Source organism: Varroa jacobsoni, unplaced genomic scaffold (genome assembly GCF_002532875.2).
Source record: "Varroa jacobsoni isolate VJ856 unplaced genomic scaffold, vjacob_1.0 scaffold_667, whole genome shotgun sequence".
Classification (NCBI taxonomy): domain Eukaryota; kingdom Metazoa; phylum Arthropoda; class Arachnida; order Mesostigmata; family Varroidae; genus Varroa; species Varroa jacobsoni.
The window spans coordinates 1-116,635 of NW_019213569.1; the positions used below are offsets into that span (position 1 = coordinate 1).

Below are 116,635 nucleotides of genomic sequence, written 5' to 3' on the forward strand. Positions count from 1 at the left end.
TACAATGGCCTAGGTGCAGTTTTACAGAATATCGTAATCTGCATGACAAACAAGGGATCTATTTGTAACACTACTTTCAGATGTTAAACAGATTTAACGCTATATACATATATATATAGAAAAGAGAGAGATTTATTATTGTACAGCAGGGCGCAATTGAAAATGCTAAAGTATTTTTTTAGGTGCTGAGTATATTTTTCCAGGCAGAGAGAATCTATCTAGAAACGCAAAGCGCTGCCATTATTAGCTATCGTGATATATAATGTCACTTGTATCTGGGGGAAGAGGCGTTGGCATGTTCGTTCAAAAGTAAGTTCTTTAGGTAGCATGTAATGAAATGGCAAATTGAGGGTGAACGATTCACAAACGATGTAACAAGTTATTCGTAACGTCATCCTAATATGTTGATTTTATTAACATGGTTTATTTTGTTATGGTTTTATCTGAGGCAGATTTTTTTCCCCATTTTTGTCTTACCTGTTATAGCAGGTGGCTAGGGTTTCTTTGAAACAAAAAGTAGTAAAAACAGAGACTTAGTGAACAAAACATAACTTCAAAGGTTGACTGTCACATAAAAGCGTATACTTTCTAGGGATTTTTAGGATTTAGGATTCCCTAGTGAGCGCTTTGCTTCCATTTTCATACCTTGTTTTTGTATTCTAGTACAATCCACTTCTGATGAATTCCCCTGCTAAGGATACCTCTTATGTGTTTTTTTTCCAGTAAACAATATATCAGTATGTTTAGATCATTCCTCTATGAACGCGTAGGTCATTCTGATAGACGTCTTTATTTAATAAAATGCACAAATTGCACTTATCTTTCTATCTCGGATGTGGATCACGCAGATAGAAATCTCAGTTGTTTAACATAGAAATTAATGTTTATTTACAATGCGTATGTGTATGTCCGTTTTTTAGCTGTATACGTGAATATGTTTTTAGTGTAATTCCAATTGTTTCCCTTTTGTAAATCATAATTCGGCTGAGACCGCTTAATATGTTTGTATCAAACAAGCGAACGTGTGTATCCTCGGTTATCACTACAAGTCGGCGATAATACTGATGGTTTCACGTATTTTTTTTTTTATAATTTTGTCTGTTTTTTTTTTTGTATATTTGTAGTGACACGCTCTGGCGGACCGTGTAACGAAAATATACGTTATCTGCCAAATCCTGCTTTCTTTCCTTTATTTGTTTACATTTTTTTCGGAAGATAACTTATTTCTACATGACTTAAAGGTGAGAGTGGGCCGTTTCCGTAAGTTAAATTAAAACTGTTTCGCCCCAACTCACCTAGAATATGTCAGATCTCAGCAAGATAAGCAACAAAACATCTGTCCAGTTTATGTGTGCTGATTATGGAACACAAACAATGTTATACGAGTTCATATTGTGGTTTAATCTTGGGAAAAACTTTAACTAATTATAATAGATCGAGTAGGTGTTTTGGAATCAAATAAGAAACGTCACAATCCATACGCTAAATTTGCAATTTAATATTAAGGTATCTTTTTTCTGTAATATACAATACACGTACAATTTTTGGGCTGTATATGACTATAAGTTAATAAATAATTGGCGGACGTTAAATAAGCTACAGGAGGATGAAGATCACATATGGACTTACCATTAACAGTCGATCGTACGTTTCGTAGAGATTCTTTTGTAGAGGACAAGTTGATTTTTTAAAAAATATTTTTTGTCGGCGCACATGTCTAAGAGTCATCCACAATCATACTGGCAACAACATGATGTCCTGATGCGTGTCACAAGTAGTGATATATAGTTGTGTATATAAAAAAAAATTAATGAATATGATGATTCTTATAATTATGCAGTAATTGACTTTTAGCACTTTTAAAGTGTATGAAAAATATGTACATGTAAAAACGTGAATAAATAGATATATAAACAATTATAATTTATATAACTGAATGGTAACGTTTTCGTTAATTCATTTTATTATCAATATAATAGTCGCTTGCTGCTATATTAAATAGATATTAAGTCTATAAATCAAAATGTTACTTGACCATTAATTTGCTCTCTCAACACTAATCAGAATAGCCAATATCTTCCTATATGACAAAGTAGTCCCTTTGTCACGAAACGAAATCTGTCTATATGCTTCGGTTCGAACCTCGACCGTGTTTAATATTAGCAGGCCAATGCGTTACCCACCATGCTATCACAGGGACACTGGGAATGTACCTAACTGGTGGAAAGTGTATCAAGGCATGAACGTAAGCTTAAGAGGACGCGGAATAGCTCTGAGGAAACAGGCTAAGTACTAAGAGTTACAATAGATACAAGTCTTTTAAGACTCACGGCTCATGTAAAATATGTGATCGGCAAAGCAATGAACTAGCGACCGACCTGGCCCGCACAATGTCAAAAATAGGAGGAACACAGATGGGTATTAAAAACTATTGGCCTCATTGGCTAAGTCAGTCGTCAGCTTACCCGCTATGCGCAGATATGGCTCTGTGCTTCAGAAAAGTGGAGTTGACCCCTTTCCCTCCCGAATATATTTACCCTCAGAGTGGTTCGAGCCTTTAAGACTGTCTCTGCTGCCGTTACCGTAATGCTGGCCAGAACGTTCTCGTGGTCCATACCGACCGTGTGCTACATAGATCTGACTGCTGCAAAGAAGAGCGCAGTCGAGAAGTAACAGGATGAATGGACATGGGCTCGATCAGGACAAACATCGGTACGCTGCACCAGGTTACTGGTCCCGAACATGCAAACCTGGTCTCATGGCAGGTTAACGTATTACATTATTCGGATGCTGACCAGACACCTATCAGTTCCAGACATATATGGCAGACATAGGGAAACTGCAGACACCTGTGTCCTGTGAAAACAGTAAACGGAACAGAGTATCCAGTACTGCGCTACCATGCCCTTAGGCTTAAAAGGAAGATAATATTCACACAGGCAGACTCACGTTGGATGGAGAATTGGCCTAGAGGACGTTGGTGTGACACAAGGGTTAACAGCCGACATCAAGATACTTAGAGAGAATTATGAAAGAAATTGTGAAGAAAATTCTAGATGAGAGAAAAAGTAAAATACTTAGTCCCAAACCGGTCGGGTGAATAAAAAGAAGCGACTCGTCCACTAAACGGCTGAATTAAAACCTCGGATAAAAGCATGGTAAAATTGATGTGATTATTAGGACATGATCATGTACTAGTCTTGCCCTAAAATCGTATGGTTAGCTATTTAACCCACATTTCTTTATCTCACACACCGAAAAGGGCTCAGAATCGAAACGCGAAGTGATCTAATCTAGGATGATATGTGAGAAATTTTCCCTCATCATTATAAAGAATGAGGTGACACTCCTATGTGGGCTTCGTTTCGTTTTGGTAAGGCTTAGCCGTCTTAACCAATGCTTAGAACTAAGACAGATAGCATAAAACGTAAGACCTAATATTCAGGTAGTCGGATTGTAGTAGACCTAAAGTTTATTTAGCCTTAGATTTGCACAGATCATCCTTGTTATGTCACTTGTTACTACTACTATTTGAGGTAGTAGCTACTCGGGGTCGAAGCTGATAACATGGCACATTTGCTCAAACTATGATGGTATCCAGTGGAGCTAAACGAGTGTGCGTCGTACTTCTCAAACAAAGGGTTCTCGTAAGATGGTGCAGTGGTATTACCTTCTTACTAAACTAGCGTAAGCACACTATTTCGCGCTAACAGGAGCCAGGTGCATGAAACAATGCTTAGCGAAGACAAAGGCGTCGGATGCAAAATTCAAAGAAGCTTGCTCAAACGTGGAGAGCTTCCTGACCGAATATTTGATGGAATTGCCAACGGGAATACATTATCGCTGAAGAGTTTCGTACATAGCAGTGGATTACTATGTGACAGGATCGTTCTTTGAAGGAGCCTTAATGCCAGACTGGTGAAAGCTTTCTTGATTCCTGTAGATGTTGAAAACTCACGTATCATTTTGGGTATGGTCCATTTTAAAATCGCTAATACTAACTTGAACATAACTGCAATCCCATGAATGGGCTTGCAAAAAGATCTTCAACTCGATCTGTTTTACGACGTGTCCAAGATAAGGTGGACGATACAATGAATTGGTACAATCGAGTTCTCAGTAACTTAATCGGTAGAAAAATGATCACTCGAAAGGAAAGCGGAAAAAATCCAGACACGATTTTCATTGAATGTATGTTTAACAAGAACAATTACTAACTACAATATAAACGCGATTAATCATAATTAATCGCGTTTATATTTCGTATATAAGATGCTAAAAAAGAACAAAGAAAAATAAATAATACTTTTGAAAGAGGGCTTTTATGGAAATAAGCAAAGGCTTTCGCCTTTGCTACCACTATACTGATACTATAATAAAAACAAAACGAGCTCTGTCACAGTGCTGCCTGTTATATTTTGTATTGCTTAGAAACGATTTTTTTTTTTTGCTTCGACTGGAAGGGTTTGAGCCAAGACTAAACAAGTGCAATCACGGGCACCATGTGTACGATATAAGTAGCAACCAATGCAAATTACCTGTGACGGGTTTTCGATTCGCGATGTTTATCCATTGCAAAAAATAGAGTAGCACTAGTTAAACCCGCAAAAAAACCAGTGGTAAAATGTTGGTCCTTAGTCCATGACCGACCTTCAGCCTGGAGCGTCTCGTAATTTCCAATTCTGAGGTCTCTATTACTGGAATTGTGGGATGCGCGCACACTGTGTCGTGGCCACGTATTTTCCATGTGCATCACGGCACCCTTGGCATAGAATGGCATTTTTCCTTATATAAAAAGCGTGCCCCAGGTCTTGGTCGTCATTCACGTTGTGCAGATAAATACTCTTGTCTTAGGAAGATACCGGAAAAGGGAATTTCCCGATCGTCGAATAGTAACACTAAAAATTAGTAAATCAGCTAGAACGAACCAATCTCTATTGCAGGAACAAAGAGCTTAATTTTGAATATACAACGAGGAATACCGCAATGCCTTTTCAATTAGGAAAAATAAGTTCTTTTCTAGCGGTTCGAAAGAAAAGCGCACAGAACAATAGTATTTTTTGGGCGATATACGAAGACCTTTACTAGAGGTAACGACAAACTTGTCTGCATTAGGCACAACATTCTACTTTAGGGTTAATTTCGGAGCGGTTCAGTTCGAACAATCAAGGGAACATAGAAGCTTCAGCAAATTTTCTTAGAGCTTTACCGCAAAAAGTTCGAAGGCATGCAGTTGTCATGCAGTTGGCACGAGAGAACACCGTTTGTGCAGATGATTCAAGGCATATGAATTCGATGTTGTAAGAAGATCTTTCAATTGTATCTTCTGAGCAACCATTGTCAAACCAATAATACCTTGAATAATTACAATTAAAATACCGCTGAACAAAAAAGGCTCTTATCGTTGCTTGAACTGATATGAGACGTCCTACTAGAAGACGTTATCAGGTAGTCCTTAAAATGATCTTTCCCCTTATCTATCTACAACATATCACGATAACACATTATCACGACAATTCTCTTGAAGTGAAATAATAGAAGTCCTCGCTTTATTGATAGCTGACCTTCAAAAGTACCAAGCACTGAAGTCAATGTCCACATATTCAATTCCTACGCGTTGCTTTTTTGATTGGGCGACAGAAGACTGCTGACTAGAATATCATCAGAACACAGCAGGGCCTTACGTTCGGCCGAATTCAGATATGCACCGTCTGTGTCGGTTGCTATAGCATATTGTGAGTAGTTTCTACTGGTTCTTCTGTTCTCTATCTCTTTTTCCGAAACGTCGAATCTCTTGACGTAAGCGTCTGAGCTTACGCGGTTCAAACGCCAACATGCAATTAAAAGGAAAAACGTATTCATACAAAGCACGAATTCTCTAGAACAGTCGTTAAATACTCTCTATTGCAGTGGGCCGTGACTCTGGCCTGCCCTGAGTTTGTTTACTTTAGAAGCGTCAGACAAATAACGCCACAATGCGAAGTTGTGGAAATAGGAATCTTCGAAGATGTAGTGTTCACATTTCGGAAAGTGCGCCAGAATAGATAGCTTGAGGGAGAACTGGCAATGAAACCGCCGAAGTGAGAAATTGCGCCTCAATAAACCCTGAAGCAAAAATGACATGCCGTCTGTTTTTTGAGCGTTCAATTCGCGGTTAGGTGCTCACGCAAGCAGCAATTTCCGTCACTAGTAAGACATACCCCTTTAGGGCCTTGTTTTGCTGCGAGCGTTTCCTGGCCAATGTACGCTCCGAGCTGTGAACGAGATCAGAAAGGAGTCGTCAGAAAGCATCGAGTTGAAATACTTAGTGAAGTCAATGCGAATCGAAAAGAACGAACACAAACGGAAATAGCACCGAACGGGGAAAAGACTGCGAAAGTTCCGGTTAATAGTGGGTTGACGGCTATGTATATACACCGTCATAGCCATCTGCATTAACCGTCGATGCTTAAGTCACACAAACGCCGACTGCTAGGTAAATAGAGAATACGACTGTGGGGTACGAGCAGCAGATATTTTGGGAGGTATATTTACAAGCATCGAAAGCTACGTTAGAAACTCCATTGGGCGCCGAAACAGGCGTTCCAGACGATTCCATGTACTTAAATAGAGGTGAATCATCAAATTAGGATTTGCGTTTAGCTGAGGGTCTTTGAATTATTAAAGGCTCATTAACTGAAGGAAACTGAATTATTTAAGCATGAAGGCGAATGCAAAAGCAGTCCCTTATGCAATCCAAACAACACGAAGATAGGAAAGAAAAATTGTTTTTTGAAGATTCGTTGCTAAAAAACACGACAGTGCCTTGAACCTTTAAACTGCTTTACGAGTCAACAAAAGCCTGTGTCGTTCATAAACATATAGCCAAAAAAACAGGCAAGGCACTGGTACATTATGGCCTATATCGATAGGTACTGGTATAAAGAGTACAATTTTAAGCTATGTGAACGAAACAAGGTAGACGAAACAAGCTAACTCTAAATCTATAGAATAGAAATATTCTCGATCTATTTCTGTACGAAGATCTACTGTGAAAACCTCTAAAAATACCTATTTTCATATAAATATCTATAAAAATATTTATTTCTATATAAAATTCCATAACCGTATCTATTTTTGTACGAAGATTTATAATAAAGATATCGATTTCCGTAAGAAGATTTATTACAATATGTATTTATAACAAATCTAGGCTGAAGCCGCTGTAAGGCCAAAATAGGGAGAATCATTCACTGTTCACTTTGAAAGCGGAAAGCGTCTGTTCTATGAAAAACATCAGGAAGCTCGTGCAACTATAGCGATTAAAGTAAATTGTTACTAGAATTAACAGACTACACCATAAGGGAACGCTGTACAGTCTTATTATTCTTGAGAGCCGGTAACTTTCCCATGTAAATCTTATCTTAGGCGCTCCTGTACTATGCACCGGGCTAATTATATTAGTATATGAATATGTATATATATACATAGTATATAGAAAAAAATATGTCATATACGGATCCCAATAATATAATTATATATATTTTATGTATATGATAATATAATATAATATATAAAATAAATGTATATGACATGTACCATGTTGCAGGCATGTTTGAATGATAAGAACGCAAATCCAGATTTGTACATCGCCCGTCAATAACCAATACAATTCATCATACATTAGTACTTTTGTTTGGCGGTTCCTTTGTACACGTTCTTCATCATGGTTGAAGATGAACTTTCGATTTTAACCACCCGAAAGTCGACCACTCAGCTTCATAAGCACAGCAAGCGATATTTCCCTCTGAGAAAGACGTCAGAAGTGTTCGTAAGAAATTTGTCATGCATCGTGCATACGCAAACGTATTGAACATCATCCGCTCGAAACCACTTATGGAGCCAAAACACACGAATCGGTAACAATCTAAGCGTACTCAACGTTGTTAAGTTATTCCTCTCTTATTAAAGTTAATAGTTAACCGGTACCGTTATCAAAGGCGACATCGTTCGGCTTATGTTTCGTTTGCATTCGATGAACTTGATACTTGATGGATGGCTAACCGCTTCACCGGTTTGAGCATCATGTAGATGAATCTTCACTAGCGTCGGCCGCAATAAAAACACGTTTACTGTCGCCTTTCCTATTTCCCTGCTTCAACTGGCTGAGTCAGCGGGCGTCTCATGAGTCTTAGAAGCAAAGCTTCTGTCGCAGGCCGGCTCATACATTATATATAGTGGTCCTTCCAGTTCCCAAACAAACTGTGTTGGTACTGTTGTTCCTCTATCTCGTATGTAGCAAGCTCCACAGTTTTTTTCACTGAAGACTTAACAGTAACTGCAGATTCCACTAGTAATTATGACAGAAAAAATTAATAACAGCATTACTTCGAGAAGTAACGCTGTTATTAATCTTTTCCGCCTTCTAACGAAGTGATTTGCCTTCCGGCGCGTTAGAGCTGTCGAGTGAACGTCTCAGTGCGTTGATACATTTCCTTCCGTTCAGCTACTGTGTGACCGTCGGCTTGTCCTAATGTGAGCTTTTCGGATCTACCAGGAGGATACCAGGAAGTATTTTCTTGTGTTCAGCGGATCGATTTTGCACATCTTTAATGGGCTAATGCAATATCATGATGACGTGCCGAGATAACATAACGTATTCGGTAACCTCAGCTTCAGCGATTTCTTCATGTATGTTTTTTCATGTGGACATACGTCCCTGGTTGTACCAGTCTTCTTTAGACGGCATGCCGGCGTGCACTCACGACAGTTTATAAGTGACTAAATTTCGGCGACCAAAAAAGATTTTAGTTTACAGCATGCCTTAAGCTCTTCCTTTTGGGGCATTCCGCCTTGCACTCAACTATATATATATATATAGCAATTTTATGGAAGGAAACGCATTGGCATACAGAGAAACTCAATTTGGACGATGCATCTTCGTGTAGCAGACTCATAGGTAGATAGATCATACGATACCATCGGCACTGTCCAGTGCACGAATCGTTTGCATACTTTGCACGCTAAAGCGATGACACGTTTGCTCAAATAAGCATTGTAACACATAGCATGTGGTCAGCTTGGCGCTCGGTTCACAGTCTATCTTTGCCGATGAACCTGTACATTGCATTTCGAATATTTTAGAAAAGCTCGATCCCATATGTGAGAAGAGCTTTGTACTCATCACTCCCTTTGACTCTATGATGATTATCCTCGGCTGAACGAATCATCGAGTGACAGATCCATTGTACGCGCCGTTATTGTTCCCCGAAATAGGACCGCTGATTTTAGGCTTAGTTGTCCCTTTTGCTGACTGATCATATGAGCGATTTAACCTAGGGTTTTGTAAAGACGCGGTACAGCTAAGTGTAGATTAGCTACCACTGGTGAAGATAAATCGTTTCAATGACAAACTGCGTGATTTATTGCAGCATTCAAGACCGATAAATGAAGAAAATTCCGTTCGAAAATAATGCCGAGCTTCATTGATTTCGAATGCTTTATTTTAGATAAACTGCTAACATATCGTAACTAGTGTACTCGGTCGACAGACTGATTCCTTTAATTACAGGACAATGTGTGTCGAAAACTATGATTCATGGATCCCACCGGCAATAGGAGGTTTACTAATCATGTTTCAAGCTAGATTCGCTACCGAAGCTCTTCGTCGCATTGCGCAGGCGAAGCGTTCTAGTTTGACTCTAATAAACTGGCTTGAAGTAACAGGTTACAGAGGTTTTCTAGCTGGTTTTCGAATGAACGATATGGTCCCCGTAATAGCTTAGTGGGCGATTTCAGGGACACGTTGTGGTCGAGGTTCGGGACTCACAGGGCATAGATCGACTTCATTTCGTGTTGGAAGCCAGCCAACCGGACGTAAAACTCGAAACATAGAAATATGAACGATATAATGGATCATACGAAGTTCCCTGTTCTATGAGCCCATCTTGCTGCCAGCTTGCGCCCGTCAGCCGGTGGTGCCCTTACTGATCATCAATTAAGAATTCAGTTTTGATGAGATTAAATACTTTGACGATGTTTAGTGGCATTGTAATAGCGGAACTGAGCAAATTGACGTTAGACACTTTCGGTGTTTGGCTATACAAACCCGCCTTAATTACTGCCTGTATCCAGTGGATCTTACACATTGCATATGCCTATTATAAAGGTATTGTATATGAAGATGCTTGAAAAGCGGTCGCTGTTTTTGTACGTTGCGCTGCTAATCTACTTTTAAACCAAAAAAAAAAGCTGGTGATAGCCGAATTATACACCGCGGGAAAGTTGTTTTTTGCGTTTACTGTGCAATCGCAAAAGGTTTTATGTTGAGTTTGGGCCCCCAAAGACGGGACGTCAAATGAAAGACAGGTGAATTTTTGTTGATGTCAAATTGATGATACGGCCCAGGAAATTAATTTCGTATTCGGTAGAGATACTATAGATATGAGAAACCAGAACATATATAGCAATCGTTCAAGTTTAATACAGGCCTAAGGCAGGGATTTATTACTGGATTTAAACAGGCCGCTGAACTGCGTTTTTGAGCTCGCAAAAACTATTTTTGGGCATAGCAAATTGCTCTTACAGGATTGCTTTGCAGGATTACTATTGGTATTTTTTTTTTTTTGCTTCAATGCGATCTGTATAATAAATGTTGAATTTCTGTTTCTTACCACTAGAAATACCCGCTTTCACAGTCTATTTTCCAAATAAATTTTTTTTTGATACGAACCAAGAAGAAGTTTCCCAATGCTATTAAGTAGCTGATCATTAATTTGAAAAGAATTAGTAAAATACCAAGCAATAAACACCATCGTTGCCCAAACATCGAAATACGATTAATCAACATTAAGCCTAATTCATTTTTCCCCATATATACGATCTACATCTTACCGAGATAAGGTAATGTTGTTTGATCAGATGCAAGGGGCCGCGAAGTTAGAGATTTCTTCGTGATTTCCGATTTTGTTTCTTTCCCGCTATTGTAAGTTGGTATAAATTGTAAAGTATTGTAAGCTACCGTAATGATAAGGTCGACTTTGTCACTGTGGTAAGTGATATCATGCGTAGCCGCCAATTTGTTACCAGGAATAACATAAACAAAGGTAAAATCGTGACTTTCATTTAGTAAACGTAAGAAGTAAACTAACGTATATAAACCATACCTAGTAGACATTGTTAGACCTCTTGTTGTCGTTTTGCCGATACATGTCGAAACCACAAGATCTCATTTTAAATATCCCAAATAATACTAATGCTGCAGGTGGAGACTTGAGTCGTTTAAAAGAGACCGCCTTTTTTTAGGGTTGCTACAAGACGCCAATTCAGACTGAAATTTGTACAAATGCAGATAAAAAGGATAAAACTTCATTTACACGGAGTAACGGTTGTTGTTGTTGCTCGTTGATGGGCACACTTCAATCTTCAGTATGCATCTAAAGTATCCAGTTTTATGGCCGAAATGGTTTTAGTCGAGTATTGATTTAGACGGTAAGTCCCTTCTAGCGCTTCCTCCAAAGTATGGTAGGCACATACGGCTTACCACCGCGCTATCACGGAGATCCCCCTGAGCACGCCTGTGAGCCTATGGCGGTCCACCAGGACTCTGGTATTCTTTTTAGAAGTTTCAAATTTAGCGATTACTCCAGTAAACCTATATGCTCAAGGCGCCTTTAACGAAGCGAACTTTCATGGGATTCAGGAGGTCTGAATGACATCTGCAAAACTTTTGAGCACCGATCATTATGAGCTGCACTTAGACTTTAGAGGTTACGCCTTTCGTATATGATTACACTGGCAAAATTCCAAAATACGCTCTTCGGTACCAAGTTTGAGAAAGATATATAACATAACCGCGTCTTTCGGCAAATACTGCGGGCATGTTAGTTCCTTCAATCGGGACAGTGGTCCATCAAAAAACGTCTGATCATCTCCTACGATATTGGAATTGTTGAGCATCGTATGTCGGAGTTTGAAATTCAGATGTTGACGTATCGAAATTAATAGATATTGCTTACTTGCTTCCTAACTTTGAAGCAAATAAGCCGTATCTGTGATGTTTAAAAATAGTGTGCTGTTATCGGCGGGCGTTTATATGGAGTGCTCGCGATTGTGTTTACGCTCTCGTTAGGACGTAAGTCCTTATGGTGCAGCTGATAGCTATCTACTGGAACAACTGGAACCAAACACTTAGTCAGCATGCAAACGTCGCTTGCAAGATGGGTCTGATGTACTGCTATACACTTTCTACAAAGCTTTTTTAAGCCAATATTCGTTGTTTACTTAACGGCTTTCGAGCTAAGAGAGATATATTTCCTCGCAACCGAGCGCCTACGTTTGTATACGTACACCGTCCAATTAGCGTGCGCCTCAGAAAAATTTGACACTATCAAAATACAAGCAGTAAATATGGCAGAGCCACCATTCGATTCCGGTTCTCTGATAATGCCCATAACCAACATAAATGCCAGAGAAATCATTACACCGAGCCTTGTGGTAGGACGCTGTGCTGTTGCTACTCAGACCCTGCTTATGGACGCTCTAGTACAAAAAAACGTGGGCCTACTTCCATGAAGCGCATCAAAGGACTTAGCAAACCAACTGAGCCAATGACTGTGTTGAGTTCGGAAGATTATTCAAACGGTAATACCTGACCATGCCTTCAATCGGCTAATCTCACACTGGCAATAACGTGGTGGAATGTCAAGGTTGTCCTCTCATGGGCCCGCAGCACCTTGAAATCTCTAGATGCATCATATTGTACAACACACCACTTGTTACTAGTTTATACTCGAGTGAGATCAGTGTCTTAATGCTACATTTTCATATTAAGCGAAGCTGTAAAAAGCTGTAAATAGCCGCCATCGTAACTCACACAGATTTATTCTGGCGAACGTATACCCTTGGCTCAAATCGGCTTGAAAATGGCTCTTCATGAAGATATTATTAAGTATGCCTGCGCATTTACATACGTCTAACGAGAAGAAATGTATTTTTCTTCAATTGAAATCGTCTAGTTAAATTCAAGCGTTACGTGAGATTGTAATCAGAGTACTAAGACAATTAGCACCATCATGAAATAGATGCCGCCAAATGCGACGTTGATAGGATGTAGAAGCTGGTACTTTAAACAACAATCGTCTGCGTCAACAATAAATCATTTTATATTATCATTATTGACGTGCAACACCCTGGTAAACCCAGGTGATAATAAAACAAGGCGCGTTTATGAACGGATCAAAGCCGGAGCCGCCAAATGATTTTGTTACTAGTCGGAGTACAGCTTAAGGCAGGGAGTTGCGGGTCAATTTCACATATCACACCTGGCCCCGGAACTTGAAAAATGAAGTTAAAATCTTTACGATAATTATATTACTTTCGTTTAACGAAAACTTAAATTAATCCTAAATTGAAAGCAGCCCATCTGCAAATATCCTTCTACTAATAGAAAATATTCTAATGATTATGTGTGTCAGAGTTCTACGCCACTCTTTAGCATTGTGGATGACTGTTATTTGTTAAGCAAAAAAATGGACACATTTATAAAATAACCGATAAAAAATAAAACAGGAAGTCTATCGGAGAGATTAAAGAATTGTTTTTACTTGAAGAAAAACTTGATGAAAATCTATTAATAGATCGATAATTAGCTAGAATTTTTTTTGCCAAGTGCATTTCAAAGGCATCCTGCCTGCGACATTTGACGAAAAACATACCTATATAATTGTCGTGTTTTTTTGCTCATAAGTGTATGTTCATCGTGTATCAATGCTTTATTTTTTTTCCGTTAAACTATATATTCCGCCTTAGTCATGCATCTACCGACCAAATTGAGTAACTCTTATCAAACAAGAAGAAATCTGGAAACCTTACTTTGCTTCCACTTTCATGAAGTAGAAAAAACACTGGACATATAGTCCCAGTATACTATTCCCTAAGCAAGTGTCCTCATTAGCCATAAGCAGAATCGGCTTTTATCGTTCCTCGCTTTCGTTAGAAAACACTTTGCATGGATGTAGGACAATTCAAGTCTGATTAGTTGCGTCACACATGTTCCTAGGAAGAAATAAAAGTAGCCGTAGTTTTTAATTTCAAGGTGGATTAAACATAAGCCATTAAATCATTGGACATTTTGTATCGTCAATCGCGTGCATAATTCCACGAATAAATGTGTTGTCTGGTATTACATGTATATTTTGGAACGCTCCTGAACCCGACTGCAATGGTCCCTGCGCTCAGGTCAGGTCGGTAGAGAAAGAAAGGACGGACCTGAGTAGTAAAAACAGCAACTATTAGAATCCTTTTTCTACTACGTAGAACAAGATATGTTATACGGTTTTCGCGTTGGATCGACCCTCAAGAGATGACATAAATTGACATTTTTGGCAGCTCATTGATGATGGATGAATTTCTTAGATGCAGGCGACTTCGATAGCAAGTAATTCAGGTTTTAACGAGCTTAATGACGAACAGGCGACAACAATGATTTCAAGGACGACGGAGGAAACACTGAGAATTACACGCGAAGTAGACGGCTGAGCTTCATTGCTTCACTTAGCTCAATAGTTTGTGGGCTCTCGGATCGGGGATCACTGTAACCCATGAACCACATCGTCCGCCGCAATCGGACCAGCAGGATATTCACAGGAATCCAAGTACTTATTGAATTTCGATTTTTTATAAATACTGTTTCTCTCTCTCTCCCTCTCCCTTTTTTCTCTCTTGCATAACAACTTGAGTGATACGCGTAGATTATATAAGCATTATAAACCGGATCGTTTCAGTTGTTCTTAAGCCTAACATGGCGCTAGTTATTCCTAAAAATTGCTTAGTTCGCTATTGGTAATTTCCGTAGACTCGGGAAGAGTACTTCGTAGGACATCAAACCGTATAGCATAGGGATCGCAAAAAGGAATCAATAAGGAGCACAAAGTACATACTACCATTCTGCGATAAGCATAGGTCTAACATGGTTGATAGCACTTGTTACAACGTCTTATGTGTGCGTCGTTTTTCGTCCCTATATGTTTATAGCTATTGTTATTATTTCCAACGAAGGGTATGTGAAGCACATATTTACAACCATAGCATCTGCCTAAGTTGCACTGAGAACGTCAACATATGCCAGAAACGCGTCACCGATATCTATTCTATGGCCCTTAAAATATCAGCCTAACGTCCCCATTGGTCGACTACCCGTCTATCACGTTAGCTAACTGAAATCTAATTCAACAAGACGTTAAAACAGTATCCCCAAAGTTAATTCAGAAAAAAAAATATGCCGGCGCGTGGCTTGGCGCTCACTTCCACCCTTGGCTTCCATTACCATCACATTGTTCGCCAATAATGAAGTTTTCGGCCACAACAGGCCCATCTCGTTGAGTTCTATAGTGAGCCATTTATCCACTCTATATCTGAATTTCCTTGAATTGCATGCTGAGAGCTGACAGTCATAGAGTGCTGAGCCGGCTAGCTTGCTAGAAATCCTTCATAGGGATTTTGAGGCCTTCTAGGGTATACTACTTAGACATATAGGAGGGCTAAGCTCGGAGACGAGATAGGATGGCATTCACAAGCATGGTCAAAGAATCGAACCACGCGCCTCGGTACCATCAAAACTTGGCACCCATTGGTAGATGGCGACGTACGGTGATCCATAAAAGCAGCAGCTGCCGTTGCTACTGCTTGAAGCGGTAATACGAAAATGAACTGAAGCGAAATAAACCCCTGCTCGGTATCCCATAACCCGGCCCACTTTTTCTGTAAAGTGGCTCTGCCGCTCCAGGCAGGCCGTAGGCGCTCGGTTAGTTGCCCCTTATCGATCTCATCTCTATTCATCGAATTTTCGATAGACCTAACGTGAAATCCCTGGTTACGTCCAAGCAAGACCCTGTCATTCCCTTTGATCAGATCGTTGCCGTCCGTTTGCTGGATTTATTGTGAATCCCCTGCAGCAAGCGACAAGCAGATGGCTACGGCTCGGCAACAGAATTTCGGAGTTGTTGCGGGTGTCGGTGCGACAAATCTCATCAACTGCATCTGCCTTCGACACTCGATCGTGTTATTAAGCTACTGAATTGTAGAGCAATTTATGTGGTAACTATCGGCGTAAAACGACGCTGAGAATGTGTGATGAGCCTAGCGCCGGAATAGACTTTGCGGCCCGAATCGCGCTTTTGTCGTAATTCGAAATACAGTCAACGGTAGAAGCGGAAGCATTGTTCAACCCTGGACGATATACTAGTTCGAAAAGAGGCCCGGCACAGTGCAAACGCTAAGGGGAAGTTTAAGTTAATCTGGGCAAACTTCTCGAGCTTTGTCTGGACGACTGCTGAATTTCGCAAAAAAAAAATATATAAAAATGCTACTATAGTTTGTAGTAAATGCGTTAGTTGTATGCACATTTCAACTACAAACTTGCCAGTAATATAAGTACTACTTAATGTTGTAAATAAGAATGACAAATTTTTAGAGACGTCAATTCTTCACATTGATGTCTCCAACCTAGTCACACAGCGGTGATGCTCGCAGCATACATCGAGGTCCAGAAAATTGACTATGGTACCCAAAAAATCCATTAAAATGGGTTCAAACCCACAGCCTAATTCTGAACGAGTTTAGATCTTGTACCTATATGAAGCTGTCATTGCCCTAAATACTGTCACTGGGAACGACCGAAATAGGTAACATTAGGTTAGAATCACACACATTCTCATAATTTACTCCAAAAGCATTTTTTCCATTTACTAAACAGTTAACGTAAAGATGTGTTCAAATCAATCGAAACCGATCAATCCGAATCATTGCTTTGTTCGTTTTAATATGTTATGGCAATGGCGAAGTTTTAATCGATTGGAAAGACGAACGGTTACTTCACCTATATCTGTACAATCGATGATCGATGAGGTTTTCCTTATTTTGGGTACCACATTATTTTATAATATGCTTTTCTCTTACCAGTACTTACCAGTCTACCCACAAATGTATTTCTGCAGCACTTCGTTTAGCGGCTTGTTTTAATCCGTATCCTTGACTTGTTTTCTCCATTCCCACCTACGAGCAGTGTTAACAGATCCTTAATTATTGCTAATATTACTAAAACGGCAACCCTGAAGAACCCAATCATATTCAATATGAACAATAACCTAACGTTTTGTCTAAAATGAAGCTACTAATTATTTATTGCAACACCTCTCTAAAAACACCTCTGCATATGACTGCATATTGATATCATTATAGTTTTTATAGATTTAGTAGCGAAATCGCACGTGTTTGTTATCTCTGCTAAGGTTTATATGCAAACGCCAGCTTTAAGGAATGCGTGTGTGCATGGCCTAGGTACCGTGATGTGTTGTATTGGGCCGGTCGCATCACCTGAAGGACGCCTAAAGCAGTGACGGCATTTGTCTGCGTTTGTCGACGGAACTATGTGTCCGGTATCGATTTATTGATCGGTCATTGCTTGGAGATAGCGATTGCGTCTGTAGACGCTGCTGCTGCTGCTGTTGTGAAGTTAGCAGAGGGAAGCATGTGACAAAAATCCAAAAATTCTAGGCCAGTCGCTGAAAACACAAGCTTGTCAACCGAATCTAGAAGACATATGCTTACCACCAACGCACCCCCACTGGCCAGGCGGCAGGCGCTGCAACTTTATGATGATGTCGTTTGCGCCGCGCATGTGCGCACAGTAGCTGATGCAAAGGCTTGCTCTAGAAATGCCCTTGTCCGCCAAGATAGTATCGACATGAAGTACATTCTAAGGAGAGATTATACAAAACAGCTGGATAAGCTATCCTGCAGTGTAGCAAATTGGAATCTGTTATCGGTAACACTTTTCTTTCATTTATTTACTTTTGTTAGTAGTTGAAAGTTCTGCAAGAATCAATAGCATAAAACGCTGTTTTTAGATTCTTTTATTTTCAGTCGAGGCAGGACTGTTATTATCTGTAATCTTCCATAATTTGGATAGTGATCAAGTTAAATTACTGCTGCAGAGGTCTGGAGTACGAAACCCTAATAAACCAAAAGACAAAAATTTAGACATGTTGAGATATCTAAAACTCTCTTTTTAAGAAGTTTTTAGATTTTGCTTACCAGTGGCTGCAATATTTGGCAAGTACTTCTACGGTGTTAAGTTGAGCGTCATCGTGCAGAAGAACTAGCCTACCTTTGTTCGTTAGTCTTGTCAGCTTTTTTTTGCGGACCTTTTTCGTTGCCTTGTTGACTGCACGCTTTAACCGTAATTACTGATGAGTAGGGTTTAATGAAATTTAGAGGATCGCAGCTGCATTAGACCACTACACAGATATTATATTATAAACTTTTGCCGCGCATGGCGTCTCGTCAGCTCACTTCCGTTTTCTCATCAATGAGGCTGGCTGCGATTATCGTAAAGGATCCATCTTTACCACAATTCGGCACAAGAATGGATCACGATTATCACGTGACAGCAGTCCTTACCTCTGATGTGATCCTCGATTGTCGATCTTAACGAGCTTTATCTGTCTATATTTTTATCCTAATAATTTTATGTAGGTGAACAAAGATAGTACGTTAAACTCGAATGTTGGTACCCAAACATTTTGAAATGGGTCAGTTTTTACGACAGCCTTCAGTTCTTCATTATGCGCCTTTGCAGGGGACTTTACACGAAATTCGTTTTCGGGCTCAACACTCTTTTCCCGGTTTTTTTTTTTTTTTTTAACTCAAAACCGCGGTGTTTCTAGCAGTAGAATTTTCGCCATGCTTATGGCTTATACGATAAGCTACCATTCCCTCATAGTCGTAATCATCTAAATGTTCACACCTTCTGTGACCGAATTCTGTGACTAGCCGTTTGAAGGCACGGTTGATCCAAGTAGACGGCCTCAGACTTAAAGAGTATGGATACATCTTAAATACAAAAAAAAACACCCTTATAAAAGAGCTTATATTACAGATGAACGGCATAAAATGCTAATAAAGATATTCTTACGTCTATGAGAATATATGGAAATTTAGTATCCTGTGGATGATAACATAGTTACTTTTCATGATAGTTCAAAACTCATGTTTTAATTTTATTGCAGTTTGAAAATTGAAACACGCGCCACAACTTCAGATGTCTTTTTAAGAAGATGATCTGCAATCTATAATCGTCTTTCTATCAATAAATGCTGCGTGCAGTGCCACTTGTATGATTGTAGTTATTATACTAAATTAATTAAAATCAAGTTTTCTTTCTACGATTAGTAAAATTTGTTTGTGAGAGGTTTTTGATTCAAACGCTATAGGCTTGAACGCAGCTGAGCAACGGAGACGATTCACCTTGACGCGAAAAAAAAATTATAGATTTGGTCTATCGACTCTTATCTCCCATATATTTGCTTACATACGAGCAAATATGATTTAGTATATATATCTTAATAAGTTGTGTACGTATATATACATATAACAAAGTCGGACGTGAACCCAATATACTTATCAGATTGTTAGAGTATATAAGCAGGAAAGACTTATTTGGGTTGAGTTCCGGACCTCAGCGTTGCATTTCGTCGTTCTTACAAGCTAAATTTAGCAATTTGTAGTAGCAATTTGATGAGCTCTACTCGCCTACAATCACCCAGCATTAAAATGATCTAAGAACCAAACCTAAATAGTGTTATTACTGTTCATTATAACGTATGCATATATCTGAGGGTCCACAACTAGCGTTTTAAAGGATATGTGATAGCCTAAGCACAAGTTCAGGCGTAAATGTACTTCATTCCGGGCTGGGAGGGGCCAGTCGTCTGAAGCAAAGCCTTAAATGCGAAATCTAGCTTAAAACATTTTATTTAATCGAAACTGATATTTTCTACTAGATAAATTAAATATAGCCTAAACAAAAATCTAATATAGTTCTTCAGATGCCTCTTCGTGTAATCCTTTACGTTCATTCATTTCCAGCCCATGCTAACTCAACCATTTTCTTAGGCCCCCTCCTTCACAACGAAGTACCATTCGTTATTTTCAAGACCTTAAAACAAAAACGACTCGACGGTGCATCAAGTCATAAACCCAAGCCTATAAAAAAACAAAATCGTTTTAGGCTTAAACCTCTACTTACATTATGCGGAATTTGGCCCCTTGTTTTGTCAGCTTAACTTTTTCTTGTCTCCTGTGGAATATTGCTGTGGAATTCCACCTATACGGCTTGTCCAGCCCAACCAATAACATTGGACTTATAGGATACAGAAATGCGCTCGCCTGGCCTCATCACACAGCCCAACCCGATCATGCAATATGCAACATGCCCATTCGTGGTTGGAAGTCTTCAGTTATTGTGATATGTTGAATTTTCTCGTTTGTATTCCTTTTTTCCTCGCGCTCTTATGCTTTACGGCCGCGCATTGCCTTCTAACCTTTGCTTCTCAATTTGCTATTTTTCCTCGATAGGCTCGCTCTGGTCTCTGTCTCCTGTTGCTCATCCGGTTTTTAGTGCTGCACCTTCCGCGTGCTTCGTCTGCATCGGCGGCTACCCATCTCCGCTCCGACGAGGTCATAGTATTTTCATCGTCTCCCACGCAATTCTCCTAACTGTATACTATCGATATTATATTCTTCCAAGCCAACCTTGTAGAGGCCGTACTTGTGTGGCGTTCACTCTTGCCCCACTTTTTCAGACTCTTCTGTTCCCCTTTTCTCCGTTGTCATCGCCAGCACCAACGTCGACGAGAAGACCACAATTTTCTCTAGCACTTCTACCACAGCCATCAGCAGTAAAGAGAAATTACTACAGGGCTACTGAACTCTGCTACAGCTACGGTCGGGGCACTGCGGGATAAGCTAGCTAATATAGCTTTGCGTATTGTGTCTGTGATCGTGATAATCACACCGCTACGTCAGTGGGATCAGCGAGAAGGACTTCTATCCATTAAGGGCTCTCTAGATAAAAACATGTTCCCACTCGATAAGCAGACCCGGGCGCGTCACCACGTTGGGCCGCTTCGGCGGCAACATCAGCAGCACAACGGATCATCGTTGCTGTAACTCCGTTGTCGGGCTTTTGAGGACTTATCAAAGTTGCCAGGGATTAGACGAGGGACGATGATGTTCCGCAGGGGCATTTTCTCCGATGGCAGCACCTTCTTTTTGTCTCTCTTCCTTTTATTCCTTTGATACCTTCTGTTCTGTTGCCCCCATTTCACACTTGGCCCCGTGGCAACTCGTGCTTAGCGCTTTTTCAGTCGTTCCTTCGTGTTCTGTTTTTCTTTCCGCTGAAGTCGTTGGTCATAGCTCTGCCATCGGCCGGTCGTCCTGAGGCTGTTAACATTATTCATGATATTCATACGGCGTCTCAGCTGGGCAACGAGTCATTCGGTCTTCCAGTCAGGCTGGGTCTCATCCTAGTCTTCGCTGGCGCAGCAGAATCAGACGCGTGCCTCGTTGGGCCCCCAGAGACGAAAAAGACTAGGCCCGAACAGACAGACAGACAGACCGTAACAGGGAAAGAAAACTTTCTGTTAAAGAAGGGCAGTGAACTCGAACCAGTAATTCATTTATTTATGTAGAGGCCTTTTACAAACGTTTATAGCTTGTGCGCACATACACATGTATATTTGCGTAAATAGATGATTAGTGTAAATGGCAGGAGTTGCAAAAAGTTGTATTTCACTTTATATGTAGGACGTATATCGTAAACTCATTTACGCGGTGGAAACGTTGGTGGGTGAACTGTGAAATCGGCCTGTTCGTTTGGGAAACATATTTAAATGGTAGTATTGAGAATTAGATAAGATTCGCAAATGGTAAGAATGAGGCCACTTATATAATGTTTCCTAAATTCCGTGTATTACTTGGGCCGAAGGAAGTTGGAGCGCATCCTAAGCTGTGGCCCGTTAATATACTAGATCCTGACAATGGCAGATTCTCAAAGCAAATGACATAAAGGAGACGAATGAATATACTACGGGCACTGTTAGCAGGCCTTTTTATAAATTCCCAAACAAATTGAGCAAAAGCCATTTTGTATAAACTCCTTACGGAGGCAAGTCCTTCTAAGAGGTGACTTGTTGAATCTGTTCATAAAGAAAGGACAATTGATCATACCAAACTTGATGAGTGACTAGTAATAGTTTTCTTTTTCAGTCGATAGAGAACGCTGTGATATTTGCCTCTAGATAACATTTGATAAACTAAAGTTCAGACAGATACTTTGAAATGACCATTCCCGATAACCATAACTAAATTTGTTTTAGCTTAAAGCTCAACTTAGGTGGGCTTATCTTTCAAAATAGCATTAGTTCCACAAACATTGAACTAATTAGTCAAAGTTCCAGGAAGGCAGCTCGGCTGATTACATATTCAGAACACTCCTTTAGACCACTCAACGCCTCCTGAACGGGTTCAATGCTCACAAGCAAAAAATATTTCAAAGCTTGCTTTATTCAATTACATAAGAGGCACCCTGACTCGAAAAATACGACATACGCACAAAGTGCGCTAAATGATGGAACATACATTTCTATGATTGTCCTAGTTTTATCTATCGAACCCGTTCAACATATCTATTTAAAAACATACCTAAATTCGAACCTGTGCGAATTGTGTGTGTGTGTTTTCCAAAAAAAAAAATAGTATTCAAAAATATTTAGGCTTTAAAAAATTTAAGGATTATCTCGGCTGTGAAAAGTCACGAGGTGGAGAAGTTCGTTCATTGTTAGGTTCGCTTGATTTAAGCTTCGTTGCGAATAACTGACGTCACTTATACCTGATTTTGCTCTGAGGCCCACAAAAGGCGTTTATTATATACAAGCAACTCATCAGAATTCGACCTTGATAGACTTATTACTAATAAGTGCTATAAAATCATGTTCACGAACCCTCCACTCTAGTTGCAGACATGTAGATCATTTCATTAAATTAACAGTATATCAGCAAACAGTCGCAGAAGTGTGCGTGACAGATTTAAATACTAGTAATCTTAAAGTAGGCTTTCTTTTTTTTTTTTTTTTTCGATATCAATAGCATGAAACTACAACTTCGATTTCTGTGAATAACAGATTTTTTAGGAAAAAATCTGGTATTATACCGATCCCGTATGGTAGGCGTTTAACCTACCTACTGTTTACGCACCCCGCACAGGTTTTTAGCCGTTTTACTGTGTTGCAGCAAAATCAATGCACACTCAAATGGACTATATAACGGCGCTCAGTAAAGCGTCGTTGTAGCATAAAATAGCGTAGCCAAGTTAACGGTGAATAGCAACGATAACACGCCTTACGTGGTTCACTCTATGGTGATTCCATTCAGATAATGCCATGGCTAGCTGAGCATATACGTACTGTGTTAAGTTATCTGTACTGATCTCCACGTTCCGCTAAGGGAGGGGTCTGACGTAGTCATTTTGAGTCACGCTCTCCCTGCGCATCTTTAAAGACGTCTTCGAACAACGATGTTTCTAGCTTCCCTACACTTCTAACTGGTTGTATAGAAAATTTTTACGGCCAGACTTTCTATTACCGGTAGATTCTACGAATGCACAATGTCTACGACTTGCCAAATACAGACGTCTGAAACTGTTATCGAACGAAAACGTATCGCGTCAATTTTACCTCAGGGCAGTGAACCTCCTTAATTCCTACGTGAATTGAAGCGTAGCGCAATGAGTAACCCGTCAGAAGGATAAAGCATTCGTTATTTTGCCTAAAACTGGTAATGCGAATGCCGGTCTTGGAAAGCTCTCAGGGCTTGCTGCCTGCTAAGGATTCCCTCTCTTGCAGCGTAACAGTCTCACTATATAGCTGTGCCATACTCACTAGCGCACCCTTGATGGAGTTTTAAATACAGGCTAGGTCTCAATAGGTCAACCTCGTTAGGGACCAATTATCGCTCAGCTTGATGAATTCGCTCGGGCGGCGAATACAAAAGAGTGCACGACCATCAAAGATAGTTAAGTTTGACGCTTACTAAACTTCGGTCCGATTGCACGAACACGCATAGCTTAACTAAAATGGCAGTAGGAAACGCAACCAACCGACAATCCAGTAGTTCATATCAAAAGTGTCACACATCGCGACCTCTCACTTCGTCGAGTGTTATCGTTTCCTTACGGTTTCTTTTCAGCTTCGTTGGCGATACTCGATCCGCATAACTCTCCCACAACCTCACGCAAATAGTCGCTGCCTGAATCAATATGCGTATATGTGTGTCCTATGTATGGCTTTCACAAGTAGGACAATCCCAGCACTCTAGCTGGGATGAGCGTCACATTCAGTCGTGCATTTTTCTTATTCCGATTCGGTTAAGCAATGGACGGTCTGCATGCTATGTAAGTGAATGTTTTAGCTATGCGTGCCGCGATGCAGCTATCGATATTCTGGCGCAGAGTTGGCCCTTCACTCGCGGCCTGCTGCACAAGGACGGGCGTATTCGTTGTTATTAGTTTGCGTTTAGATCTTGACCATTTCGTATGTCAGACCTTAGTAGCAACGTTCAACTGGGGTGTCGAGACCTCCACCCAGACCACTAGAAGCAAATCGCGTCCTTGCTGGAACAACACCCTTCCCTTCATCGCTGCTAGCTTGCGTCAAAAACTATAGTGTTCTGTCGCCACAAAATAGATATAATAACATAATAATAAAAAACATCGTAGTATTTATTTACAATAGAATATTCCTTTCGATGGTAACATCCAACGTGGGTAGACAGTAGAGAAATAAAAAGGCTTACGCACAACCACAAAGGATATGCTGCAATTGCGTAAAAGAAGCCAATATTACAAATCCTTCTAGTAGGACATAGCTTTATCAGGCCACTTTGCTATACCAAATATGATGTAACAGTTCGATGCGCCAGTATTCGTTACAGAACAAACTATATTCGCGCTGGAAAAGATTGCACCTTTGAACGAAAACCAAAGATGGATGCCTCTGTCATTCGAATGGGATATTGGCTGGCAATAATAAACCAATGGAACTAAGGACTCGGGACACAAATGCACGGTTTAATGTAACATTCCCGTAAGCGAAGTATGCCTACCTTACAACTAAGTACGTATATGTAGGTATATTTTTTTCACGTTCATGCTAGCATGTTGTGTAGCATGCAGATAACATGTTTTTAATGATCATTGAAAATTCCCAGGTAGTGTGACATCTGAGTAAGCATGCTGAACTGTGCATTTGTTTCTGAAGAAACTGTCGCGGCGTCTTTTTATCGAATAAACAGTGTTCTCTATTTTCATAACAATATATGGTAAGAAATAAGCATGCTTTACTTTTACATAATAGTTTGCTCTTTCATTGTTTATTTCTGTAGCATATTCTGATCCGCAAAAGCTCTTACATTGAGCCCTCGCATCATATGTACTAGCTGTCCCACGAACGCACATAAGAGTCTTCAGTTTAGCTTACCTAAAAACCCAGGTTCGGCAACTGGCGCTGAGTAACGCCTGATTAGAGTCATTAGTTGTTAACGTCGACCGAAACTCGCTTCCAGTAAACTTACTCAGGTAAGGAGATGCTAGCAGCGCCTGCAATAACGCCATTTAGATAACCTCATAAATCAAATTAAATCTGACCCACAAATACCCACAATTCAATTAGCAATCCTCTCCGCCAGATAGCCGGATCATTATGCGACTTACATATATATGCGACCAATATTATGCCATAAACAGAGCACAAATTAATAAGAGAGGCCTTCAGTTGAAGGCAGAATAGTCTCCCGTTTGCATTCGATCGCCAGCAACAAACAACCCGAAGCTTTCTGAGAACGTATTACGCTGGTCGAATGGCTTGGCACCGAGGATACCGTTTTCCGATGACCTTGGACCCTAATTTTGTTAACTTCGTTCAAGGTCAAGGAAAAGTTCACCGTTACCGCCATCGACGCCACCGTTGCTGCCAATAGAATCGTTTTTATTTCGATCTACTGGACCTCTATCAGGTCCGATGAAGTCGGCCTCGAGGCAGTTTACTATGAGCTAATCAGCTATCCACCATCGTCCTTCTAATTACCGAGCCGCTTTCGACTGAGTTTTCCATGCAAAATTCTTCGGGCAGCATCCTTCTCTACCCAAAGCTATCCAGTCTCTGAGTCGCCTTATAATCGGCTTCAGAAAGATTGTCGGGTACAGCAGCTGGGCAAATGACGAAATAGGTGCTGCCAGTTCTTTGACCACTGTAATTGTAGATCAGAAAAAGTTGTACCAGCCCGATTCAATTTTCAGTTCGGTATAGATATACAGTTTTTTGACCAAGGTCTTTGCAACAGTGGTACCGTCTCAGTTATCAATGTAATTGTCTCTAAGATTTTTGGGTGTGAGCAAAATGCCCACCTATCAACGTCCGTTACAAAGAATTATTTTAAGCAACTTCGAGGGTAAACGGTACACAGTATCATGCCAATTTATTTAGTTCAGAGGAAAGCCGCTTTTTCTCTCCCTGTTTCTTCTATAGCGAGCACACGATTCAGAACGGCTTCCTGAGCGACGTCTATCTGATAAATTAAGTATTTGAATTTTGTCCTACAGTCCTGAAGCTACTCAGCATAAAAGTTTTACTGCTATCCAGACAGTGGATCACCCAAGAGGGAATTTTCAACAAAACCTCTTAGCAGTTGCAACACAACTGAGCTGCATAAGTTTTTATATGAACAATGTTCGCAAGGAACGCTTTTCTGACACAATACATTTAAATGTTTATCCTATTTTTGTAAAATTGGAACAACAAAAATTACTAGGATGTCCCAAAACCCCAAACGTACCAAAGGAATGAATAGATCAAACTTCGGAGGGGTACTTTTACTAGAGAGCCAACATTTTTAAACGTTTACTATATAAAGTTTGTGTATCTAACCTTTTGCATTATTTGTGCTTTCCACGGTAACAGAGGGGCAAGCTCTTTCAAACCGGCTTTGTTACCAAATCTCGATTTAATCTGCCCCGCCGCATAAGTCATGGTACTACAATAAGCAATCTGCTCCACCTCGGAAACAGCACATATGTTTTTAGCGCCCATCGTTCCGGCGTAATAGGTCGCTTTATCTTGTTCCTTACTTAGGGTAATCAATACAACGTTCAGAATAATCAGTTTCTGATATGATCCATCTTCTTAGCTCGTCTGTTGATATTCTCCTATCGATGATTTTTCTGCCTAGCAAATTGAAGTGTGGGTGTTCCAGTTTCTCTAACGGCATCTTAAAACCGTTTCTTGCATGGAGCTACCACAACATCGTGCTTAGTTGAGAATTCTCATGACAATGTGAGATAACCAATCGGCGAGTCCAGTGATAGATAACGTGTTTGCCTGGCAAACTTGGAAGACTTCATGAAGTAGTCAAGACATAAAACTGAGCATAGTCATTTGGTTTTGTTCTGGTGAAAACATAACGGTTGAAACAGCAATGAAACGGTAAACAGGGCGCAAGACGTAGTTAAAGAATATCCCCCTTAAAGAATAGGCTGTCTTTCAGCTGAGCAGCTTCACAGCACACAAAATTCTCGTCATCTAGGCTACCATACAAGGCATGGTTAGTTCATAGCCTTTAAGCTAACAAGCACGGCTAAAAGATAACGGCTTCAATTAACTACCCATACTAGGTACTTCAAAAAAACGATATGCTACCTCTGAGGCGGCGGTGCATCGCTTGCGAAAACTTACATATCAGCATTTTAACTTTATCTATAAGACTCATATCGAAAAAACTTACCTGTGAATAACTGGGCTTTCGTACCCTGTACATTGTTCGATAAGAGAATCTATTATTTATCATGCATACCTTAAATCAACATTAAATTAGTAACTAACCTAACCTATCGTGAACAGAGTAAGAAAAACGTTCTACAGCATGTCTTGATCGTATTTCGATCGTATGTTCGGAGCTCTATGCCCAGTAATTAAGCCGTTAGAGTTCTTCAAATAAGAATAAATCATTCCACCACGACACGAAGTTTGTTAACACACAATTTAAACACAGGCCACTTAGTACCCCTATACTTCGCATATATATTGTGGCTATTCTATCTATTGTTGAGTAAAAAAATAAAAGTCAATGTATTATGATACTATTGAACGTTATATTATGGTATTTGTTTGGTTTACACACGAACAACAAATTATTAAACTAACAGAGTGTTTGCCTTTATAATACCTCCCTTCGATGTGCACGAAGGTAGTCTATGCGGAAACGTCAGACCTATTCGGCATATGGTAACCGCCAACTCTAGCACGTGGCCTTCAACCTGTCTCATAAAAATGGTGGCTCATGCATTCAATCCAAATATTACATTTCGAAATAATGACTTGAACCATGAAGTCAGAATACACGCTTTGAGCATTGGTAAACTGTTAAAGGTTCTTCGTCAAATCGATAATAATAATAATAATAATAAGAAATAATAGTCGTGATTATCGTCATCGTTGTATACGATCGTGAGATCGTCAAGCGTCGTTGTAATGTGAAGATCTATATTCTTTTACTAGTTTTCAATTCCTACTCTCTTACATACATCGTGGGTGGTACGTTATCGAAAAACGAACGAATGATGCATCCAGTAACTTCGCTAATAGTCGCTGGATGACAAAGTGCAATGTTAATTGTAAGCACATGAGAGCAGCTGAAGACTAATGGGTTTCGATCTAGCCGAGGTCAAGGGACACACTTAGCCCAAACGTGTTTTCTTGCTTTGCTAGTATCCGGTCCATACGTAAAATGACTACTATCCAAACCGAGCTGAAAAGAAAAATGAATAGTATTGCCCATCAACACCACGAAGTAAACTAACGTTGCCGTGCGCAGCCGTAATCGCAAAGGCAAATAAACTGGAATAGCTGGCCATTCGGCATGATGGCACTTTGACAAGTAAGAGCGCAACGAAGCTGATGAGCCTAAGTCGCGAAGTGTCGTTTGCTGCGAACTTCACAGTCATGTTGGGCTGAGATTCAGGCAAGACGTAATACCATAGTTGGTCAAATGTACGTTGTTCTTTTTGTTGAATTTGACAGATCAGATGGCTATATTGTTGCCAACTATAAACGAATTATCGAATCCATACAAGGTAAATTCGAAAATTAGTTAGGATCCAACATTGTGTGGGTGAGCTGGGAAACAGACCGACAATCCAAGTTCATAATTATCCAACGCCTACTTTTTTTTCTAATCTGTAGTGTATTACGCGTCCTGAATAGGGAATAACGTGGTTTGACGTACAGTGACGATTATCGCAAGTTTATAAATATATATTGACCCATTAGGAAATGATGACATAACGAAAAACAAGCTACGACCATAACAGACGTTGCAGTCTACCTCGAATGTGGCTTTTTCCGAGGATCTGATATCAGGCTCCACTTCCGGTAGAGTTTCGCTGTGTGGCCACAGAAAAACAACTGCTAATTCGCTAATGTTGGTCCCCAGTTCGTCCTGATTCACGGAATAATTTGAATGAGCCGGCCGTGCTGCCATAATCGTCCACGAATGGCCCTTAGGATTACAAATAGAAGCAAACAATGATGATAGTGATCATCATGACAATAACGTTAGCTTTGTAATTACAGTCAATGTATAATGATATCTTCTAACGTAAACAAACAACACAATAAAGCTAGATAAATATTAGACCGCTGTCAACGAGTAAGTAAGAATTTCTCCATCCATATCGCAGGAGGTTTTGAGGTGTACGTCCGGTACGCTTTTGCTGAACGTGCTGCTGTCCCAGCAGCATAAAACAAAATTTTCCCATGCACGATTTCGCATCTAGGTCAACTTACGTGTCCGTAAGTTTGGAGTCAAGACCCACTCGTTTCTTATGTAACCAGCCGAATATGACTTTTGCTAAACTGATCCGTCGCTTGTCAACTTCTCTATCACATCGCCCACTGCACCCGGTAAGTTGTTACTTGGATGTTCTATCGAGTTTGTTTATCAAATAGATTGCGTGTCACAATGCCCGTTTGCCTTGCCTAACAAAGATCTAGCAATACTTACTGCCGGTAAGTGCGAGCATTGCGGTTCACAATCCGAAATCGACGGTGTGCTGAGCTTATCGTTATCATCAAGCGGTAATTTTCAAGAAGATATAGGACTGAAACCCTTAACGAGACCTTTGGCGACACTGCGTGTTAGTTAGTATTAACTTTAAATAAAGTTTTCTGCTTACCTTTTGCCCTCAGCATAACTTGACAATCACAATAGTTTAGATCGTTGTTTTGTCATTTAATCATACGTATTGTGTACATATGTCGCTAGTAATCGTCGTAACAGGACATAGCGGCTAGAATGGCAGAGGAAAAAAGCCAGACAATATCGACAAATCAAGCCTCACATGAAAAATGTGTATGAATAAAGAAAAACAAACATCTTTTTCATAGACGACCTTTAGCCGTCACTGCTCAACGACGGGCCTTGTTTGCCTTTGTCTTAACGACCTTTCTGGGTAGGGCCTTAGTAGTAAACTGGAGGTACTGAACAGAATTTGATCGAATTTACACTGGAAACTCAGTGTGTGTTTTTTGTTTTTGTTGCGCCTATGTCAAACATATGGTATTCGATGATTTGTAGTGAAAAACTGGAACTGGAGAAAATTCCCATTAGAGTATCGATACTTAGCCGCTAGCAAATATTATACTTATTGGCATGCGTATTAGACGCACCACGAGCTATTGTTGCACAGTAGCATTTGAGTGGGGTCGAGTTGATCGACTGGCAGAAATGCTATGTCACAATTTTACCGGCTCACTTCGTTTGTGAAGTGCTGTTTCTCACTTCTGTTAAGCATTAAGGTGCCGAAAGACACCTCGTTCAACCGAATATCGTAGTATGCGCTTCATGTCCACTTCACATCATTATTACCACTACCGTACTTATAAAAAATATACATTTCAAATAGGTTGTTACTCGTTTCTCGACCCGTTAACGTAGAACCGCTCAGTGGACAGATGACAGGTGGCGCTACAATGTCAGCAAGGCTATAGCGGATCTGTTTTTCCGTACGAACTTGCTTTAGGACACCTATCACAGTGTGTCCTTTGTGGGTTATCCTAATGAATGGGCCGCTGCGAAACAAAAATTCCGTTTCTTATCACGCTGGCGTTCGGAACTTTATTCATTTGCTGCTACATTGGTCCCGTTCGTTAGGATCAAACATATACCAATGAGATAAGAAAAACCGCACATTGACACCGGACAATTCGCCTAAAAACCGCCCTTTTAGTTTCAACTCATTCCTGCTGTCGATTGATAATAACAGCCGATCAAACCGACAAAATTCACTCCGCCAAAGTAAGCCATTGTATTTTAACGGTAGATCTTGTCCTGATCGGTTAGTGTCCGCTAGCGCTCTACGAGAACAATGCATGAATTTTGTCCTTGTCGAGCCTAGTAACTATGAAACCTGGTGGAAAACGAAGGCTCCAGCTTCTGTATACAATCTATTCGCCTTCAAAGTGCAGAGTTTTATGGTTAGTGAAGACAGTTCGGCTGAGCATTCTAGTGATCCACCACCGCCGGCATGGAAGCGCAATCGAATAGTTCCGGAGTCCCCGTCATTATCCTATGCCGACAAAAATCCTCTGTAAGTGTCGACATCCACGTACCGCCCGTTTAACGACTAGACGTCAATCAGTTCGCAGGAGCTATTAATACATTTTTTGAATTTTACGTCCGGCACTGGCTTAGTTCAGGGTTGCTTTAGAGGGCTGGCCCCTCGCAGTACGAAAGATGCTATATCAGCGTCTGCTTTTGAAGCTAGACAGCCTCATGTCTCCCTGGGTCTGGGAGAAAAACTTATCAACGCAGCATAACGAGGACATTAAAAGGCGTGCCAGATACGAATCAGCTATACGACAACGAACCCTGTTTTTGTTTTTCTCGTTGCAGATTGAGTGTCAAAATGCTTTTGTCGATTGCACTCGTCATGTGTTTTGTCCTAGCTCTATTGGCACTCGGTATTTATATTGCGTACAGGATGCCGCGGACCTATAAACTTGTAACTTCAACTACGACGGAGCTTTCGAGCAAAATCAACGAGAAAGGCGACTTCAGTTTTTACGGAACCGACGGCCGTGCTTATTAGAGGGGGAAAATTTTTAAACGAGCGTATTTTAAAGAGAAATCAATGTGAATTGATGGAGCACAGGACTTAGACTTGCATAGTTAGCAATGATGTTCTTTAAGGCTCAATATTCATACAAGTAGTAGTTCTATGTGGAATAGTACATAATGTGTGTACATAAAACTTCATATAGCAGCGTACTAACGCTGCGGGAACCGTGCGCGTACGTATTCTTAGTGGCGTTTCAGCTACTGTCCCAGAAGCCGTCCCGCCCATATTGTCCTTTCCTTAACTGATCATCTTACGTACCCACGTACATTAATGCCGTTTATTAACCCAAATCAACGTAGGCACGATGTTGAGATGGACACAAACAGGCACCCAATTCAGATCAAGTGCTATAAAGTTATTGTACTCAACACGGACAAGCACATAATAATTACAAAGCACTACTAAAGCAGTAATTAACGACTCGATGTAGGTCATTCACAAACGCAGTTATCTGTAACCTGCAAAAGAAATGACCCTTTCCTTACGTTTTCACTGTTGATTTTTAAATTAAACTATTACCATAGATGCTGTACGGTGTATGGGTTTATTTGCGATAGCCCTTAGTCCTTTTTGTGTGTTTGTTGTCGCCATTATACTTTGTCTGCTTTGCGTGAGGAAGCGCAGCGAAAGCGAAGGTAAGGTACTTTTTTGAAAAACAACATCCACCGGGTACCGGTGACTGATTCCTCGTCTGATATATGTTTCCCCGTATATGGTTGTATGACGACTTTAATCACAATGGATTCTTTTTTTACGGTCGTTAGTATGATATTGCGCTATAATAACGTGAATATCATACGAACAATACGGCCATTGTCAAGTAACGAACTTCGAAGCACTCGTGAAGTATGCAGCTCCAATGATTTAGGTCGACTAAAATTTGCCCATTTTCTTAATAAACAAATGCTACCCCCTAATATAAAGGCACACAAAGCATGGATTAGCACACTGCATATTAGTTAAGCCGTTTTATCCTTCGGTATAAGCTCTGTAGCCACAGATCATTGTAGTAATAAAATACATCAGCATGCGAACTATCGATTGCTACAGTCGAATAGTGGTTAGTGTTTCAAGTTGATGTATTAACTATTGGTATTAGAATCTGTCAGATAGGATCGTGTCCCAGGTCGGCGACATAAGTATGCCAAGAGAAGTTTTTTTCCGCATATCGATCAGGGAACGCGCGTACAAAAATGCATGCAGATTCTGAAGTTGACAAAAATTACATCATTTGCCTCCGTCTGCGTTTCCAAACGACCCCTTTAAAAGCCAATTTGTACTCCTATAGACAACATTCGTTGCTTGAGAAACAGGTTTCCACAATTTTTGTGATGGCTCAGATACAAAGCTCTCAGCTACAGAAGATGATCGGACATAGACAGATTCAGGGGCTAGCCGCCTGAAGCGACGCTTAGCTAAGGCAGTAGAAGTTGTGTGGATTAGGAGACAAATCATCTGGAGCTCCTGGATTATATATTTTGAGCTGATGTATTTAGAAGAGGTCATTAGATGATTTTTTAGACAGCTGTATCGAGATAATCTGAAGCGGGCCCATCTGAAGGGATCATAAAACTCATTCATGAACTAATGACGAAAGCAGAAGCACCTAGCCCAGTGTATATTCCGAAGCGTACTTTGGTAATTTGCAATCCACAACGGTGGACGACACTCTGCGTAGCCTAAACAAGGCGTTCTATCCGAAAAATTTCGCTTAGAGTGTATAGAGTTCTTTAGCATCGTTTCGACCCCACATCGTTTAGCTTCCGTTAAATTCTCGGCCTTTTCTGTCTGTCTATACCAACAAACGCAAGCATAGTTCAAGTCTATGCTATGAAAAATAGCTGCAAATTTATTAAATCACGAACTGCTTTCTGAGCCGGATTTAATTATGCTATAGTTAGTGCATTTAATAAGATTAACATTCGTTAAATTCAAAAAATTCAAGCATGGACACACGCTGCCTTTAGTAGAAGTAGTCAGTCAACAATGCTTAATAATCACCGTACAGCTGGACGTAAAACTGGATTTCTTTGACGTATAAAAAAAGACAGTGCAGAGAAGGCACCATGTTGAGTGATTTTCCTATGTTGATATCGCCGGCGTCTGAGTTTTGCATTCATACTAGTTACGAACGCTTTGCAAATTCTGAAAGAAATTGAATCCTTTTCACTACCTTAACTATAAAATTGTGACCCGTTCCGACTGTCTTCACGGTGACAGGAAACCGCGTCGAGTGAAATAGCGAAAAAAAGCTGCTGCAGACTGCAAGGCTCACACATTTTACAGTGTAATGAGCCAGCTAATCCAAGTATTTCTGTCTGTCGTTGCTGAACTCGACAACGTTATTGGGTCGTGATCGTTTAGGTTTGGGTCTGGAAGTTCCGATCGAACTTAGTTTCTAGACATGCTCAGGGAATATACAGGAACGCGGGACCCAAATTACACACGGTACGGACGGAACCTCACCTAGGGAAATCTCCAGTGGGTAATTACACTAACGCTTTAAGGTCTTGCGGATAGCGGGAAAACGCTAAGCAGAATATAAGTTTTGTTATAGATCAGACTGGACCGGGTATTTTCTAACAAATGCTGAATTAAGTAGGAAAAACAGTGACGTGTAGTTTGGATGCTTACGCGAAAATTCGAACTACCTTTAGAGTGTACATGGCAGTATAGCTATTCCCGTTTTTTATTCTAATGTATTATGGCTCTGTACCTTTTCCGACGCATCTATAGATCCTTAGGAACGAAGTGTGATATCGTAATATATATATGATCAAATGGCTAAACAACTGTCTCATGTCTGGGCGATGTTGGAAACGTTATTGCTGCTTACGCTAAGGGTGAGTAAAAAAAACGTTTGCTTCATCTTGTATATGATCCGTTGAACCTTCTTCTAAACTATAGATTAAATATACGATTGCTGTAATGTTTTTTTCATTCAACGCAGGCAAACGAGTAAAATCCCTGGATTCAAATATAATACAGTTTTATCGTATCGACGTAACGGCTCGCGTTGACGAAATGTTACAGTACGTATTTAGTACATTGGAGAAGATTGCAGTACGTACCTCTCAAGCAAAGCTTATAAAAATGGCCAATCAAGTTCATTTTTAGCTAAACTAAATTATCATCTTGAAGCTAAGATTTATCAAGATAGGCTCAGATCATAAAAACAAAATTGCCTAAACAGTAGAAAATATGTGGCTCTCGCGCAAAACAGAGTCCGCTTACCTAGGCATTGTCGAATATTACCTAAAAAGAAATAATACAAAAACGTATATACCTAATAGCCATCCAACCGAGACCTTTTCCCCGCGTCTTACTTTGGCAAAAAATAACGTTTTGCTTGGCTTTAACTCGAAATTAACGGAAATTCCATTACTGCTCGCTGTATTTTTTACTAGGAAGGCAAGTTTTCCTTTCAGTTCCGAATAAGCAAAAATTAAGCCTATCGTATACGTTTGGTCTGACCACGATATCTAGGTAATTTTTATTCGTTGCCTAAGCATACAGCCTGCACGGGCTAGCAGAAGTTAGCTATTAGCAAATCCGAGAGTATTTTTTTTGCCTGTTTGTAAACATTAATTTCGAAAGTTTTGAAACAGGAGTTCGAAATTAGGAACATTAAGGCTATTCCTGTGGCGCTTAATAAGGTTTTCATTTCCTTCGTGCCAGACAGTGTGCTATCGTTTGCTCCTCTTCAAACGTTCAGAGAGAACGCCAGCCCGAGTGGGGTAAAGCGATACGTACTCTCAGAAAATATACTGGACAGTAAAATATAAGCATTGTCTCTTAATATAAAAACAGATTCGCAACATCTTATTTTCCTCAGTCCCTGAAATTATTTTGCCTCGTTGACCTCCTATGGATAGCCGAGGGTGCTTAAGTGTCTTTTAGAAATACCATTAGGTGACGAATCTAAATCCAAAGAGCTTGGTGCAGCCGGCATCCTCCGGTGCCCGTCCGGACCCCCCTGAAAAAGCTTTGAAACCCCCTTGTTCCATTATACCTTCGCGCAAAGCCGTTTCAGTCATTCCCTTCAACATGATTCTTAGTTATACGGAAAGCCAGCAACAGCCAAAACGTGAAGAAGGAGCAAACACTATTGGTAGAAACGACAGTATTACCGAAAAATAACATAGCGACGGCGATGGCAGCGCAAACGACGAAGATCTGGCGGCAAGGCTGAAAAGAAGCAAAAAAATTGGACGTGACAATTCCCACGAGGTAATTCTTCAAATTTAAACGATCGATTCGCACAACTAGACGACAGCGCAGCGCGTACGACACAGAACAGAAATCTCTGGTTGCCAGATGGATGGAAAACGAAACAAAAAAGTTCGCGCAACTGCCGCGTTCTCATGGGGGACTAGCCTAAAAACGCGGGGAAATTGAAGGTAGAAACTACAAATATAGGTCTATGTGTGCTTACTTATAAAGGTTTTAAATCTGTGTGACAGAAATATATATATATATATATATATATATATGAGAGAGGACAAGGATATTTCATTAAAATAGCAGGAAACTTTGACTTGGAAGCGAGGAATATGGAAGCCTTAGAAGAATCTGGTGTAGCAGCTGTGTTATGCTGACATACGTAATACGTCTGTGGGGTTGTCGTCGAAAGTATGGCTACTTGCGTGGGCTGTTTATTAAACAGCTGCAATGAAATGAATAGTGGATATGGATAGATTAGAAAAATTAAAGCAGTTATTATTTGAGATCAGACTTTTAACATTAACCTATGACTTTTTTCCTTTGACATTTTTTGAGCTCGTAGAGGGCCGAAATCACTCAGCATCAACTGAAGCGCCGAAAGGGTGTTGAGGATCTATTGCGGTTACGGCTGGAATATTTCAAATATGTTTGTACTAAACAATGGAAACTTTAGTAGTATAAAGTTTCCATTATTTCCTATACTCACCCTTCGTGAACTCATTTGAAGAATCGACAAGTCATGTAAGAATTAGAGCAATATCGTGGCTGTCAAATCGCCAAACAATAGCCGTAAAGTATAGTAATAATAATCGTTAGCGATACGTTAACGTTTACGAATATACTTCACCCTCGAAATGTCATCTAAATAACTTACTGTTTAGCAATTTCGGTGGTTCTCATTTCTTCGCTACGTTTGCTTTGGGTGGTCAGAAGAGTGAAAAGGAAGATAGAAAAGTTATTCTATTACAAACACAATGTCGCTCAAAATACGATGTTAATCATCTGTTTTAGTCTTCTGACACCACATAACGAGCTTCAATGCATTTATTATGCATTGAAGCTCGTTATATGCCGATGGGCCGATACCCGAAATCGGCTATTCTTTTCCAGATTTGCTTGAAAAAAGGAACCACTTTTATTCTCGTTCAGATGACCAAGTCGGTTTAGCAGCTTAGGGATTATGTATAAATTCTGTTTTTTTTTTTTCAAATATCAGACCATTTGGACATCTAATAAGGCCCTAGAGCTAATTTAGTTTTACAAATTCTATGAGCTCAGCCTCACAGGCAGAATGAGCTTAGCAATAATGTGTCTATTTGTCCTAGCCAGATTGTCTCTCCACCATCTGGAATCATAGCCTCTGTTGTATAAAAACATGGATCAATTTCTGCCATCTTCTCTTTATAATTGCTAATGAGCCGGAACCACGTCGACTTATCATTGGGCCCAAATTTTGCCTCGAGTTCTTCTGTAATCATGGGAGAAGCGGCAAGTAAATACAGATGGCTATAATATGCGAAAGACATAGCAAGCCTACAACTCTCTTTCAAAATGTTGATTCTCCCTTGTTTAGGGTATCAAAATTCGAAATACGGACTCCTCCACAATGCAGCCGACGACTATGCATGTCAATGGGTGCGAATCTTGTGCTGCGTTAAATACGAGCAGTTGTGGAACGATGCTGCAACACTCGTGTTTCGATGCAGGCATCGGAGATTTTAATTGACAGGCTCATACTTCTTATACATACGAGAACAGGCAAATTCGTGAACGAATTTTCATTGCTAACTGTTTAGTGTTACCATTATGAATGTGGTCTGACTGAAAATATGGTCATTTAAGATAGATATACAAAAGGGCCAAAGGATACAAAGCAGTTCAGGCCCAACAACATGTAACCGGCAAAGCTTGATTGACGTCTCGAGGACCCTTCCGAGGCCCGAACATAGAGAGCTGGGTACCATTTAAAGGTTGCTTTACAATCGACAAATCAAAAACGAGCCTAATTGGTTAATGAGCGCCTACTCAGGCTCTCTAAGACACCCATTTACCATTATAAGGGTGCTTTCTTTCTTAGTTGAATCTAGAACTGCGTTTCGAGTTTACGATTACTAACTCTAGACTTATATCCGCATGAACTTTTCACAGGTGGGATAAACGCATGCTAAGTTACTATGTAATATCAATAATGAAAATGTTCCGTGTTTGGGCATTCGTTTCTTTGCAGATTTTTACATAGGTCGGAAATTCGACCTATAGTAAGTATTCTATAATTACTGCATTCAAGTAGCTGTTCATTAACATACTGTACAGGGCCTAAAAAAGCAAAGTGTTGAAGAAGTTCAAGAATCTCAAGAACATTACTACAAATACATATAAAAATTGATGAGAAAAGAAGTCACTGAACTTCAATTTCCGTTCACTTTTTTTTTTTAATTTGAAAGTTAGCCTGCTATTTGCTGTTAGTAGTATTTTCCCGTTCGATTAAGTTATAGGAGTAAAAAAAAAGCTGCACATTTAGTACCACAGCGTTTTTCACAGTTTATAGTGAAACAAGCGTAACTGAGATAACGACTGCAAGGGAAAACTGAAGAGGTATTTAGCTTTTTGATATGGTTTTTACAAAACTGACTTTAGTGTTTTAGAGCCGTTCAAGATTCGAAGTTTAGTGATAAGTCACGCTCCGGATGCCTGCATAAAGCAGGCAGCTTTCCTAGCCATGGTAAAAGCTTTACATACAGGTAACAGTCGAGCGCCGCGCGGAATGCCCTACAGACCGTCAGGGGAGCAAGCTATTCAAAAACAAGAGACAATAACCTGAAGATAATTCCATTAATGTACTGTCCCTAGCGAATTCTCCTACGATCATCGGCCTTCTTCTTTAAACTAGTAAATGCCGCCAGTTTTAAATCTAGTATTTTTGCTATGTTAGCTTTCAGCACACAATGAGATATGCTTACACTAGGTTTCGAGTTTATTCGTCCGTATATGTATTTGGGTTGGCAATGCTTTTTTATTTCTTTTTTATTATTAAAGTAAGGCCTTGAGTAACTTGTTATATAGACGTATTTACTTTGGCGTAAATGGGACAATCTTAACTCGACATCTTCAGCCGACCGCTGGAATCGTCTTCACTGGCTTCTGCTCGGTTCATAGAAAATCCGCCCTTCTGCATGCGACCTGGAAATGATTAGAAAGGTTGCCCTCGGGGGTGACGCAAACAGCAGTTGCTTGAGCCGCCTTTCGTCGTCTTGAAGGTACCTAGAAACATGGCGTGGCCCTTTGGGCCGGAAATGAATAGATGACCGGATATGCAACGGGATTATCCCGTAAGTGTGGTCTCATTAGGATCTCTTGAAGACCCTCGTGCCCCTTTGCTCGGCAATCCAGTAGATCTCTCTGCTTCGCCTGCTTTTCCCCTTAACAAAACTTTAACAGACGAGAATCTTCGGCGGTATACGAGTTGAAAGCGCCTTCATTCCAGGCAGAGCATTACGCATTACTATAGAACCGCAGGCTATACTAGCCCTATGTTTAGATTAGGTGCATAAGGCCAACACGTTAGACGATAAATTTTAATGCCAATACGTGCTTTAAGGAAAAACCTTGCAATCTAGAGACAATCGAAGAGCAATGTAATCATCAATCGATGTGGCTTTCTAATACCTTCTGCTATATTTTTGTTCTCCTCCCATGTATCGATGAAACGGTAAGCAAAACTTTTACAATGGATCCGAATTAATGCGTAAGCTTTTATAGTGTCGAATACCGCAATTACATCATACTACAGCTAAAAGCGTGCCGCTTTCGCTTAGCCTTTCCCTACGCCACGTAACGAGTGGGTGCTGGATTTGCGAACAGATACGTATCATTATAGTAATAACAGTAAACAGCTTGCAGTTATGGCGCATAGCCTTATCATCTGGTCAGTCTATAGTAGTTTCCTTCGTGGTAATGGGGTTTATTTGGGTGCTTTCCAGTGGGATACCATTTACAGGTAAAATAATTGGTAATAACAAGGCTGTAAAACGAGACAATTCGCTTCATGAGCCCCCATATAATAGCCTTTGCCGAATTCGCCCAAGGTCACAGAGTGGCCATGGAGGACATTATATTGATAGAGTTCAACACAATTTGCAGGACATTGCCGTATAATCTTTAGAGGGCTTAAAAGTAAAGGACAAGAACTGAAAGAAGTGCAGCGTGCTAACAGAGAGATTTGGGAGATGATATCGACCAGGTTGGCTGCTAAATATAAATAACATGTGTATGTTATTAAAGGCCCATCAGTTTCGTAACTAGCCTAAGCTAGCGCTTTTACAAACTGAACTATTGCATATAATATATAAAAAGTTGCATATAAGCAGAGGAGTTAGCTATTAACGCTGCAGTTATAAAATTAGTATGTATTGGTGGTTATACCTTGTACTCGGCTAAATAACGATTAAGGATAAAGTTAATTATAATATGTGTAATAGTTTAATCTAGAGGCGACTTAACTGAACCTGAACTTCAAGTTTGGCACATAAGGTACACACGATCACATCGGAACCATTGCAGAAACTTTTGGGTTTTAATAATATTTGAACGGTGTTTGTATTAAGAACTAATTTACGATCGAATGTGTTAGTTGGTAATAATAAAAGGGCGCTAATACCAACTAAGTCCCACCATACGATTTAGTGCTTATTTGTAGACTCGCGTTAATCAAATGTCCATTCAAAACATAATAGTCATAACAACTCAGTGTTTCGACCAATTTTGTAATGACTTGGTCGGCGAAAGTAAGTTTTTTCGCAGGTCCACTATAAAAAAATAAGTTCATCATTATCTGGCTCGACCACATCACAAGTAACTTGTTAACAGAAAATTCTGAAGAAGGATACACTGAGCTATGAGCTTTTTTGAATCGATTGAAAATTTACAATATCAACCAGAAGGCCATAGTATGTACTAGTTGGACCGGGTCATGGAGTCTAAATGGGGTTATTGGCAGGGTGTCACCCCATGAACGGCTGTCCTGATGAGATGATGCCGCCCTAAATGGACATATTTCCCCTCAAGTAGCTTAAGCTGTATTTTGTAATTAGATTAACTGACTGGAGCTTCATTTGCTCCTGCCGTTAGCGGGTTTCTGCCGCTTCATTCAATAGTACTGCTATCATTAAAGTACATTTGTAGTGTTGAAAAAGATATAAGTCGCACACGAAATAGTTTCTGTAGATCGCAGTACTTTCCAACAAAATGTTCATCAGTTCCAACTTAAAAAAAAGTATATTAAATGTTTCGTCTTAACTGCGCTGGAGCTCTAGAGCTAGTATATATATGATGGCGAAATATATTACTGGCACCTGTTTGAACGAGCATCTGTAGACTAATGAGCTCAGTATGAGGCAGACGTCTTGTGCATTCTTCTTTTGTACTTTGTCGGAACAAGCTTCAGAAAAAAACGACGGTGAGGCTACTGGAAAGAATGCAGCTTGTAATCTTCACCTGATCTGGCTAAAAAGCCCAACACGGAAGAAGTCCTTGACCTCGATTCGTAGGATACACACACACACATATGAATCGACATCACACATTCCCATAACACAGATCCCTCAGAAGACATATCGTCTACTTCGAACGTAAATCTTTCGACTTCGTGTTTTATATAGGTCACCTGCGACAAATGGTTTCTTATGACGTCTATTATATTTGTCTTCCGAACAGAAAAGGGTTGTTGTTCGTTCGAACATCACAAACTTTTTACAGTTTGTGTGTTTTCCTCCTCTTCAGGAATTTTATACACGAACTTATAATTTGCGGATACAAGGCAAGCTCTCAAGGCGCTTTTCCGGTCGTAACCCAAGTCAGATGATCTTATCATAGATTTATATCTGTTAGAGGTGGCTTGTTAGATAATGTAATTGTCCATAAATAAGCCGACAGAAAAGAGTTACAGCTAGTTAAATTGAAACATAAGCGTTTACAAATGCACAATTATGTACTCGTAAGGTTGTTTGATGAACAAGCAAAGTAACTATTATAAAGTCTTTTGACATATACAGAGAGAAGTACGTGCTCTCATAATAGGAAAAGATTGAAATAATCTGATCTGAAAAAAAAAAGAACAGGGAAAGGGAAAAGAGAGGTGTCCCGCAAAGAGCAGGGCAAGGGCAACTGGGGAGAGAGAAAATTCATGTGCAATTTTTGTCTGCCTAGGGAGGGACATTGAACAAATTGCGTCGGCACAGAACACATGGTCTGTGGATAGTCAAATGTAGTAACAGAATTTAATTTGAGCGAAGTAAACGCGCTATGGGAAAATTACATACTACTATTCATAAATATTGCTGGTCAAGTAACATGTGCTCTTCTGGAAGCGTTTTGTCGCAAAGCATCTGATAAAGTTCTAATTGATCATGCTCATAACATCATATATACTATCTTTTATTGAAAATCAACGTAACAGATGAACATGTACAACAAAAAGGATACATGCTACTTGACAACATTAATGTCGTTAGCCATATAAAACGAATTTCTGTATCACTGTGTTATTTTTAAAACCGCCTTTTCAGATTGGGGTTCATTTCTGTCAAAATGTTGTCAACAGATCATTGAAGTTCTGCATATTGTCAAGTATCAAAACTTGCGCTTTAAGATAAGGATCATCTGTTGGTGGCCTCACCCAAGTGAGCTAATTGTTTTTGAGTGTTAATGTCCCTTCAAATGGCTGGTGCTTCTCAGCATGAATCGAAATGTCAGCACCCGATTTCGAACGTAGATTACCTTCTTTAGGCAATATATCACGTGGGAAGACGAAAATGTACAACTAACCTGAACAAAAGGTAAGGCTCACAGTGCTGAAATATGTACAGTGTACGCTAGTAGAAGCACCCAAGCTGTAAACTGCTCTTTCGACTTGAGTTCAACTTAAGCAAATGTATAACAACGGGGACAGTCAACTTAAAGAAGCTAAACTGCTGGGTCAAGTTTATACTAGCCTAACTAAATAGATTGCTTCGGGCTTTAAATTCAGTACCACCGTTAAGTATAGCTTCAGACTGCTGCGCTCAGTTTTAAATCTAAGCTACCTAAATCAAGTGCTCCTAGGTTTATTAGGCAAACACGTTACCATCGCACTATACGAGGACATGTATTAAACAAGTTTAACGTCACAGGTCAGTTTGTATAAGTCTAGAAGATTGATCCAACTTATACGACAGCAAAAACTATAACGTTTTCTTTTCTTAGCCTAGTCTCGCGTCCCGGGGGCAGCTGAGAACTTCGAGTTCCCTGGTGAGGAAACGACCACTCTTCGTCATTCTCCTTAGAATTACATACATACTGCGTGTATCTCTGTTAAAGGCGCTTTAGCCAGCGACTCCAGGCTTTTGTTGCCACCTACCCTATCACCTATTACAGCGTGATTACAACGAAATTTCACGGCAAAGGTCAGGTCTATCTTTGGTTACCGAATTTGGAAGATTACGAGGAGAGCAGGTTGTGATGCCCTCGGAGCAGGAAGAACAAAAGTAGGCATGATTTTGGACATTCAATTTACGCACATCGATAGATTAAAGCGAGTGGCCTTTTTTGCGTATTGCTTTTTAGTTGTGTAAACAGCTGATGTCTGTTAGTAGGTTTGGTGACCGATACCGTTAAAAAAAATGTTTTGTTTGCTCCCATTGTTATTATTGCAAAAATTAATCAGTTCTTAATAATATGTGCGAAGTGGATGGCAGGTCGATCATCATTTAGGTATATCGATTGACGATTTACGTTCATTTTGTGACGTAGATTCACTCTTGTACAAATTTACATTCCATAACAACGCCCACCTCACTGACCATTTACGAACCGATAGAGGATTACATGATTGGTTCCGGCTGATTCACGCAGGTCTCGCGCCTTGCCAAGATCTAAATCCCTTTTAAAACACAGTTCTGAGAAAATAAAATTATTCGATAGAAGTATCCTTCTTCCACAGGCATTTTTCTGGTAGTTTCTACACGCTAATGATTGCCAAAAAAGTGAAAAACGATAGAAGAATTAGGATTAAGACCCTGGAAGAGGGTCTAACTCTCTTACTATTTACCGGGATTACTAACCGGGCAGAAAAAAAAATATTCTTTGTAGGCCAAACTTTCGACACCAACGACAGGCTAGAGCTTTTCCCGATACGCCGTGTTTGCCACCGAGCTAAGCTAATTGTAGAAGTTTTTACGTTGCTGGCCTGAGCCCCACCAGCAGTTAATATTGCGTCAGTTCTAGTGTATTTGCTTAGCGATCTTTTCTATAATATTTTTCTTAATTGAATTACATTTTTGACTGAGCAGTAATGTACTATGGAACAAGCAACCCTAACGCATTTTGCACAAGGGTTACTTCGCCCGTTTCGCGCTCATTTTTCTTTTTCCTTATCACATGTTTTACGGCCAATTTTCAGAGGTAAAAAAGACGGAGAGAGTATTGTTGAAAAAGGGAGTAAGTCATTAAATGAAGATAGAAAATCCCTACAAGGTGAGTCAGCGAAAGCAGTTAACGAATCTACAAGGCCTTCCCGAGAGTCGTTAAGTCAAACTCCGGCCGATAAAGTAACTGAAAGTGCTGGGAAAAGTTTCGGAAAGGTACCTGGAAAAGGTTCCGGAATAGGTTTTCGAAAAGGCGCCGGAACAGATCTTCAAAAAGGTGCCAGAACGCATATTCAAAAAAGTGCCGAAATAGATTTTCAAAGAGGTGCCGGAACAGATTTTCGAAAAAGTGCCGGAGCAGATTTTCGAGAAAGTGCCGGAAAAAATTGTAGGAAAAGTATCACGAAAAACTCGGGAGAGGCTGCAGTTAGTGTTCCTCGTGGTACTGATAGGATCGCCGATGACAGTTCGGGTACTCCAGGTTCGAGCCCAAGAAAAAGTAATGAATTTTCTGTAAAAAATATTCCGACCCCGAAAACAAGACCAAGTGAGGAGTAAGTAAATGCTTTGGGATACTAAAGTTCAAAACCATTCGGTATTCGATCCTGTGCCAGATCGCAATAACAAGTTTTGGTCTTAAAAAAGTGTTTAGCTGTTTCCGAAATTGCGGCACATTAGAAAGGGTGCGAGAAGTATGACAAACCCGCGAAATATGTATGCAGGATATGCGTTTTTATCAAACCGACTAGCACCAATCAAGCTAAGTTAATTGTAATAGCGCTTGAAAGAGATAGATCTGAAGGAACCGCTGAGGCCCCTCTTTCACGGACAGCAATAGTACATTCAAGATTCGAGATAGTCCTATATATCTCGAATTTTTATCATCTTACATATTATTATATATCCCTTATTTACGCAGTCTCTGTATAATATGCCGTTGACGACGTTCAAGAAAATGGCCCCTAGTCTCTTTCAACCAGAGACTGCGTAAATAAGCGTATTTTTAGTTTTATAAGGTTTTGCTTTTCTATAAGAACCTATTTTTTTGATTTCGGTATAGCATCAGGAACCTGCCCTACTAGAAAGAATAACCTGGGCGGATCATGCTGGCCTCACCAACAGGCCTATTAAGTGGTGTAGAGATAATACTGTGATAATAATGCGATTTTTGTTGTTTCTGTATTGATATATTGCTGCTTTTACTTTCCGAGCATTTAATTACTAGTAATCGATTATTATCGAGTAAGTCAACGGCGAGATTTGAGCTAGCCCGACTGCGTGTCTCATCCTCCTTTATGGCCACCATGGCAGCGCAACAGCATGCGCATTAGTGACTTCGGCTATTCTGCTTAGCCTCATTTCAATTTTATCCTTGTTAAGCGGAAGGTGCCTCTGCGTTTAGATTTTGTCTTGAGCATCCCTTGGCTTCCTCTCATAATATGGCACCGGGGTGCAGTAATGGGTTATTCTTTTCTCTACTGCTGGAAAACTAGCTGGTCTCGGTTTCTTAGTGTGCTCGAAAAAACAAAGCTCGAAATCTTTCCAGGTACCGTTCTGTACAACTTCCTGTTCTAATCTTCTACTTAGTGTATTGGTTACTGTACAGATGGATTTCCGAAGTTTTATGATTCACATCATAGCTAGCTTGTTTTGAATCATCGATCACGAAAGCTGGCTAGAATTCTTATTTAATGTTTATATACGAGGAACTACGAATCTTTATTGAAGGAATGGTAATTTTGTTTAAAGCTCCCAATGCAGGGTGAGGCTCTCTTTTCCAAGTTGGGAAGAGGCACCAAATGTTGCCCGTGTTCTGCCTCTGCTTTGTCCATCTTCGTGATTCGTGCTTGTACATCCTGATTTTACTGTTGTTAAGTGTTGCTTCAGACGGCTGGACCCGACAACACCAAAGCGTTTACGGCAGGTTTCGGCCCTAGACCACCTTAACTCGTGTCCCTTTATTTTAATAGGCAAAGGCATCACTCTTGTACTGATACGGATATTCCTTGCACAGTTGATTTTATTGTTCACTTGACCAAGTGATCGTAGTTTGTCGTTTTAGGAGGGTGTCAGCTTCTGTGTACGTGAAGCCTTTTTGATCTTAAGAACAGGCCCTGCAAAATGATTCTCGTCTTCATCTGGGTAAATTATTGATGAAAATAGCCTGTGATTGCAGCGTCATATAAACAAAAGCAAAAAAAATTCACCGTGGATATTCTACGATTCTATACGACAGATAGCGAATTTCAGTAGTCGAGAAAGGTTGTTAAAACTGTTTTACATCAACACACTCTATACACTCTCACTAACTAGCGAGTCTGAATGAGGACCCCCCCCCCCCCCCGTATTTAGGCTATTAATGTATTTTTGGCAGACTGAGGCTCACTAAGAAATTATTAATGGCTACATTAAAAATGGCTGCCTCTCTCTTTGAAATGCTGAAAGCAGTTTTAATTGTTTTCTGTTTTTCAGAAGTGATGTTCAATGTTCGTGCTTATCTGATCCGTGCAGGTAATTAGTTTCTATTATATTTGCGTGGTTGTTTAGTTATTTGTACGAGTATCCAATTATTGAAAGGACTTTTACTATCAAGAACGCCACTTATAGAATTTTTGAAATCACTGCTGTGTTTATATATTATTAAGCTTGAATAACTACAACAAGAAATGCTCCCGAATTTAATAAATTCATGAATATAGAATACCTCTAGTATGCTAACCAATTGACTTGTATACCTCATTTGTTTCTAGAATTGCACGCGAGAGGGAGTCAGGTTTGCAGAACTGTGATGAACCTTCAAATTCTTTAGAGTTTGCGATCCCAAGAAAAGGTCCTCTGTAAGTGAAGATTCTTTTCTGCTACCTCATTTGTAACAGCTTCGAGCTTTAAATATTAATCGACATTGAGACAACAGAAACTGACGTTAAAAATCAACAATTGATCAATACTAAGTAGACGTTGTTTCGTCGATTCTCCCATCGAGCACCGAAAAGAAATTTGTCAAATCGACCTATGAATTATAGAATCGATAATAGATAGACTTTAAAGTCTTTCCTAGCGTACTGTTTAGCAAGTGTTCGGCCAACATCGTCGCCGTTTCCATTATATGTAAATAATCCGGTGCAGCAATGGGTGTTAAAGAACGTCGCAGATGATCTGACCGTCACTACTACTTAATACTACGCGAATAAGAGCAACCATTTACCAAGTAAGCTTTCGGAATGTCCAAATTATTTTAGGTGTTGGTTCATCATGATGGTGGCAATATTAAGCGCGATCACTTTGATATATCAGGCTGGACCTGGTAGTCTAAGATTTGACGAAGACGAGGTGATACGGCATCCTGACTTCGAAACATCCGCTAACCCAAGAAACAGTACCTCGACGAATAGTACTTCACTGTTCTCGAGGGTGGCCAAATTAAATCCGGAGAGAACGCTTCATCATATCGTGAAACGGGTCCCAGGTGAAGACATTTCGCTGATTTCGCCACTCGACGTAAGGGAAAACAGGACGGTGGAGTTTGCTTGCAATCATCGGCTGAGAGTGATTCATGACCATCTGGTGGAAATCAACGCGTCCCTTTTACCGGGTCTGGACCAATTACGTCGCGAGTATTGGAAACTACGCTTCAAAGTTTGTGCCGCTGTTTAGCTTTCTTTCACTTGATCGGGTTACTTCGTGTATTTGTGGCACTAGTACAGCTCATAGGCTGTGGTATTTGTGCATTTTTTCGCATAGATCTAGTGCGCCTGGTATCCTAACTACTATTCCTGTTACTTATAAAATGAAAAATGTACTATGAGTGAAGATATCATCATCTGCATTTATAAGCGCGGTAAGCAAACAATTAAAAATATCCCATGAAGAAAATCTTAAGAAACGTAGTTCCAACTGGGGTGAATGAAATGATTTGCCTAGTCTCGGCAAGCAGATTTCCCGATCAGTGGGTATTATGTGTCAATAAATATATATTTGGTGCCAAGTATTATTGCATTGAAGTAATATACGTTGTTCTCTATTTAGATGGAGGCGAATGTATCGTTTCCAAAGTACATTCTTGAACATAGCAAGCAAATGAATATAGCGGTCGTGTTTTGCGCCCTGCCGAGAAATCTGACATTCTCCTATAACTTCGTGAACTGCTCCAATCAACTCCAGCCCATCCGAGTCATTTATAACCCGCTGGCGCGTAGAGTTCTTGATGAGTGAGTACTTTGCTTCACTTTCTTCCTAACAACAAAGTTGACGAAGTAGTCAGCGAAAACTGCCATCGAAATCGAAAAGCATCGTGCAGACTTGTCGAGTATCGTTTTCATATTTTGACGGAATTTTTCGAAATTTCTTGAAGAAAACTAAAATAAACATTTGAAGAAAATGAGAGATCGCTCAGAAATCGTTGCTAAATGTTAATATGTCGATTTCAGGTTTCGACAAAGTCTAGTTGACAACCCTGTTCAGGGTGAGATCATTGATCGCTTTAGGTGCATAGCTACAGCCAGCCCGCAATTACCTGACATGGTGCAACTCATCTCATTCCGGATATTGGCCGATATGAATTTTGCGGACAGGGAATTCACGTTATATACTTGCGCGACGAGCACTCGAATTTGCACCGCAGCGTATAGGTCAACTGTATGTGTATTTGCACTACCGGCATAAGTAATGATTTGTTCTACAAATCCAATATACGAAACATAAGGGGCGTGACACCCCCCCCTTAGTCGATAAGTATAATTTTTGTGAGCACTTTGTTGAAGAACGCATTTGGTAAATTGAACTAAGGGTAAGGTAGAGGTGCCTAAGGCAAGGACAGATTAGACGCATTACAAAGATTTGAAATGGATTGCTGTTCAAAAAACATTTAGCAGACCTGCAAATTAATAGGCCATCCGAATAGAAACTAAAAATCAAAGCCGTTACCGCAGTGACGTGCCCGTAAGAATGGATGGACAGCAGCGCCACTTTCCATTAAAGTAGGCGTACGAATATTCGGTCTTCACCTACTAAAACAGAGAGCATTATGGAAAGTGGCATAAGGTCAAAATTGGACGTAGGTTCGGAACTATGCGTAGTCGCTTCGTTTTGTACTGATAGGAACAAGCCATCTAAGACAAAAGGGTATAGTTTTCTGTTTTAATATATATAAGGACGATTGAAGGTACATCGTTCAAAGTTACACCCACAGAATAGAATATGCGACCACGTTACGAGCCTCATCCGGAAAAATTCACGGTTCTCAGCACAGACAGATACGAGCTGGCCGAACCTTGCTTCTGAATGGCGCAATTTCTACGAGATTGTGGTAAACGAAGAGATAAAAAAAAAACACCTTTTGTTCACTAAGTAATCCGCCAGTGCTCTCACCTGGCAAGACTGTTTTGAAATAATTACACAAAGAACGATTAATCTATTATCTTGACAGCTGCCGATTGAAGCTAAGATGGACATCAACAACCTGAGAACGCAGTTTCTCGTAGCGCGCCGAAATGCTACGAAAAAAATGAATTGGAGACAGAATTCTCAAGTCAGCATAAGTACTTGGTGTGAAACGGACTTTCATGAATAGAAAAAAGCCTGGCTTTAAACCTCTACGCTTGAAACCTAGTGCCCGTTTCGTATTCAACAAAATTACAGGAATCTGGTTTCGTTCTCATAACCTGAACGCAAAAAAAAAAGTATGAACTAAACAAAGAATTAATTATTAGAGGAAGTTGTGTCGTTATTCATTAAAAGAACGCTGACGTTTAGTGGTTGCAAGGACTGTCTAGTGTGGTTTTTTTTTCTCTATAAATTGTAACAGAAATATTTCTATACGTATGGAAATATATCTCTGTTACTTCTAAACCTAGTAAATCCAAATTCAGTCGATATAAACTAACGCTCTTTTGGTATTAGTATATCGGTATACGGCTGTGCGCTCGACGGACCTGACGACTGACACAGTCTCAGTCTATTAATTTTAATCTCGGTCACCACCACACACCTAAAGGCGTACATTTCGACCCAAAACGTCCATTAAATCCCGGGCGTATGGAACTTTTTCCCTTCCATCATCATACGCTAATATTGGTGTGTTACACAAATATTCGGTCGAGTGGTAAATATTTAGGCTAAAAACTCCTTCGGGGTACCTAACTCTTCAGTAGTAGAGTATTTGAATAGTAGTGAACCTAAACTTTTGGAAAATTAGAAAACGGAGAAATAACATTTGCGACAACCGATTATGAAAATCATACCATCCCGTTTTTCATGTGTGAACCCCCAATTTTTTTTAACGACAGTTAACAACGACAACAATAGTAAAATTAGCGTTCTGCTGACTGAACGTGTTTTCGTTTATTTAACGATTTTGTAAGCGACGCAATCGTGCGCTGTTTCCAAAAAACAATCGGAACAGAGTGAATCGTAACGGTCCGCTTCCCAGAAATCGGACTCAGCTGTGGGTGTACAAAGACGGAGTGTAGCTGCCCTTTAGAACTAAGGATAGTAAAGCATTCTGTATTCGTAGGGCACCACAAGATTTGTAATTTTTATTTAGTATTGCCAAAAACATTTATTTTTCATGTTTAATTTCCTACCAATACCAGACAACCCCTGTGCATGCTAAGATTATAGTCACCTGCGGGAGTACAACTTCAAGCTTTTTGTGTACATATCAGAATTAACCCCCCGATTTGGTTGAAATAGACCCCACGACCAAACGGTCATGAGATGACCTGAGCTGTTGTGGCTTTTGACGCGCAAACGATGATCGAACCAATAAGAAAAATTAATTTCTGATCGCTGTCACCTAAACAAGCTCATCAACCAACACGGCGTTAATTCGTTCAAAATGTAGTAGTAGCAGCAGCAGCAGCAGCAGCTGTGCCCTGCGATTGCTGGCGGTTCAGCATTCACAGCAAACAATTGTATACGTCGTAACAGAACAAAGGTATTTGCAAGGATCATATAGTATTTGTAAATAGATATATATAAGAGTGGGTTGCAGACTCGTCTAATGGACCTGCGCAGGGGCTGGCCTTGAATACACGATTTGCGAACATGAGACCTAGTCAGCAAAACGTGTGTCAATCCAGTAAAGCGGCATAGTGCGCCCCACAATCGTCTTCATCGAAGGTGTGAATAAGAGCACCGCCTCCAGAACTTCACCGATTTTGCCGTGAAGGACAAAGGCCCAGTGTTAGCGGTCGTCGTCGTCGTCCCACTGTCAGTGGGTCGCATTGGGTTACAGTACTGCATATGAAATGTGAAATACCACAGGGGCCCCGAAGTTGCTTGGCGCGCCCTTGAGATACACAGGCGCTTTGTCACCGCTACTATAGCGAGCTTGTGTGAATCTCACACGATGTGGTAATGTTTGCAAAATGCAGGAAATCGAACTTCGGGTACTTTAGCCCAGTCCACCCGGTTATGGCCGACATCCGAAATTCAGGCTGCGTTTTAAACTCGTACAAGGGTACCTGCGGAAACAACACACAATTCGACGACCGTTTAGGGAAATCACAATAGAAAATTGCGACATGGACGTGTCAACGATAGGCGTCAGTTAACGAAACTCGCCTATACTAAAAGCTACCCGGCTATTCACTATAACGTGTCTTGGAAGAAAGTTACTATTTATCGGTTTTGCTGCTTAGCGACATTTGTATGAGCCTGCAGCGGTTGTCGCGCGTGCAGAATAAGCGATGACATACCGATTGATTATAGGTCGTCGAACACACTCCCGTTTCAGGATTGCAGGTTTCCATAAGCAAACGTGAAAATGTGAGATCAATTTCTGCCTTCACTTGAAATTGCGTCACATTTATTGACTCGTCTACAAGACTTCCTCTCGTGCATTTAAACCAGTCGACCCTACGACTGTTTTCAGCCAGCTCTTGAATGTGCTGTCTAACTCTGAAAATGTGTTTTATACAATCATTCGAAGTGAATTAACTTAATTTGTTCTTTGGTCTTTGGCCTTTCTAGTCCATGTCGAGTACATTGACTAACTCGGCGTAACTGAACTGTAAAAATTGCCATCTTAGATAAATTTGAGGAAATTATTTCCGACAGAATCCGAAATTACTAACCCCGCGATAGTGCCCATCGTGACTGGCTGAATCCGAACAGGTTCTTGATTTTTGCAGTTAAGCAGGAAGTAAAAAAATGTCATGTTTGATTGCAGTCGATTTAGCACAATGGCGACGTAGGCACCCTTGAAGATATTGCTTTTAATGACGTCGTACGGAAACGAGACTAGTGCAGCAACCTAAAATGATTAACATATCGCCAGTTAAAGTTAACTTCAGTGCACTCTTTGAGATCCAACAAAACCTGATATTACATGTTTTTTTCAGTAATACATATTTCCACACTGACGAACACTGTCTGTTTAGGACAGCATTCCCGAAACGGAAAAAATGGCCTGTGATAGCTTAGGCATAGCGATGTCTCTCCACAGAATTCTATCACAACTAGTTAGTCTATTAATCTATTACACAGTTCCTCAGTTTCCTTATCTATTCCCACTGTTCCTCTTTACTGTTTACCGAACGGGCTCGGATTGAACGGCAGGGAAAAAGAGCTTGACTCTTGTCTGACTGTAGATGTCAACACGCTATCGATTAAATTTTTTACTTAACAGTCATTCCTAGAAAAAGCAGTTATTTGTCTTTCAGGACACGCGCAAAAAAAATTATGTGAATTTGCAAGTGGGTGTATGATCTAGAATGGGAAATTCAAATCGAACACCTTTTGACACTCTTAAAAGAAAAAAATTCTCGGAATGAACCTTCAACCACCTTGAAAAGCATCCTGTACGTGGGGTCGACAAAAGCCATACGTAGATGTGACAAATTTGCCCTCATAACAAACGAGAGCCTATCATGCCTGCTCATTGTGCTTGGACATTGTTGTATGCGGCTCTTTAGGTTATCAGCCACTTTAAGGGACCGTTTAAGGCGTTTCCGTATCAACATGAGGTTAGGTCCCGTCGCACTCTTTGGGGTCGTAAAGCTCCGAGTTGTAATCGTTTCTGTCTTTTTACCACGCGCAAATATAGCAAAATAAAGGATAATGCCCATCACCACGACCAGCACAATGCCGATGCATACATAAAGGTTGGTAGACTTCTTTTGTGTGACACTGAAATAAAGGATTAAGATAACATAGTGGTTGTCAAATACTTACAAATAACTTCTTTGTTACTTTATTAATTACTTCATTCGTTTATTTTTTGCAACGATACTTACTCAGCCTAAACGCTTATTAGCCTTAACTTACGAAGTTTTTCGGGGTTTAGCAGCCGTGTCAGACGAGACGACCTCCGGCGGAGTTTCAGGAAGTGGCCCTGGGTCCTGTGATCCTTGGTCAGTTGAAAGAAACCTTGTAGACGTCCTTTCTCTATAGAGAAAACAACAAAAAAGTATCAATGCAGTATTCATATACAAGCTAGCTAATATTCTATATATAGAGAACAGCCACGCCGCAAAGGATGCAGTAGCGATTATTGCACGTGAGTTTGATGATCGAAGCTGAATCGGCGAGACCGCCCGGCAACAACTTACGTTCCTCCTACTCCAGGAGCTTGATCTGGAGCGCCTGGCGCCGCAGCTGGGGCTTCCTCTTCTGATGGTGCTGGCGAAGACGCCTTTTTGCTGGTCCTTTATGTAAACAGAAATACACGCAAGACAGCAAATTACAATTTCATCGAATTTCAAATTGACAATGAAAAGCACCGATGCTGCGACCAAGTGGTGAGGCTTCTAAGTTGAGAAGATGTCGGTCGACTAGGAGTAATCAACCGAAACTACCGGCAGATTGCAAATGGCACCCGATCCTCCCAGTGAGCTTCCCCAGTAATGCTTTTTCCGTAAATCTTTCAAGTGTTGATAATCTTACATCACAGCCCACCCATCAGCATACGACTTTGTAGCCTTGAGAAATAATGTTAGTGGTAGATCTGGTCATTTAATAGGCTCATTTAAATTTGTCGCGTGTGGGTTTTCTATTGACGCGGAAAGAACAGACACTGCTGAATACTAGCTTCATTGGAAAGCACATGTTTGATTTGAAGGTAGAATGTCTTCTAGAATATCATGCGACCCTTTTCTCAGTTTTCACGAGATTTTCAAGCGGATTCTACAGTAAGACGCAAACCCATTCAGCTATGAACTCGACACGGAGATGGATTATGTTTTTCTGGCTGAGTATGGAAGTACCTGACACGTTGCGCTCTGTCCCTCTATCTTGTACCATATTTTTCCGGAACAGAGAAAAAATTTGGGGCCATTTATAAAACCGTTCCTTTTGGCGATTCAAATATCGACCCGAAATGAAAATTCTGCCCTGGAATCCCTTCTAATGATATTTTTATGAGGTGGTAGTTTCACTCGAGGGCTTATTTCTGAAAACAGACTGAACATTTTTCAGAAGGTAACGTCAAAGATTAGCGCAGAAGCCCCTAAAAATTTATAAAACAAAATTCAGCTTTTATAGTAAATGCAGATCTTCAAAACAAACACAAAAAGGGCTCTTCACAATGAAATTCATAAATGGTTTCTAATTTAAAGAAGTTGGAATGAACGAGAACACTAAAATACCTTTATAACTGTTCTTGCAAACCGCCATTGTCCATCTTTGGCAGAAATATACAGTCGATTAATCATTTTTCCAACTGTCCACCACAATACAACCCATGCGTTACAAAACCAGAAGTATTACAGCGGCTTATCGTTTGTTATTATTAAACAAAGGCTATTACGAAAAAGCTCACCGATGTATACTATCCGGCCTATTATAGTGCAGTATGGACTAAGGTTTCTATTAGAAAAAGTCGTCTAGAAGGTTCCTCTAGGTTCTGGGGGCTTCGATAGCTTTGTTTGTCTCAGCTGACAGTAGTGGGTATCTTTCCGTTCCAGTTTTGACAGATAAACCAAAATACGACGAGATATTGCACACGCCATATATAATATATACACATATATATTTAATAGGTGGTAACTAGCAAGCAATTTTTTCTGTACCCATCCGATATCGGTCTGTGTTGTGTGAATCAGGCCGCGTTCGCAAGGCTCGAATAGCTTGTTATTAAATGAGTCCTTTGATATATACGCGTGTTCCGGCTACTGTGCGTATATCTACTATAGGAGGAAGGAGGGGGTCCGACGATATGGCTAAAAGTCGCTTTTCACGGTTACTTACGGGCGAACGCTCGGTTTAGGCTTTAGGCCCCGCTCACTCTTAGCAGGCACCCGTGACGAAGACACGGTATCCGCTTTCCTTTCAGTGCCAACTTTCTCAAACTTAGTTTTTTTGTGGTCTTTCGCTTTCTTCTTGCCAATCTTGCTAAAAATCAAAGACGATACAACAACACGAACAAGATGAATAAGACACTCGTTAGTGCAAATTATTTAGACATAGCCGTTGGATGACAAACCAGTCATACGGGTCCGGCTACAATTAGATAAGATCAAAACAGGAGCCTGATAGCATCAAAGGAAGAGAATTGCCCTCGGGGACGGTGTGGCGGTACCGTGGCTTAACCCATGAAACATCGTTTAAAGCTCAGATTGGCCACCCCAGCTTGATTCCGCAAGTTCTGAGCAATACATTATTCATGTGTTAACCTCCTTTTGACCTACTACGTAGAGGCGCTGCTTGCGCCATGCTTGGGACTAATTTTCAAAAACCATTAAGCAATCAGGCGAACGGCCGGATCAACCAGCTTTATCCGATTTATGCTCTACACAACTGTCCACTTCTTTACAAGCAATTATTTACAAATGCATTGTGTCGTTTGAGATTCGTCCGACGGGCCATATGGACCAATAAAGACTGTTTCGTAACCGCTAAGAAACCGATAGCAAGGAAACACTCCTGATTTTCGGAAATGGCAAAAGGCAAAATGCTCGAACCAGTCGATTCCAAAAGAGATTCAATACAGCATATCAAGGGTACTACTACACATATGTGGCTTTGAGTGTAATTTACCAAAACATTTTTGGCTTGTCTCCAATGAGAGCCTAACTACGAAATTTTTTTCACTGCAGCTAACTTCATGTGCATAGTTATATATATTTAATATGTGTCGTGATGATATATATATATATATATATATTATCACGATACATTCGGTTCCCAGAGGATCGAACGCTCGAATAAAACGGGAGTCTAAGGACCGACCCTTTGCGAATTCCTTGGTGAGTGAAAAGACACCCACGTGACAAAACTAATACGAATGGCAAATTGAGCCCATTGCTGCTTGCCCTAGTCGAGTAGGGTGTGTGCAATGTCTCGTCGGTGAGATGTCTTAAGTTGAGAAACCATGTCAGGTAATCTGCTGGAATCACTTATCTTGCCTACCCTTCATTAGCCTAAACAATAATTTTAAGAAACTTCAGTTACACATATCCACACATACCCGAATTTTCCCTCTGCTGCATGCTAACTTCTGATTGTCTTCACCGGCGCGTCCATACTGCATTATATTGATCAGGTCGATAGTCATCGATACTAGTTAGATAGATAAATTTACTTAAATGGGTACCGCACGTGCAGAGCGGCTCGTCGCAATAGTACAGGCCATTGACCGGCATATTACTATTAGTATTTCCTGTCGGGTACTACTCAGGCATACCGTAGGGCATTGAATAAAACGAACAATAAAAACGCTTCGCGAAATTGTGATACTCACCGAATTAATGGATTTCTCTTATAGCTAGTCAGCTGACACTTACAAATGCTTACCCTAGATGTTTTTGGCGTCTTGAAATGCTTCAACCTCCACATAGCCATTTTCAGGTTCAAATCCTCGCACTCAGTTGTAGATCACACAAAAAACATTCACAAAAGAGATTCACCCTGGCCATTCTAATGCGAATCGGCGCCCAGAAATACAAAATCTCGTAGATCGATAGTTCTAACTGTGTAGGGACCACCCACTGGCCCTTCGAAGTAAAAAAACTTCCAACCATCAACAGTCGATTTTTCAGCCTGCGTCGTTTGCTGCACTTAATTTGACAGTCTCGAAACCCATTGTGGTTCAGATAGAATATTAACAATCGGAACCGAAAGCACTCACCACAAGGTCATTTCACTCGGTTGTCTTTTCATTTGATCTAATAAGAACCTGTCGTCTTGGTTCTAAATCAACGAAATATATAAAATAATATTACGGAAATCGTTGGCTGCAATTTTCCGGCAACAAAATGATAACAAATTCTATAAAAATCGTTGCGAAACTCGGCAGCATTGATAAGTCCTGAACTTTTCATCGTTTGTTGAAATGTAGGACAACCTGTAAGCTATTCGACATTTGTGAATTCTTCTCGGATTTCTCAAAAATTACCAAAGATAATCGTAGAATCTTTGCTGCGCATATACAGGATGAATAAAATCGCTCTCTAAAAAAAACTTCAAAAACTTAAATCAAGCAACCTAAAGCCAAAATAAGGACAGAGGAAAAATTGAAACGTCAAGCTCTTGAAACGCACTCAATATACTCGCGCCAGTCGTTTTATAACAATTTGAATTTTAAGCTCTTTTAAACGCAATAGCAAGTCCGTGTTACGTTGTATACTAACTAATATAAAGACTAAACAAAGACGCTTTACAGGCAGTAGCCTTGAGGCTATCTAAAATCAGACAGCAACAGAATTGATAAAAGGGCGATTTCCCAGAAAATAAATACTATTGAGTAACACTCAACAGCGATCCTGTAAAACTACAGATTGCGTCACGTTGAGGAACGAAAGTCTGTGCTGGCGAGGACTGCACTACCCTCAGAGTTTGTTGTTCTGAGAAGGTGCCCGGCCGTGCTAGGTTTTCATGTACAATATTCGAATGTTTTATATGATTACATAGATTTTATATGGCCGACTTTCAAAGGCTTCTCCAATGCCCCACCTGGTAATCTGCTGAGTGAACAAGAGTCGTTGCAAACATCGTTTGCTAATAGAAACAAAAACGAATCACTTACTTCGCGGTGATTATCGAGGAGCTTGACATGCTGATCTCCAAAGTGGCCGGAGGTGAAGCATCCGACCATTTTCTAAAATTAGTATGGATTAGGAAACCTTGTATTAGCAAAAAATTCATGGGGTAAGTGGGACTCATATGAGTCGGGAGCTCACAGCCATTTAAACCAGGTGGTTACAGGTTTGCACAAGAGGGCACTACTTCGTTTTGTTGACATGTCAGAAGAAACTATAAGGCTTCTATTCAGATGAAACTGTAAAGTCCAAGAGTCCCCCGAAGTAATGAACTTCTATAGAATAGTATTTATAGTATGATATCTTTACTGGCGAACGTGTTCCGAAGCTAACCAATTGAGAAGTTTATGCCAGACCACTTAGCATTAAGGCTTTGGACAACACAGAAACATCAGTGTTCCATTCCACGCTCGCTGACAACGGATGCTTGACGAACCATGCACCTTAGTAGAGGAGCCACATGACTTGCAACATAATAAGGTAGACAACGGCTAACTTACTACTTTTTCTGTCAGCTGACCAAACTGAAAATGCTAATTTTCAATGGAGCAAGAGACACTGATACCTGGATTCCACTATTTAAAAGCAAAGGTCGAACACTCCATTTCTTCGTCTACTCTTGAACACCAGGACATGTTTCTAAGACTTTTTGTTACTTCAATCCAGTTACCTCAGAACGCACCCGATACACAGAAATTTGATAGCAAATACGAATTCTAAATTCGTGTGCTACAGTTCTCCCGGATATTTTGATAGGCTGTCCATTTCGTAGGCGTATGAAACAATCGCACGAACGTGTTGTACGAAATTTGCGTGCCAACTCCTAGCGGATCCTTCCGATACGTGGACGATCAAGGTAAAAACTTCTTTGAGCAAATTTAGAATTCACCAGCTTTGCCTCAATCTCGGCGTTAGAGGTTTCTGTAATGTTACGACAAGCTTACGAAGTTTCATGGAGACTGAAAGACGTTTGGTTAATACTCACTTGAGTGGAACTCTTTCCAAGAGCTCCAATTGCCACCAGTTGCCGCTTGCACAAGCCCTATTATCACCGCCTATGTTCCTAGATATTAATAGTTATAACGCGCACTCATGTACAATCTGCCGTTTGCTTACCCAACTTTAGTTTGTCTTGTTTCGGTAATAAGAATATCCGAATCATCCTCTTTATAAGACCAAAGTTTCCCATCCATTATTCGCTTCTTAATGACGTAGACTGGCTCACTCTATAGAAAAACATGATGGCGTCGTCTGCTAGTCAACCATTAGATAGCGACGATGTTTTGTTTACCGACACTGGCGATTTCGAATGTCTGCTCTGTGGTCCGCGCCCTTGAAACAGCTTATGAGCTGAACTAGCTGCCTTCGGTTGCCAAAAGCTGATCTTTTTCCACTCAGCTGTTTCTTTTACGACAGGCCTTGGCATCGCCGATTTTTAGCAGTGCGACAAGGACCTCTCAGCTCAAGCTTGCAGCAAGGAAATTTAAGTAACGTACATTCACATCATCAAAGTATGCATGATAATTGGAAGACTGCCATGTCTAAGTGCACAAAAGGTTAGACAGCTCGGGCCAGAATTTGAGTTTTGGGTTATGCACCACGAGTTAGCAGCTGTCGAGCGAATTCGTTCAAGTAAAATTAAGGCCTTCTTCACCAGAAATACCATACTTTTTGGAAGCCACAGTGTTCGCCTTTTATGAAGCAGTTGTAGGGTACTACATCTAAAAATTCCTCGCTTAGCAACTGGAACTACACATTCACAATCCTACATACGAAGCATCTTGCCATCTTATGAACTCCCGTCCTGAATAGGCTAAATATTGATTCCTATCCAACGTCTCCATTGCAGTTTGCACATAGCCAATATTAATTGTGCCCACCACCTAAAATAACACCTTCAGTTTACTGCTGTGAGCTCCCTCTCCACGCGTAAATTGATAGATGTTATACGATTCAACTACGGAACACACAATAGAACTGAAATGAAGTAATCGACGCGAGAAAAAGATGAAAGTATACGGGTTTCATACTTACATGTGTCGTCGTTTCCTCGCGGTGTTCTTTACCCGACTCTTTTTTTTCGTATCTTTTTTCTTGGTGTTGACATAAATCACGTCACTGAGGCAATATCAGTATATCAACAAAATGATGGTACAGTTTGTTAGTGTACGCTAAGGGTTGGATAATAGGACGAATTAGCTCATCAATTGGTCACGATTGGATTTTGTCGTGTATTTTTACCTTAGTGAATCTTGCAGAAATCACATGAATCACGTTCGACAATAAGGAATTGCTTTCAAGCATTACTCAGTAAGAGCAGCATCGATCGTACGTAAGGAAAGTTTCCGGCAAAACAATTTACGTTCCGCAAATCCAGTTCGCCTTATAGCATTAAGATTGCGTTAAATTGGCTTGGTCAGAAACTGAACATTATGTTCTTGATCGATTTCTAAATTAACAGTAACCATTCAACAATGCATTGAAGATTCGGTCCTCGACCGCTAAAATCGTAGAGAGTATCAACGTTATCAACAAACAGCAAGGACGTCATTTTTTTTGGTCTTCATTGTTTTCTCTTTTTTCTCTCAAATAAGGTCAACGAGCACATGCTACACGTCGTTTGGCATTCACATTTTCTTCGATAGGTTGCAAGATGACAAAATCCCACAAAGCCTGTAAAATGTTGAACATATATTCTTCTTGTGGTTTTCTTAAAATTCGGGAGGATGAGAGGGCGCTGTAACCATCCAAAATTAATAAGTCCTGTTATTTGTTTGTACTGTCACATTGTTGACAAAAACTGACGAACATTGTATCTCATTTTATTCAAGCACATCGAGCACAAACTTTGTTCGTTACAAAAGATTCATTACAGATTGAAACACGAATAGATAGATATTCAATTTAGCACTGAGACGTTCATGAGAAAAAACGAAATACTGCCGATGCAAGCATCGATCCAGAAGTGAGCCCGTTATTTAACTTAATGCCATTTCTGACCGGGGATGCATCTATTAATGGCCCAGAAATGATACGTAGTAGGAGGCCCAGTAATGAGTCCGTGTTAAGACTTGTTCGCCCGTGTACCAACGAATGAACAGACTATTAAATTAAATATAAAAAAAATTATTTTTTTTTTTTTACACACTAAGTACTGAAGACGTCCTAGTGAAACCATTAAAAAATAAAGAATGAGATCACTACCAGCCCACAGTTAAAACATCAACAAAACTACTAATGAACTATGTTGCAGTATTGATAAGTTCTTATCAAGAACGTCGTGGATTCATTCGGCTCCACGGTGGAGATAGCTCATTACTTCACAAGCCTGAGCCTATCATAGACCTAGTTAAGACCAAGTTACAATTTCTTTTATACGTCTCATCCGGTCCAATATAGTAGAAATCCACGTAGATATTCGACTTAATTATCTTCAGGAAATAGTACTGCTAATATCAGTGGGGTTGGAGACATAGAAAGAAAAGTACGTTTACAGAAGTGATAGCCTTTCGGGCCTACTTATGCCCTACTTAATGCCAGTGCACCAGCAGGCTGTATGGATAGGTATTTTTTATCTTTTTTTAGGTAGATAGATAGGTATTCTTCTTAAGCTAAACTTACTTCGGCTGCCTAAAAATAAACTCACAGACAGTGAAGGATATAGTTAAGCTATGCTTAACTATATCCTTCACTGTCCGTCCCACATAATGCCACAGCAATCTGATCAATGAATTTGAGGAAATAAATTTGCCGCTCCTTCAAAGCCGTTATGTTTAAGGTTGAGGCCAATGGCATGAAAAGGGTGATTTTATTAGGATTTTGTGTTTTATATATTCTCTCTCAGACCCTCACGCCACACAAAGTTATTGGTTATAATTAGCCCTTCAATATACAAGCAAACTTGTGGTTTCGCATCTGTGACTCAAAGGCGATCTACAAAGTAGCTTCATTTGTCTCACGTTAAATTGAATTCTAGTTGCATTAACTATGTGTCGTTTTCATCCCCACTGGCTATAGCCGAAGGCCCATCGAATTTTACAGGTTTGGCGGAACGACTTTTCCGAGATGCAAAGTTTGATGTATCAAACCTGTTTACTAGGTAAATTTCCGTCCCTCACCATCAATACAGTAGAAAACTACATTGAAAATTGTATAACGTGCAGTATGTACCGCAGATGGCAAATCAATTATGGTTACCACATCTTCTACAAATCTGCTGAATTTTCAAGTGATCCATTTTGTTCTTTATCATATCGGCCACATCATGGCCTTGTGGCTATGCTCCTCCATAATGTGCGGCTTGATACTGGTAGCAGTTTTTCTATCGATGAGATATTAAAATGCTTCTGGGCTATATCTCTTTAAATGTTATTGAAAATAATTGTATTTTTACTTATTATGCTATTTCGTGTATTACTGACCTAAGATGAGGTGCGCATCTTAAGGATCACTATTGGCTTTCACTAAACCTTCGGCACAGAGAATATGATCACCTTAATGTTACATAAAACGAGCCGAGCTTCCCCGAAAACTCATATGCCAAGCTTTGCTCAAACAGTATGAAATCAATACCCGAAGACAAACTACAAGCATTGCCCCCACATTTAGGTCACAAAAAAAAACCTATTTGCCATGAATTCCGCAGAACACTACATGAGAGCAACATCATGATATATCAATAGGTCATATCTCATCGGTTTTTTTAGCATTAAGTGTAAGAGTTCGGATTTGAACGACTTCGGTCAACAAGAGAAAACATGAGTTGAGATGTACTATGCCCGTTTTAACCACTGAAGACAGTAGACAGGTCGTTATATTCAAACTGAAGCTGACGCAGCAAGGTGCGGTCTCGATGCGCCTTGTTGTCCCTCTTATACAACCGTCTTCAGAATTAATACTGCTGTATTAACGACGTAATTAAGATCCTTAAATTTCCTGATATACATATTTCGCGCTTTAGTACCTGCTGTGGTGTCGGAAAATGTTTTCCGTAAAACCTAGCCAGATTCCCTCCATACTAAGCTAAAAAATTTCTGTTCAAAACGTTTGTTAAGGGTAAATTTATTCTTTTAAATACTTTTGAAGCATCCTTTCTTGTACTAACAATACGTCAAATCGAATGGTATTGATAATAATCGATGCACCGATACAAGCTATCCTTGCAGATAACAAGATCTCATGAAAGATGCGGTTGATATCCTAACGTTATTCTGACGATTTCAGAATGTTAACAAGAAGAATGGATACTGGGCTTGATGTACGGTTTTGACATCCGTTTAGCATAATGTCTGATCCCAAGCTTCTTTAGTCTATTTCCTATTCTTCAGTCTTGAACAACCGTCTGCAAACTAACTAATGGATAGTGGACGAATGGCCCATCGAAGAATGAAAAACACTGCGAGGTTGATACGATTATCTGCAAAGGTTTCGGGTCTGTACAATCAGGACGTCAGCAAATCTGTAAATACTTAGGGTCGTATCAATATAGACGATGTCAAATGTGGGCATTCATTGTTACTTGAAGTAGCTTAGCAATGCGAAGATCATACAACGGCATTATCTAATATTTAATAAGAAAACGTGCACTGGGGATAGTGGATTAGTAACTACGTACGAATCTCGTCTGCCGTGCCTGCTTTCGTCTCTTCTCCGGCTCTTTCTTCCTTTTGCTGTGCTAGGCGCTTTGCTTGTATTGCCCGGAGTTTTGCTTGTGTTTAGTTTGCTCGCCCTGGTTGATTTTTTCGTAGCGTTATTCGTATCGGATGACTTGTCCCCGGAAGGTCTACTTCTTCGCGACCTTTCAGATTCTTTCGCGGACTCTTTCGAGTACTCCTTCAAGGATTCTTTCGAGGATTCTTTTGAGGATTCTTTCGAGGATTCTTTCGAGGATTCTTTCGAGGATTCCTTCGAGGATTCCTTCGAGGACTCCTTCGAGGACTCCTTCGAGGACTCCTTCGAGGACTCCTTCGAGGACTCCTTCGAGGACTCTTTCGCGGATTCTGAATTTATTTCCGAAGGTGGCTCTGCACTAGATTTTCTGCGAAGTCAATTAGTCAGCTATATTAAAATGGAGATTTTTGATATCATAGGGCGGAAAATGCATATTGGCGCTGAGAAAATACGCTTATTTTTGATTTTGTTTCTTTTTTTTGAAGCTAAAAGGCATGATGTGTAACTAACGTATGCATTTAGACGCAGAAATGTCAAAAACAGAGCTCAGACTTTTTTGAAAAAGCAACGTTTTTGAAACAGCCTTCAAAGAAGTTATGGCCTGCACTTCATTTAACTTCTGTCTTCATATACCTAAAACGAAGTGTACTTTGATTTTTTTAATTTACTACTGCACAAGTTACTGAAACCCCCGTTTGTTACCTGGCGAATTCTAACTAAATTATTAGGGCGTGAGTAATCCACTTAAAAGCATTTTTTATATCCGGTTTGGAGCAATGTATCGAAGCACTGAAGGGGTTGGTAAGCAACAACGTTTTCGCTACTTCACCTTCGAACGCTTTTATTACGAAATCAGGGGCAATTAAAATTCACTGACAACGCTTTTGACACGTATTACAATTTCATTTACCAAATTCTGCTTAACGGAGTGACTTCATATGGGGGGGGGGGTAGTCAGCTTGCAGAACACCTCTTCATTTAAACTACATTGAAAAACAATCTTTAGCCAAATAAGGATTAGAGCTGCTAGGGCCAACCTTTCTTGTGAATCCTCCCGAACATATTGGTAATTTATGAGGGCGTGCTTCATGTCTGGACTACTCCCGTTGAATTTGAAAAAATGGCGCAATTGACAGAAAAATGAGACTGTATTATACTTCTGTTATTGTTATAGACAAGCCATCCAATTTAATTACTGTTAAGTCCAATTCCAATTCGATTAATATTAAGACAGTCTACCCCATTCCTCCTCTGCATCGCATAACCGGTGTCCGCAAGTAAACCACGAACAAATGTTAACATTTCAAACCGAAATTACGTTTAACAGTTAATACTGTTATAACCTGACAGTGGGTTACTACTGCCAATTAGATATATTAGATAATTAGCCATTTGTAACCTTTATTTTGGAGCCGGTTACCTAGATGCACTCGCCGCTTCGTATAGTATTTTACGGAAATGTTTTCTGATGCTCGTGGACAGAGGAGTTACGCTAAACCCATCGATCGATCGATCACGGTAGCGTGGACATATTCGAACGGGGAGAGCAATGGAAAAACCGAACCGGAAGCAAGAGTCGCAACGGACGCATAACATACGCTAAATTTCAAATTATCCGCGTACGATTTATAGCCTGTGACAGGCGGCTAATGTAGGCAGTTGCGCTGTATGTTACCATACAAACTCGCTAGATGATAAGGTACTTACCTTGAAGCTTCGCTTGTTTTACTCATATTGCTCCACGCACTCACACACACACACACACAAAATCACTTAGTTCAAGATAAACACACCATGGGCCTGCCGCTCTCCGTACAATCCCATAGGCCGAAGTCCGTATAAGTATACAAACGAACGACAGTTTCGGTTCGCCTCGTTATTCTTCGAAATTGGTCGCTAGGAACAAGGCTGCCGCAAGGCTGTACTGGCTAACAGTAGAGCATACGTCGTTCGAGATCCGCGCTGCAGCAGTGTCTGAATGCTACGAGCGCCGTTGCGACTGTGTAATTACGAACTTCCAAGCACACTCATCCAATTCATTAAAGTAATATGCAAAAGTACGGAAAACTCGAAGCCTTTGCTGCTTACCAGAAACATTGATTAAAACAGTAAAACACATCGCTAATGGCGGGCAGAAAATGATATCTCGTATGCGTTTGATGTGCGAACAGCTCTATAACGATGACTAGGAAATCGTGTTCCTCTGAATACTAACAAGTATCTTACGTTCTTCAATATTAAGGGCGTGTGATACAATGACCTGTATAAGAAACCGACTTTGCAAGTAGTTTGATAAGTGACAACCTTAGACGTTACGGTAGCGTGTTCGCCTACTAGATTTGGGCATATATCGCGGTCAGCATTCAAAAGTGGAAGTCAATACACTTTGCCTTGTGCTTATGGGCGCCAGCCGCTTAAAGCGATGTTTAACTAGGGCAGGACCGGAAACAAAATTACAGAAGTGCCTTAACAGAAAAGTCCCAGGATCGAGCATATTTGTCAGAGTACTCCCTTTGCCGAAGCGGTAACTAATTAATAGAGTAGAGATAATAACGTTAGAAATATAGATTCGTGGTTGCTGGGCTTTGTTCAAGTTGTTTTTTCAGTACTTTATTATATTGTTTATTATTATTTTATTTTTTTTATTATTGCATTATACTATATGTTATAAAGTACTTCTATGTAAATGCTATATGTAAACCCATATAAATTTCAAGTCTGAGACTTACTTAGGTTTTGCAGGATCCTTCACGTTTTCTTTTGCTTTTTTCCCCTTCTTCGGCAATATTTTATCTGCTTTTTTCCCTTTTTGTGGCTCCAAGGGCTTCCTAAACGAAGGAGTAAACATGGACAATAAAGCTGCTGCTCCTCTGAAAAGTTATTACGTAGATAAATAAAAGAAAAAAATGAATATCGGGAATAAGGCTATTAGATCGTCTTACCTTTTTATATTCTGTACCGTTGGCTGCACAAAAACTTGCTCCCTAAAAAACACGTTAAAGAACAATATTTTAGAGTTTACGGTCCTTTCTAAATCTTCTCTGTCCACATCAACTTATCTACACATCTGTAGGTGACATTACGAAACGAAGATATTACTACATTCGTTGAGAATGATTGCGGAAACTTTCCTTTGGAAGATGATCCTCTGCCAATGGTTACTGTCTGAGTAGAGGGCCAGCCATCGTTACCTGTAACATGGCCTTCTATAGGGGAACAACAATTTCGTTTATACATGTTGTCGTGGTGATTTTGGACCAGCGTTTGGAGCATGAAACGTACTTTTCATTAAAACGAATTTCTATAATTAGCGCACTTTTAGTGGAAGGAACCATCTAAAGTCTTTTTTAGAGCCTTAAACCTAATTTCTTTAGAATTTAGGTAAAGGCAGCGAAAAGACGCAATGGTTTTTTTTGTGATTAATCTAATCAAACATGTAGGACTATACTACACCGTATGATCGTTTGCTAAGTGAAGCATTGACTAGATGGAGTGCTCAGAACTTACTGGTACACTTTAAGGACTTCGGATGGCAGATCTTCAAGCGTTCCTTTAGCCAGTATGGCCGTTGGCATCTCTGGTCTGAAACGGAATCAATAAAGACTAATCATATTAATGAGGGTATCGTTTATTTGCAGTGTGGTAATTTGACCTCCATCTAGTTGAGATACTTGAATCGGCTTCTATTTTGAATCCAGGAAAACTGTCTATTATATGCAGTCCACGAAGCACTAAATATAGTACGGGCCGAGAAGCGCTTGGCGCAAAAGAAAATAGTTAAAAGCTTGTTACTAGGAAATGGCGAGATCGTAAATGGGTAACGCGTTCAAATGGCGCACGTGGAGAGGTTTGTCGAACTCTACCGAGGCCTTTCCTAAATACTTATTGCACAAGATGTTTTTTTTCATTGATTAAAGAACAAAAAGTCACATATCTTGAAATAGCTCTATAGATAGATAATGTTTAGATAGATCTTTCATTTTACCTCTAGTTTAAATATAATTTTAGTACATCTAAGTTATTAGGAGTATGCGTTCATTGGTTATGGGTTATATGCCTAAAACACAGTAGTGGTACTTACTCCTTTGGGGTATCCTGCGTCTTTAAGGATGCGCCTAGACTAGGTGGCTTTTTAGCATCTGGCACTTTTTTTGCTACTGGTGGTGCTTTTTTCTTTCCTTTCGCCGCTGCCTTTTTTGGTGCTGGGACTTTTTTCAGATCCGATGACTTTTTAACGTCCGGTGTCTTTTTTGGTGCTGGGGCTTTTATCGGATCCGATGACCTTTTAACGTCCGGTGCCTTTTTAGCTCCATTTACCTTTTTAAGCTCAAAGATTTTTTTAGGTTCGGGTGTCTTTTTAGCTTCTGGCACATTTTTCAGCGATGCTAACTTTTCTGCTGCTTGTTGTTTTTTGGGTTGGGGTGTTAATGGTTTCTCCGAATGCTTCCTTGGTGGCGATCGTTTTTCCGGTGGTGGAAAAAGGCTGACAAGTTGATTTGGTGGTGGGCTTACCATGGGGCCCATTTTCACTCGCAGATACGGGCTTGGTGCTAGTCGGAGAGCTGGGGCAGGACTTGGGCTGGGTAGTGCTGGTAATGCAGCAGGCAAAGTGGCTGATGATGTTTCGGGACTCGGAACCGTGTAGGAGCTGGTGGACACCTAGAATTGAAGTGGTACCTAGATTTTTACATATAATTGAATGTAGTAAATAAATGTTACAGCGACCGTGTTCGATTTTAGTTGGGTCATGGTTATTTGACGACAAATCATTAACATTCAATAATAAAGGCAAATAGACGTCTGGAAGTAAATTCAATTTCTAAAAATTTTACCTTTTTAGGTATTGGCGGCCGCAGAGGTTCTCTTTTCCAATAAGATCGTGGGTGCTGAAAGTCTAATGGTTTAGGCTTTTTCGGTAGGGTCATTCCTTTAGACAACCTAAAAACAGGTCAATTCAGGATCAAAATAAGCATCTAAATAGGTAAAGTAAACCCACACTGAAGCTAGTATGTGCGCTTGACGTCCGCGTACGTGACATGTCTTTCTTACCTATTTATAAAGGTAATATTACCAAAAGTGGAAAGCAACGTGCCTCGAGTATTTGACTGAGACACAGAACAAAACATGTCAAATCTATACATTTTCTATTAAAGAAAAAAAAGTTACTTCAACCAGAAGACCTCTAGGGCATTTAATGATTTGGTATCCAATGTAATATATAATAAAATACTCACTCCGCTGGAGGCAATTCCGTCTCATAATATTCACGCTCATAATCAAATATGTCGCTCTGACTTGATTCATCGCTATCGTCGTCCACGTTAATTGTGTCAATCCTATGAACCAAAAATTATGTATAAACTAGAAATAGTTACGAAATCAATCAATCAATCTGCTAATGCGATCGTTTAATTGCATCCACGCTTCAACTACATATACGTGAAGACAAGAGGTTTTCACGAGTTGTGTCTCTATGCCTAGCTCATTTTTCAGGCTATATTGTAATGTTCGCTTGAACATAAATTTTTCATTATATTTTGCTTCAGATTATAGTTTTTTTTTTAATATGGGCTCGCTATTTTCGAGGGCTGGCTAAGACACGGGTCGACCCTATAATTTGTGCTTCCAAACAGAGGATTATGTCTATTGTTTTAAGAGAAGCCTGAAAGCGGCTTAGCTTTGTAGCTTACACAACTTATATAACATATGGAAACATTGGTGTGTGGTTCTGTTTCCTATCTTGAGACGCCGCTGCTGATACGTAATCCTATTTAGTAGTCAACGACAGTCTTGTCTCAGGTGATAATTGAACGGTCAACGCAAAAAAACTCATGCTTTTGGGCTAGAGATTACGACACACATTCATGTCCAGTTGACATGATAACTGGCTCGATCAATGGCTAATGCAAATACATGCAGCGTCTTACGCCAATAACTTTACCTGCCTAACTGTATATACATACTCTAGTATATTAGATAAGCGGAAATACTCACAGAACTACCTCGGAGTATTTGTTAGGTGGTGAAATTTCAAGATCAACCTCGTCTAATTGGCCGAGGTAAACAATCGACGCTGGAAGAAATCTGGAAAAATGAAATGATTAAGTCCGTATGAAGCTAGCTGAATTTTTAAAAAAATAGAGTATCTTGCTCTGCATTGAAGTGTGTCATTATGCTGAAGCCCCACGTCGGAATAGATGAACACTTTTAAAGATACAAATCAGGAACAACCTCCACCAATGTCATCGAATGCGGCTAGATAATGCATTGATTATGTAATGATATTCATCACAGTCATACGTACAATAAACTGGCATGAGGAAAAAAAATTTCGAAGTTTCAATTGTCAAGACCTCGAACGCTATATTCAGCGCAAAAATGGTATCTGCTTTCTACCGAAGGAACGATAATGATAAGGAGCAAATCACCTACTCAAAATCTGCTGCAGTAGTCAGTTCGGCGGAAAGGCTCTGCGTTAATTCTGATGACTGAATAGTCCTGAAAAAGACGAGACAATAGTTACAATATGATAGCGTCAAATAAACATTTTCGCGATCGAAAAAGGAACAACTCAGGACTCAGGTACGAACGTGATAGTGAACTTTGTTTGTGACCTTTAGAAACGCCTATTGAAACAACACGTATTTGTGCTGCAATCTACATCGCTTTAATTGTGTGTGACAAATACTAATTTAACCTTATTCTCTAGCACAGCATATGCACTATTTTTGCGACTTACAGTAGATACAAGGTCATGTACGAATGCTCTTATGATGTTTACAAACTATTAATGAGTATCATTATTACTGCTATCAACGGGGGATTGGACATGTCAGCGGTTCGCCCGTTAAGCCAGGTACATTTCGATGAGTTACTTTGAAATGATGAGTCTGATCATACTTAGCATGGCTCGTTGTATAGCTAAATTATTGGCACTCGTCTTTTCGTTTACAGTTCCCATGTACCTGATAGGATCAGAAGGTCCAACTTCTTTATTCGAACGTGGAGCCTTTGGGTTTCTTGTGGATCTATCATTAGTATACACTTGGTCCACTCACCTATACGTTGACATGTCAATGCCCCGGAATCAACGCCAGCGAAAGAACACGTTATTGATTATTATGTTCAACTCAACGTGACGCTATATCGGAACGGATAAACAGAAGCTGTAATAGTTTCGAGGAAATATTCCTACAACACAGTGCATTTAGGCTGCAAACTGCAACGCTATCATTGTTGAACAAGCGGATCTCCCCTCATTGCTAAGTATTTTTTCCCTGTTCGGTTCCTCCGTCGAAGGACAAGGGCTATCACGTTCCGTGATTTTAACATCGAGCACCATGTCAGCCAGCAACAGGTAGTAATCTTCCAGGTTATTAACCAAATCGTTTGGTAGCTCTCAGCAAGCGCTTGTGGTTATATAAACGCACGAATGAACACGTCATTGGATGTAGCGTCGTTTTACAGTTCTTTATTTTTTGTTGTTTCAACGTTAATGAGCCAGGTAGCATTCAATCCTACAGCTGACACACAATTAAGTCTTCCCGCAGCAAAGCTAACAAAGAAACTGGGTAAGTACTGCCGGGACTAGAAACTTTGGAAATAACCACGCTACGGTTGTTATTATAGCACCGATTTCGTTGGGAGTAGACAGCAGCCGATAAGTAAATATATTCGTCCGGTAATTTCTTAACAGTGCAAAATACGGTTAATGAAACAAACATATCAGCCGACATATAGGATTTTCAGCGTAGATGACGAAACAATCGACTAGATATCTTCTACGACAATCGGTAGAGAATGCGCAGGAGATACGCTCGGCGGTTCTTCAAGCTGTGGTATTGAATAGGCCATATTTACAAAGTAGCACCCTTACTTTGAACGCTGACAGGATATAAGCTTAAGAAACAGGCACAAAACGCTCACAGGTAGCAACTGGAGAACTTGGAGGTAATCATGGCGTCCAACTAACGCCTGCCATTATTACCAGGTGACCTAGTGTTGCCAATTCACAAGCATGTAGTCCCGGTTCACATTCTTGCCTGTTAGCAAATCAAACATTTTAGTTCCTCATTTAAGCTCACTGACCCTGTAATAGTGCAACGCTGACCCGTTTGCCTACCAAGCTCGAGAACACGTGAACACGGCGATTTTGGTTAAGATTTGGGTGTAGACGCACATCGTTTCGCGTTAGGAGCCAATCGCCTGTCTAACGTTTGCAATACCGAAGGTAAAACTCAGAAAGATTTATTTTAAAATCAGCTTACCAAGAAGTTCTGCTTCTCCCTCAGTATGTACACCACTATACATTCTATCAGTAAAATATTGTACGTAGATGTTCATCGCATCGCAGTAGATATTAAACATTTCAGAAGATCGGTGTTTCAGGCTCTCCAGATCTCGTTCAAAATAATCTCATCATTGATGTTCCGCATGATCTTACTTCAGATCACCAGGATCCTTGTTAGAGACGTGTCTTAGATATTGATTGCTGTTCAGATAAAGTAAGCAAATAAGGTTTCCCTTCGTACTTGACTGCTGAGATATAGCCCCCTGCTACCGAGTAATGAAAAGGCGTCTCGTATGCAGGTGTTCTTTGCAGATGAGCTTTTCAAAATCAATCTTTATAAAAATTGTCTCATCTAATTTCATTGTGTTCCTTCCTAATATTCACCGTAGACAAATCTATAACCTGTCCTTACAATCCCGCTTTCTGAAGATATAATCGCATCGCTGTTGATAAATTATCATGTTCACTACACATGGTCGTTATCACGAATACGTCTACCTCAGCTTCAGGTTGTTTCGCGGGTTCATCACTTATACACTGTTATCCATTTCGCACAAATAGAGATCCTCTGGAGCTTCCCTTGCGGAAAATGAATGCCTTACTTCACCACGAATAATGCTTTCTTCTTTACCTTTTTCAACTTTAACATTTTCCCCTGTTTACTTGATTTCTACAACCAGTTGAACGAATATATCCGCGAACGTAGTGACGCTATCATATATAGAATTGTGCTTAGAGTCTTAGAACGCGCTTTTGTTGCTTGTCACCATGGTGGACTCTATGATATATATGCTATATTTTGTCATTTCATGAATCACGATTGTTTGTCCTAGGGCGTTTGCATTTCTGAACTTACTCAGAGTCTTCAGTGAACTGACTTCCTTCATCGGAGTCGGTCTCGGACTCCGGGTCGGATTCCGATTCGGAATCTGACTCTTCGTCCTCATGAGTCTCCTGATCTTTTTCCATCGTATTCAAGAGGTCAACCGGATAGCAGCCCGATAAAACCGCTTCGTTATCTACAAGGGTTGAAATAGGCGCTCGGAAGAGCTTCTTGACAGGGCTCGTCGCATTGGTCGACTTTAAGAAGCAATAGGACTAACGTTGACCCGTCAACGGCCGGATATTCTGACTTGGAAACAACGTCACGTGATAGCGGGATTCTATAATCAAGCGTTGGAGTAGTGAGTCCACCAGCAGCTTGAATCTGACGTCCAGATGTTTCAGATATAGTAATACTAACCACTTTTTCCCCTCAAAGAGTGCGACCGGGTACTGCGTGGTTGTGTGCCAAATGGCTGAGCGTGATCGCTCTATTTGCGTATACTTGTGGGTATATTGCGATCCATTTTGGGTTACTTATCTGATTATAGTTTTTAGCATAGGCAAATGTCGGCCGGAAGTGACCTACATGAGCTCAGCTCGTGTAAAGAAATTACTCAACATTTCTCGCAACTTGCGTTAACCCATCATCAACGGATTTACGTAACATAGTTGGTAGAGTAACTATTTATTATCGCCAAATACATACGAAATATTATACGAAGGTTGTGTGATTATCTAACTAGTGAAATGTAAAGATAAAGTTTTCTCAGTATTGTCTTTTGTTAATGAGCTGTATCGGTCAAACTTGGGAAAAATGTCCAGAGATCCTATAACGACCTTTCTGCAATATGTCTAGTACTCTAAGTACAATAATAATTTTATATGTAGTATAAGTACGTTTATAGAAAAAAAAATGCATTTTGTTGAGAAAAAAATATGCAAAATGGCCCGTTTGTAAAAATGTGTTTAATTCTACCCCTGTAAAGTGTAGTTTTTCTATGTAAATTGGTTGCGCTATTTTTTAAAATAATTTATTTGTGAGTTGCTTAATTTAGTCTACTTTACCAAATCGCAAATAAGCATTATCTTCGCTTTGGTAAAGCATTATTAAGTTATTACTCTGCTACAAGTCGGACTTTGAAATTACATATTTTACAACGATCGCAGTCAAAATTTGGTTGGTAAATGTTTTAGTTGTCTAAAGATTTTTCAGTGAAAACTCGTTGAATTTCATTTAAGAGACATCGCTTTACAGGAAGAGTTTGCGTCTCGAAAAATCGACGACCAGTGATAAAGTTTTTATCCATCGAAGCTCAAAGCGCTGCGCAAATTTATCGAAGACTGGTTAAGGCATTAGGCAAAAAGGCTTTAAACTAAAGCGCAGTACGTAAAAAATGCAAACCTTCTAAAAACAGAAATTGGAGTGTTCAGAACTAGCGAGGAAGTGATTAGATATTGGGATCTAAAGGACGAGGACGTATTGCTGCAATCGAGAAGGCTTTTTTCGCAGAAGGCAGAGCTTGGAATCCAAAGGCTCTGTCGGCAAAAATTGACATTACAGAATCATAACTCAGATACTGAGGATGCAGGATAAGAAATGACTATTTTGGTAATAACCCTGGCCAGTTAGAAATGCAAAAACCCACTAGTGGCATACGGTCCCCACGGGTTAGGCAGGGTTCAATCTCTGAGGCCAACCGAACAGAAAATGGCATTGCCCTGAGGAGAAGTTGAGTGCGGGGGGTCAGCGACAAATAGGCCCAGAGGTAAGGCGATAATAGCGTTTGCACTGAACATCAGCGGCACCTACTGCTATAAGGTACACGCTGAAAATGAAACAATGAATGCAGTCCGCTATCTCGTTATTGGCACGGCAATCGAAAATAACCTGGTTACTTAATCGCAATGTCAGACCTTAATTACTTCCTAGATTGAGCAAAGTAAATATCCAAGACGGGTTTCAACCTGCGTATTCTGTCGGCCTAAATTCGTCTGTGGGTTTCCCATGCTCCAAAAGCGGCAAATCGTGGGCAGCACATTAAATTATCACTCTAGCCCAACTAATTTGAAGGTCAAATTAATTTAAATATGGTTTTAAAATCCGTCGGATTCGCTTGGATTTTCGGTCTTTTTCCTGAGCAGATAATATAGACTGAAGAAAAACTAGAACTTCGGTATTAGGCTCCTTGAGGATATTAGCGGTTATTGAAATGGTTATCGTGCGCGACATTGTTTTAAATATTGAGTTTATTGCCGCAAGTGGGATATCATTGTATCTGTCTAATAATGATAGAGTTAATGTGGGAATTTCATAAATTCAGAGAAAAAAAGACTGATAGAAACTATATTTATAGGTGACGAGTGAAATCAACTTAGCTAGATGCGAGAACTGAAGATGCGCATAGGCGCGAAAACGCGCGAAATTTAAATTTAGTTTAATTTACGGTATACGGATTGTATTGTTGTTAATTTCATGTTAATGGTGTCGCTTGTGCTCGCAGCCAGCCAGATAACACGATGTTATAACGTTTAATAAAAACAGTCATGCTCACTCGGTTTAATAAGGCCATTCAACCAAAAGGCTAGGCCGACTTTATTAAACAGTGCCATACAACGGTCGTACCAAAGCTCTCCATTGTCAGAGGGCCATTGAGTTGGAACCTATCGAGGCAAGTAGCAGAATTAGTTGACAGAGAAGAAAACCCCATACGAACTGCCCTATTTGAGTATATACACTGTTCGAAAATAGAAATGATGAGAAACTCGGAAAGCACATAAAAGATTGAGAAAATTGAAACGAGGTATTTCAATGACTCTATGGGTTTATAATACGCAAGACATGACATTGGACTCTAGTAGAAATGGTAACGCCGTATAGCAATACTCTAAAAAATAAGGTAAAACGTATTGATTTCAATTGTGGGTTCGAAAAGATACCTTTCTATCAATCGAATGAAGAGAGAATAGAAATATCAAGAACATTTTACTATGTTACGTAGTTACAATCAGTATATGCAACATTAAATGAAACGACGTACTTACCGACATAAACAGAATAAACAGTATTAAATATACTAATTATGTAAAAATAATAGTTTCACTCTGCAATTGCCATCTAAGAACTTCTACGTTTTAACGTTGAATTTTATGTCTGACACACAATGTCGGAGCTATTGGAAGTCACGCAAGTAATACTAAGTGTAACTTTTTATTATATCCAGCTAGTGCTTGTCTTCGCGGAAGTTTTTTCTTGTGTCTTAGATTTATAAAGTATTGCCCCGCAAATTTTTCATCACCAACTTCAATCTGCGCTCATGTTTTTTATCAAATAAAGTTTCGTCCTCGGATCCTTTTCTAGGCGAAAAAGTCAAACTAAATTTATGAAGACGCAAACCAACGTGTCGTTAACGCTTCCAACCAAACGTGTAAGAAATGAGTGATTGTGTGTAAAAAAGAATGGCCAGTTTTTTACATCTACAAATCCAAACATAACCCTACGTATTGCTTCCACGAATAAGAAAAGATTCATGCCGTTTTATTAGTTGACGACAAATAGATCAGTACTAATAAGACACTGAACAGGTGAACCGTACCTTTTTTTTTTGTTTCATACGTACTAATCCGAAGGATGAATTACTAAAGTATTTGCTCACGGTCATGTGGGAGTCCTATACTTATTAAAGAAAAAAAATCATACAACAAATTGATATTTCGATGGGTTTGGTGAGTTCCATAAAGCCCAAAACAAATCTTAGCCTTGGGCTAGTGCTATATATTCAACATTAAAAACGAACGCAGTGAGCACTACGGATAGGCGCTGGCTGATAAAGGCTATTTCTAAGTTCATGAAGTTCGTTAAAAAGAAGTAAACATCAACATTTTTTTCTAGAGGACAGCAAAGCGATTAAAAAAGAACGCAGGAAAGGTTTACAAACACTGTTATAAGGAATATTTCAAAGAACTCACTGCTTTGCTGGTTATTGGGAAGGTATTTTCGAATGGAAAGAAGACAAATTTAACTATTCCAATGCTATAATACAGTTGGGGAGTCGAACTCATGCACGGTTTCGAGGAACTGCCCACGCTTGCTCGACGCAGTCTCAATCGTCATAGAATCTCTATTGCGCAACTTCTTTGAACAGTTTCCCGAGATATAACTTACATTAGGAACTGAATGAAAAATCTTCATATGATGGCGGCACTGTATAACTCACGGGTTACTCAACTGGCTTACACTGTAAGGGATCATTCCTTCAGATCGCAGAGCACTGCAATATTGTTTAACTCTGGGTTAACGACGCGTATAACACGAATCAGAGATAGTACGGGAACAAAAAACGAGGCAGTATAATGAAGAAAGAGCGACAAAGACAAAGGATGTCACGGAACGCCTTTGGGAGATGGCAAGCTTCTATAGAAATAAAGCGTAAAAGTCTACAGAAGAGAAAAAATAGGCTTCGTACACGGATGCTGTTTAAACTAACTTACCGTTTTCAAAACGGTAATCCTAACGCTTTAAAACTTCCACTTCTTAGTTACAAAATATATTTGCACAATTGGCGCGTTTTCTCTAACGTACGATACATCGGATATGAATACGGACGATTACAAAAACGTCTGACATACAAAATTGTCTAGTTAAGTGCAGCAAATCATCAGGATAGATAATATATGCAAATGATCAGTGGTTCTGCAACGGAGGAACACATCATAGATATGCCTTTAGCTCATCAGTTCATGAACACTAGCTGCCTAGTATGCCTTCCGCGACCTCATAAATACAGTGAACCCACACAGAATCAATACAAGATTTACGACTATGTACAGAATTATTTTAGATTATATGAGCTAACAGTTTGTGGTAAGGTGTGTAAGTACGAAATTATATGATGTTGCATGCCAGTAGCACCATTTCAGCCCAATTTACCGCGCACGTACGGATGGACCTTCGTTCGCACTAAAAACTGAGCAGTGAAGTTTTGGTCTCAATCGGCCCATGATCTCTACCTAAGCAGTCGGTAACCTGTGACCTAAGCCTTTCATGGAGGTTTCAGGTAGAGCCTATCGGCTAGATAGCCCCATGGGTTTTTCCTTGTGGACGATATATTGCATTTGTATCCATGACCAGGAACTAACGTTGCCGATAGCGACTGCTGACCCGAATCCCCGAAGAAGAGACAGTAGTTACAGCATGAGAAGTCGTGGCGATGTGGGACAATCCAATTTGTTCAAACAGTGAAACGTTAGCGCTGCAAATAATCATCAGATATCATCAAAGTCAACATTTGTTTGAGACGCGTCTATACAACTTTGATTTCGATAACTAAATTTCCTAAGGACAGCATATAAACGAAATAAGTTTGTAATTACATTGCAACGAATTCTTTCATTGCCGAAGGCCTCGCGGCCTAGTCTCTCGAAGGTACGGTTCTACAAAAATGAAGTCCTGTCGATTCCAGTTAATGGTATGTTTGAGGGAACTGCAAAACAAAGATTTATACCTTATCTGTGCCCGTTGATGAACTGCTGATCCTTCCACACAGTATCATTAGTAGTCGATATAAAGCTTTATTTATAGCCTCTGTCCCCATATATTGAACAAGAATATTGATGTTTCAAGAAGAAGAAGAAGCATATGATTTGTTTCAATTTCTTTGAATCTTTATACACCTATCGTACTAGTAGCAGAACGTCCCTATTCGCATTTGCAGAGTGTAATTAAAAAGCCTTATAACGAATTGCCTATTGCAGTAACTTTATATCACCATTTATGACTTATTAACTTACGCTTTCCATATCTATAGAGCGTACGAATTTCAATTGTCTACAAACGACAACGCAATACGTCACAAGTAGCAGAGTTGCACAAAGACTTGTCACGTGAAGCCACTTCGGAACAACCGACCTTAAGGCAGGCGCATGAACTGCTAAATCGTAGCTGCGAGTAACTTTGAACTTCATAGAGCAAGTAGCTGATTTAGCATATACCAAACTTCTCTAGGTGACCAAGTCGACAGAAGGCCATATAATCTGCTGGTTTTCGCTTACGCTGTGGAATACACCGTTGTACTGGTGACATGCGTCTTGCCCCAATTCCTTAGCGGGAACTTCTTCGAGATAAAGTATAAAAAGACTTTAATTTTCTCAACAATGATCATATCTGAAAGTAAACAATAGGTTAATAACGTAGCTACAGACTGAATTTAATAAATTTCCGCATGATTAAAAAACTACTCCGTGTATCGGTAATGAAAACTTGGTCGAAAGAGTCGGAAATAGAATAATTAACGAAATAGCACAAATCCTCGCTATGCTTCGTCATTTTTTGCCCTAAGATATAATTATTTCGGTATCTTCTCCACGTCGACTAAAATATCAGCGCAATTTGTTTCGTTCAGTGACCGTTGGAAACTTTTGACATATTAGGAAAATCTGTAAAAAAAACAAGCTTGGAGGGGAATCCACACTGGTTTACAGTCAGTTTTTCGTGGCTGAGGCTTAAGCAGTCTCCGACGATGTAGCCGATTGTGTTCATTTTACTGAAGACATTAGTAGCGAAAAATAAATAATAACACATTTTCTTGGATGCTCAGATATCGTATAGTTAGTTATATCTCTATACTACACCATTTTGTATAGCTATACCCTACCTAGATCCAGAATACGCCCTTATATTAAATACCTGTGTAAAGACCTACACTAAATCCCAGTCAGTGAAATTTCTATGTAGTGGTTGAATAAATGAATTCTAGGAGATCTTCCTATTACAACAAAATTAGACACGTCTCTAGGTACCGAACAGAAGATCTCCCCACACCCCAAACTTGAAAAAGGGCCCCGTTTTGAAAACTGACATCCATATACCCTTTTCAACTAGCTCGCATATCAAAATTGAGATTCTAGCATGGATTAAAGACGGACAAAGTTTTTGATAGCCATATAAATGAACACGCACCTCATACCATGCCCTCCACGTTTTTTTTTACTTGAGTACATTTCTGATTATGGAAACATCATGGGTCATAGTCAACGTGTCGTTATTACTATCCATTTTCACGAGCGTACAGGTGACTAGGTGTCCTGTAGGCCGAGATAGTTTAGGGTTATCAAACATTTTAACCATCAATGTGCCTCTGATAAAATAAAATTGCAGCTGTAACAACGCCCACTATAACGGCAACCAGGCTGTATTCTCCTGCGAGACCTTTGAATGAAACAGGCAAAATAACACACGATTTTGTTCGTATGCAAGCAATTGGCACTTGTTCATTTCATCTTAAGGCCAAAGGTGCCAACATTGCTCGATGGATTGCTGCGGTCGTTGAATGACAGAGATAACATAGTATGGCTGTTGAAGACCAGTTCCCGGCAGAAGCGTGTGATACCATAAGACGCATACATTTGATAGGTGAAATACTGTTGGAATTGTGATAGGGAATTCAGATGTATCGCTCCATTGAAGCCAAGTGCAGGCCATTAGTGATTCAGGCGACTTTAATCCAATCCCTGCAATCGGATGTGAAGATACAGTTTGTAGCGGTCCTTCAAAAGTCTCACAGATTTCCACTCAGTATTCAGATAGAAATACAATTTTATATTGGTACGGCAGTAGCGACTTACGCTTGCGTTCCACGCCGTTTCTCGTCCCTTAGTTGTTTTGGCCTACGGTGAAATGTCGACGCAGACCGTATATCAGGGACGTTTGGACCGATACTCTCGGTTTCATATGCGGGTTGAACATCCGAGATCCCGAAGCTCTCCTCCACTGTTCTTGTCTCATCAGTCCGGAATATTATGCTCCCGGTTTTCTGGTTTGGAGAAAATCATCCATTGATTCGTATTTCTATTTAAAGACTTAATTGTAATACGTTATATTTGCTGGTCGTTACTAATCATCACTTTAGGGTAACCAATAGTTTACCGGGTAATGTGAGGGTAACTGAATTCACTTAGCAAACACTTAGCTATCTACACACTAATACTTAACGCCATTGTGAGACTTTTTTTTTACTTTAAAGATATGCAGCAAATGATAAAAATGCCCGCAACATATGCAAATTACTAAGGAAAAAGAAGTGACATGCAAAGCGTTTGAAACATCTGAGTCAGTCTTCGTTAGTACCGCTAGAAAACCGCTGACAGAAACAGTAAAAGCTTTGTTATCAATGCAATACAGAGCAATTACAATAGTTTTACAGGCATACTGAGATCATTTGACGTCATCTTCTGATTCTCGGCTAAAATTTAATCCCATCGGGATTTACCAAATCATCTCATCAAGGCCGTATTAAGAAAATAGCTATTCGCTGACGTGTTGTGTTTAGTCGAAGTCTTGTATAGAGCACGCATCGTTGTTCTCTAAACTTAAATAGAACAATATTCAGAGATCGCTTGATATTTGTATACGAATGTCTAAATGAGGTTTAATTGTTTTACTCAAACAACAACAATGGAAAGGAGATGTCGATTCGTAGGCCAGATGAAGACACCTCAGAGATACCATATTTTTACCACGAAAAACAAGCACATCACGACTTGTTTTTAGCTTCCCTTTCTGTACGTTTGTATCTCTCGAGTGTCCAGCTTTTGTCAGGGCTCAAGGACTTGACTTTTATGTAACGCACTCCGCGTAGGACATATTGACTGTTAGTGCAGAAAAGCTCTGTCGAAAACGCTTATTCGATTGTTAAGAAGAAATGCTCTCGAACTACCCAGGTGAGGTTAGTATTACGGCAAGTATCGGAAACAAGTGTTCTTCTTAGAGGAAGGCAGTTCACTGAGAAAAATGGGTTAAGAATCGCCTTCTATATACACTCGCGATGAAAAGTTAGACAACAACAAAAACACGTTATCGGATAGAATATCGGATCATTGTGAACGGCCTAAAGTGTATTGCTACAAACGATCGATAACACTGAGTGATCTACCAGCACGAACTATAAGAACCATAATTCTTTGCGAGCACGAGGATCTCCTGACACGCAGTTCCTATGTTCAGGGGGGGCATGGCTGAGTATTTTTAGAGCGTTGGCGGCCGATTCCGTCTTGAGATAAAAATACCTATGCATACCGGCTTTCAGATACAAGCAGTTCCCAGGACTGGATCTACAACCCTCATCAATTCGTCGGACGCCCCGTAGTCTAGTAACGGGTGAAGACATAAGCCAAACTGCTTTGGAAAGCTAATTTCGAGACGAATAGGACCATCTTAAAACGAGTGCCTATACGCGTTCTTTTTTTGTTCTTATCCAATATTGTTTTGAAAAACAAGACTGCTAGAGATCTCAAACAAGATCTCAGAATGTGCTATCAGTTTGATACAGCTGACACGGCAGTAGGAACCAAGGGAAACTCGGCTGGAGCTACGAAAGCAAAATTTATAAAAAACGAAAATTTGATTTTTAATTCTATACGTATTTCGGCCAATAAGTCAAGTTGCATTTGAAATATATTCAACGATAAGCTTCATGAATTTTATAGCACCTTTTTACTGTACGGCTTTTTCCGTCAGAAAATGTGGTCATTGATAGTTACTCAAAATTCTATCTTAAGAAGTAGTGGCATTAAAAGATCATTTGTGTTCGTGGGTTTACTGAGATCGTGCGCACGTGAGTTTTGCTTTTAAGATGTTCACAGCGTAATATTCGAGCGTGGATGTAACCTTTGTTTCTATACCAAAACCTTATTATTACCGATACCAATCTAGCCGACTGCAGTGCGATCAGCCCGTCCCTCTTCCGAAAACTTTTTGACGTACTATTGCGTTTTATCTTTTCCAACGCTATCAACCCACTCAAAGGGTCGAAAAACTCGCTTTCGACAAATTCATATTAAAAACTCGGTGCAATCATTTTTGATCAGTTCTGAAAATTCGGAATTTTCGAACTTCGAAACTATAATTAGTACGATTCTCAATTGCAACGGAAACTTGCTGCATATTATAGAGATACAACATGGCCAACTTACCTAAATGCACTATGTATGTTATAATAGTTTTTCCTTTTTCAGAGACCTGTCACAGTTCTAATAGCAGATTAAGTGCTACATATGGTTGCAGTAACGTAATGATTGCTGCTACTAGTTTAGTAACAATAATCACTACGTTATGGTTCTGCTGCGACTAAGGATGTTCGCTATCGACAGAAACAGTAAAATCATAGTGTTTACATTGGCTAGGGCTTTTTGTCACTAATCAAAATGAAGATCGTTACCGTGCGGAATAAAGAATACTACGTCAAGGTACTGCTAAGAGCAAAGATCGCCCAGTTCGTAAGGAAAATTATTTTCACCCTTTCGTTGTATACTACAGTTCTTACCGAACGCACCAAAATATCAAAGTTGTTATTACCAAATATGAATTCCATATTACCATATATGAATAGAAGTTCGCAGCGTTTTTGATCGTAGATCAATAACAATTTGTTCTAACCGTTTCATAAACACTGCGTTCGTTATTAACCGGGTGCGATAAGAGCAAGGAATTATAAATGGGGCTCTGTAGGTAGATATTTTAAAGGCCACAAACACTGCAGAGGCTTTAGAGTCAACAATGTCTGTTTTTTGTTGAACAGGACGACCGAATCTTCGTCATATACACATTTACGAGTGCGTTGCCATGACGCTGATTTAGCGAGCGCGCATAGCAACTAGCAGGGGAAGGAGCATTTCCATATAGTGATATGTCCGTCCATCTTTTGTGAACCCTTGTTAATGTCATCTCACTGCTTCTTTGGACTTACCACTTCGTTAGCTATAATTTGTTGTGAAGCGAATGCGGAAATCTATCTAATCTGAAGGGCTGCACGATCAAGGCGTTAAACCCATCAGCTGTTCTGTTGTGTGGATAAATCTTCCGCATCACTTTCCTGTATTGCTTGGAAGACGGTATAGCGGGGTTTGTTGGATGTATTTGGGCTTCCTTCAGAAGACCTAGTTGTCTCAAATTTTACGTCCAACATCGCCACTAGGTACCGCTGGCTTCGCACACTATCAAGTATGTGTACACCCGGATTCAGACCCAGACCAGCATGTGTCTCTAAGATTAGCAGGCAAAGTACGTTACCCACTAAGTTATCACAAGTACCTTGCTCTATTAAATCAGTACGATCACTATGAATTAATTGCTGAGTAAACAGCTGACTCCTACCAGGGCTTAAAACGATTCGTGTTTATGCGCAGCTTACAATCTAGGTTACCTCAGATATCTTTAAATTTCGTAAGCAAACAATCATCACGGAACCATGCGACGGTCGAAAAATTGTATTAGCAGTGTGTGGAACTAGTATTCTGTCATTTTTTCTTTTTGACAGTCTTGTCGTTGTTCTTTGTAACACAGATTTAAACTACCGTTATTGGTTGGTAAGAGAGAATATATTCGTTACCAAATCACGCTGCTCTAACGTTTGCAAGACGCTGAGGACTAAACATTCGTCGAAAGTTGTCACCACTAAACAAACACTATTACTTCGATGATGACAACGAACCACCCAAAGTAGGACAGTTCTGTGCCTGTTGTGTACCCTTTATGACTTCACACACTGATGTGGCGCCATGTCTATGGTTTTTATAATACGTCGTCCAAGTGAACTGCAAACAATATTATATATTTAAAAATGACGTTACTTTATAATGGTGCGGCATTTTGTTATCAATTTATTTTGTCTTCAAGATGCACTTGTACTCTCAGGGCAGGAAAATTGCACTAAAAAAGGAAATTTCGGAACTGAGCTATTAAAACTCAAGCTGTAATAAGAGCGGGCTGAAGTTCACGGACGTTAGCACTCAACATTGGGGTATGTAAAAATACCGCGCTCGTTCACCTCGGCTAAATTCATAAGGTAAAAAATGGACAACGGCGTGTCGCACGATGGCAACGAAAAGACGATTGTTGCTCTTTGCCTTCACGATACGATAGCAACTTACTCTTAGGTCGAATCGTAACTGTAATGAATGAAAAGTTTGTACTAAGCGAAATCAAAATTAAGTGAATAAAATCTATGATAATTGCGGGCCGTCACATGAGTGAATCAATGTGTCTAAACTGGCGGGGCATCGCCCTATGCAAATGCACAGATGGAAAAGCTAATAGCGTCTGCTCGGTAATTTAGTGAAGTTGTTATCCGCTGCGGTTTCATAGGTCCTGGTTCATCGCTTGCGGCTCAATTACGCTTCAGGCTATTCAGGAGGAGATAATGAAGATACTTCTGATTAAGCGGCTAAGATGAGTGAAAAAAAAAGCTAAAGCACTTAGGTTGCATGACGAGAATCTACGTGGTGCCGCAACGATCACAGTGACGAAAATGCAGGCGTATGAGGAGTCCGGCTTCACATCTCTCTCTCTCTCTCTCTCTTCTAACTTTATAATATATAATCTCTTGTTCTATGCGTTCACCAGGCATTATTACCATAGATTGCTAGTTATTCAAAATCTCAACTAATCTCGTATATTATAGTAAATATTCTAAGAACATACAAATGAGATATGTTAGAAACACAATAAGATATACTTTTGGTTAAAAACAACATACGTAGTGAAGACAAGATTCCGTGTCGAGCGCCTTTGTTGTACCGCATCCCTAACCCGGAATGCCTGGCATCCAGATGATGACGTCATACCCTATTTATTTACGTAGAACTCTTCTTTTTTTATCAGACGACGTAGACGACAACTGTTCGAAAGGACAGGTCAATTTATCGCTTCCGTTTCCATTTAATTTGTCGAGCCACTCGATTTACCTTTCTCTTGTCCTGACATAATCGTGTTTTTTTTTCACATTTAACAGTTTCAATAACCCGCGTCCCCTAAAACCCCGAACGCAGAATACCCCAACATGAAAATGATCGGTTCATTGACAGCCCACTGTGAGCGGGAAAATGCTTTGACCCCTTCTCGTCCTGCCCAGTTCAATCCGTATTTTCAATTTCCATCACGCCTCCTTCCATGTGTATTTTGTTAGAGTTCGCACATATACCAATTAGTGGCTTTATTAGAACATACATAGGTGCGTCATTTAAACGGAAAACTATTACATTAGTGGGCATCGCTTCTCCAGCTCTTAGCTTTCACTTGCGTTATCCGGCGCGCGTCCTCGCTGATGCAAATCCATGATGAAATCAGTACAAAATGGATGGTTATATACACAATTATGTCAAGGTAACATGAATGGATATTTCGGAGATAAAATATGTAAACACCAAATGATCCGCTCTGCACCTCATGTGACGGTATCATCGTCCCGCTGCTCACCGTTGTCGTAACTGTTTGTCAAATGCGAATTCGGCTCGAAGGGACGTTTGCAAGTCAAGAAGCTCGAATAAACTTTAGAGAATCTTGGCTTTAGTCGTACCGTCAGCTTCTTTATATCGTTCTATGCAGTCGGTGATTTCAGATCGAAGTATCTTTATAGGAGTGTCTTGAAGCGGGGACCCATAACCTGCTAGGTCCATGGGCTTGCCTTTGTGGGGGAAGTACTTGACTTCCTTCCATGATGGGATTATAAGGATGGGCATATTTTCCTGCGGCTTTAAACCCGAATCCTGCAAGGTGTAGAAAAAAAACTATCGTCACACGTAATCTTAAAGTTCAATGAGACCGTTAAAGGAAAAAAAAATCGCCAAAATTTTCTCCTAGTAATTACATTTACTTACTTTTTTCACTGTAGTTATCTCATTTTAGTCAACATAACTTTCAAGCCAAGATAAGAAACAGTAATATTTACAAACAGCGAATAAATAGTAAGTCATCAGTACTTAACAAGACTGCATAGCTGTCTTGTTAAGTATTGGGACATTTTATTACGAGAGATTTTATACTAGAAAGAATACTTTAGAAATTGGAAAATTGCGTTTATATGATGTCCCTTTGCTGCAGCACGAAGTCAAATCTGAAGTTCATAATGTATGAAAAACAATAGGGAGGACAATTTGTGCAGACCCTGCAGCAGCAGCAAAACGCGACAGGTACTTGTCATGTAAGTTAATTTGTCTACAGTAAATATAAAACCCCCTTTTAGATGCAATACAGGTTTAACGTTATAGTGGAGATACACTGGCTAAACGTTCTGTCCCTTTTCACTTACCGCTATGGAATATACTGTCGCACAGGAGCTATATGTCGAGGCGCACTTTTTCACCTGGAATTTCTTATGGAGAAAGTCGAACTCAGCTAACATAGTCAACGTTAACACCTTCTGATTAGCTCCGTCAATCGGGAGTGACTCAAGTGTGCAGTCAAAGTTGCCACTCTGTTTAGCCTTTGGAACAACTCCTTCCAAAGCTTCACGGCTGAAATTAAATAACAGGTTCGATATCGATAAACGGACCGGTGTTTCTGTTAACAAAGTGCGAAAAAAAGAATAATTACGGTGCAGTTTAAGTCAATGTATGCGCCTTGCAATTATCCACCTAAATAGCTAAATTAATGGAAAGGCCGTAACTAATTTAACTCTACACTGGCTTTCAATATTGATCTATGTTATTTTTTTTTTGTTTTATTGCTGGTGTATGCTGAAAAACAAATTGATGGTAATTACTTTGGCATGTTCCCAGCGCCGAATTCGTGTTCAACGATTGGTAGGGTTTTGCCCGAAGAGCAGCTTCCAAAACGATATATGATCGTGCTGGTTTTTGCAGTTGACGGAAATACGAAAGCTATGAAGTTCGTCCCGTCTTTCTCTTCGGCGCTTTCTTGAGGTACCGACATTTTTGCGGCATACTATTAAAAGTACACAACAGATATATAACGGCAGTTAGACGTAGCGGCGTGCTGCATGTGTACAAGAAGTGACGTGTGTGACTGTAGTGTCTTCTTGTGCTGTGCTTCTTCGCGTATTGTTTCAACCGATTTAAATGGTTTCCGAGAGAATCAAGCAGTAACTTTTGGGTGTTACACACAACGTTGTGTTAGGGACGTTAGTGACGGTGTGTGAAAACGATTATCTTCATCTACCATTTAAAGAAACTGTGCAGGATCCTTGGTTTCTAGGGGTGTGAATAACGATAAAATGAATTGCTTGTATGTTTAAACATATTTTTTTCAAAAAAGCAGATCTGTATTTTATTGACGCGCTAAACGCTGTAAGACTGAACATTGTGCATGTTATAATGTAACTTCTTGGAAAGAAGTTCGTACGCAGAAAAATATACAAATGACAAAAAGCACTTCCTTGAATTACCTTCAGCAATAAGTTAGAATCTAACCTTACGTAGGTTCCGCCTGCAGTTCTCGTCCTATTTGTTATACTACAGCGTATTTCTTTTTGGGGCGAATGCTATAAATCAATGGCTGCGGCGTTAGATTGTGTGTGCCCACGTCAGGTGGGCCATAACGCGGTCTTTCTCGGTACGTCAACCCACTGAGGTTCTCTAGTAAGTAGAGCTATCTAAATCACTTATGAACAACGTCGCTTGGTACCTGTTCTCGTCCAATTTTTCCAGGAAGAGACGTCAGTGAATATGTTGGCGATATATTGACTTCTCCTGCTAGCGAAATTAAGTGGAGGCTGATATTATAAAGATTGTATTGACTATTATGAGGATTCGATTTGTGGCGATTATTATTACCTAATTCACTGAAAAAAATTGCAGACGCGTGGACGGAGACCCATTGCTTCTAAAATACTCACCCCAGATTGATGGTCAATTATCTTCCTGAACCAGACCCGTTCTCCCTACATAGTTTATTAAATATCCAGATAGAGCTTCGAGTAAACTTAACGAGGATAGTAGCAAAAAACGCACCTCGTAGACCAGGCCTTCTATATTTGGCTTCTTAAGTTCACTTTCAATTATAGAAACATTATGCTGCATCATTAAAACGCCGTCAGTGTCGTTCATTTTCACGATTGCGCAGGCGCCTACGTGTCCGGAAGGCCGAAGTGGCCTAGTAGATTTAGGCTCCGTTTTCTTTGACGACCCCCCGATAAATAGGAATACTACAACAGCGATGATAATGACCACAACGACACCACCGATGATATACATCTTTTTGTTGAACTTTTGCCTAGAATTATTAAACAGTGAATGACTTAGCAGTATAAAAAGGCAATCGATGTATACGTGCCGGTGTGTCAAAGCTGAAATCCCTCAAAAATCCTACTCAGCATATACCCGACGGAGCATGCTATTGCGTGAATTGACTGGGTAAATATTAACAAGGATAGGCTTTAATTTTCCTATAAATTTAAAGAGGTCACAGGAATTTTACCTGATCTCATCGTGTGGTCTATGGGCCATACGACCTGTCGACCATTGGGTTTCGGCGCGGCGGCCGGAACCGCTATCGATTTCATTGTTTTAAATCACGAGTTTAGAAGGAACTACTTTGGAGGAAAGGTGGGTCACATCATGAAATAGCCAGAAAATAGTCCACTGAATAGAACCTCCACAATTATTGAAATAAATAACAATTCGAATGATTGTTTACAAACGTTGCACAGATCAATACAAACGTATGCAATCTTGGCTTCCCCTAGACCTCGTGGATATCAAAAACTACATAACTTGCTAGATACATTACGTGTGACGACAGCCACATCACGGGCGACTATGTGCGACCGTCTGCATATTTTAGGTGGCATTAGCATATACAATCAGGTGTTAAAGGCACTACTTCGAATAAGCTAGATTTGACGGGCGCAGCGAAAACAAGCCATCTCCCCTTGGAAATGTGAATACATAAAAAATGCACACACAACCGGTCTATTAGGCCATAATAGACCGGTTGTGTGTACATTTTTTATCGCGTGTAAAACAGTCAATAACTGATAACGTCTATAAAATACACAAATAAATTAAACTTGAACTGGACAATGTATGCGAAGTTCCAAAGAGACGTCGCAGAAGTTCCGTTGAATATAATTTCTGTAGGTCCGTAAATTAATTTAATAGAATCAGTTTTTGATATAAAAGCAAAATATCACCTAAACAAATAGATCTGGTTTACAGTCATTGAAAAATTTCTATTTTATATGAAATATATATTAAAGTAACTATAGGCTTGGTAATAAAAAGGATCAGATTTTAGAATTCCGGAAACCTTAAGTTCGATCTATAGCTGATTACCCTTTTCATTAATCTGCGTACCTAAATTGTTGTATTTTTTCGTGCAGCTTTAAAAGTTTTAGAGAGATAGAGAATTAGCAAGATTATCCAAGAGGAGTAAAATCAATAAACATTTTTTTTGTAACGCAGTATCCGCTATCACAAAGTATACCAACCCCGCAGCCACGGCGCCCATTTCGGCAGTTTTTTTTGCCGGCGATTCGGACGAAGGACTTTCAGCTGATGGAGCATTCTGTATTTCAGGGACATTTGGGCTGAAACTGTCAGTCTCCTCAACGGGCTGAAGATCTGAGATACCGAAGTTTTCATCGAAACCTGTTGTTTCTCCAGTCTCAATTAATATCTTTTCGGCCTTTCGCTCTATAAAAAAAAAACATATGTAAGGTAATTTATTTGCAAAGCGAACAAATAAAATGACCTAATATTTCAAATATTGCTGCACAGGTTTTAAGTTCGCATTATTATTTTTTTTTATAATAATACTGATTATAATTATAAAGAAGGCACACCTCAAAAACGACCCTAACAAAAGCAAATACAGATCATTTGTACAATACACTGCCAACCCTTCTTCCTAACGATGAAATGACGACAGAATCATTCCGGTGAATGCCTTTGACGAATCTGATACACAGCCTTAAATCTATCGTATGTTATATTCAATGTTCATAATTAATGATAGTGCTACTCAAGCAGATGGCCGCTGCGCAAGTAAGAATTCACAGACTTTCGGTGGTTTTTTTGGTAGTAACAGCTCCAAGATTTCTGTAATTATGTGAGTTAAGTAAGACAAAGAAAACAAAAACGTATTTTGTTCTGGAGATCAGGACCGTGGAATAGATTAAACAATCGAGAGGTTCGTGATACAATTCGCCCTTTGGTAGAGATTCCAACCCTAATTTAAAAAATTCATAAACTTTGCTCTTGGTGCGGAAGGCCAGCCAAGACAATAGATGTGGCCGACTTTCTTTGTTTGGCAAAGCTCTAATTGGTAGGTCCTTGACTATGATAGGCTCTCAAGATACGACCGGAAATAAAATCCCATTTCTAAATGAGTGCGTTGTACAGAAACAACTTATTAAAAGTAGGAACTGTAAATTTCTTTTTTGACCAACAGCTATCCGTTAGTTGCTATAGGACAGGGCCGTTACTGTTCGAATGTCTCAGTTCGTTGATGTAGATAGAAGTTTGTTATGGAACTTTTATATCTAACTGCATTTAGAGCATAAAACACATCACGGCTATTAGATGTCGGTGCCATATATTCACATTTACTTTAAACGTTTTCTCATTCTTTTGTGTTTTTGCTGAAGGTGAGCCCAAAGCACTGGCCACAAACATGAGGTATGTCTAGAGACCGTATATTAAAATAATCACTGCGATCATCTAGCCAGATGGCGACAAAGTATTCGCAGACCTAGCCCAAATAGCCGCTCCTTGGAGGAACTCCAGGGACAGATGACCATTCGCCAATTCTGAGCAATTTGATTCAAAAGCAGGAATAATATACAGATTAAGGACTATGCAGTAGACTCATCGACGAGATGAATAAAAGGACTCCCGTAATCCTAATAGTCGTGCGCGATTACTTGGATATAATGAATGCGAAACATCTTTTTGGGACATCATTTGTAGCAAAAATATTTTGCAGTGAGCATAACAAATCGAGTATATGTGTAGAATAGAATTGAACTCAACTGGTGGTATAACCAGTAACCAAGAGCCTATACAATTATGGCATCGTAAGCAATTAATAATCCGCATAGTTTCGAAATGACTGGTCATCTGTATAGATTATCGTACATTGAAAAATCAATTAAACGGTGCATTGCTGACGAGATTCATATATGACGAATATAAAGCTGACGGATCGACGAAACTAAATATGCTTGTAAGCGTATTGATAGCTTCCTTTCGAGGAAACCAGTAAAACTTTGTAAGGTTAATAAACAAACGAGATTAGCGCCATAATCCTTTAAGGGCACTGCAGGCAGGGTTTTTACTTACGCGTCATTGGAAACGTTGTGAGATTGGTGTTTTCACAAAAGGCGAACAAAGGAACTAGGCCTGTCTGCTAGATTCTGCACAGATATTGTTGAATTTCCGTGAGACGTATTCCGACGAAGCACGCATTCACTCATTGAAGGAGGAACATTCCCATTCGCATATCAATCACGCATCCATCGCTTGTTGTTGTGGTATTGATCTCGTTGTTTGTTTGGAAAAATAGCCGAAAACTGTTGGCTGATACTTATCATCGTTACAGAAAATGAAGTAGTCAACTGGGGATGCAACGACAGTGTATCTGTGCCGCTCGACACGGTAATTATATTGATGAAAAGGTGGACCCGGCAGTTTCATTTAGCATTTGTCTACAACAAGTGCATCAAATCGTATAATTAATAGTTTCAATACCCTTGGGACCGTTGTAATTCTCTGAAGTCTTCTTCTTTCTAAATAAGGCGCTATACTTTGAGCGACGTTGACAAAACGACCGGTTTAGGATTGACACTCAGCCTTTGCTGTATTTGGCGAAAATATTATTATCAGCAGGTAGATAATTCTGCTCAGTGGATTATTCTGTTATTTCAGTAGACCCGGTGTGCCCTGGTGCAAAGACGAATGGTAGCGCCTATTACATTTAGGTATATGTATACTTAGGTGGTGAATATTTAAAACCGGGCGTAAACTTCACGTCGTTTCATGCAGTTGGGCGTCAGCTGTATAAAGCGGTGCTCAGGTGGAAGAATACTATACATAAAAACTCGAAACTGATATATGACGCCAACATCTGATTCTATTCCTCTGCGGGAGATCCTCACCTCTGTCAGACGCAGGTTACCACTGTGTCAAAAGAGATAGACAACGGCTTCAGTTACCGCCTACGTCGACCATTTATTTTACCTTCGTGCCATGGTGGAAGGGTACGTCTAACCAAAGCAAGCATACGAAACGTACTCGCCAGGTCTCCCAGTTTTTGCCGCCGCCCTGACTCCCCGTGTACTCGAAAATCTGAATATCCCGAAGTAGAAATGACCAGTTCAATTTAGCCTGTGTTAGACTGAAGTCAGTTGCAACAGGAACATTTCACAAGGTTCATCACTTCCAGCCGTCGCCGATATGCGCAGCTTCCACTGCATCCCTTGACATCCTAAATTTTATTCTTTGCGACTTTTCAAAGTTTGCAAGAGTCCTATCGTAAAGCTTTATCACTCGCCAACCAGTGTTCTTTGCACCTCAAACAATATGAGATCTTACTAAATAGGATTTTTACCTAATCCGCATGGAGGTGTTTGTCATCATGATCAGGCAAGGAGCTATCCACTGGACACTTTCTTGTTCTTCAATCAAAATCCTCACTTCGTAGCGTTTACCAAAGACCTCGACGGGAAACGACCGTGGACCATTCTTTTGTTCTCGAAAAGAGGCCTTAAACTTGCGCTCCGGTGACGTCCTAGGTGCGTCGTTCAAACCCGCAGCGTCACTTTATCTCGCCTCCGTTGAAACTCTCACGACCTTTCACCCGAACGTCTAGCCATATGTCAGGGCGTCGCCTTCGCTATCAGTTTAAACGGGAACGACTAGCTGAATATCCAACTCAATCGGTCGGTACGTGTCGTCGTTACTCCGGCAGTGCTAACAAGTTCTCATCATGCCGTCAGTTTTGCAGCAGTAGTATGAGCGTGTAGTCAATCTATTTTAAGAAGAAAAAGGTGTTCTTACCCTTCTAATGTTGTGTATCTTCATACGGGCGGTCATAGGTTTGCGAAAGCAAGCTTTAAGCGACAGTCATCAACTATTAATACTACAAACATCTATTTCTGATAACTAAAGATAAGGCTCTGTAGGTTAGTTTTACTAGTAATGCTTGTATTCTGCTTTGTGTGAGTTGTTGTATGTAGTGCTCGGACATTTGTTAAAACCAAATTATATGCGGTAAAAAAGTGAGCATTAGGATGAAAGGAACAAAACTTAAAATTTATTTTTTACGGAGAAAGTGTACAAAAGATAGAAGAGGCAATTTTGAAAAGGTCGACTTATACTTCTTTACATAGAAGTATACACCTGAGTAGCTGTAAATCTATCTTTTAAACCTACTGTAAAATCACTGCTTCTTTGTCCTGCTCTTCCTCGTTCTGCTCGTACTGTGGCGATGAACAGTGTGTTACATGGTCACTGGACACTGTTGCGTACCTAGTTGACCTGACTGTCGGTGAATTGACTTCTTAACACAGACCTGATTAATCACTAGTCAGATAGAAAAAAAAAACTCTTTGGAATTGACTTTCAAGTAAAGAGTACTTGCTGATCGGGAATAGTTTCTGCGTTAGTAAGTTATCGATTCCAACGTGTAGCCAAAAACAACGCAATGGAAAATGCATGAGTTCTTGTTTCGATTTCTTAGCTCTTTCAAACCGCTTGCGACAATATAGACACAGCTTGATAGCTGCTAACAAGAACAACATTCTACAACATGATTGTGAAACTCAGTATTACCGATGAGCTCTTGCTTTTTTCTCTTGCTTTTGCACAGAATTTTAAACGAACACGCTTATCGTAATGTGCGCTTAACAAGAATACTTTCCGTTATTGTTTGTCATGGAATGGAGTGCAACGAGATCAGCATGTTTGCTACGTGGCACCTAAGTTCCACAGGCTTAGCGAAGAGCGTTTACTATTTCTTCCTAATTTTATCCTCCTCATCTGTATTCTCTTAGAAGCTTATACGTATCCTGTTTATACCCGTTGTAAACCTCAGAAGCATATGTGCTGTAACCTGCTATGTGTAATTAAATTTTAATTAGGGACCTTGTTTCGACGACAGGGACGACCATTCGGCTAGATGTAAACGATGATTTGAAGATGATTATCAGTTACAAAGCTCGCTTTCCACCGAATGAAGTTTACTCCCTTCGGCCGAGTACTCTGATCGAGGCGCTGACTGGACTCACCCAAAGTTTCAAACCGTGTGAGACAGTATACCCGAGATGGTGCGTTGGGAATACTCGTGGTTTAGCCTCGCTTGTTTGGCCGCCCGCCCCGAGTCAACGGTATTGTACTCATAACAGCAGAGGTAATCATTATTATAGCGGGTTCGCCAGTGGCAGTCGCCTCCATACTCAGCGAGGCCCCCCTCCTCCCCTACGGAAACGAAGACACAGAAAGTGCAAGCCACCGTTGTGATTCACAAATAATAGCTACAAGCGACTCTATCATTTCCGCATCCCACAGGCCTCGTTGGAACAGCTACGTCCAAAGCCCTAACCTAACTTGTATAGAGTGATGGGCGCAAACAATGATGAAATAGGCTGAAGAAGCTGCACGAATCGAGGTCAAACTGGCGCTTGATCATGGGTGCTAAAATGCTAGCAATGGCTTATATACGTTCTACCACAATATCAATCTCGATTGAGATTACTATCGGGACTTCACATATTGAGGATTTGTAGAAGGAAAGTGAAATGGTATAGCCAGGATTCGAACTAAGTTTGCGCAGATTAAAAGATCTAAAGTGATGCAAAAAGACGAGATGTCGCTATAACATTATTTAAAATGGTGCCAGAACGGAAGAAAGATTGCAAACTGGTAGCATGTGTTGGCTTAAATGGGAATCGTACTTATCACAAGCATTAGTCATAACAGGTAGATTCCTAAATTCTGTGGGGTGCAAGTGTGTATATTCGAGTAAACAACAATATAATTAAAGTAATGATAACTTACGATGACGCTATTCCGGTATGGCATGATGGCTAACGAGTTTTTGTTCGTTTAGTGAGCATCTATCCATTTTAGTATGCTACGAAGGGCCGCGAGAATTGCCTAGATAATAGATTTAATTTAGAATAAAATTGAATTTTTATATTGTATATTATGACATGCATTCATTGAACATACAGAAATTCAAGTAACAAACAAATATGTTAAATGAATAAGTTGATATATGCAGTGTTTAATAGCCCAAAAATCCATAACACCGTTTTCATGGGGCGACCCATTTTAGACGTCATAGAATCGTGTAATAGTCTTGTAGTATTATGTACTATGATGATACCCGTTGCAAGATGTATTCATGTAGTCCGTAACTTGCATTAACTAGTAAAGGGCTACAGGTACGGGTCGAACGAGTCCACTGAGAGTGAAGACAACCGAGGTATTGGGTGGTTAGAGGACTAACTATACTTATTCTAATCATAATGCATCTCAGTGAAACATATCGTATGTTACCCAATTCTAGTTCTTTTTAATGGGGCATTGTATTTTAAATCTACTATAATACTTAAGGTTTGTCTTTACACGCTTATATCTACGTCTTCATGTGATCACGTGAAAAAATTATATATGAATAAACTTTAAGATTATCACTAGTCGCCAAAGTGCTGGAAAATTGGTGTAGTTGTTATTAAAACCATTTAATATCTGCTGTTTGTTGGAAACTGTTTTTTATCACTTAACAACTGGTCTTCGTACCATTCGCTGTTGATGGCGTCCACCGTACTTTTACAACGACCTTAGACATTTAACCACTCGTTTACATGTTTTACAGTGTCTTCTTGTTTTAATAGCATCCCTTACGGTTGGCTAGTTTACCAGTAAAAGACCTATGTTCAGTGACTTCAGAGACATACGTGTATGTTGTCCTTTAAAACAACCCCAAAAACTGCTTGCTTTGGAAGACTAATAGGAACTTTGTTCGAAAATGGTACCGCTGTTTGTTTTATGAGTGCCTACAGACACTTCGAAATGATCACTATTCTAAAGGAGTAGGCTGAGTCCGATCGACAGTATCAAATACTTACTGTTGAAACGTGTACATAAAACTGGTACAGTATAACGTCTCTGTGGTCAAGCCATGCTTCGTTTCCTATCGATGGGACTTTGCCTGTTGAAACAAGACTTAGCAATAGTAAAACTGAAAACAACTTTAAAAAGGAAAAAAAAATCTTGCGAATTACCTTTTTACTTTGAAACCTCGAAAGACATGGAATTCGTAGCAGCAAGCGATGAAATAGGCTTTATCCTTTTCTGATCTATCAAGCTAGGATGATATTTGGACTCAGCCATATTCAAGCCTCTGGAGAGCATTCAATCGCCGTACCAATGATCTATGAGTCTCTTAAAAAAACCCGAAATCGTGGACTGGATTCATTGTTTCATTTTCGGCGAGTCCCTAGTGTGCATCGCAGATACTACAGTTTGATACTGCCATCAAGCTCCATTTCTCCCTAGGCCAATTGTCGCCTGCTCCCTTTCCGGCTAGCAGTAGATATTGAACCATTTCTCGTCTATAGTAATTGTATACTCCAAGCGAGTTTTTTGTTGACTGCTGTTTCACAATTCGCACGCGGAACAAAATGCATGTATATACAACAGGCGTATTTGGGTTCTAATTCAATAACACGTTTCATACAAAACGTTAGTTTTGGATGACAGAGGTCCTAGACTCTCACCTCTGTCTTGGTGAAAATTTTCCTCAGTTGAGGCAATGCCTGCATGTCCTTCGGGGCCCGAAATCTGCTTACCTCGTTGCTGATTTCCAGCACTCCGATCTTTGTTATTTGCCGCTTAAGGTCTGCTTGCCTACTGTTTTCACCAATCTCTGCTTAATTTCCGTAGCGCTGTAATCTTAGAGGAGCAAAAACTTGATTACTGAGTGTTGATTTGCGAGACTGAAAGATGTTTTACCTTCTGAATGAATTCAGTGAAATTTCCGGCAAACTGCAATTTTCATCAAATAAAAATTTTAATTCTTTACAGCTAGTAACCTTTCCTATATTTAGGTTACCGCTTGCTTGTAACTTAAACTTTAGACAGAAAAAGGTTGAAATACAAGTTGACTTATCTTCATTTTTGTTTTTTGATAGCAGACGACCGACTAACAGAAAAATAGCGTACATTTTGATATTTACATTTTTTAAATAACATCATTGACTTTACTACATGAATCTCTCCCGAAGTCAACTGGTTTTTATTTACAAGTTTTAAGGCTAGATTATTTACCGACCAAGTTTAGCGCACGTAATTTGAAAGTAACTATATTTCTAGGTACGCCGGATTCGCTTATAGACTTAATTAATTTTACGTGCAAAAAATCCTATGTTTATGAAAGCGTTTATCTTCAGCTCCTTACAACCGAGGATATCGATCTGAATTGCAACAAATTACACTCTGGACGGCTGCAAGAAGCGAATAAAGATTAACTGGCATGGTCTACGTTAAACCTAGTTAATACGTTAAAATTGGATCAACCACTGTAACAAATCGTATGTATTAAATGCAAACAAGCGAATGTATTAAATGGCAGGAAAGAAGATTCCGTATCAACTCACTAAGGAGCCAACTGCTTTATTATATCTACATGATACGTATCTGAACACAAAAGCCAAGGGTACGTGGTGGTCTCGATTTAAAAGCAAGCGTACGTCCAACAAACGAAAGATCATTTCGTCACAAGATTTATAGTAGAAATGAAAATTCAGTCTTAACTATATAACTTAAAACTATAGCGTAAAACCAGTTAAACCCCAGTGAAACGTCAACATACGCAATCCACAGGATTCTAGCGTTCCATTAAAGCTAGGGAAATAAGTTAATGACAAGGGCAAACTATAAATTAAGCCCGCTTGTCAAACAAAGTCACAAAAGTGATATTTTAAAGGTCCCCCAGAGGCAAAGATGCTCAAAGCAGAAAGTACAGAAACACAAGCTAATCTTTCTGTGTGACAGCATTTGGCTCTATGAAGATTTGACGGAAAATTTCTGCAGATTTCGGCCAAAAACTTTTTTTGTATCTTGTTTATAGCACACATTGCTTTACTGCATTGTAGCTAGTCAAGTCTATGGAGTATAACCTGGAGGACGCACATTTTAAAACAAGCAGCAGAAGTATCAATCAAAGTTAGCATCACATGAAACTAGAATGGACAACTAACGTGAAAGCTACCGGCATTTTAATAGAATAATTCACTACTACTGTTGTATTGCTATCGTTATTACGATTATATAGTATGGTATAGTAAAAGCGTTGCAAAGGCGTCCAAATACGTCGACAAATAAATTGTTTTAAATCAAAAATAATCGATGAAACCTATAATTATATATAACTTGCAGCATTTTTATTAGCCGTGACTGTAAGAACGCACCGAAAGGTTCAATTCACCGCTTTCATTAATATATGGTTAAGAAAACTATTCGTCTAATCCTCAGAGAGCGTGCCACCAACTTAATATGGCCCTAGGTGGTCGTATACTGTGGTGGCTGCGCTCTGGTCGAATACTTAGCATTTCTTCTGATGTGTACACCACACGCCCCCAGTCTAGGACCAGCTGCGATCTGCACACATAATAAACCCATTAATCGACCCATTAACAGCCGTGGAGACTACTAACGTTAGTAAGGTGCAAAGGGCTTGGCGGTAGCCGAAGGGCGTGAAGCTACGTTATTGAAGTGGAACTTCAAAAAAACGAATTGTATATATACGAGAAGTATATATGATAAAGTGTGTATGATGAAATTATACATGATTATCGTGTCGAACCAGCTGGCCTTTACTTTTTTGTTTTTTATGTCTTTTTGGAGCTAGTAAATCAACTCCTGACCTTAGTGCCTGCTTTTCCTGCTCTTTAGGCGAAAATCGTTACTGCCTTGGCTTCAAATATTACAGAACTGGAGAACAATGGCTACAACATGTCGTATATTTAGTGTCAGAGAATCATATGCATTTGAAAGAAACTGGTTTTGATATAAGCACGTGGACATAGTCTGCGTCGGATTTTGTACTGAGGGGATACTGATTGCATCACCAAAAATTTTCAAAGAGTTTGCTGTCGACATACTTTGCACTATTTCCGATAGGCACCGATTGGTATGCATTGAAGGTAACGAAAAATCGTGATCTGTTGCATACTATGCATATGGTATCCGCCGCTTTTTGAAAATGCGAACGAAGAGAGACGTCTGCGGCATGCGTCTGGGAGTTTGATCAAATTAAATCTAGCGTTGTTTCAATTCCAGGTTATGCTGCCTATGTTTTGGCCACTCTGTGAGCTGTCATGATTGCACCCCCGTTCAGTGCAACAGCAAGATGCCAGTTGACAATGTCCCTTTTTTTGTCTCCTGTCTCGCTTGCTCTAAAAACTGACGATATGGGGAGCGCCCATTTGCACGGACGTGCAAACTAACCAATACAGATGCTGTATTTATAGACGACGTAACTACTGCTACTGCTACCCGGTCTATCGAGGGTGACTTGCTCTTTAGTCATTAAATAAAAGCGTTCGTTTCACCTCACTCAAAGGCTGGTACGGTTCAGGTTGTATCACGACTGAGTGACGGACATCATTAAGCATTTTCGGGTCTAGATTGGTGTGACTAGAGTTTTACATGTCGGGTTTATAACGTTGCATGGAGGGGACGACAACATAAACAAAAATTTGAGCAGACAGCAAATCAATGATTTTGACGCCTTTAGAATTCTAGATTTAATTACCATAAATGCGACAAATGCGATCACATAAAGATACTGCTACATCTGTAAAAAGGCCAACATCTTCTAGTCGAATACGTTCACAAGCGATCGTTGGTCGTTACAGAATTTAAAAAAATGCTCGTCTAAAAATGTTTTTCTTAAATAATCGCCAAAAGAAACAGCTTCGGAAAGCTAGACGTTTATATTTGGCGTTTCTACGCTATCGTGTAGATCTTTTTATCGTCACCACGCGGATTTTTAATAACACATAACACCACGTTGACGGTAGGGCTATAACCAGCGGTTTCAGTCAATTGAAACGAGCCATTTAACGCTACTTAGGCCGTTTAGCACACTTCTGAGTAATAGATTAAATTCGTACTATTTGCTTAATATCTTTCCGTTCCAAGAAGAGAACCAGTTGAAGGAAAGCGTAGTTACATTTTATGTATTTAATGAAGGCCTGTATTGAAAATAGCCATGTATTTTTTATATTTGCTATAAGATTTGCACTCATATAACAATGGGCCTCCAGTCAAGTGACGTGACAATTTTAAACCACCGACCGGCGTGCAAATCAACTGGCGAAGCGAAATACATTTTAAGAAAACGGATTTTTTTCATTTTTGTAACCCAGCCTAGGGCTCCGTTCGATAACTCGTACTAAACGCGTAAAAGTGTAAGATGCGATAGCCGCACTGACCGGTGGCATCTATATGGCAAAGCTATTATTCTGTTTGAAAGCGTATACATCCAACCAAGCGAGCTCCCCTTTAGCACACCTATACAGCGGTAAATACATTATTTTCGAGGTCGTACCTGTAGAACTGTTTGGAACTAGGCACAGATGCGGCTAAAGTTCCATGCGGAACACTACCGATCGTCTTTAGAAAAGTACCGGTTTTTGTTCTACAGTATCTTTATCAATTATCTTTACTTGCGATAATAAGAGTCGTTCAATTCATTCGGAGCTGAGTTTATTATAAAGATTGTTCACAGGAAGGAACAGCGTTCATTGCCGCATAACACTATAGGAGCACGAGTCCTGGATTAGCCAAGGTCTTAAACTAGAGACGCGTATACAGCTGAAAACTGCCAACCCCAATTCGAGAAACATACTTGAAAATTTTCTACTGCGTAAACAAAGGTGTTTAACTTATGCTGCGCGAATGATCATCCTCCAACTGGATTATGGAAGAAGCTTTTAATCCATTGTGGGTACTGCCGAACAAGGTTATTCGGACGTTCCTTCCAATGCGAAGTACAAACCGAGTAGAATGTGCATACTTTCATATTGGTATTTTCGAAGTCAGAAACAGTAGGATACATACCGCGAGTTCCTTCACGAATGAATTGTTATAAAATTACATTCAACTCATTGTCACCAGCTTTGTGTAGACTGTTACAGCCAATTTTTTGTCAACATTCATTGGTGCGTGTTTAGGGCCGCAATTTCATCTGTCTTGTCCTGAGTGACACGTAATCCAGCAGCTCGATCCTCACGTCAATGAAGTTCTTAAGAGTGTCCTATGGCAGCCTCACTGGCCCACAAGCCCGAAAATGCGATGCGGCAATGTAACATGGTGAGTTTCAACTAAGTTGAACTCCCCTCGCATGAACCCTGTTAGGGTAGGAACGGCGAACAGAGCACCGTAGCGGTATTCATACGTCACCGTTATGAAATAATGTGAATAACATGTATAACTCAGCCTTGGAGGGCACCGTTACGTTACGTAAACATCACAATTTTGTGCTGGAACATTGCCGTGGTTGTCTCTATGTCTGCTACAGAAAGAATAGATATAGAAATAAAATAGAAGGAAAGAAATGAGCAAACGAGTCAAATATGTCTGGATTACATACCGAACTGTAATCCAACTAATAAAGTGCAACATGGCTCGCTTAGGCCGAACGTAGAGGTTACATTTTGTTTTGCTCCTGTGCGCAGGTCCGGCTACCATATAAGTCCTAAGTAAGATCGTTGTGTCTCAGGTTTTCTTTGGTTGAACTGTTTGGTGAAACTAATAATTTACACAACTAAATTTCATTGACATCTTTATTCTCTATTTGTATTCATCAATATTGACAGATTCCGATAAATCCGAGTTTGTTTCTGTCCACAGCTGATAGATAGAGAAAGTGTTCCGACTTGTAAACCTATGTGCTAGAGGTTTCGGTTGTAACACTGCGGCACGCCTAGATCGATTTTTTGCCAGTTGATCCCTATTGAATATAGAGCGATGCCTCTTTAACCATTTGGCATAGGGGCCCAATTTTGTTACAAACCCTAAGGGCTACAAATTGGAAACCGTGGTTATATTTAGAGATTACGTGGACACCACTGATTTCGACTGGCTTACCCTCAATGTGCCTGGTCGAAACTGTGCGTTGAGATTTTCGAATTTCTATACCCACGTGCGATTCCTAGTGAAACCTCTCACGGTATCTGAAATGAATATAAACCCCCTTAAATATTAGTGGAGTATGTTTGTATCGTAAAGTTGCTACAGACTGTATCGTCATTGGTAGCGATGTTAATAAATTGCTACCCTAGCATGATAGAGTCCCCAACCAGGCTTGAAGACCCCCAATTTAAAGATGTATGCCATTGTTGGCACTTGATTGTATGCTGAAGATGAAATACACAGTAGATTTACCGTTACTAATGACACTCACTGACACTAACACGCTGATCACAATCTGAAAGAACTAAACATTATGTTTTACATATATTTTTTACATACCTTTTTTGACATGCTATTACATTAATTCGGGACGCATTGTGTGATAGTAATTTTTCACAGTAAAAATTTGAATAGATATAAACAAAACCTATGTATTTACAAAATAGAATGTAAACCTATAAATTAACAGCCCAGATAATAAAATATTCCAGTACAAAATATTCAACCGTACACACGTACTGGACTGAAGTTGAACGTATTGAAACTCAGAATATGGACAAGTACATCCAGTACAGGATAGGCAATTGGAACTTTATTCTATTATAGATATATATATATCCTTTTTTTGTCGTTTGTCCTCTTTTTTTCATAGATTAGCTACGAAACTTCTATTTCAGACAAAATTAAAGTAGGATACACGCTTTTTATTCCTATTTTCAATTATATAATCACAATGCAATCTACTAAAGCAAAAGTCATCTAAAGGTGTTTCAAAATATGCACATTTCTCGCAGTGAATTAGCACAAACTTCATAGTTTGCTATTACGATTCCGCAATCTGCGTCTTGTGCAGATTTGTGGTCGACGTTCTTGAAATTAGCGATTACTCTATAGATCAAAATTTTGAACGAGTGGTTTTCGTAATTAGTCGAGGAAACAGGCCCTCTAATGTCGTGCTTTTCTCTAAGACCATTTAATGACCCCAATCGGTATTACCGCACACAAAGATAGAGCTCAGAACAACGGTGAAGTCTGCCGAGAGAGGCACGTAAGAACTTACTAAATGCATCGAACTTATATGTAAACGATTATTTTCTAATAAAAATGCAATGACATTGGATTGAAATAATTGTACAAATGCATACTTCGGGCATTATAGCAGATGAACGAAGCATATGGCCGGTGCTTCTCGCCGCTGAGTAATGGAATTTTATTATGACTATATAAGCAGGAATGCATTATAATATTAACGGTCCGACTATGGTTGGAAGGAACGGAGTAACTTGGCTTATCTGAGTCGAGCAATACCTATGTAATGCCCTAAACAGAGGTTCCAAACATGGCCAATTGCCATTTGTGAAATTCCATATAACAGATGCTAAAAAGTGAAATTTCGATTCTTTACTGGGCGCAATCCAGTTCACCCTTCCAGGACGTAAGAAAAATGCGCTCAGACTTGTCTGATTCATGATCATTTGGGCTGCCTTGTTTTTAGCTGCAAACAAAACCTCACTGTCTTCATCCCAATACAGTGTAATACAGAAATGTAATAAAAGTGGCGCTTCGCTGTAACACGACTTCGTTCAAATTATAAACTCTGCACACTTAATTAACTTTTCTTGCTCATCATTATATCTTTGTTTTGCGGTGTTAATCCAATCAAAGTGGCATAGTCTTCCAGAAGAAGTCGTAGTTGGTATATTTCGCAAGTTTTACTCTCGAGACAGAACGAAGTGTCATTCTTTCTTGGCTGAACTCATTGCGTGGTACTGCCTACTTTTGCTGAGATCTTGAAATATCACAAAAGCCAACTGGGGTTGCTGGTTCGAGGCACGAAATCGCTGTGTAGCACACTACATTATTTATAGTAAAGTATTTATTTATTATAAACAACGTCAGCTGACTTTTCCGACCGAGCTATTCTGTTGGTAAAAAATGAAATAGCCTGCATGAATTCGAAGATAGATATAGACATAGAAGCTGTCCTACCAGAGACGTACTTCGCTAGAAAACCTTCAACTTTTTATTTAACATTTAGGATACACATTTGGTGTTGGTGGTTTTCGTCCATGCCATCGTTACGTCGTTATCTATGTCGCCAAAAGAAAGTAGTCACAATTGCGTGTGAACCTCAGGCAATGCTTATGTTCCAATATTATTTTTCGTTGCCTCGTGCGATATTCGACGAATGCCTTGCCATAAACGATAAGCTCTAATGATTTACACTCTGGATAATCGTGTTAGTCCAAAAGTCCCGCAGATGTTTGGTTCGCAGCACACGATATACTTATGTAGGATCTATCTATCCGAGCTTTACGTCCGGCATCCCCGTTAGGGATTCCAATAAATGACTAGTTTTCCGCACGGAACAAAGTATGTCTATGCTCGAATTCGAACCTTGATTACGACGTGTCCCTAAAAATAGCACGCAAATGTGTTACCCATTAAGGTATCACGGAAACCCTTATCGAGAATCTGTATGAGGTTGGCGTGAAACGGGCCTATTCCATACTGTTTGGTAGAGGTGTTTACTTTCGTACCAAACGTGCAGAATTTTCTTATGAACAACACGTAGAGGCAACTTTTTAAGGGAAAACGGTAGCTTCCTTAATTCCTTGTCAGTATCGGAAAATTGAGAACGTTGAGCACCGAAATGGGTGGATCCATGTTTTGCTTGTAGGCAAAAACGGCCTATAATAATACCCTGAGTGTGAAAGCGGATCGTTTATATAATATACTACGCTAGCGAAAAAGCAATACATTATGAACGCAATTCCGATTTCACTTTTAGATCTATCGGGCCCGTCGAATTTTGACTTAACTTGATATTCGATGTAACTATAATTAAAGGTGTATTGACCAACACCTGCTACACGGAGTGGTCGTCGAATATTTCGCTTGTTCAGGCATCTGTAACCATATGATTTATCTCCATGATTTTTTCTTTTCGTCTGTCTATGGACCTGTAACCCCGATTATCAGGTCACGTGCCCTGCCTTTCGATGAACTTGAGGTGAAATTTTCAATTACCTAACTAAAGTTCTCCTGGATTTTGGGCTATGCCTAGCCTTTTACCTACAGAATAGAAGACTAATGTTGGGTCTATGTGACTAAAACAACACACAGCACTGGACTCGCCATGGTCAGTTATTCAACAGAACAGTTAACCAGCTTTGCTCAAATCCTACCATATTCTACAAGTTTTGTAATATATTTCTAACAATAATTATTCCTGGACGCGAGCTCTTAGTGAATTGTCCGCACTTTTTGATTAGGCAATAAATGATTAACTTGATTTTTTTTTGCGCTCCCTGAATAATAATTATCCTTGGTGGGGTGGTTGGAGTAGCTTAACTTTTGGTCGAAGTGCCAGTAATCGTCAGTTCCAGCCTCGTTACTACTCTGATGTGCATACTGCATTGTATGTGTGATTAAATAAAGAAAACCTTTGGACCATATTGACGAGCAGTGACAATTAAAAGCATGTATTTGCTGAAGTGTCAGGTAAAACGTTGCCTAGAATATACGAATGTATAAATTGATAATCAATTTCATGGAAAGCCAAATATGGACAATCTACTATCTACCTGTATACAAAGTTGAAGAAAACGCAGGAGCAAGCACGGGCGACTCCGCAACAAAACGTCACCATATGCCTTTTTGGTTGAAATGGCTGATGCCCTCAATGGGGTTCTTTTTATTTTCAAGCTAACATTATGTTGTGACGTCTTGTAAATCAGAATCGAGAAAATCGCCTTCCCTCCAGTAGCCTAAAAACACCGTTTTAATCGATGCGAAGTCTATGTCGCGATCAACAGACCTGTTGATATAAAATAGGGACAAATTTCAGCGAGGACCTCTGGGTTGGAAAACTTACTGTCAGAATTTTTCTCTTTTTTTTCTTTGTTAAAATGATCGATGACCTTGTTCTACTATCGTGTCATCGCGAACAGAAGCAAAGCTGAAATATGCGATCTTTGGGCCAAAACGACTGTTGCCCGAATTTTACGTCCGGAACTGCCAATAACCACTGCTTCAGACGACTCGCTTCCAACTGGAAACAAAGTATGTCTCCACGCGGTTTTGAGCTGGTGATCCTTGAGCTTGGATGCCAGGCATCCAGGAACGTAAGGCGTCCTGTATATTTATCCAATAAACGTTGGTGTTTCTGAAGGTTTTCAAACCAATTCGGTTTTCAAAATTATCGAAAGTAAGTCCATCGTACTTTCACTGTATTACTGAGAGAAGGATTTCCTTCACTAAAAACGTTAAGTAAATGCGAACAACCTTACCGTTCCTAGCATTTTTCACAAATCATCGAAGTAATCTAATGCATCAAATATATATCCGTGGACGTCCTGCTGTCCGACAAAGCCTGCGTTCGATTAATATCTATAAAAGTTCAATGTTTGCTCTTAGACTACAATATCAATATCAACTGAATGGTGTATTTAGAATAAAGGATGTGAACGATAGTCTTGTTCCAAATCCTGAATAGGTTAATTTCAAATTTATTTCATAACGTATTGTCGCTTAGAAGACTTGCAGGGATCGTGCTTGAGTAGCGCCCATATCCTGTTAGCTCCAACAAACTGGCTTTACCAGGGAAATCTCCCAGGTGAAAGTCGGGTATTTTAATGACGGCTACTCGCACCTGCAGAATGAACGTTTTTCAATAAAAACCTGTTTTGTGGACTACGATCGTGGAACCAAAAGTAAAGATGTCAAGTCGACGAGTTCTCGCAACAAGCTAACCCTTTGATCATTTAAAAATACAGCAATACACATAGCGTGGGGCAGCAGTGTTTGTCGGACTTTCATCAAAGTTTCTTGACAAATAATAGACGCATATGTATGTTATACAAATGAAAATCAAAGACTGTCAAGAGACTTCCTCTTCACCCTGCATACAATTGCTATATGTACATAAAACTGATGAACAGGTCATGTATACATCCTTAGTTCAGGGTCATTAGAGAGAAGCCTGCGGCTGACTTAAAAAGTAGGTTTGAATAGTGGAACGCGGGTTTATTACACAGATTTTAAGGCATCTTTGAGTGTTGTAAGTCGTCTATAACTGGCTATGTCAAACAGCTTGACGAAAAACATTATTAGCGCATTGTTTTTACGATTAATGACAGGAAATAAACCAAAAAAAAAAACTGCTACGAACAACACGAGAAAAACGCCACTGAATAGTTATCGTTACTATATCTGACGGACATTCATGTCACAAATTGTGTTTCATACAAATTCAAAATCTCCCACGCCCGTTCATTCTAACAAAAATCGACGCGTTCCTGACCACATTTCGGCCGTAGCGTGATGAAACAGGCTTGTCATTCCTTTATGCCTAGGTACGGCTGATAATAGGCAACCAGCATGATTCCTGTGACAACTGCTCCTAGGAAGATAACCGCAAGGATTACGGCCCATCTCCTAAAATAGGGCGCCAAAGGATTAGACTGTATATCATTTTTTATAATTCTAGTATTTTCACAAAAAATATATAGTAATATGTAGAACCATTACCAGTAATTATAAGGGGTTCCGCTATCGAACGCCAAAGGTTATATCGTAGATAGTATTAATTAATCCAAGGATTTCGCACATCGGTGCCTTATGGGTAAATGAATTTTTTTTCTTGAACTCCTTTTTAATTACTGGACATATGACCACATTGTAGAAAAGTTTTAATCGATCTCCTACCGTAATCTTATTGGAATGGTCGAGCAATATTATTAATTTTTTAATTTTAAAAAATTTAATCTATGCTCTAGGTTGATTCAGTGAGTTGTCATCTACTAACAATAGATTTGTATCAGGCATTAGGCAAGCCATTGTGGAACAACGACTAACATGGCAGGTATACTCTTTTATCTCTAAAATATATTTTGTATTTTAGCTTATTATAGATACCCTCACAGATGATAATGATGATACACGAAACCAAGCTACAAGTTTTTTAGCTGTCAACCGCAATATTTGAATTGAGTAGTAATTAAATAAAACGATCTGAAGATGCCTGTAACTTTTTTGTGTCTTTGATTGGATGGGCTCTGAATCTGTCGTCATATCTATATGCATTCGCCCAGTGACAGACATTTGGCAAGATCTTCTAGACATAAAATAAAAACGTTTTCAGACACTTACTCATCTAGACGCGGAGGCTCACGTTCTCTATAGCGAGTGTAACCGGGACTTTCTCTGCAACTGTTAAGTGTTCGTTCCTTAGTAATTAATATTGGTCGAATTTATCTACCTTCATTATTTAATGCAATTTTAGAATTATGTTGGATATTAAACTTTGCTACAAAACAATATGCCTGCCATCCCTTCAATAGAATCTTCACATGCTACAACAATGAATGTCACAAGAGCGGCATACAATTTTGTACGCAACAACATTGAACGTATAACGATAGGAAAAACCCTTGATTACATAATAATTATCCTATCGTAGCTAAAAGTCGATTTACCATGTGTCGGGCTCTGATTTCGCAGTGAGATATTGTGTAACGGTCTCGTTTTCATAGTTCAACGGTACAGTTTCAAACGATTTCTTCTTTGGCACCTTAACGCTGAAATCAAAACGTGCGCAACTAAGTTAATATCACGATAATATGATAATCGACACACGCTCAAAGAACTGACTAAAAAAACAATTGTTCTTGATCTAACGGTCTACAATCCGTGCATAACTTAAAAGAGGATTTTTATTCGTATAATTGACAGACTCAAAAATATTATTGTACAATAAAAAAAAAAAAAATAAACAACAAACCGGTTACGTCAGCGTCCAATTAAGCATCAACACTCATTATTGCCTATACCTATAAAGCACTCCTATCTGATTCGATATAAAACGCAGTGCAACAAATGGGGCCAATCCATTACCAAAACATCTAAAAATATTAGCGCTACAATACATGGCTTTAAATGTTGAAGGTGTTACCTCAGCAAGAATGTCGGTCACATAGTTCAAGAGTAAGTTGACATCTTGCATTTCATTCGCAGTCCTATAGAAAAAAAAAAACTATCGGCTAATGCGTGACACACGAATGTACACCAAATAACGCTATTTTTTGGTAAGGTGTATCAGTAATATTTCTTAGCAGTCTCCGCAATTCTGCGGTGGCAATATGCTTACCTACCAAATTTAAAGACCGTTTAGGTTCTACTCTACCTCATTACATGCTAGAACGACTTAGCCGACTATCGGGCCTAAATCCTGAGCATTAAATTTCTTTACCAAAGCAAAAGCAATAGCGGAATCTTGAGGCAGCATGCAGTCGGGTAAAGCTTAATTTTCATTTTATCAGAGCTCGGCTTCCCTAACTGATACAACAGTTACATTACTAGATAAAACACCATGAAGGAAACTTACCGAATATAGTCTATTATCAATAACTGCAGTCAGAGCGTGAAATCACCATCAATTTTGTGCTAATAGCACCCATAGATGGATTCTCATACATATTGACAAATAGCCTTGAAAATTTCGCACCCTCAATTGACCCACCTTGTGTATGTCTTTGACCCTCCCTTTGCAACTTTTAGGCCAGTCATCACGGGATTTACTTTTTGCACACAAACCAAGCTTTGACTCCAAGCAGGGTTTCGTTGTAGCCACACGGCAGAGTACGGAAATTAGCACACAGAGAAAAGCGCGCCAAGTTCAAACCTGTCGACGTTGGCGACGGTGTCGTCGTGGGAAGGCTAATGACGAGGTCAGCTAGAAAAATTATAAAAGGAGGAGGCAACAAAACCTATTACCAGGCAACATGGATAATCAATACCTAGAAAAATTCGTCGTAGAGGAACAGTCGACATCTGAAAATAACACTTTGTTGATTCGAATGTAGAAGCATACATTAATGTACGTTGTATGGGAACCCAAACTTATTACGTTAATATTAGGTAAACCTCTCAAACGCAGCCTAAAATATTTTCTACGTACACGCCGGAACGGCATTAGTATAACATGGCTTTAAGACTTCCTTTTTTTGTCTATCGAGGCTTTTTATTTGTTCGGAGGTATACTACAGAGCCTAATAGATCCTCTTTAGGCACAGTAATATCAAGCAAGATAGAACACTGCCAGGTACAATTGGACGAAACGATTTATTCATTTTATTAGGAGGCATTTAAGCCTTCAACGGTTTTTTTTTTATAACAAATCGAAATTACCAACTTCGCACTTGTATAGAAAGCACTATTTTCTCTGATAGATCTTCTATATACTTTTTGCTTTTTAAGGCTTTAAAAACCTTCTGTATCAGGATCAGCTACTTCATATTAGCTTCTCGAAATACGATGTCTGAAAAATTGCCTACTCTCAATCAAGTAACTGAGCTATATAATCAACAACCGATTCGATAAAATTAGCTGGAGCCCCATAGAGTATATTAATAGAGACGAAAACCAATTTTCATATATCAGCGTAGAACAAATTCTGAACTTTAACCAAAGTTCAGAGTGTAAGTCGCGCAATAAAACACCATGTTCATGCCAATTTAAAGTTCTGTCTATGCCATTCTAGAATTCGTTACACAATTAACGCTTTCAGCGTTCATTAGCATCTCAATCCAATTCAAACGACTTATGAAAAAAAAAAAAGAACTCTAAAATAGTAACAAAGTGTTACTTCAAAGCGGGTTATTTACTTGTTTATCCTACTTCAGTTTAGAATTACGGCTGTCTTCAAACGAAGCTTGTGCTCGACTAAAGAGTCTACGATGCGTGCTACTTACAATTCATAAGCTATCTTTATACGTATAACTGCAATGGTTGTGCTGTCGGCCTTTTACACTGCGAAAATTTTCATTTTGTTATGCAACGGTGCGTCGGTCTGATGCGAAACTCTTTTTATAGCCGACTCGCAACGGTTTCAATGAGCTTCTATACCGTTATTTAGTACAGCTTCAAGAATTTGTTGGACCAGTGGGCCTTAATACAAGCAAATCTGTAAGTATTGAGCAGGTAATGTGCCGCCAATTCCATTCCTCTTCAGATTTTCACTGGAGAATGAAAACGTGTCTACGCCCAGATTCGAATCCAGATCACCTCTCAGTCATTTCTCACGTCAGAAGGCCAACACGTTTGGGTTACACTACCTCAGGGATATGACTTCATGCAATCAACACATCATACAGAATAAGTAGCTTTTTTTTTTCTTGTTTCCCACTTTTCATTACCGTTTGTTCAATAGTAAGAGATGACTCGTTCATAAAAATTGACGTTGTGCAAGAAGTAGGCTGAAGAAATTTTGTTGTGAGAAGTGCTGCTCTGCCAGCACTCAGTTAAAGACACCATTACATGGGATAATACTACAGTGAACTCAATAGAGTGTTAAGTAAAGCAAAATCATTTACAACCTGTACTTACCTAGAACACGCTGTTTAAAGGTAACCCAGCATTTTCTGAAAAGTGTACATTTTTATCCGTATAAAGTGTATATTGTATAAAAATATGACTCTACTGACCATTCTATTTGCAACCGATAATACAATTTTACCTGAGGGCATCAATCTGCCGTGAAAATACAAAGTGCGCTTGCAGGGGATGTGGGCTACCTGATTCTGGGAATGCTTTTTTCAGTGTCCTGAGTCCTGGTGGAACGCTTACGAAGACCATTGAATATTGAACCTTTTGTTCTGTCATTATAAGTATCATCCCTTAACCTTATGGGTCGTAAGTTTAAGGTAAGGCTACCAGTACAGCCGATCTACTACGCGTTGATCTGCAGGCAATCAATCATGTTTCGTCGTGATCCGTCTTGAGATACTAAGGCGATCCCTTATGTAGCCAGAGTGAAAAACCGGTATAAAAAGTGTGTTTTCTAAAATTCGTTTCGTTCTTTTAAGACTACCGTGTTCTCGAGGCAGTTATGTGTTTTAATTATTATCCTATAGTAACACAGTTAAGGAGTTTTGCAGCTTTCATTTACTCAATTGGGTTTTGAAATTTCTCTTACTGGTGAAATTCTCGTCGCGTATCTAAGTCAGCCGGAGATAATAAGGCTAATAATTCGTCAATGTTGAATGTGCTGAGTGAATATTGAGTGAGTCGAAAGCGTTGAAGAACTTCACATATTACATAAGATGATCCTGCGATTTTCGATATGTGTCCTAGCGGTTCTATGAAGTAGGACGACCCCCACTACTTCATTTTTACCCATGCATAATAGATTTGCTATCTTAAACGTTCCTTGAATTGATTTATTCAAAGTATATATTCGTTAAAGATCGTCATGACGACGACTCTTCTTCGGCCACGTATCGTGTTCGGTGCGTTTTCTTTCTTCTTCACACCAGGTTAGTATCGATGAATCGCCAGCGAAGGTCCGTAGGTCCATCAAATGCTGACCAGGCCAACTACCAAAGAAAAGGGTCCTGATGTTGCGGAAGTCCAATTGGGCAGTGTTTATCTTCACCTGTAGACAGTGTCATAAATCACAAACGAGCTAAGTAACGGCCACATCAAACGGGTAAAAAAAAAAACTGAAAATATCGACGCGAATACGACAAGGATGTAAATTTCACAAAATGAGTGAGGGGCAAATGAAAAACTCGCGTGCTAGTCACAAATCTGTTGACATAAGATGTTCCCAAAGTGGGCAAAAAAAAAATAGACGTAAAGAATATCAGGCAAATCATGCAAGTGACTCACTTATAGCATCTCTATGGGCATACATTTATTTATTCGGCATATTCAAGATGTTCCTCCTACAAAACTGCAGATCAAAGTCTAGAGTTATTGTGACGTAAAAAGAAAGGCCAGTTGACCCGTTCAGTGAAACGATGTACCTCCTCTTATTTTTCAGTTCGGGATTGCGATTAGTGCCGTCAACCACTATAAACTGTTTATAATCTATGGACATTGAATAACAAACCTTACTGGACTGTGAAGCAATAACATTCTGCTATGCTAAATTTTTTTGATACCGATGCTTTTTTTTTTTGTATAAGATTTTATAACAACGCAACTTACAGGTATAAAGACGACAAAAAGTCTCTGATCCTGTATGTTTAATTACTATTGCATTATATCGCTATATAATATACTATTGCATACCGTTCGGTTGAATGCAGTGTTACAGTTGATACTTTGCCAGTCGTCGGGTGGGCAGGTTTCAAGTGTTAGACGTTTTGACGTTAAATCTACGTCTAGGCGAAACCTGATCTTGCTCACGTGGAGTTGCTCGTTTCCACCGATATTCAACGAGCTATTCGAACAGCTGAAATTACCCACGATTTTACCTTCAAGGAGATACTTAGGTAGACGATGTCGAAATCTGTAAAACGAGTTTTTCAAAAGTCAATCTTTTGTTTTCCACTATTGTGCTTGTAGATTGTAATTTATGCTTCGCATTATGATCTGCGTGTGCTAATGACGGTCTCGGTGCGCCTGAGTCTCTACCCAGGATGATCTACTCTTCGTTCAAAGGCACCAAAATATGGCAAATACCCGGAAGCTGTTTGTTTAAAGCGTTGATGAATTTTAGCTACCAAGCAGCCCGTAAACTTCTGAAGTTTAATTACATTTTTCACCCATACCGCTTTAGTTTACTCAGCTGATCTAAATTTGATTAGCACTATGAAAGAGCTCGTAGATTTATATGAAATTGAAAAGACAATGTTTATATGGTATTTATGCGAAAGGGTTGTATTTACGTGCACAAGTTTAAGTTCATTGTTGTTATTATGATTACTATCATTACTACTAATGCTACAAGATAACAACGCGCCGACACGTAATACTCAACGCACTTAAGATCCGCTATCGTAGAACGACGGTCCCTCTGCTAAATTCGAGATAAAATAGAGAATACTAACGCTGCGACTTCTCTGTGGCCGTCAGGCCCACAAAGTGGCCGAGGTAACATCCAGATAGGTTGAAATCTACGCGTGCAATTCACGTAGTTGAAGACAAATGTCATGTTGGAATCGATAAAATTTAGCATTATACCGAGGTACACCTGCGTGTCTTTGCGCCACTCGAGAAAAACGTGCTCCACCGATAGATTGGCTTCCATCTGCAATAAAATGTAACGGAACGAATCAATGCGAAGACAAATTGCACTAAATAAGTTTCCATAAATAGGGAGAAAGTAGTTCGCCTGTCGCACCCGCTGATACCGCGGACACCGTCACTAAAACCCGCGACATAGGTCGTGTGATAACTCGCGACTAGATGATTGCCCGATATGCGGAATAGGGATATTCGCGCAGAAGTTTAGGTAATAAAAACAAACGTGCTGCTATAAAAATTCACGGAGCACAGAAAATTAAATTACGTTTATAGGGGTAGATAATATATGTTGTGGTCATTGGCGGCGGAAATCTACAATATTGTGTCTTCCCAATTGAATCTATGTAACATTTCATTGTCTAAATGTCAGCAGAAATATACCTTGTAATGTATGTTCGAGTTGTTCGCGTATAAAACATCTTTTTTGCGACTCTCCAGGTCCGTGCTCACCGAAAAAGCTAAATGGTCATGTTTTTTTATTTTCGATTTACAAGGAAAAACCGAAATTAAGCGTTCATCTTGAATATGCGACCTCTCTGTAGTACAATTAACAGCCTCCGATGCTGGAGATAGCCCTATCTTGACTTGAACGATACTGGCATTCTTCGCTGATGCCAGCTGTGGCGAATGATTTTCTGTTTGTCGAGACTGAGTGTCGTTTCCAAACACCGTAACTGCCAATGAAATCGTTATGGCCGCTGTTATAACTAGCGTATTGCAACGAACATATATGTTTGCAATGTTGCTGCAAAATAACAAGAAATCATAATCGTGAGACGCATTACATTCGTTCGTTTACTTCACATCGTCTATCTTCAGCAGCAAGCCTTATGGAAGTCAAATATCATAGATATCTGTATCAAGGTAAAGCTAGCGCAGTTCCGACCTTTAGGGGGTTGGAAAGAGTCAATTGAGATTTGGCGAGCTTGCGACCCTCACATTTAGCACCGTTAGTCGCCGACGGCACATGCGCGTCGCACATGCCCAGGCTCCCAAGAGCCGCCGGTATATTAAAGCATTATACCAGCGAAGCAAATAAGTTAATGCTGAACAATTAAAGCCCTTTAGTAAATATAATTAGCTGTTTCAGCAATTATATTTAGTTGTTGCCAATGTAGATGCCATGCAACCCGTAAACGGAAATGCCAGTTTTGATGATGAAAAAAAAAAATGATAAAAGATTTTCAATAGTCAAGTTCATCTTCACAATTACCGATACACCTGTATCAGAATATAAATATAT

The 116,635-nt window shown here is 39.8% G+C and overlaps 6 protein-coding genes and 1 long non-coding RNA gene across 15 annotated transcripts in view; 3 read left to right on the plus strand and 4 right to left on the minus strand.

Moving 5' to 3' along the window:
- The first annotated feature begins 31,040 nt into the window (after positions 1-31,040).
- Positions 31,041-32,574, plus strand: LOC111262482 (uncharacterized). The gene is made up of 2 exons (XM_022836778.2): positions 31,041-31,513; positions 31,819-32,574. Exons 1-2 carry the CDS (start codon positions 31,296-31,298, stop codon positions 32,012-32,014), a joined length of 414 nt encoding a protein of 137 aa, XP_022692513.1. The 5' UTR covers positions 31,041-31,295; the 3' UTR covers positions 32,015-32,574.
- A 10,906-nt stretch (positions 32,575-43,480) lies between these two features.
- Positions 43,481-50,376, plus strand: LOC111262480 (uncharacterized). 2 transcript variants are annotated; one of them, XM_086969148.1, is made up of 8 exons: positions 43,481-43,788; positions 44,703-45,221; positions 47,143-47,178; positions 47,418-47,504; positions 47,907-48,303; positions 48,694-48,875; positions 49,095-49,302; positions 50,093-50,376. In XM_086969148.1, the coding sequence occupies exons 1-8, from the start codon at positions 43,763-43,765 to the stop codon at positions 50,234-50,236; spliced, it is 1,599 nt and encodes a 532-aa protein (XP_086825274.1). In that variant the 5' UTR covers positions 43,481-43,762; the 3' UTR covers positions 50,237-50,376. The 2 variants fall into 2 exon arrangements, with proteins under 2 accessions (XP_086825274.1, XP_022692509.1); XM_022836774.2 differs by having other exon boundaries at positions 43,482-43,788; positions 47,140-47,178.
- Positions 50,377-50,975: 599 nt separating this feature from the next.
- Positions 50,976-73,621, minus strand: LOC111262478 (uncharacterized). Of its 3 annotated transcripts, XM_086969145.1 has the most exons (20): positions 73,460-73,621; positions 70,746-70,811; positions 70,308-70,397; positions 69,548-69,649; positions 69,146-69,251; positions 68,395-68,972; positions 67,821-67,895; positions 67,256-67,297; positions 67,043-67,141; positions 65,351-65,410; positions 64,258-64,680; positions 60,678-60,761; positions 58,631-58,702; positions 55,855-55,998; positions 54,219-54,314; positions 53,935-54,054; positions 53,454-53,796; positions 52,743-52,921; positions 52,365-52,566; positions 50,976-52,130 (listed from the first exon to the last, which is right to left on the minus strand). In XM_086969145.1, the coding sequence occupies exons 1-20, from the start codon at positions 73,570-73,572 to the stop codon at positions 51,987-51,989; spliced, it is 3,138 nt and encodes a 1,045-aa protein (XP_086825271.1). In that variant the 5' UTR covers positions 73,573-73,621; the 3' UTR covers positions 50,976-51,986. The 3 variants fall into 3 exon arrangements, with proteins under 3 accessions (XP_086825271.1, XP_086825272.1, XP_086825273.1); XM_086969146.1 differs by lacking the exon at positions 65,351-65,410; XM_086969147.1 differs by lacking the exon at positions 55,855-55,998 and having other exon boundaries at positions 73,460-73,620.
- A 7,629-nt stretch (positions 73,622-81,250) lies between these two features.
- On the plus strand, positions 81,251-82,896 carry LOC147753193 (uncharacterized). The gene is made up of 2 exons (XR_015311927.1): positions 81,251-82,148; positions 82,509-82,896. It is a non-coding gene; the product is annotated as an uncharacterized LOC147753193 (long non-coding RNA).
- A 2,154-nt stretch (positions 82,897-85,050) lies between these two features.
- Positions 85,051-92,632, minus strand: LOC111262483 (uncharacterized). Of its 2 annotated transcripts, XM_086969144.1 has the most exons (6): positions 92,497-92,632; positions 90,645-90,849; positions 89,167-89,428; positions 87,960-88,141; positions 87,507-87,711; positions 85,051-86,964 (listed from the first exon to the last, which is right to left on the minus strand). In XM_086969144.1, the coding sequence occupies exons 1-6, from the start codon at positions 92,501-92,503 to the stop codon at positions 86,749-86,751; spliced, it is 1,077 nt and encodes a 358-aa protein (XP_086825270.1). In that variant the 5' UTR covers positions 92,504-92,632; the 3' UTR covers positions 85,051-86,748. The 2 variants fall into 2 exon arrangements, with proteins under 2 accessions (XP_086825270.1, XP_022692514.1); XM_022836779.2 differs by lacking the exons at positions 90,645-90,849; positions 92,497-92,632 and adding an exon at positions 89,633-89,987 and having other exon boundaries at positions 85,976-86,964.
- A 15,203-nt stretch (positions 92,633-107,835) lies between these two features.
- Positions 107,836-111,022, minus strand: LOC111262481 (uncharacterized). 4 transcript variants are annotated; one of them, XR_015311926.1, is made up of 5 exons: positions 110,882-111,021; positions 109,839-109,940; positions 109,513-109,572; positions 108,610-108,798; positions 107,836-108,013 (listed from the first exon to the last, which is right to left on the minus strand). XR_015311926.1 is itself a non-coding variant. In XM_022836777.2 (5 exons), exons 1-4 carry the CDS (start codon positions 110,926-110,928, stop codon positions 108,699-108,701), a joined length of 309 nt encoding a protein of 102 aa, XP_022692512.1. In that variant the 5' UTR covers positions 110,929-111,022; the 3' UTR covers positions 107,836-108,013; positions 108,668-108,698. The 4 variants fall into 4 exon arrangements, 3 of the variants coding, with proteins under 3 accessions (XP_022692512.1, XP_022692511.1, XP_022692510.1); XM_022836777.2 differs by having other exon boundaries at positions 108,668-108,798; positions 110,882-111,022; XM_022836776.2 differs by having other exon boundaries at positions 108,665-108,798; positions 110,882-111,019.
- A 2,536-nt stretch (positions 111,023-113,558) lies between these two features.
- Positions 113,559-116,635, minus strand: part of LOC111262486 (uncharacterized) — a 4,063-nt gene continuing 986 nt past the window's right edge. The window contains exons 2-5 of one of the 2 annotated variants that reach the window (XM_022836782.2): positions 115,774-116,066; positions 115,197-115,396; positions 114,436-114,655; positions 113,559-113,794 (exon numbers count right to left, since the gene is read on the minus strand). In XM_022836782.2, coding sequence (XP_022692517.1) covers positions 113,600-113,794; positions 114,436-114,655; positions 115,197-115,396; positions 115,774-116,066 — 908 coding nt within the window. In that variant the 3' untranslated portion in view covers positions 113,559-113,599. Of the gene's footprint in view, positions 113,795-114,435; positions 114,656-115,196; positions 115,397-115,773; positions 116,138-116,635 lie in introns of both variants that reach the window. The other variant, XM_022836781.2, reaches the window with a different exon arrangement.

What these genes read in the sequence shown, in the direction of transcription:
- LOC111262481 (XM_022836777.2), bottom strand. Translation starts at nt 110,928, where the DNA reads ATGACTGGCCTAAAAGTTGCAAAGGGAGGGTCAAAGACATACACAAG. An exon ending in GGGTCAAAGACATACACAAG is followed by an intron (nt 109,941 to 110,881) that starts GTGGGTCAATTG and finishes TTTTGATTTCAG; the next exon opens with CGTTAAGGTGCCAAAGAAGA. An exon ending in AAATCAGAGCCCGACACATG is followed by an intron (nt 109,573 to 109,838) that starts GTAAATCGACTT and finishes AACACTTAACAG; the next exon opens with TTGCAGAGAAAGTCCCGGTT.
- LOC111262478 (XM_086969145.1), bottom strand. Translation starts at nt 73,572, where the DNA reads ATGGAAAAAGATCAGGAGACTCATGAGGACGAAGAGTCAGATTCCGAA. An exon ending in ACGCAGGATACCCCAAAGGA is followed by an intron (nt 67,896 to 68,394) that starts GTAAGTACCACT and finishes ATTCCGTTTCAG; the next exon opens with ACCAGAGATGCCAACGGCCA. An exon ending in CGACGACCTATAATCAATCG is followed by an intron (nt 52,131 to 52,364) that starts GTATGTCATCGC and finishes TTGTTTCCGCAG; the next exon opens with GTACCCTTGTACGAGTTTAA.
- LOC111262482 (XM_022836778.2), top strand. Translation starts at nt 31,296, where the DNA reads ATGAATTTTGTCCTTGTCGAGCCTAGTAACTATGAAACCTGGTGGAAA. An exon ending in TATGCCGACAAAAATCCTCT is followed by an intron (nt 31,514 to 31,818) that starts GTAAGTGTCGAC and finishes TTCTCGTTGCAG; the next exon opens with ATTGAGTGTCAAAATGCTTT.
- LOC111262480 (XM_022836774.2), top strand. Translation starts at nt 43,763, where the DNA reads ATGCCCTCGGAGCAGGAAGAACAAAA. An exon ending in TGCTTATCTGATCCGTGCAG is followed by an intron (nt 47,179 to 47,417) that starts GTAATTAGTTTC and finishes ATTTGTTTCTAG; the next exon opens with AATTGCACGCGAGAGGGAGT. An exon ending in ATCCCAAGAAAAGGTCCTCT is followed by an intron (nt 47,505 to 47,906) that starts GTAAGTGAAGAT and finishes AAATTATTTTAG; the next exon opens with GTGTTGGTTCATCATGATGG.
- LOC111262483 (XM_086969144.1), bottom strand. An exon ending in TAGAAGGCCTGGTCTACGAG is followed by an intron (nt 88,142 to 89,166) that starts GTGCGTTTTTTG and finishes TACTTTTAATAG; the next exon opens with TATGCCGCAAAAATGTCGGT. An exon ending in CGACAGTATATTCCATAGCG is followed by an intron (nt 86,965 to 87,506) that starts GTAAGTGAAAAG and finishes TACACCTTGCAG; the next exon opens with GATTCGGGTTTAAAGCCGCA.